General features: G+C 33.0%; 2 protein-coding genes across 6 annotated transcripts; both read left to right on the top strand.

Annotated features, from left to right (window-relative positions):
• Positions 1-3,360: 3,360 nt before the first annotated feature.
• On the top strand, positions 3,361-76,672 carry LOC124370037 (glycerol-3-phosphate dehydrogenase [NAD(+)], cytoplasmic). Of its 5 annotated transcripts, none has more exons than XM_046828345.1 (10): positions 3,361-3,623; positions 12,404-12,581; positions 33,587-33,727; positions 36,015-36,156; positions 37,581-37,693; positions 42,236-42,466; positions 43,571-43,677; positions 45,634-45,726; positions 74,973-75,230; positions 75,803-76,672. In XM_046828345.1, exons 1-10 carry the CDS (start codon positions 3,517-3,519, stop codon positions 75,804-75,806), a joined length of 1,374 nt encoding a protein of 457 aa, XP_046684301.1. In that variant the 5' UTR covers positions 3,361-3,516; the 3' UTR covers positions 75,807-76,672. The 5 variants fall into 5 exon arrangements, with proteins under 5 accessions (XP_046684301.1, XP_046684302.1, XP_046684305.1 ...); XM_046828346.1 differs by lacking the exons at positions 74,973-75,230; positions 75,803-76,672 and adding exons at positions 49,523-49,590; positions 57,380-57,579 and having other exon boundaries at positions 3,362-3,623; XM_046828349.1 differs by lacking the exon at positions 74,973-75,230 and having other exon boundaries at positions 3,362-3,623.
• A 1,334-nt stretch (positions 76,673-78,006) lies between these two features.
• On the top strand, positions 78,007-88,211 carry LOC124370036. The gene is made up of 4 exons (XM_046828344.1): positions 78,007-78,979; positions 83,344-83,574; positions 85,068-85,376; positions 87,508-88,211. The coding sequence occupies exons 1-4, from the start codon at positions 78,955-78,957 to the stop codon at positions 88,065-88,067; spliced, it is 1,125 nt and encodes a 374-aa protein (XP_046684300.1). The 5' UTR covers positions 78,007-78,954; the 3' UTR covers positions 88,068-88,211.
• Positions 88,212-124,080: the final 35,869 nt, after the last annotated feature.

The following is a 124,080-nucleotide window of genomic DNA, read 5'->3' as shown; positions in this document are numbered from 1 at the left end:
GTTCAAACCTGAAAGTCAGGTCCAAGACTTTGTAAGATAGTCCTGGTTGAAAGCGTAAGTTTGGAATTAAAAGTGTTGGAAACTTTAATAATGATGGGTTTAATGTGTTTATTTTATTTTATGTATTTAACGGGAAACCATTATATGCAAGTACATCATAATATGTATTCAATATTTTGAAAAATGTAAACATAAGCAATATATTATACGGATGGCAGCAGGTACAACATTTATCAAGCAATTATCCATCGTGCACGAGAGGCATCCAAAAACAGGTATTACAAGCAATACAATATATATATATATATATATATATATATATATATATATATATATATTATATATATATATATATATATATGTAGAAAAAGGCCAACATATTAATATTAATTAACTATATTTCGCTTTTCGCGTCTTCAGGTCAAAACAACATAACAAAACACATAAAATAATTAAAAACATACATGTAAACAGATAAATAAATGAATAAGCATAATATTCTTGAAATGATAAACATATGTTCAAACTGTGGGTGTAAAGATGTGATGAGTGTTCAGATGATTTAAATTTATCGAAGATTTAATCCATAGGGAAATTTAGATTTTGTGACAATTTGACATGCTTGTTCTAAATTTCTTAATTTTGATGTATTTGAATTATTTTTTATTGATCGTATTGGTTTTACTGTATATAAATTTTCAAAAGATTCTTTGTGTATTTTACTATGAATGACTAATGGTTTTGATTCATCATTATGCTTAAAATCATAACGGTGACCTGTCATTCTTATTCTTAAATTATTTGTTGTAGAGCCAATGTAGTCTTTAGGACATTTTTTTACACTGAATTTGGTATACTACATTTTTTGTATCACATGTCAAATTTCCAATAATTTTGTATACTTTTTTAGTTGAACTACTTTCGAATTTTGATGACTCTTGTATTTGATTGCACACCATGCATCTTGATTTATTACATGGATGTGCTCCTTTAAATTTATTTTCATTTTCCACATCAGAATCAGCTGGTAATTTTGGTTTCGATATAATGTCCTTTAAGATAGGAGGTCTTTTAAAAACAATACGTGGAATACATTTTAGAAATGAGTCTGTCAGTGGAGAATTTTGAAGAATTTTGTAAGCTACTTTAAAAATGTTATTAATTTTGTAAAGACCAGGATGATATTGTGTTATTAATTTAGGCTCATCATAATATTTCTTTTTGACATAATTGTTATTAAGGTTACTTTCATTGAGCTGTAGCTTCTCATTCAATAGCTTCTCAGGATATCCTCGTTTTAAAAAAGCATCATATATGTTACTAAAATAATTTTTAAGATCTTCACTCTCACTGCATAATTTAGTTGCTCGTGTAGCCAAGCTTTTGGGAATTGATCTTTTTACATATACAGGGTGACAACTGTTGTAGTGTAGATATTGAAAAGTGTTGGTAGGTTTTACATTAATTTTTATTAATATTAATAAGAATATCAAAATCAAATCAAAAGAACCATTAACGTTAACAAGAAGGGATTGTGCAACAATAATAATCAACAACATTAATCATACGTAATAATCGGCAACCGTGCACAATATGCATTCAAGTCCAAACGAAAATTCAACTGATTAACAACCAATATCAATACTATAAGTAATATCATAACGATAACAATAACAATAACCATAATAATTCAAGAAATGTAATCAAAATCACAACAAAAATTAACTTAATATAACGGTTAGTTTTAACAAGAAAACAAATCATGCAACATACAATAATAAACCATTACATAGCAATAATCGGACGCCTAGATAACGTAAACACATTGTTTGAATCCTTTGGAGGTCGCTTTTCATGGTTGACTGGTTGGGAACCAAACGACAGAGGCATATTCGATAATCGGCCTTGCCATCGAACAATACAACGTTCTTAGTGCAACAGGATCACCAAACGGCTTAGAGGATCGCATCAAAAACCGAGGGCTCGGGTGGCTTGTGGGCACTTCTCAGCAATATGAGCGTCGGCGTTCAAGGTCGGTGTCCATACCATACCCAGATCACAAACCGAGCGAGGCCGTAGTATAACATTACCACCTAGAATCTAATTGGAATTGATTTGACCATGTGAAATGTAATTGCTAAGCACATGTTGCTATTTAGCGCTCTACTGTTCTGCTCACACCATCCCTCTTTCGCAGTCAAGTCATTTTGAAGAGCCTCACAATTATCAGGCTGTTTAACCGCCTTAAGTGATGCCATTGGCATAAAGTAAAGTATTAGCTTCCAGATTGTAGACAATGTCGTTGATAAAATGTATTAAATAGCTTTGGACCCAGACAACCAAAGCTATTATTATTGATTGTGTTATTTTTTTTTTATTGTTATCACAATCCCTTAGGAACACTAGAAACTGCTACGAAGGGTTCCAAGACTGACGAACGAAACCTCACTGACAATTGGCGATCAGACAAATAGCTAGTGAACCATTTCAAAAGAGTACCAGTGATTCCACAAGCCTCGAGCTTACTAATAAGGATAGGATGACTGAGCTTATCGAACGCTTTAGAAAAGTGAACGTATAAAGCGTCCAATTGCTCACCTCCTTTGAACGCTTCACTATGTAATTTTGTAGAACGACTGGGTTGGTGACGGTTCATCTGCCACAAGAAACCCATGCTGCCGAGGAAAGATTCTTTTAGTCAGAATTTTGATAGACCCTCTTCAATACTAACTTCTAGAAGACCTTGGCCGAAGTTGGCTGTATGGTAATATGTATGTGTCGAATTAGGACATAATGTGAAGAAAGAGTTATTATCACGCATCACCTAACAAACTACTAACTCACTTCAGGCACTTGATGTAGATGGTGCTCCAGAATTTATAAAAACGACAATATGTATGTACATCTAAATACAACTTTAAAACAAATTTATGAAGCCTTAAAAATCAACAATTTTCCTGGAGAAATCTCTAAACCTCTGTTTATCTTGGCATAATTGTGTTCAACATACAACACTGAACCAACAGTAATAAAAATAATACGATACATAAAGATATTTTTATTTCTTGAACCATGATATATTTGAACTAAAATAGATATAAAAACATTTACAAAACAGCTGCATTTTCTGTTTTACATTATGGTAATTGTAGCAACTGTTAATACACAGCAAGTACTATTAGAGTAATCACATTAACCTTTGTCTATCCGTAAAATTAAATTACGTTTTATAATAGCTACTACATAACATTTTATATAGTATGAGAGAGAAGCGGGTATGAGGTAATTACGGTTTCCAAATTGTTTGTTTGTATTATTTAGTTGGCATTGGTAATAGGTTTTGGTTTTAAACGCCTGTTCGTCCCAAGTCTTTTCGTAGTTGATCTTTCGTTGGCGGAGAAGACGCTATCGCGAGTGAGAGTGAAATTCTACTGACAACTTAAAATAAGTGCCGATTAGTGTTTTATAAACATAATTTAATTTTCAGTTTGTGTTAAATCATTTATATCGTTCGTAATGGCTGCTCTCAGTACGACAACGACCTTATCGTCCGCATCAGTAAAGCCGGTTGTAAGATACGAAGGAAAAAGATACAAAGTCTGCATCATCGGCTCTGGCAATTGGTAAAGTATTTGAATAAATCATTTTCATACATTAATATCTTTTAGCTTTTGTTAGAATCAAATACGAATTTGACAACATATCTTAATAAAATAGCCCTTGACAGGCTACTCGTTTTAGATTAAAATTTGTACTAGATTTATAACAGAAAGAGTGCGTTTTTAATCTAGGCTCACTAGCTGTTGATAAAGTAACCCTGACCTAGGATACCAAGCCTTTTTGAAAGATCTTAGGTTTTGTAAATCCTTTGACTGTTGGTCTTTTTCCCAAAACACAAAGCTGTTTCTATGGTTACTGCAAACATTTATTAAAATAGTTTATGAAAAATATAAATATGAATACTTAAAATGTTCTTTAGAAAGAACTATATAGCCTATATTTAGAACAGTTTTAAACCGATAGCCTATTGATAGCCTATTTAAACCGTTAACAAAACTTCTATAGTATGTATTATTGAACATTTTGAGGAAAGTACAAATTAAATCAATGAATCTAGCGAATTCATTTTTTTTGCTGTAAGTTAGTCTACAAACATATAGCCTATATGACAAAAACTAAAATTAGAAAAAATTAGTAGCCTATAGTACAAATGATTATTTGCACACTTTACAATACAGTTCCCTATTTTTTGAACTGGAATTTAATTTGTAATGCTTAAAATTAAAGAAAAAAAGTTTTGGAAAGGGCGACAATTTATAAAAAACACATTGTAGTTGAACAAGCTGGAATAGTAATGCCTCCGATCAACAGCGTGGGGCAGCACTAAAGGCAATGAACGAAAACATCCCTCGAGATAGTATGATCAGTAAAATATAAAACTCCTAAAAAGGTGATCACTAATTCTTGATAGCTAAAATTATAACAAACTAATCAAACCATATTATTGTACGTAGCAGGATCATGGTCATTCCTACATATGTGCACTTAAGTATATTAAATTCCCATGAATAAAGAAACGACGTGCGTCTTTTCTGACACAATAATAGTAACCTATTGGCAATCCTGAGTTGTTGTCATCGATAATGTTGTGGTGTTTTCCTGTATTTTACATTAACCCTTTTACTGCCGGCCATTTTTTTTATCGTACCAGTCAAAATTGCCAAGGGGGAAAATCGCTGTTGTGCATTCATTTACAAAAAATGCTGTATCTTTTTTATTTTTCATTAGATTTGCATGAATTTTTACTTTATTTACTCGTATTTAAATGCTGTTTTTTAAATAATAAAAAGAAATTTTAATTTGAAACAAACTCATTATTTAATTTTAAAAATTATGTAAATAAAAAATAAATAAAAAAATAAAAATTGTGTTTGGCATCTGATAATTTATTTTTAAAATTATACTAAAATTTTGAGCATGATATCATTATAAACTAGAGCAATTGCTTAGAACATATACCAAATTTGAAGGTGCTACCTTGAAACATAGCTGCACTATGAGGATTTTCCCAAAACTGGTAGGCCTCCTCTAGGCCTACCAGTGGAAGTTGAAGGTAAACTTATCTGTGCCACATCCCCCTCACTATCTAATAACTCCTCATTATCTGATGGTAAGATAGTCAGGATCGTCATCAGTGTCATCCACATCACTTTGATTGTCATCAATAGCCCTAACACTAATATCGGCATATGAATCTGACAAATTCTGAAGGAAATCGTCACTCAGTTCGTCTTGCTCTTGTACACCACCATCGATTAGACTGTTAATTATTGTTCCCTCACTCACAGGAGAGTTAGATGTAACTCTTTTACTCATTTTATCCTTGATCAACAAAAGTAACACTTCAAAAAACTTTCGATAACATTGTAAACAACAACAATGAACGAAGATTTCAGTAATCTAACCCGATCATCTGGTTTTGACAGCTGTCTAGGTAGTTCGTCAATTCTAGTCAAAGACGACGAAAATAGAAATCCAAAGTTCTTCAAATGGCTTCTTTCATTATCCTTTCCTCCTAAACAACCAAAATACCGAATATTTCGGCATTTGAACATAACAGTAGCCAGTAGCAATAAAAAAAAACAGACGTCCGACATATCGGACGTTGGCGTTTTCGGCAAAAATGCCGACGTCCGATATGTCGGACGTCGGCAGTAAAAGGGTTAAATACTACATTATGTCAGCTATTTCAGTACATTGTTATTATCGGGAGGTTACTATTTTTGGCAGAGTTCTTTTTTCCGAGGACCTAAAAATACTACATTATTAGAAAGAACAAACTCTGGCGAGAAGGAGGCCACTATGTCCCCATCTACTATTTGTTATTAGGCTATATAAGTAGGTAAATACATATGTACTTATTATAAAAAGTTAACATGCACTCACATGATCTGTACTTGAATTTAGGTTCTATCTTGAGGTATGTTTTTCTTTCTTCACCAGAAGCGTGCCGTTGGGTAGAGGCACGTCCAAATGGTACTTTCCTGACCTTCACATCGTCCAAGAGTAGTAGTTAGGGACACAGTGTCTTCCTTCTCGCCAACATCACTTTCTTTTTGAGGCAGAAAACAAGAACAGATTGTCATAATGACATGTAATTTTGAGAATAAGTCAAATAGAGTTTGTGTTTTCAAGATTAGGTTTGCCAAGAAGTAAAAGTTGACTATAATTTGTTTAATTTTCGGGATTTCACGAAACTTTTGACTTTGAGAGTATTTAGTGCCTGAACCGTTGGAGTTACGATTAAAAGTGACTAGACCTTTATTGTTGGAAATTTAATTCTGTCTTTCAATTCTGCCCTCAGATTTAAGCTATACCTTTTGTTTAGCCTGTATAGACCTTGGGAGAAAAGACTACACTGGTCAGCTATTGTGAATTTTTTAGTGTAAATAAAATTAAAAGCGACCAGCTTTAAAATACTTTAGGGCTATTTCACCTTCTAAACTACTAATTGTACTAAATTTTTAATTTCTAGCAGAATAAAAGGAAGTGGATTAGACTCTGTGTACTGAGTAAGTCTGCACTGCAAGGGATCAGACAAGGTGTTTGTATTACCTGAAGAGTACTTAATCTAAGTTAGTAATGTTTATCAGATTATTAAGTTGATCAGGGAATTTAGTTTTTCCCAGGAGATCATCTGGCCATACCACGAAGTACCTGGGAAGGGTTATTTTTACAGGGGTAAAAAAGGGTTCTTTTCTAGGGGGTTTTATGATTCCAGAGAAGTAGTAAGTATACCGGGGACCTAATTCATCAATGGGCTGTTTATGGGGGGGGGATTTAACATCTAACGAGGATTATATTGAATAAGGAGTTTAAATATTTTTGTTGGATCTAAGCTAGTTAAGAAGGAACTTTTGCGGATAAATATGATCTATCTTTACATTTTTTCTCTCCATGTTTACTAATATTGACACCAAATATTGAGCAAGGAACATGTGTTCTAAAATAGATTTGACGATATACTAATATTTGGTGAAAATAATTTAAAAACCCCTCTGTCTCTATCTACTATTGACATCAATAAAGTAACATGCTAAAATTTCAATTTCATAGCTTAATTCGTTTTTGACATAGTCTACTAAATACATATAGACAGGCAAACATTTACCACCTGATGGGTTACATCGACATATCAGAACTTATACAAATCATTCTTTTATGGAGTAATACAAGCTTAATCCGGAACTGGATCGAATTGCACAAATTGTAGTTGCATAAAAATTTAAAACTCCTAAAATTACCAATTCACGTCAAAGATTTTTCCGTGGAGAGTGTTATTTGGTCTTAGAAGGATATACAACCAAAAATTTTTTAGACCTTTTTTGTAGATCCCATCATTGTCTACTTGTCTACATTGTCTACAACTGTTCAGTCACTATCGATCACAGAAAGAAAATTCTCACGTAACAATTATAAAATATTTGCATTTAACTGAATTTTGCGGCTAAACCATTGAATATAGAGCGAAACGTTACTGGAAATTTTTTCTAGATCGCATTATTTTGTATTAAAATGAAATTTTATTTTGTGCTACAATTTAATTTTCTGCTGCAATGGAGGTGAAAAAAAAAATTCTCACTTAAAACTGCTGAAAAGCAATAAACGCGTTTTGTAGCCAAACCATTGAGGATAGGGCAAAATGTTACTAGACCCTTTTTATTAATTTGAGCCCATTTTCCAATTCCACTGAAAATTTTTTTGAGCTATGACTAACGGTTTGGCCACTATCGGGACCGAAAGCTAAATTTTCACCTAAAAATTACAACAATTTTGCACTTAATGCGGCCAAACCGATGGAGATAGAAGAAAAAGTCTCTGGACAGTTCACTTGATTCCTGATCAAAAAGTTTTCATCAGATTCGAGCTACCTCTGATGGTTCACCTACTTATTAGGTTTCAAAGAAAATCCTGCAAGGGTGAAAAGTGCAAATGTAATTTTTTTATGGTTTTAAAAGTAAAAATTTCCGGTTTTCAGACTTTTCCTGGTGGTTTGAAGGTAAAAACTACGTGCGTGCAAAATTTCATTTCCAGCACTTCTAGAAGTGGGTTGGAATTGTGTATACCCTCTCAGTCAGTGAGTTACATTTGCGGCTATATATAGAGAGAGAGATAAATTAAGACTTACGTCCTATAGCCAAATCTTTCGGTAACACTTTTCTGATTCTGCACGGGAATTTCAGAATTTTTTTTTAATGTGAGGTTTAATTAAGTAAAGAAAGTGGCCAGATTTTTACAGATGGGTTTTATAACCTGCTTGTATTAACCATTTAATTGCTGAGCAATCAAGGCCAGCTCAGTTCCCTCAGTGTTACCTTCTTGTTTTTAAAACTTTTTCACATACAGTTGTTTTTTTATTATTTTTGCCATTCCAAAGGATATTTAACACTTTTACCCCATTGGGTACACGCGATCTTTCATAACTGTCGTCATGCACCAAAGTACTCACTGGGCTTTCATTAAAGTGCATTGTGCACCTGATGGGTACATGTTGTAATCATTTTCTTATGAATGTATCTATTGTTTGCCTTATAAAAATACCTCAGACTATCATGCATCCCATCAGGCCCACGATTACTTAAATTTTTAGGTACCCGTTAGGGTACACATATAAACGTTGAGAAAACTTATTTAAATAATATTTTAATGCAAAATTTCAAAGGCCACATACTTTCCTCGTTATACTTAGGCGTTTAACGTTAACTAAAGATTACAATTTTTTATTATTATTATTGAAAAATTCTACGGTGTATAAAAGTCTAGAAATTAGCCATTGTCATAAACGTGTTGTAATGCTTTATAATGGTAATGTAATATGAGAACTTTGTTCGTTCACAGCCCGTTGTCTGCATCTCTATCTTGGTTATAAACTGGAAACCAATGGACAAATCGCAAAAAAACCAGTGGTGATGATTATAAATATACTGTATACACAACAGGCCTATAAAGTTTTACAGTAAATAAGCTTACTCTAGTGACATAAATCAAACACAACTTGCTACGTGTATAGCTTACATATTTTTCATACTAGCCTAAACCTTTGATAAAAACACATTTTTACAGTGCTACACTTCCTATCCATATTTAATAACAATAGAGATAAAGGTGATTTTTAGCAAACACTGAGCCAACTTTAGTATTTCTTCACACATATAATCAGTATAATCAATCATTCAATAAAAAGTAAGAAATGTGAATACTAAATGTTGGAGAGCCAGCGTTGACCTTGGCTAGCGATAAGAACATTTATTGTCCCTGTGCCATGCTGCCTCTTATCTTATCCAACCTTATAGAGTCGCTCAAGTGATCTCAGCTTGATTTAAAAAATACCATCTCGAGAAATGTTTTTCTCTAAATTGATATATATATATATATATTCCTTCTGACTTCTTTTGGACGATCCCACTGACCTGACAAAAAAGTGGTAGTTATTTCAAAAGTAGATTTATAGGTGCAGTACAGATGTACCAAGTTTTGTTGCTTTACCTGTAATCGTTCAGGAATTATCAAGCCAGTGCGGGCCTTTTTTACACCCTGATATATGATATATAGATATAATTGTGAACCACAATAAATACCAATTTCAAATTTTAATAACTGAGTAGAGTATCAATTGCTTTTAGTATAGACTGAATATAAATACTACTCCAAAACATATTCTAAAATACCTGTAACAAGGAGGTTAATAATAATATAGTTGGTTAATTTTTTTATGTGGAGTGAAATAATTGATCCATTGCTGTGGACTGTCACAAAAATTATAAATAATAAGGATTTAATTCTTTTAATATTGAACAAAATTATTATTTTGTGAACTTGTGAAACTGGCTCTTTCCTTATGGATCATCCACTTTATGAAGTAGAGACTTTTACAAGATTACTAATGAATTAAACAACTGTTATTGTAATTGTGGCAAATTATTTTATCAGTACTCTCAATGGATTTTTTTTAATTACTTCTTTTAGAAAGCTGGGACGAACTCGAGGATTGCATTGCTCTTAACACTGAGTGTACATCAAAGTGTTTTCAATGTGAGAATGTATGACAAATTACTGTGCAATCTTTACCAGTAATAAATGACTTCATTATATATTAACATCAACTTTAATTTTGTTTAATACACGGCTACTTAATTAAATGGAAATAAATTAAATTAGTTTGCAAGCTTGTTTATTTTAATATTAATTTTCCCAAAATACAAATAAAATAAGATAGACTGCTACAAAATGAAACACCACCGTATTCATTTTCTAGCATGTATTGCACAAAGAGCAGAGATCGGTTTGTGCTGCAACCGAGACAACTTGTAGTTCAGATTTATTAGCAAAGTATAATCTGGTATGAATTGCCCAAACAATCACTTTGTGATCCGTGCTATCAAAGAGAAGTTGCCTGTCGCTAGGGTCAAGGTCTAGAGTCAGATGTTGCAAGTACAGCGAGGTTCTTGCATGGTCAACACAGTCAACCTGCCACACGTACCGTTACCTTTCCACTACTCCCTTACCTGTCCCAGCAGTTCTACAGTGTTGCCAAACTTCAGACCTAAATTTACCCATCCTATTTACTAATAAATATATAAATTATTTGTGTTGCTAAACTTAAAAGCTGTATATCATGTGACAGTGTTTACAAACAGTTTATATATATAAATAAAAAAAGCATATATATATATAAAATGCTTGTTAAACCAATTTCCAAACGTGGTATTGGACTATCAATGAAGCAATACCAACTCGACATACAACACTTAGAAGTGTTGCCACGTTTTACTGTTCACCAGTACAGTTTGACTTGAAAATCATTTCTTTATTTTACTTTGTCCCTTGTAATGCAGTCGGGTTGGTGAAACCTCATTGTGATTTTATGGAGTCTCCTCATTTAATTGTTATTGAAAAAATGTGATGTCTATTCAGTAAATTGAACTTATGAAAAATCTTCATTGACTTGCTACTATTTCTATTTTCTATTTTGAGTCACACAACCTCCATTTCAAAAAAAGGCCAGAATTATGAGTATTTCAAAATAAACATGAAGTTGTCTAGATATTGTTAATAATTTTGTTTATTTTATTTGATTTAAGCTATAGAGAATGAATACGTTTGACTTGCACAAAAATTTAGTGCTATTTGTGCATGGGTTTTTTGTGTAGTTTAAACAGTATTTGTCCATAATATATTTTTTTTTTAATTTTGATTTTTGTTTGCCCATTTAATGGAACACAAGACATTGGTTGTTATTTGACCCATGGCCTGCCCCATACTACCCTCTGGGTCAATTCATTCAGAATATAAAGGTCATCATTTTTATAATATTTTTAGTTTCACCCACGAGTTTATGGCTATGAATAATGTCAAAAAAACATTCTTACTAGTAGTTTTTTCATGGCAGCCATTTTTAACATGGCCAAAAGTTTTTCAAAGACAATTGGATTTGAGGATTTTATTTCTTTCATTTTCAAGATAATTAAAAAATATTCAAGATTATAGCTCAAGTTCTTATCTCAGTATCTTTCACCTTAAACTAAAAAAAAGTACACTTAAATATTTTGTTTTGAGGGAGATACAACCAAATTTCACTTGTAGGATCAGTATTTTTATAAATAACAAAATATACTGCATACTTTAGTCTATCCAGATTTCTGACTAGGTGACGTACAATCAAAGTTTCAATCCTGAGAACACATTCCATTCTTTTACGGCTTTTCCTAAACACCAGAACACTCTAAATAACACTTTTTGGAAGCCATTGTCTCAGAAGGGAATGAACAAAATATAATATTTAGGTTTAGAAGAATAATACTCCAGTAAAACCCAAAAACTGTAATCAATCATATATGATTGTTCTAAAGTTATATTCCTAACGCAGTATTGCAAAAGGTGGTTAAAAGAGAATTATTTATATAAAATTTGAAATTTTCCCTTGAATAATTAATTATTAATTACAAAACGTATATGTAAAATGTTGTTTTAACTTTGTATAACTATATCAAATTTATTTTGATGTCCTGTTACTACAAATAAGTCAAATACATTTTTTTTAATGCTATCTAAAGTTTTTAGCATTAACTTAACTACAAACACTTTACAGCCCAATATGGAAGTATATCAATTGATAGAAGAAAATGCAAATTCATGACACGGAAAAATATGATATTTACTGCAAGTAGTAGATATAAGTATATCTGTTAAAGAAAGTCCACCAGTGACATATCGGATGGTTGGTTTTTTTTTCAGATAGTTTACCACCAGCGATAAATCGGACGGTTATTCCTCATAGGGTTTGACCTTGAAAATATACTTGTGGCTGAACTTTCACAAAATTTACTCCTAAATTTTCTTGCAGGGGATCCGCCATTGCTAAAATTGTGGGACGAAATGCTGGAGTCATAGAAGCTTTCGACTCTGAGGTCATCATGTATGTGTATGAAGAGATGATCGAGGGCAAGAAGCTGACAGAGATCATCAATGAGACGCATGAAAATGTGAAGTACCTCCCCGGACATATCATACCCTCCAATGTGGTAAGTGAACTGCTTGTCTCTGTAGTCTAGTGTCTTGAGTTTGCGAGTGTGTGAAAGCTAAGACCTATTTTAGTAGAGATAGAAAATAACTAGATTAAACAGAAACATTTGTATTTTCACTAGAAGGTGTATCATTTATTTAACTATTCTTGCACTGATTCCAACATTGGGATTAATCATGACAAGCTTCTAAAAACTCTCTTCATAAAACTGTGCCAATGAAGATGTCTATTACTTAACTGTATATAAGACATTGTCATTCTCACAGTGTTGACTGCCCAAGGATTCATGTGAAGGATTAGGTAGGTATTATAAGTGGCTAGATCACGGTTGTAAGTTGGTTGTTTCATCGACACAGCAAAAATTTTGTGAACTGACTTTTGGTAGCTTTTAAAGTATTATTGATTGGCATTGTTGTGAAGCAAGAGATTCATGTCATTAACATTTGTTGTTTTCTTTTTTCTCATACTGTTGAACACCTAAGGGTTCATGTAAAGTATTATTGATTGGCATTGTTGTGAAGCAAGAGATTCATGTCATTAACATTTGTTGTTTTCTTTTTTCTCATACTGTTGAACACCTAAGGGTTCATGTAAAGTATTAGATTGAAGTCAGAAGGAGCCGGGTCATGATTTTGGCAACTCTGTTGTTATCAGCCACATTTTCTGAATCTATTGTTGAAATAGGCTATTGTTGACATCTATTATCATAAGACATTCATGTAAAAAATATTTGATTGGTCGTAATTTTGTAATTCATTAATTTTCCAACCATTACATCACCGTTATGTCTAGATATTATAAACTTGGCAATAGATTTCAGCTGACTTCATGCTCCTTGCAGTCATTATTCTGAAGAGTGACTGACTCTTGATCTGACGGGTCTGCTTGCATACTGGAACGTGATTTTAAGTTGTTTGTAAAACTGTTATATACTACGGTAAATTCAACCGGTGCATGATTTATTACATATTATATTTCTCAGAAAACTTCAAGATGTAATCATACACTGTTCTTTATTATTTTTTTTGTTGTTGTAATTTTCTAAAATAATCATGCTTTTAAATGTTTGGTAAGAAATTAAATCAAAAAGTCAATTTGTGCTACCCTGCCATATATTTGTGTATGAAGGATTTGCATAAATTTCAAAATATGAAAAAGAACCAGATTATTTTACAGCTTAAAATTATACATATTGCTTAATGTCTTAAATAATTTTTAACTTTGTAATTACTTGAAAAGGTTATTTTTTAAACATTTGTACCACTTTACTAGATAAGTTATGTATGTAAGGTTTATATACATTCTTAAAAAGAAGTTAAACTTAAGTTTTTTAGTGAAGTAAATTCGAATTACTTGTATAAACATCAAAATACAATGGCAGGATTTAAACAATGTGAAAAGAACACAGAACAACTGGTTAGCAGAACCTAGTTCTTTATGATCGTACAAAGAGGAAGATAGTTAAATAATCAAATGAAATCAACTTCAGTAGTTTAAACTTTTATTCTTCAGTAGAGCAATGCTAGTTTCGAAACCAAAACATCCAAAGTACGCAAATATAGTCAATGCTCCAAATATGTGTTCTGTTGTCATGATTTTACCGGTACAGAATTGCCCTTACCACAGTACATGTAGTAAATGCCATGTACTGGGTTAAATAATGAAAACTGAAATAATAAATATAACCGACTGCTGATATAATGACATCGTAAAACTAGAACCGTGACTATCACAGTGCTTTCTTTTCCAACAAAACTCTTGTAATTAATTTTGTAACAATTAAGAAACTATTATACTATTGTTAACTGGGGTTATGGCTTGATACAGTAAGCTGTAGCTTGAGGCATATTTATTAACTAGGATGTACGATGGCAGAAAAGAATACTCCTAGTTATCTGTTTTATTCAAATTCACTTTCTTCACTGAAGGTGTATGTAAAGATTTTATGATAATTATTCCAATCACATTTATATTCGTAACTTGCTTAGCTGGACTATTTTATTTTCAATAGTTTGAATGCCTTGTATAGCAAAATTAAAGCCTAAAATTAACGTTAATATGAGTTACATATTAGCATACACTAATAACAATAAATATACACATTTTTAAAATACGGTTTTAATGCATCGTGAAGGAAAATGCTGTTATTTTGTTTAGTGAGGTTTAATACAAAGCTTTCCAGTGTTGCTTTCTTAAAATGAGGTGTCATAATTTAGGGATTTACCATTAAAATTTTGAGCTATCTCCGACAACTTTCTATTTTGGAAAGTAAATTGCTCTGTCCACAAAAAAAGCATAATTTTACATTCTATAAAGTTCTGCTGAAGTAAACGTTCTTATTTGAGCCTATTGATATGAGGAGGGGACAAGACTTATGGAGACCCTGTATACACATACATACCAACATATATACATTTAAACCATTTATATGTTTATGATTTATCAACCTATAAATTAGGCTTTACTTTCATTAATAAGGTTGTTTTGATCAACACTTTCTGGAATTTAAAGGGAAAATAGAAAAAAGTCCTATTTAAATCGTTTAAAACAAGAATAATTTAAAGCCTTATTAAAAAGGGGTCAAATATGGGCGAGAAGTGTTTATGAATCCTTAATGCACAGTATATGAGGTTTAAGCTGACATTAAGATCACAACTAAAAGTATTTATTTTTCTTACTGTGGTACAAACTTTTGTGGAATGAAGGGTTAATTTTACAACAATGTTACTCTAGATTGAAGTCTATGAAATTGAATAATATACCTGGACATATTTAATACTTAACTGAGGTTTAAGACTCTATTTAAAAAGTTCTGATTTTATTACAACTACAGGTTTCAGAACGCAATAAAGATAGTTTGTGCTCGAGAATGACATGAACTGAGACACTGGCCCTATCTATAATGGTTAAAACCGATAAGGGATAGGGACACCCACCAAAATAATAATTTTTTTACATTAGCTATGGAATGTTGGGAACAAAAAGAGCATAATGAGGGAGTTTTTAATCAACTTTAATTTTTCCATTAGATACCAGAATTTTTTGTCACCTGCCCCATACTACAAAGCTAATTAATAGAACCTCAGTAATATGAATTCCTTCAGAGAAAATCTAAAAATTGTATGTGTTATCTTTAGTGTGGAATTGTATTTTAAATGGATAAGTTGAGTTTTGCAACAAATATTCTGGAAAAAATTATTAGGGTGGTGTCTTTTTAAAGTGTATCTTGAACATTTACATAAATTAAAAATATTATGTATTACTCCTTGCATAGCATACAGGAACTTGTATACAGGTTGATTCTCTTGGTATACAGATTAAACACTGTCTTTTCTATATCCTCAAGTGTAGTAGCTAATGAGTTATAACAGTATATAAAAAATAAACATCTTTCTTGTCTCCATAGCCTATTTTGTGGAGGTCATAGATTTTATGTAAGAAAACAACTTTGGTGATGACTCCATTATGACAACAAACACTTGTCTCAATAAAGTTGTTTGTTCAGATCTGGAATAAACTTTCCATCTGTTGTTTACATAGATCTGACATGGAACTTTCCACTAAACAAGTCAAGGTGGTCTGTATCTGCCCTAAAAGCATATTGCTCCTTGACACTAATAGGAAAATTATCAGTCCCAAAATATGGTATACACTTTCTCCTTTTACACACTTGGGTACTACCAAGTAAATAAATAATAAATATCTCTTATGAGAATTTCCATACCCATTGTTTCTAGACAATTATAAGCCAAGTACTTTTATAAGACAAAATTATGCTTTATGGACAAACTTCAATTAATTAAATTTAAAAAATTATAAAATCTCGGGAAATGTTTACAAATTAAACTTCTAGGCCTATACTGAATTTAATCAAAATCAGATACCTAATTTCTTTTGTCTCTAACATGATTTCAGTGATATCTTAAGGGGAGCACTTCGTAAAAAATCTCAAAAATTACAAATTTTTTTTTTTTTTTTTTTTATTAAAGTTTGGAATTCCCGATAACAATGGTGGTATTAAATTTTTTTTATGATGACTAGAAGTGTCCGAAATATTTTTTTTTAAATAGGCCTGCAGGCAGTTTCGGGCCTGTAGCAGTCACACTTTGAATGGTGCTGTTATAGTACTACTTCGTTGCAGTCATGTTCATGGATTTGGTTGGCAGTGACAGTTTGTTATGTCAACACTTACACTAACCAACAAAAACATCTGTTTTATAACCATTGCTTATAACCTAGGTAGCATACATGTTTTGGTTACTGACATTTCTGTTTTAGAGAGTGAAAATTACGTAAATGATTATGGTTTTTTTGTGAGTTTAGTGGAGAGTTCTGAGTATTTTTTGTTATAAGTGTAGTGAATTTTATAATGCCACGTTCAAAGCCTGCTTTCAAGAACGCGTTTTCAAAGGAAATCAACATAACCTCCAACTAGGCCTAGGACTAGTTTCTCAGGATCAAGTAAACAATCGAGGTACCAATACTCCAAATGTGGATAGGCCAAGACCTCAAAGTGCATCTTCTAAGAAGGTCAGTCCTTTTTTGAAAACAGTACCAATTGAATGAAAATGATGAGTCTGAAAAACTGTATAGTTAATATAGGATTGTTGAATGAGGCTCTTAGTAACGTTTCAGTGTGTAAAAATTGCCATGGCCAACTTGTTTACTTTGTAGGCCTAGCATCAAAAAATTATAGTCAGCTGTTCTGATTGTGAAAACACTATTACTGTGACAAACTCTGAATTAGTCAGGCCTAAACACTAATCAGAATGAAGCAAAGTCTGATAGGCCTAACACATTTTAATGACCTAAATCTTCGTTTGGTTTTATGCTATGCGTAACATAGGCAAAGGTAGAGTGCTGCGGAGAAAATTTGCGCTTTTATGAATCTTACACCTCCGCCTTTGAGATATCATGAACATGAGCATTACTTGGGTTCAATTGCTGAGTTAGTGTGTAAGAAGTCAATGCAAAGTGCTGTGCAAGAAGCTGTATCGGATAATGATGGTTGCAGAGACCTCGCTATAGCTGCTGATGGCTCATGGCAGAAGCGGGGTCACCTTTCACTAAATGGAGTGGTATCAGTGACATCTTTATCAACCGGTAAGGTCCTAGACATCGAGATTTTATCTAAATATTGCAGATGCACTAATAGGACTAAACAACACGCATGGTGATGGCTGTATCGCAAACTTTGAAGGTTCTAGTGGAGCCATGGAAGTTGCTGGAGCAGTCGCAATTTTTCAGCGCTCGCAGGCATTGTATGAGGCTCGTTACCCTTGAATACCTTGGTGATGGAGACTGCAAGGCGTACTCCAGTGTATGCGAAGCCAAGCCCTATGGTGATACTGCCCATAACAAAGATAGAATGCATAGGCCATGTCCAGAAACGGATGGGGATCGAGATTAAAAAATCTAAAAGCTAAGACTAAAACACTCCCTGACGGCTCACGACTTGGCGGCAAGAACAAGCTAACAGATTCTGCCATTATTCAGCTCCAAAAATACTACGGATTGGCAATTAGACGCAACACAAACTCTGTTGAAGACATGAAAAAATGCCATTTGGGCAGAGTTTTTTTTCCATGTGATGTCTTCTAATGAAAGGCTCAACATGGACTATGTCCAGATGATGAAGAAACCTGGTGTAAGTACCGCAAAGCCGTAAAATCCAATGAAAACTATGATCATGGCAGCCATTTTCACTTGCCTGAAAACCTAATGACATTTATTAAAACCTATTTTTCAAGATCTAGCCAATCCAACTCTACTGGGCAAATGTACTAAGGGAAAAACTCAAAATCCCAATGAGTCCCTCAACAATGTCATTTGGACCTACATACCTAAAAGAACATTTGTGGAGATTAAAACTTTGAAATTTGGCATATATGAAGCTGTTACAGCTTTTAATGATGGCTACATTGGCAAATGCAAAGTATTTCAAGAAATAGGAGTGTCACCAGGGCAGCATTTTATTACAGCAATGAAAAAGCTTGACCGGCGGCGGCGAATTTGGAAGGCAGAGAAAGCTCAAGAAGATATAGAGAAAAAAATTAGACAGAAGAAAAACTTACTAAAAAGAAGTCTGGAGGATGAATATGAGGAGCAGGAAGGAGATCAGCCACCTATGCACCTGGAATGCACTGAAAAAGGTAATAAAGCAGTATTTTTTCCGTTTTTTGTGTTTTTCCGAAAGTTGCGGTTTTCAATACAAAAAGTACATGTTTCTCAAAAACTACAAATGGTAGGAATATGAAATTTTTTTTGTATGTTTGTAGCACTGTTTTTACATATGTGGAACCACTAAAAACATCACATTTCACTGAGTTCAATATTTATATACATACATATACACATATTTATATAGGTTTTTGACAAGCGTTTAAAACAAAAATATATAACTTTTAGGGTATATGCCAAAAAAAATTTTTTTTTTTGGTTCCACGTGTTCCCCTAGAAGCCCTCTTTAAATGAAAAAAAGAATTATGAAGATACCTCAAGTAGTTCTTGAGATAAGTGTACCTATGTTAACATTACGAAGATAGGGCGAAGTGCTGCTCCCCTTAAATGGAAATTAAATCTTCTAGAACTTTTAAATGTGCAGTTTTTGTGAGACGGAGTTAATATATATATTCCTGCATATTAAATATGCATAGTAAATAGTGGAAATATTAATCATAATTGGGTCAATCATTAAAAAAATTGTTTTTGTCAAAAATTTAAAAGTTTTTTTTATTAAAATTTTTTTTCATGGAAAATTTTATAACAAGATATTTATAAATTATACCTCAGTGACAAATTTGTTCATCTTTAGTCTGTTAATTTCAATACAGCTGATTCTTATATGATTACTTTATGTGTACAGATATAATATTGACGGACATTTTCATATAATGTTTTGTTTACTGGGTTTATAATATGTTTACTACAAATATGAATTCCATTTTTTTTAAACAACATCAGTACTTTCTTCTATACCTGCAAAAGCCATTTTTTACCCAATAAAATTTGTTCAGCATGTGAAACAAGCCTCAAATAATAACAAACTGGTTTTGATTTTAATCCACCAACATAGTTTTTGGGTTAATTTTAATACATCATATGGTTTATATGTTAGAAATATAGCTTTTTAATCTCAGCTTAAACCAGATCCAAGAATTTTATCAGGAATTTAATCTAATCATAATTCTTTGTTGTCATATCAGACAAAAATGCAATGTTGTTTTCAGGAATTTAATCTAATCAAAATTCTTTGTTGTCATATCAGACAAACATACTATGATTTTTATGAATGTCAAAATAACTTCAATAGAATACAACTAGTTTGGTTCAATCATTTGTCTATTTAGCGTAAAAAGTAAATGGTATCTAAAAATATTTAATGTTTGACAAATAATATAACCCAAATGCAATCATTATTACATTTTAAGCTGTAAAACATTAAAAAAATACATCATATAAGCTTAGTTAGATAGTAAAAAATTTAAAAATAGCAGATTGGAGTGGGAACTGTAAACTGTATCTACATAGATCACTGCTGGCAATAGGTATAAATAAATAAAACACGCATACACACACAGTTACTGCTGATGGCTTCTTTAGAACCCTGGGAAAGAGGGAAAGTTCACAATACAGTAATTCCATCTTTGATCAATCTTTGTGGAAGTTATCATATATCATTTTATTTGTTCTTGTATAGCTGTAAAAATTGATACTTGAATATAAAAAAATTAAATGAGAACTAAATATTAAAAAACTTATTACGATATCAGAATTATCAAGCTTAGCTATTCATAAGTTTTTAAGTTAGTTGCCATGTCACTTTACCTTGTGTAGTTTTATGGTTGTAATTATCACGCATGCTGTCACAATACAATCTCTGACCTTGGTTTAATTCGTTACACTAGATTGCTTTTGATCATTATGAAAATGTAAGACCATCATAAATTTATTTTTATCAGTGTTCAACCGTAAGCTGAAATGTTCCAAAAGTTAAATATTTTCCATATATTCATGTTTATCCCAAAAAAAGTCTATATCCAGAGTGTGTTAAATTTGATGAAGCTCTTTATTAAAAAAAAAGCTTGAACATTTTCCTAATCCTCGTCTTTTCTAGTTATGTCAAAATAACATTTTAAGATATATTACAGTATATGGACAGTAGGTAGTATTGTTACTCTAAATTTCTGGTGCAGACACTCCACGTACTGGCAACTCACGCTGAGATTTTTCTTTTTCAAAATTCATAGATCACAGTTACAAGTATATTAAGTTTTTTGTGATTGACCTTTTGCTTTTGAGTACTTCTTACCAATTCTTTCCAAATTGTGAACATTTTCTTTCAAAAAGCATTTAAGTTTAAGTTGCTAATATATATTTCAACTCTGCATACATTTTTAAAAGTTTTCTGGAAATTTCACTTAAATAATTGAAACTGTTTTTGAGCTAGCTATGTAAAAGTGTACCCCAAGTCATAAACGTATGAATTTTTATATAAGTAGATTTTTAGCGTTTTTTTTATATGGGTAAAATTATAACAGGTCTATGTTTTATTTCATTCATCGAGTGTTGAGGTTATTAGTAACATATAAGCTTACTTGATTTACAAATAAAAACAATTAGTAAATAGACAACTTTTAATGTGAAAATTTCACTTATTACAGCTATAAAATGTAGGAAAGTATCCCATAGTTTGATTTAGCCTTTTGAAATGTAACAGGAAATGATATCGAGTTCCGAGAAAGTGAGATGAATCTGTCAATGGCAGGGAAAGAAATGAAGGCTATCTGGAGACATTACTGAACTTTTGTTGTTTGACCCTGAAAGTGATAAACGTGCTGCAACTAAAATTATTGATTCAAACTAGAATGAAAACTTGGGACGTTCATGTTTAATTCCGCTTGTTTGTGTCACCCAAGAACCACTGAAAACTCAAATAAGGCTTGTTGCTTTGCACAAGCAGCCATTGTAGTAGTTTGGTCAGTACTAACTTACATGAAGGTGCTTTGAAATTTAAACTATGTTGCCTCATCAATCATGTTATCACTGACAGAGCCTATAATTATATACGTTTTCTCTCTCAGCACATTACAACGTAATACGTACGATTGACAGGGGCAACTGTATATCCATATTTTAATCTCTACCAAATCACATGTTGATTAACACGTTATCTATAAACAATGTATGTTTATATTATTTTTTTACTATTTTATACAATTTAAGCACCTGAAAACGGATTTTACCAAAATATAGTGCCAATTTTATGAAAAAATTTTGTTTATACAGTTTTTTATTAAAAGTTATATATATCTAATATTTTTGTATTAATATATATATATATATTTCAGGAAATTAAATAACATAGAAGTGTTTATTTCATTTCGTTTAGCAATAAACAAAAGAATTAATTGATAATAATAATATTTTTAACCATGTGCACTTCTGATTATCAATTTGTTTGGGATTCAATTAAATACAGGGTCTTTTGTATTACACTGAAAATTGTAGTAACAATCAGAGAATGGAATAATAGTGTCAAGGCAAACCACAAGATGCAGGCAGGTTAACCTTATAATTGTAGGATCCAGCCTTGGCTGCGTGCCACCTAAGGATGAGGGAAAGCCACCTGAATCTGCTTTTTAAATGACATTCACGATGCAACAGTAATATTTATGAGATGGTTAAAAACAGAACTATTAAGAGTACTATAAATTTATAATCTTAGTAATTGTTTAAAATACTTCTAAACCATATGCAAGGTGTTAAATAAGGAACACCTCACTAAAGGGTATCATGAGAGCTAAAAAAGAAGGAAGATGACATCTTGTATCAAGATGGCGGTTTGCCAAAAACTTGTTTAATTTAGCTTGGCTTCTGATTTAGTTAACTTGATTCATGAATTACAGTTATAAAATATAGTTAAAAGTGCTATACATTTTACACTCTTCTATGGTACTTAATTTATAGATACCCCAATTATATTTACTTTTGGGCATTGATAACCATTACATACCATTTCCCTAAAGTACTTGATTTTTAAATGAATGACTAAACAAAATGACGATATGTAAAAATGTGCTGTGTCTAATATTTTCGAATTATAAATGTAATAAACATTTGAAATATAAAAATATATAATTTTTTTTATTTAAGGAAAACTAGGAATGAGTAACTTTAGTTTTAACTGCGGCTGTGATGAAAGTTTTGTCATCATTTGTCAAACATTTAAATAGACAGTAAAAAATCAATTGGTCCTGTATAATCATTACCAATAAAGTAAATACTTGATTCAAAGTAAAAAATCTATTGGCTTCTCCGTAAAACAACCAAAGCATCACTGTAGTTGCTCAGTATCTTTTCATTACTTGAGCAGATATTATCTAACCGAAATGTAAGAACTGTAGGCCGATGAAAAAGTTGTGTCCACTTGAACTTTGACTTTCTCAGGGTTCTATTGAGAATGAGGACTCTCAATCATTTGTAACTTGTTCCAAATATTCCACTGCTCGTCGTTATTGAGCTACTGCCTCTCCAGTCGATCTGTCTGCACATAAGGAATAAAGAACAGGATATTTGAAGCTAAGTTGTAATACTTTAATGTGTATCATCATCTTGGTTTTCTAGTCTCGCAGACATACATTGGCAACATTTAAAAATAATCCTATCACAGAATATCCTCACATATCTAGGTATATAAATCAAGCTCTATGTAGGGTGATCAACATAGCTATCTCTGTACTGTTAATTTTTAATGGTAATAAATAGAAAAAGGAAATATTGAGAAATATGAATGTAACATATTTTTTTTGCACAATAAAAATTTTGAGAAGTTATATCAGATTGTTATATATTTTTTGGGACTCTAATATTCTTAATGGGTATTTGTTCTCAGTTTTTATGCGTAAATTTCTTGCAATATTAATAATTTTTAAAGTTTACCTTTTAACTGTCAAATAGTATTTATGAATATTTTTAATGCATCTAGATTCAAATTTTATTTTATAGAATTAGAATTTGATCCATCTAAAAACAAATAATTATTATGAAATAATGTATAACAAAATGAGTTTTTGGTATTTGAACATTTTTAATTAGCGGGCACCTCATTCTGGTGGGCATACTCTTGCATACATATCTTGCAATATGTCAAAAAATAGGAGCTACTATGTTGAAATATTCTCCAAGCTTATTTTTTCACTGTGTAATCGGGTTTTAAAATATCATTATTAATAAAGCCTTCTGTAAGGAGTGGTTGTTCCCCTGTATTTTTTTCCGCAATTTAAAAAACACACATAGGTAAATAAAGTTTTATGCATTTTATATTTGTTGACGTGATGTACACAAATTAAAAGTGTAACTTTTTCTGAATGCCTAGTTAGTCTTTATTTATTTATATACATTGATTTTGGAGTAAAGTAGCCTTCCTCTCTTGTTTTTTCTTCCATATACCCTTTTAAAAGAATCTACTCCTTTTTTTATTGAGATAAAAACAATGTTTTGGTTTCCAAGTTATAGGTGAAAGCTTATAATTATTCTGTTTTAAATGTGAAAAACCGGTTTTAGACAATAATTGCTTTTCAAATATTACATGAAACTATATCATTAGTTTGTAACTAGAAGTAGGTTAATTACTTGCAGTTATGATGCCAGTTTAACAAGAAAATACCAACCAACTTGTAGTTTGTTTATGTACAGTGTCAAGGAAATGGCTGGATTGTACTAAGTACAGAGGTTAAGTTGATACATTTCATTGATATAATTTTTTGAACAGTCCAACATTGGGCTGATATGAAAAAGTTGAAAATATTCAGGGAAATGAGTTTTAAAATATTATATTTGAGGAAAAGTAATGAGTTAAAACAATTTCCTGTTCCACAGAATATTCCCTAACAGTTTTTATTCAAGTATGTATACTCACACACGAAGTAGACACCCCTGATGGTTGCTATACTTGCAAGTGGAGTCAGTAATTTTCTGTAGTATTGCAATTTTACAATAATAATTGTAATAAGTATATTTTAATGACATAAGAATCATTACCGTCACAGAAAAACAAAAAAGTTTCATTTTCTATTCTCCTTACTGCTAACTTTAGTGAGTAGTAATTGTACAGTGGTTTGTAACTTTTTTGAGAGGCAGAGGCATTCTCCTGTTCGTAAAAGGGAAGGTTCAGTAAAAATGGCTGAGTATAGGCAAGATATGGTGTGAGGTTTCACACGATTAGCGAATTCCACATGAGTCGGACAACATAGAGTAGTGCATATTCAGTTTCTGTTAATTCTGTATATTCAGCAAGCTAGAGCAGTCTATAAGATCAAACCTTGTAACTGTGATTTTTAGTATTTGTAATATCTGCTTTGCTGATAGATCGTACTAAGTGAATAATGCAAATACTGTTTTATTGTTACTTTTATAAATAATTTGGTTCCAGTAATTTAAGTTTTTGAAATTTCAACTGATGAGTCCAAAAAAGTTATTTAATTAATCTTTTTCAAATTGATATTTTATTTACAGCAACAGCGAGAGTAAGAAGTTTAATTCAATGGGTTGTTAATAATTTTAATATAAAATTTCTTTCTCAAGAGATAATTTTTAATTCAAAATTGAAGGGATAAGACCAAGTTTCATCCTCAATACCATTTTGATGCACTCTGAAATGGTTTGTTATTTTTATTATTATCAAACTTCAAAAATATAAACTTTTGGAGATATTGTCTGACAAAATATTATACATTTATATGGATATTTCATAAATCTATTACAATATTTTGGTATAAATCATGACAAGCATAAGACAAGAAAGAAAATATCAATTTGAATTAATTAATTTCAGAATTGTTAAGTTACAAATTCAGTATATAAAATTGTTTATCTTACATGAAAATTTAAAAACACAGCAAATATATTTTTTCTCAATATAGGGAGTAATGAAAGTGACTTGAGATGGAAGTGTAAGAACCTATTGATTAGTAAAATGTGAACAGGCCGGTGTAGGTCGGAAATGTTGGTGTATGACTCAAATAATGGGTGTTTATAAATAGATGCAACCACGAGACTGCGAGAGGGCAACGGGATCAGAGTTTACGGTAGGCACTGTTGCCAGCTGCCAACTCTGTGGTTGGCTACTCCCCAAGTAGACCTTCACCTTGGAGTTGTCCTATGCTTGACCGACTCACCTTCAGTGGACTCAGCAACCTTTTTTTTTGTAAAAGAAAAATCTTTTTAAATCAGTTTTGTTCTCAAGTTCACAAATCACAATGCAGCCGGTCATTTTATTTTAAGATGTCAAATGTGGAGGAATATAAATTATCTATGTGCAGACTTTGTATCTTAGCTGAATTGAATTTTACAGTGTTCTGTTGATATTTCAGTGCCTAGACTTTAGGCTACTGGACCGAATCTTTTGTCAGAACTATTGTTCTCAAGTTTAGAGATTTTTAGATTTTAGTGTTAACCCTTTGGCTGTTTCAAAACGATTTATCGTTGTTTATGTTTTTGCCGAAAACTGTTTCACAACAATATATCATTGTGCAATAAATGTTCAGTAACGTAAGTTTTTTTGACCAATTACCTTACCTATATACGAATTTGTAGAGAATTAAATTCTCCACACGACAAAACATACTTTGATTTTCTATTTGACTAAGTATATGTAACTGTATAGGTGATTGATGAAAAAATGCAAACAGCCAAAGGGCTAAATACATTTTATAACCATAAGAACGTATTTCAACTATTAACACTTCATTGCACGACCTTGGTTGATACCCTTCATATACCTTTAATAACAATAATGAAGTCTGTTTGAAGTAATTATTTCTGGGGTATAGGCTAAAACCTCAAATTTCGGAGTTGAAATATCCACTTAGTGAAACGTTTGCAGTTTAAATAAAATGGCTAACGTGCCTTCGTTTCAAGTTTTGATATTTAATATTTCAGGATTAACTCGAAAATTGAGGCTGCCAATAGAGTTCTGATAGATTATATTTGACAGATATACTCTCACAACACATAATTTTCTCTGCACTTTATCCATTGTTCGAAAAGTTCAAAATAGAGCCACTTTATTAATTATCCCATTGATGAGGGGAACAAGATAAAAGATCGTTAGCATTGAATTACTCTGGTATTTTGTATTGACATTTCAAATTCATGACTCAATTCTCACACTGGCTGTGACCCAGATGATATTCCCAAGTCAACACAGGCATTTTTTTTTATGGAAGTGCAACAGACCCTATTGATAAAGAAAGTTGCACGGATACAGAGGTCTAGCCAACATCAGAAAACATGGTCAAACCTCATTGTGTGATATCTTTCTTTGAAGCTCTCCTCTTGAGTGACAATGCTTGCTATCAGGAGTATGGAAATCCCATAATCAACATTGTTTTCTTAGAGGGTCTGAACATGTAAAAAGCATGGCTTTTTAGATGAGTTTTATAATATACTTAGCTTTTCATATATTACTTTGGCATGCTCCAAGTTGTAGCTGTTTCAAATATTTTCTCTGTTCCACAACAATATACTTCTGAAAAGTCATTGACTGGCATAAAACCACATTCTTTTATTTCCACAGGTTGTTGAAGCAGAATTTCCTTTATCTCATTTAGAGTTTTAATAACTAATGTTAGGACTGAATTGAGGAAATGATTGTCACCATCAACAATTCTGCTATTAAAGAGGTTAAATATTAATAGAACAGCGTCATTGTGACCCACTTGCTTTTCAATTGGTGCTAACCAAGCACTGTGTTTATAATATAATAGAGAAACTGAATCTAGTCAACTGGTATTTCTCCTCTCTCCTCAATATTTTTGCAATGCAGCAACAATGTTTAAATATTTTTTCTCAACTTTAAATGATATTGTTAATTTTTTCTTACAATTAAAACCTCATAAAATCTAGAGCAAGTAGCAGAAAAACAAATTGTAATTGGTACACACCTGAACTAGTTACAATGAAGGAAAAATTGTTGTCTCTTGACTATCTGTTTTAAAAACACAGGAAGCACATTAGTAAAAAGGTCAGCTGCTGGTTTTAAAAAAAAGAGTATAGACTTAAGATTTCTGCTGCTAAAGTTGCTCATAATAGTAAGTTCATAGAGTGTAGCAAAAATAAATGTAAGACAGCTTGGGCTTTAATTAAGAAAAATTTTAATCTTTCAAGTGAAAGCAAACCATTGATTGAACCAAATATGTTTAATAATTTTTGCATTGATGCTGTAGAGAAAATCAAAAGAGATATTGCACAGCCCGTTATAGGGGCTGAAAATCTTGTCAGAAATGTAAGCTTAAGACGTCCTAGTTATAGGCCTGATAATATGTGTTTGTTTGAGTGGAAAAACTGTTACATCATATGATGTATTAAAGGCTGTTAAACATCTCAGTAACTCTAACAGTAATGATTTTTACAACATGTCAAATAATTTCTTGAAGCAAATAATTCCAAGCATTTCAACTCCTTTAGCAATTTGTGTAAATAGTATGTTACAAGAAGGGATTTTCCCGGAGGAGCTTAAAATTTCTAGAGAGTTTTTTCCTGTTTTTAAGAAGGGACCCAAAGATAAACCAGAAAGCTATCGTCCTATTTCTCTTGTACCTGTACTAATCAAAAGTGATTGAAGTCATAATTTATAACCAGGTTATATTGTTTTTTAGAAAACAAATGATATTTTGTCCAGCTTTCAGTTTGGCTTTTAGGAGCGGTAAGAGTACTCTGGATGCTATTGAAGAATTAGTATCACAAATCTTGCAGGCCTTTGAGGCAAGGTCCTTTGCTCAGGTCACCTTTTGTGACCTGAGTAAGGCCTTTGACAGTGTTGACCATTCAGACCTTTTATCAAAGTTGAATTTCTATGGCTTCCAGGGTGTCTCTCTGAGACTCTTTGAGTCTTATCTTAGGAATAGAAGGCAGGTAGTGTGCATTGATTGGTGAACAGTCACAAGAAGTTTACTTGAGGTTTGGTGTTCCCCAGGGATCTGTCCTGGGACCTTTGTTATTTTTAATTAGTATTAATGATTTACCTCACAATGTTACTAGTAATACTCTTCTTTACGCTGATGATACATCATTTGTAAATGTTTCCAGTAGCCTCCTAGACTTAAAAAATTTGGTAAATAACTCAATGGAAGAATCGGGAAACTGGTTTAGAGCTAACGGTTATCTATTAAACAAAAATAAAACTGAAAATATAATTTTTTCTTTAAGGCCGTATGATGAAGGGACTAGTGGAAATGGAAACAGTTACTAGTACTAAGTTTTTTAGGTATAAGTGTTGATCATCGGCTTACATGGAGTACTCATATAGACTATATCAAAACTAGGCTATCTAGAGTTGTATATTTGTTGGGACGATTGAAAAATTGTGTAACATCTGAATATATTAGAATGGCTTACTTTGCTTTTTTCCAATCAATAATTAAGTATTGCTTACTTGTGTGGGGCAACTCTTCAAGAATTATAGAAATTTTTAAATTGCAAAAGAAAGTCAATTAGAATAATTGACGGTTCAAATCCATCTGATCATTGTAAGCCTATTTTTAAAAGATTAGAAATAAATACAGTAATTAACCTTTACATATTTGAACTGGCTGTCTATTTCCTTAAAAAAACTACCTGACATGGTCCTAAATGAAAATATACACTCATTCAATACCCGCAATAAAAATAAAAATTAGTTTTCAGCACTGTCGTTTAAGTAAGTTTTTTAAAAAGTCATGTTTGTAATGTGTAAGAAAGTGTACAATAAATTAGTTTCCAATATAAATAAATACCCGCAACAGGTATTCCTAAAAAAAATTAAATTATTGGCTTTTAAAAAATCCCTTTTATGGTTTTAATGAATTCCTAGAGCTTTCTGACACAACTTTTTAATGTAATTTTTGTCCTGTTATTGTTACCTTCGATTTTAACCATATGTTTATATTTTTTGTTATTATATATGTTATTGTAAATAGTTTGTTGATTATTTAATAGTTTATTTACGATATTGATCCAACTGGAGAGGCATAATTTGTAATTTGTAACTGGTTCAGTATATTTTAAGTTAACTCAAACTATAATTTGTCTCTAATTATTGTGACAAAGAGTAGTATTTCGGCTTTATTGACAATGTCTATGCATGTACAATGTCTACGACAATAAAAGAATTTGATTTGATTTGATTCAGTACAGACAGTGAAATATCTTCCTTCCTTTCTGTAAATCAGGCTTTATCACTATTACAGCAATAATTTATCTGCATATCTTTTTAATTACAAGTATAATTTTGTATTTAATTTTTTGTTCACTTTATAACAATAGTTATAAAGTACAAGTGTAACATTTCACGTAATATGTTACAAAAAGTTGCAAATTGCCGAAATCCTACTATCCTTTAAAATCATCCATAGAAAAACTTTAAACAAAGAATTTCACAAGTTTTATTTGTATTCTTGTATACTTAGATAACCCAGTCTCCTAGATAGAATTATGCCATATGTCTTCTCTACAAAAGCCAAAACATTAATTCAGTTCACTTGTGTAACGATGACCAAATTTAGATCTTGAGAAGGAACTTTATCTCAATGGCTAAAATTAATCCAATTCAGTTTACTTGTGTAACGATGACCAAATTTAGATCTTGAGAAGGAACTTTATCTGAATGGCTAAAATTAATCCAATTCAGTTTACTTGTGTAACGATGACCAAATTTAGATCTTGAGAAGGAACTTTATCTGAATGGCTAAAATTAATCCAGTTCAGTTTACTTGTGTAACGATGACCAAATTTAGATCTTGAGAAGGAACTTTATCTCAATGGCTAAAATTAATCCAATTCTGTTTACTTGTGTAACGATGACCAAATTTAGATCTTGAGAATGAACTTTATCTGAATGGCTAAAATTAATCCAATTCAGTTTACTTGTGTAACGATGACCAAATTTAGATCTTGAGAAGGAACTTTATCTCAATGGCTAAAATTAATCCAATTCAGTTTACTTGTGTAACGATGACCAAATTTAGATCTTGAGAAGGAACTTTATCTCAATGGCTAAAATTAATCCAATTCAGTTCACTTGTGTAACAATGACCAAATTTAGATCTTGAGAAGGAACTTTATCTGAATGGCTAAAATTAATCCAGTTCAGTTTAGCCTTTGCAGATAAGGTTGGCAGGGTCTAAGGGCTTGATTGGCAAGATCTGCTGAATGTGAGAACAGTTGAGACCTAGAATTAGAGAGAGATCTACTCAGCTGGCATTGAACAGAATCAGAAATAGCATCAAGGTGACAAATAGGTTGTGAAAGTGTCACATCTGCAGGGCTCCTGAATCTTCATTGTAAAATTTATGTCTTTCGGGATTTAAAAAAAAATTTATTAAAAAATCAGATTATTACAATTAAAAAAAAACCAATGTTGCAAATTCATCAATATTTTTTCAGTTTTTATAATAATTGTACATAATTTGTGTTTTAAACTATTTTATTGGTAATACTGTTTTTGCTATGTATAAATTAGAGCATACTGAGTTGAATTGCTCATTATGATTTCTGGTCTTCTTTCTATATAGCACATGACACAAAGGTGACAGAATAAGAATTTTACTAATGTATGGAAACTATGAAGAAAATTTGATATTTTGATTTGAAAGACTGAAAAACAAAGTAGGTAGTGTTGTAAAAAGTATCATATCGACAAAACTGTTAAAACAATGACTCCATTTAAGTTTTAAACTATCTGATAAAAGTAATGTTACACTATTATTCAAAATAAACTGTTATTACAGTTTCAGTCCATCTGATTAAAAGATTATTTCAATCCTTCTTTACTTAGAAATACCAAATTAGTTAAAAAGCGAATTGTAAAGATAGTCTGGCATATTAAAAAAATAAAAGTGTTGAGTAAGTATTATTATCAGTGACCTTTGAGAGTCAAGTTGGTGATAAGGCCCTGGGATCAGCAGGCCTGACTCATATCACACCACCTTATCATGCCTCTCACACATTTATGAGTGACCCAACAACACTCTAGATTACCCTGTTGTTTGACCACGTGTTTACAAGCTGTCTGATATGCTGTCATGTAACTCGGAGGTGGATTATATTATGAAATGAGGGCTAATTTTAAACCAGTAGGCTTATCTTGATCATGTGTGTGTGGTTGACGACTGGGTTCCAAGGTCCCAAGGTCCACGGTGGGGTGGTTTAATCGGTAGAAACTCAACAATGCAACCAATGAGTTTCACGTTTCTGTCACTGCATCGGTTTATTGTTTACACTACTTAACTACATGAAAAACCTGAAGTGCAAGTTTTTTTTTCCTTTGGCAAAATGTGAACTTTCAAATAACAGTTGTTACTGATACAAACTTAACAACTTGACAAATTTAAATATTGTTATTTAATCTACATATCATCTTATCTAAAGCCATTTTAATACTTCATGTATTAGAAATTAAAGAATATTTGTATTTGTAATACCTTTTTTCAAATACCACCTGTCTATATATGTGTATGTGACAAAACAGACGTACCATTTTTGACTCAATTTGGCATAGAGGTATACTTTGTGAGTAGATATTAAAAAAAGTTGGGTCAAAAACATGACAATTTCAATTGGATTTTCAACTTTAAGAGTCCATCATATGCTTTCTGAAATTACTGCACCAAAAAAAAAAGGCAAATGAAACCTTAATAGAGATCACACGAATTTTGATACTATGACATTTGGCGCATGTGTAGAACCTTTCTGTTATATAACTAATGCTTTTCTAAACCAAACAAATAGTCATTTTCTACCCAAATATAATTTTTAATCTATTGCTTTTAATTTATTGTTCCAAATTTTGTATTAGACCGTACTAAATTTTTATATAAAAACTTTAAATAAGGAATGTTTAACAAATAAAACTATTTTAGGTCATATTTTAATTAATCAATTCACTTTGAAAGTTTTACAGCCCAAATGCGTTTAGCTACTTGTTGATTGTATCACTTCACTTGCACTTTAATTAATTATATCCAGTTTTAATCACTCGTATTGGTATACTTTGTGAGTAGATATTAAAAAAAGTTGGGTCAAAAACATGACAATTTCAATTGGATTTTCAACTTTAAGAGTCCATCATATGCTTTCTGAAATTACTGCACCAAAAAAAAAGGCAAATGAAACCTTAATAGAGATCACACGAATTTTGATACTATGACATTTGGCGCATGTGTAGAACCTTTCTGTTATATAACTAATGCTTTTCTAAACCAAACAAATAGTCATTTTCTACCCAAATATAATTTTTAATCTATTGCTTTTAATTTATTGTTCCAAATTTTGTATTAGACCGTACTAAATTTTTATAAAAACTTTAAATAAGGAATGTTTAACAAATAAAACTATTTTAGGTCATATTTTAATTAATCAATTCACTTTGAAAGTTTTACAGCCCAAATGCGTTTAGCTACTTGTTGATTGTATCACTTCACTTGCACTTTAATTAATTATATCCAGTTTTAATCACTCGTATTGGTGTTCAAGTTTATAAACTTAACACATTTGAGCTTTGCAAACAGCCAGTTTATTTGACACCTGAAGAAAAAGGGTGGATTGCCATCCACAAATCGGGGTGTTTTTGTTTGTTTTTGTAACATGTAATGAGGGCAAATGTCCAAAATCCTGTTATCCTTTCAAATTATATATTGTCCCCTTTAAACAAAGATTAAAGGTTCGTGCCTGCTGAGTGTTAAATTTGTTCAAACTTATTTTCAGCCTAACTTTCACAACTATTGTTGATAGTTTTTAGTTATCATGACATACAAGTGTATTACTTTACAAAGTAGCAATGTTAGGGTAATATATTGTTTACCTTAACCATTTATTTAATGTGTCTTATATTGAATGACCATTAGTTTTGTGCTTTTTTGTCACTGTCTTTTTATTTTGCTTTGTCTTTCTCCAATCGTGATATTTTTGTACTTTTATCCTGTTCATGTTTATAAGCATTATGTTCAAGAACACAATTGTTTGCAGATTGCCGTGCCTGACCCAGCGGAGGCGGTGAAGGACGCAGACATCCTCATTTTTGTGGTGCCCCACCAGTTCATAGGCCACATCTGCACAGCCATCGAGGGCAAAATCAAGCCCACTGCTTTTGGTCTATCATTGATCAAGGTATGTTCTTTTAACATGTTCATGGCAACAGGTTATTTCCAGACTTTACTATTTGCTGTTGAATTTTTCAATAATAATGGCAAAATACTGTAATCATTTTATTAACGTACAATGTCTAAATATAACTAGAAATGTATGTAGGCTTCGCAATTTCACACAAAAAAATTATTTAAATATTTTTTTAATGTTTGTCCGTGTATCCGAAGGAATACCTAAAAAATTAATTTACCTTAAAAATTAAGCAATTGTGCGCCCTACGGGGTATCCAAGGTATTTATTTAAGCGCGGGATAACGTTTAACAAACTACCAAGACAGGCAAGCAATAAAAACGCAATAAGGAAATGCATAGCAACGTATACTCCATCGCACGCACAAACGATGGAGTACATCGTACCCGTTGGGGTAAACATAGTCTCAAACGTTTTAAATAGTGAAATGCATAGCAACGTATACTCCATCGCACGCACAAACGATGGAGTACATCGTACCCGTTGGGGTAAACATAGTCTCAAACGTTTTAAATAGTGAAATGCATAGCAACGTATACTCCATCGCACGCACAAACGATGGAGTACATCGTACCCGTTGGGGTAAACATAGTCTCAAACGTTTTAAATAGTGAAATGCATAGCAACGTATACTCCATCGCACGCACAAACGATGGAGTACATCGTACCCGTTGGGGTAAACATAGTCTCAAACGTTTTAAATAGTGAAATGCATAGCAACGTATACTCCATCGCACGCACAAACGATGGAGTACATCGTACCCGTTGGGGTAAACATAGTCTCAAACGTTTTAAATAGTGAAATGCATAGCAACGTATACTCCATCGCACGCACAAACGATGGAGTACATCGTACCCGTTGGGGTAAACATAGTCTCAAACGTTTTAAATAGTGAAATGCATAGCAACGTATACTCCATCGCACGCACAAACGATGGAGTACATCGTACCCGTTGGGGTAAACATAGTCTCAAACGTTTTAAATAGTGAAATGAAATTCCCTTAGTGATTTAAATCAGAACAGCAATATGCTGTAAATACTTAGAACAGTGAGTCGTTACTCTTGAAGTCTTAGAGCTTCCTGTGAAACTGAAATAGTTGTTAAAGCCTACACAATAACAGTACGATGATAGGCGGTATTACCGTATTGCTTTAAGCCACTTTATGTTTCTATTGGGATATGATTATGTTCACATACTGTCTGTAAAATTATGTGTTATTTATTAAACAGATGAATGAAACCGAACAAACGCCTCAAGTAACAGGAAAATTCGCGTATTAATACACAAAACTTTTAAATCTTTTTATAAAGTCTTATACTGATTTAAATATTTGTTACTAAGATTCATGAAGTATTAGCAAATAACTATTCAACAAATAAATGAAATAAGTGGTTTTAATAGTGTTGATATTATTGCAGTGAGCATTTTCTGGAGAACCGTCATTATTGTCCATAGTTTCATAGTTTGGATAGCAGGTGTTAGTTTCTATCACTTATATTCCAGTAGAAACTTTAGAGTTCCAGAAGCTCACTCAATTTCAGCATAACTTTTAAGTACTACTGCAAGGGATATTTTTGGATCCTTCATAAACAAATTTTGCAAAGACAAAGTCAATTTGATATACTAAGTATTAAAATAAAATACAAAATCTTGTTCCACAAATAAATGAACATACGAATTGTAATTTCATAATAATTTTTTTATGATTTAGGAAATAGGCATTCATTGTGATATTATTACTATTGTGGGTGAAATAAAGATATGAAATGTAATAGATTACTTGAGGAAAGAAATTACTTACCAAAAATAAAAATCACCTTGTATAACATTTGTATTAAGCTTTCAACATCTAATTGTTTACTTAAACATTATACCAGAGCACTGTTGAAAGTTTTAAACAATCGGAATTCCAATGAAAACAAAGCTAAATATAGTCTAGCTTTCCAATATAGTCTACAGTAGCTAAATTCTGAAAAGCTTTTTTATTTTTAATCGCCACTAAAAATAAACTAATATATGAACTTCAGAACATTCATAATTATTTTATAATACTGCACAACGATGTTAAAATAACACTAGTCTATACAAAGCCTAGAAAATTTCACAAATTGATTACAGATTCGAGTGATTAATAACATAAAACCCCATTTTATATAAAATTATAACAAGTTTTTGTTTTAATTATTCATTTATTATTAATTTGAATAACATTACCATACTGTTTAGTGTTTACACATATAATACTTATTAATTTTTTACAAACAATTTTTGTTCAGGGTTTTGACACAGCAAAAGGCGGTGGCCTCGAGCTGATCTCGCATAACATCGCAAAACGACTCCAGATCCAGATGGCCGTGCTGATGGGTGCCAACCTGGCCAATGAAGTGGCAGAAGAGAAGTTCTGTGAAACCACCATTGGTAATTATAATTTTCCTAGTGTTTTAATCATTTTATTTGACTGACTAATTATGATATGTTATTTATGGCAGTTAACTAAAACTAATTGGTCTTTTCGATTGATAACAGTACTCAGACCTAAATCTTCCTGAATTATCTTCCAGTATAACTTTTATTATTTACAAAATTTAACCGCATTTTAGAAAAGTGTTCATGGCAAAATGTTTAATTACATGAAAAAACAGTAAAGTCACTGTAATTAGTGTATTCCAGGAATATGGACCACTATAAAGTAGTTATATAGCTTAACTATACTATTATTTATTGGTGTTTCTTTGCCTTCTTGCAGCCATGACTTATGAAGCACTTAAATCACTTTATTACATCTTACGATACTTTGGTATTATTCGGAGGCCACTATTTATGGAAAAGTTTTTCTTAGCGGGACCTAAAAATAAAACTATCAAAAAGAACAGACTTTATTTGACTTAATGTGAAAATTATATTTCATGACGATCAGTTCTTGTTCTCTGCCTCACAAAAAAAGCGATGTTTGTGAGAAAGAGGCCATTCTGTCCCTATCTACTATTTGTTATAAGTAAATAAATACGTGTGTACTCGTATTACAAATATAAAAAGATATCGTGCTCTCATGTGATCTGATCTGGTATTTATCTGTTCAGTAAAACTCAATTAATGCGGCAAGCCTTTTGGAAAAACACAAAACATCAACCATTTAATACATAAAAAGGTTTTTTTTCTATTTGTGGTGGACACAGTGTTTAGATGAGCGTGGGAAAAGACTAGGCGTATGTAAATACTTAATCAGTATTAACAGATAGTCGTATTTCTTAAAATTCATTAGTATTAAGAAATTAAAATCTAAGTTTCCTGAATGACACTTGTATGGGTTTGAGACAAGTCCCTGTTTATAACACAGTTTCACAGTTTTAAACTTTATCCTGTGTTCAAGATGCATGGTTGGCATCTTACTCACGAGCATTCTTAATCCAACTGTTTAAAGTATTTGTGATATCAGCATAATTAGAGGATACACATCCCTAAGTAGGGAGAAACTAATTGGTTTCTCAAACGAAAGTTATGTCTCGGAACACCTAGACCTATATTCTCTCCTCATACTTCATAAATAATCAGTTCTCTGTTAATAAACAATAAGTCAGTCACAATATTTGCACTCTTTCTACTCAAACCCACCGTGGATATTTCCATAGCATCCACAAAAGGAATTTCATGCACAGCCTCAATTATTGCGTTGAGTAATCGTCAAAATTTCAAAGCAGTGTGATCAAAACTGATTGTAATGCTTGTTATCAAAAGTAAATCAATTATTAGGGTAGCAAGAACAGCACAGTCCCAGTTATATTGTTGCTACCAGAATAGGCCAGCTGTTGTAGATCATAGTTTATGGAATTCTTTGTTTTCAGGTGCTGCTGATCGAAGGGTGGGTGGTATTCTGAAGGTTCTGATCGAGACACCTTACTTCCGAGTGGTGGTCGTCGACGATGCGGACACTGTCGAAATATGTGGAGCTCTCAAGGTTTGTATCAAGATCCTGACTAATTCAGGAAGATAACTTGAACTACGAGTATATTGTCATATTTTAAAAGCTCCGTTTGATATATAAGTATTATAATTAACTATATATTTATAACTCTTTCTTTTTACAGTACTTGTTTTTGAATATGGTGGAAATCAGTAGAAAAATATCCAAATATTAATTTGAATCTTGCATTATTCATAGTCTGCTTGGTTGGTTTATTTTGTCTTAGTACGTTCTTTACAGCTAGTACTGTAGCTAGATTCAGAAGTATTCCCAGAGAAAATCGATACTAATATATAGTTAGGGAAAGTAAATATTTGTCGGCTCAAGGTTTATCTATAACAAGATAAAGATAGGGACATAGCTGCGTTCACTTTATTAACTCCTGTAGTTCCCACTTCAGACATACTTCAACCAAAATCCAAAGCTTTACAGTAGTATAAGCCAAGTAGTTTTATTTTAGTAAATCTTTAATTTAAATTTATCTATAATTATGTAGGCTATGTCATAATAATATAAGAGACATTTTAATTTAATTTTTTAGTGACAACTTTTAAATTTTAAATATGATTTGAAGGCCCCTCCAAATTCAAGTACCGCATAAGTCACTGTCTTAAGTCAAAGATTAATGTATAAAGAATATAAATTAACTCTTAAAGCCAGTTTTGCAGTCTCCTTTAGGTCAGATTTCCTTTCTTCATTTGTGATTAAAATACGTTAAACTTAGAATTAGCCTACGGTGATGTAATATGGTTTCAGCTGCACTGGGAAAACTTAATTCTGTGCATTTATGGTTTCCAAAAATAAAGCTAGTTCAAGTTTTTCTGAGAACAGAATGTGACTTTATGGATGTGGTTTACTGTTACTTTCATAAACTTGTTGTCCTCATGTAGCTTTGTGTCTCAGGAATCCTCCGTGATCCTAAAGAAAATTCTCTGAACGATATAACTTGATATACTGCTCCTAAACATTGTACCGTATCGAAAATGGCTCTCAAATAACGCGTGCTGTGCTGTAGGAATGACTTTCTCAGTGCCTGTGGTCCTAAATCTTAAAGTTCCAGGAAAGAAATTTGTTAAGAATCATTCTAATGTGGTTCATTTAGTTTATTTTTTAATTTGATAATATCCTGTGGTTTTATTTGTCTTTCATTCCTCTGCTCTCTGAGTTAATATTCATCAAACACGACATGTAGCAATCTAGTCTCTGTCAGAATACAGTAGGCAAAGATCATCGTTTTGAATCTTCACACCTCGTTTACATCATTGAGTAGCATGTTATTATTGTAGTAGTCTTTGAAATGTACAATTTTATTAGTAGAACTGTCTTGTAATTCTCTGTAGTAACTAATGCAGTGAAATTGGCTGTTTTATGTAGAACACTTAAGATTTCACTCATCCAAGTTATTCAATAAAATCTTGTTTGAAAAGACACACGGAATTTCATTTTAATGATTTGTTTTAAAATTTATTTTAATTTAAATGAATTAATTTTAAGTGTCAGTTAAACTGTGTCATATATAATTGCACTCGTTTTAATGAAAGCTTGTGGAGATTTACCATCAGAGCCCCCAGCTTTCATCTGACTTTGAAAACTAACATTTCCCCCAACTATATAAATTTGACTACTTCCTATATCATATTTTGAATAGAAATAAACAAATGTACCTATTTTTAAACTATTGAAACAGTGTAGATTAATATACGACAGTTCAATTGAGTAAAATATTGTCATCGCTCTGGTTGAGACATCAGTTTAGCTCAAGTTTATGAAATCGCATTTTATCCCTTTCAGGGCTGTTACCCACAAAACAGATGAATTTGGGTCATCCATTTCCTTTTGTGACACCATTTACTTTTCTTCCACAGTGGAAACAAACAAATCCATTGTACTTTTTAATATTTAATTTTAAAACAATTGTTTCAGTCTGTTTCATGCTTATGCTTGTTTGTAGCAGTTGATTACATTTTGTAATAGCTCCATGTAAGATGGCCTTTCCGAGTACAGTGCTGTTACAGATGGCTGTTGACTGTAGGTAATTTTGTTTTAACATCTGTTGACTGAAGATGGCTATCGACAACGAGGCCGAAATATTTGTAGAAGTTAATTGTGTAAGCAATGTTTTGACTCGGTGTGAACTGGAAGACTTTATTGTTAATTATGGCAACGATTGTGTAAGCTCTAAGAATTCTGCTATCCTAATAAGTTTTTAAAAGCATCTAACGATTTGGTCTTTAACCACTTGAGACATTTTCTAGATTTTGTTGAAGTTTCTAAGTTGTTTTTGGTATTTTAATTGAATATTTACACATTTAGTTTTTTTTATTTACTCTTGCATTTACTAAGTATGTTTGTTCTTGTTCAATTATGGTGTACATTTTATATTAACACTTTGGTGTGGTAAGTGGTATATATCACTGATCGTAATTGCCCCGCAATGTTTTAAGCGGGATTAAGTCACAGTATCTTGTAAGAACACTTTACATTCATTTTTAGTTCTCAGAAGTTCTGTCAGAATGCGCGATAGTGCTTGTTTCTTATGATGTTGATGGAGTGTGACACATCAGAACAGTTATCACCGGTCACAACATTAGTTTTTCTTGTCTTTGATCACCTGCGTCCACATTCAGCTTGCCGTCTCTACGCTCAATTGGTAAATTCGCTCATGAAAAATAACAGCTATTAGTATTACTTTATACAAAAATAGAATTTGAAAACTTGTATTATGTCTTTATGTAAATAATAATACATTTTTAATAATAATAATATTTGACTGGTATATTCAATAAAAAGTAAATTCAAAAAAAATAATTTTTAAACCATTAAAATGAAGCACAATATAAGGTTTTTAAACGTTTGTTTAGTGTGCTAAGGATTGAAATGGTCATCACATAACCCACAACAATTTAAAGTAGTTTATTATTGAAAAAGTTTACAAGAAGGTGTAAATTCAAATTTTATATATTTTTTACACATTTTTATCTGGTCAACTTCTTTAAAAGAAGATAAGAAGGGTCTTGAGATAAGATCTGAGGAACTGATAAGCAGTAATAAACCTTTGCTTTGTTTATTATCTTACTAAACTCTGAGTTTAGAGATAAGGTCTGAGGAACTGATAAGCAGTGAAATTAACTGATCTTTGCTTTGTTTATTATCTTACCTTATATATCATTGTAGTGATCTTCCTCTATGCATCTGTAATAATTTATTTCAGAAATACAACATGAGACTATCATACTACACTATGTAGGAATATGATTCTTCCATAGCAAAGCAGATGCTAATTGCCCAGGAAGTGGCTCTGTTATAAATGTGCATCTGTTGGTTTCCAATTAGATCACAGTAAAGAAACTACAAGATTAATGAAGATGTAACTCATGAACTAATCGATATGAATTCAATTCTTATATATTATTGTATATATTATAAATCTGAAAAACTAGTATACAACTAGTATTTATTATACAACCAGAAACTTACTTGTATAAATAGAAGGTACAAGTTTGCTCTTTGAATAAGGGGTGAAAACACTACAGGCTAAATTAAAAGTCGAAAACAATCATGAAGCATATACTGATTCTGAAACTTTAATAACTAATTTTTACGTTTAGTATCTGATATAATAAATAGTACATAAAACCAGTACAATCATATAGCTCTTGAATGTTTTGACAACTGAAAAGTAATGTTTTCAACTAGAAAAAATTTAACAAATTATATATTACGTCGTTCATTTAGGTGAAATACATCTAAAATTGAGGATTGCTATAGGTTTTGTAATTAAGTTATGAAAGACATCATACACATATTAAACCCAGTTACTTATTTATTTCATAAGAGAATAGAACAAGAAATGTTTTGCCAAGCATTACAAATGTCAAAAGTTGTGCAAATTTTTTCAAAAAGGAGATAAACTAACCATTTGAGTTATTAACAATCTTGTTATTTCCAATTTTTTGTAATTTTTTTAGTTTTCTATGAAAGAATAAATTGTCTTGGCCAATTTGGTTTTCTTTAAAGATATTAATAGGTCTCAAAACCGTGACATTCCTATTTTTTAAATTATAAAATGCCTACTTAATTAGGCATTTAATCTTACTCCATATGTTCTTTTATTTTAAAATTTACATTGTTATGACGTAAAACATACTAAACTAAGGACGTTTTCATCATATTTGTAAAATAGGAACCAGTCGATTTGGTCTTACATATGAGTTAGGTTTTGAAAATGTTTTACTAGAAGTACCACAAGGATCTGTACTCAGGCCATCCTGTTTCTGTTACATCGTAATTTTATGTTATATAATGTACAATAAAGTTATATTGTTTTAGGGTTTTGCTCCTAACCTTAATTTGGACAAATTTTGTTGTTACTTTGTATAGATATTTTTAATAATTTTGTTCCAAATGTAAATTATGAACTTATTCAACTTGTCTTATAGTTCTTAATTGTGACATAAGTAGTATGAAACAAATTAATATTGCATTCTCAAAATGCTTAGAGGCAATAACACTTATCGATTTCTTGTGTGCATGCAGAACATAGTGGCTTGCGGAGCTGGATTTGTGGACGGATTGGGGTTGGGAGACAACACTAAAGCCGCTGTGATCAGGCTGGGGCTTATGGAGATGGTCAAGTTTGTCGACGAATTCTATCCTGGATCCAAGTTAGGAACATTCTTCGAGAGCTGCGGCATAGCCGACCTGATCACCACCTGCTACGGCGGCCGCAACCGTCGCATCTCAGAGGCCTTCGTTCGAACCGGCAAGGTAAGGTTTCTGCGAGCAATTCCCTTTCAACCGTAATAGATTTTTGACTTTTCCACTTTTTCTATTTTATAGTATATGTATTTCAATGCTACAATACACAAGGAAAAGTAGAAACTGAATTTAATAGTAATAATTGTTTTTACATATAACCCAAACTGTGTTAAATTTGATGTTGCTAATGGCTTTCGATGATGAGTTTTGACGTATTCAACATAAAGATGTTCCGCACATGAGATGTACAGAGACATTTGTGAATTTGGGCCGTAGAGGTTTCAATTCTCATTATTGCCCAACTACTGTGCCTCACCTATATCCATCTCATGAGACTAAACTAGTTTTGAATACCTTTCAGAGCATAACCTACTGAGATCCAAACTAGCATTGCACTTGGTATAGTTGGTAATCCTGAAGAATAGTTTAATTATCAACTTTTTTTGGAAAACAGTAGATACACAAATAAATGATGAGGCAAGATTTTCAGTGGTTGCTTATGTAACGGTATTATTAACATACAATTAGGAAATCGTTCTTTTAAACTCAAAAATATTAACTCTCTATTTGATATTCGCATGCCAGGGGTGCAGTAAATGCTTTTATTCCCAATATTTATGAAAATTTGCCAAATTTTACCATGTATTTTTATTGAATGATGTGTGTTTTAGTGAATAATGTCGCTTATTAAAGGATTATAGTAGCTCTTAGAGTCCTTAGAGCTTACCAACAGCAATACTCATTTTGGCCTGGCTATTTTTCCACTAAATAGTAGTTTTTAGCATTATATTTATGTAACTATTATATTGACTTAACACCTTGCCCTTTGTAACTTTCATTTAAGTTCTGTAATTTTGAAAGTTTGGCAAGCTTCTGTCACTTTTTATGGATTCCTTAAATTGGAATGTCATATAACAAACATAGCTAATACAGTACATCGCTTTAGATACACTATTAAAGAATCTACGTCTTTTTAAACTCGCAATATTATATATCACGCAAATGCAAAATTGTTTTATGGAGATCCCAAAAATAGTAGAGCAAGTTGAATTAATTTTTTGTAGACAATAGAACAGTTAGAAAAGGAGATGTTGAATTATTGTTTTGTTGTAGACAATACAGCAGCTAGAAAAGGAGATGTTGAATGGCCAGAAGCTGCAGGGTCCGTTCACTGCTGCAGAAGTCAACGTTATGCTCAAAACTAAGGAGATGGAAAAAAGGTAAGTTCAAATATAAGCTCCATTTGCGCATTAAGAACTTGTTTCAAGTAGTATTTTGAATATTAACACTTTGAATTAGTTTTCAACTTCTACTAATGACAGTACCCAAGATTACTCAAGGAGACGAAATTGGAATAAGTTTTGAGGAAAATCATTTATATATATGATATATTTACCTAAAATTATAACTGCTTATGTTATATTCTAGCCTACCTAAACCTTTAATTCTATAATAAAATTTAAATTGATCGTAATAGATCAATTAACTAATTCTTATTTTAATTTAAAATTGTTATTATTTTATCAGTCTTCTTTGTTTTATAGTGGATAACTTTGAAGAATTTAAGCAGTCACCTTCGAAAGGAAAACAGGATTTTGAATATTTACCATTGTTATGTGTTTTAAGTATAAAACACTACTTACAATACTTGTACAGGGTGTAAAAAAATTCTCTACACAAACTTGATGCTATTGTTTCATGGATCAAGAGGAGTTAAAAATTAAATGCACTCAATGGTCTATATCATTTGCTGTCTGTCTATATGTATGTGTTTTTAGTTTTTATTTCAGAAACCAGTAAAGGTATAAAACTGAAATTTTATACTTTTATTTTTCTTGCAGTCTAAAATCGTGAGAAAAATTAATATTATCATATCACATTTCAAGATGGCAGATGATTAAAATTTGTGAAGTTTTACACTGTAAATACTAATATAACTATGACGTTTTTAAAGAATAATAAAAGTTGCAATGTCTAATTACAAACATTTTTACACCAAGATTATAAAAAACAGGTCAGTAATAATGTTGATATAAGCTTTTAACTGTGTAATACTCGGCAAACTTTTCACTGTTTACTCATTTACGGCATCGTTTATTGTGCATTACTTCTGTTTAAAGCTTACCTCTACATTAGTTATTGTCCGCTTTTTATGATGTAGGTGTCAAAATGTTTGTAATTAGTTTTGTTAGTTATTACAGTAAAACAAAAATGAAAATACAGTAAATGAAATGAAAATAATCTTTATCCATAAGTTGCATATTCATATACAAAGAATGGTGTCAATGTCAGATATTCTAAATCTAATAAAACAATCTAATAAAAGTTAGCATAGTAGTGCTTTTACAATTAAAATATACAAGTTATATACAACAAATTTCACCTGGTTTAGATTTAATATCAAAATATTATAAGGCGAAAAAAAATAGATTGATGATATATTATGATTATTAAAATTTAACGTTCTTTTACAATTCAAATCAGATAAGTTACTTACCTAAAATGTAAATAAAAACATTACATAACATAAATAAATGTCAAAACACTGAAAATTATAAAAATATACATTTGTTAAAAGTGTATAATAAAATACTATATTATATTTACAATCCAATAATTTTTCTGACAATTTCATACTTATAGCTGAGTCCACTATAATAATATAAATCTTAAAAATAATCTTTATTGCTATTCAAAAAAATTCATCTGTTTAACAACATATACTGTACTTTTTTTTAAATCGGTCTTAAATTTATTAGTACTGCTCCCATTTTTCAAATCACTAGGCAATTTATTAAAACATTTCATGTCTACATAAAATGTTTTTTTTTTTTTTTTTTAAGAATAGTAAAGTTGCCTCCGTTTTATTGATGATAATTCCCTGTCAGTGAGTTGGTGCTAGAATTTTGAACTTTGTATAAAATGCATTGAAAGATATAATTACTATAAATCGTTAATTTAATTCTTTAAATGTTGTCTTTGACAGTTTCTTTCTAATTGTAACATAATACGTATTACAGGTTTTTGTAAAATTAGTAACCTGTCCATGTTTATTTTTGACGAACCTCTTTAAGCTTTATAATGAGTAAACATGGTCTGCTGTTTTAACTTCTAGAATACAACAATTATTATTAGTTTAGACAAATCCATATTGGACACGTTATGGCCTGTTACAGATTCCCTCTGTTCACTGCCGTTCACAAGATCTGTATCGGGGAGATCAAGCCTAACAAATTCCTTGACTGCATCAAGAGTCACCCTGAGCACATGTAAGTGGCAAACTTTTGTGCATCACACCAGTCACTTGTCGAGAGTAATGTTACATGGCAACCCCTCATGAGAGTAGCAATGATGGGTCATGCAAAAATAATTTTTATCTTTTTTTTAACTGGCCAAAACTACCCTAGTCCAAGGAGTGGCCAAAAAAGATAGAAAGTAAGGAATTTTTAACCCTAGATCTGTCACATTGATACTTGTGGTGTCGTTGGTTATAATATCGGGATCTGTTGAATGGAAAGTCCTCTTTATTAACCGAAACAAGAAGTTCCATAGCGTAACATATTGAGATCTCACCTGCTTGGATGCAAAATAACGTTCGTGGTTAGTAAAATAAAATAGATTTTTTTTTCATTTTCAATTTACGCAGTAAATAGTTTGCAACACTTTGATTGGTTGTTCAGTCGAAATGTTATTGTTATGTAAAATTGTTTGCATGAAATAATTCATAAAGAAAATTCCTTTTCAGTGTTTATAAAACTATTTACATCCCTGTACTCTTTATTAAATTAACCAACCTTTGTATTGTTTGGATTTTCTTCAAAACATTTATAATATAGGAAAGAATGCTTAAGAGTAGAATATTTATGAAAAATACATATTTTATTTATCTTGCATGATCAATATTTTTAGACTTCTTATTTATATTTTATTTAACATCATAGAAATGTACATTTTTTTTAAATTCATATTTAACAGTATATAAATAAAGCAGATTTTGTTGGTGTGGTGATAAAAAAGAATACAGCTTACAAAGTGCTGTAAATTGAGTGATCATTGCACAGATCTAGGGTTAAGTATTAAGTATTTATCTGTGATTTACAATCAAAATTTTTTAACGTTATTGTAGTTTTTATTTATGTTCCTCGGTTTTTTCGAAAGGAGTATAGTAAAATAAATGGAAATAAAGTAAAGTGCACTGAAGTACGATACGTAGTATTAATCTTGATGTTGAAATTTTGTTTTTAGCCTATAGTTTACAAATTAATCTATTGTTGTTTTACAAATGCATGCACAACAGTATGAACAAATAAGTTAATTAACTTCAAGATTCAGGTAACTAGATTGCCTTCAAAACACATTTATTTGAATTAAAAATGAAATCATTGTAATATCAGTTGATATCATATAGATTTATGTAAAGTTTAAAACTTATACATAATATTATTTATTATATTTAAGCTTTTTGATAAAGAAAACTTTCTATCATTCATATGCTGATAAGCCATGTTATGGATCAAATGAGGCAATTTTAATAAATAGTAAACGTAATATAAATCCTGAGAATTCTACATAGAACACAAGAAGTGAAGTATCAATTAGATCTTTCATACACATTGAGACTATTTTATATATATGTTTAAATGCATATGTGACAGAACGGCCAAGTACAATATAATTGAATATAAAAAGTAAGGGCTCTGTGGTGTAATGGTTGTACAATCACCCACAAGTGAGAGATCCGGGTTCGAGTCCCGGCGGAGCAAGTACTTTATGTGATTCAATGTTTATTGAAATTAAATTCGGCTATTGCCATTTATACAAATTTAATCAATATAAATAAAAGTCGTTTTGACAGGTACTTGGTCTTCCGATCATATGTTAGCCTTTAAAGCCAGTCAGATAATAAAAGTTTAAAGGTACTTATCATTCTAAGTGTAGATTTGAGAAGTGACATCTACGCTACGATAATTTTCAGGTGGTTATACGATTAGTCATGTGATTTTTAGTTTGACTACCTCATCTTCGTCTTCTACAAACACATATTAGGACAAAAATAATCATTCCTTAACACATAGTAGGTCACTATATAAGTTGATAGTTTAAAAAAAATAATAAAACCCTCCAATATGTAGTATTTAAGTAAAGTGTCTAAGTTAAATCCAAATTAATATGGAAAGTGTAATTTAAAATAATGGTGCTGTTGAATAATAATGTTCATTTGAAGTTGACAGTACTTGTAGTTTTTAAATCGTAATACTAAAGTTTCCTAAGTATTATTTTATCATATTTCTGATGTTATTTTTAATGGTAACGGTAATCAAAGAGCAATCAAATAATATGTAACATTACTCTCCAAGTAGAACCGAATCAAATTAAGATCAAAACATGAATTTCTAAGCTACAATTGACCTGATTTGATGAAGGAAGGATATTTGAAGTAGGCTAAGGAATGGTTTGTGGTGATGATGAAATGTATTTTGTGTTGTTTTATGAGTATTGTAATTAGTAAAGTATACAGTATCTCAAAAGTCAGGACAAAATAGTGCTACTGTACACATATTTTTGTAATTACTCTTTACTTTAGTTTTTGTCTACTTATAAGCCTACTTGTTGTGTACTAGATCAAATTCAGTATTAGAGTATATTTAATTGTATTAAAAAGAAGAAGAAAAGTAAAATTGAGATAGTTATGGTGAAAACCAAATCACCATCAGGAAGGCGATTATTTAAGGGTTTTGCGTATTGCAACCCAATATTTTATTACTTGAGTAACCTCACTTGTAATTTGTTTTGTAAAGCTAGGAAATACATAATTCTACTAAAATTTTGTTTGTTTAGTTAAGATTGAGTAGTGTTTTGCCGTTTTAAGGGATATTTCCGAACTAATGACATTTATCTTTACCACATTTTAGTTGTTATTTTATATATTTTTAGACAACTTTATTTAACCTCGAAATATAATTGATCAGGTATCAAACAATTTGCTTAAATTCTTAGTTCATACGATCATGGCTTATTTTCAAAATACCATCTTTAAATTAAAGTTTACCAAAATCCCCATTTTATGTCCTGACTTTTGAAGTATTAATGTTGACTGTCTAAAATGTATGTATTTTGTTACCATTGTTAGTGTATATATTGTTATTCTCTTGTTAAGACATAATTATCATAAGGTTGGTGGTATGGAAATCTTCAATATTCTGTTTTTAAAAGTTATTAGAGAATTTTATTTTTATAAACTGCCACTCTGTTTAAAATTTAATTTATTAATAAAACTGTGCATTCACTGTAGTTTGGTTTTAATTCTTTACAAACTGTTTCCTTTAATGTTTTAACTCTGCATCAAAGAGTTTCTTTTCATGCTTTTATTTAGTCTTGCAATTATTCTCTAATTTTGCTTTCTAGTTGTGTTTTTTACAAAAAAAAACTTTTTACTAATTTTAGTTGCTTTGCTTATAAGCTTAAATCCTTTTCTTTGTTAAATTTAAAGTGACTTGAGTGTGTCCGTTAAACCTCATCCAATTTTTGCAGTAACACGTAAAGCTTAGGTGTTAGTGCTTAAACTTTTCTGTTCTAGAACCCACTAATCTTATGAATATGCCTTCACAACCATGTTTTAAGTTTTCTTTTGTGTTTGCTTGAGCTTTCTTTTCTTTACTTTCTTACCTGTTTATTTCTTAGAAGAAATGGTGGGGGTTGTAAATATTCTAGGGCTTAAAAATGGAGTCGGTTATCTTTCTATCTTTAAGTAATGTATCTTTCTACTCAAAAGCCCTCCTAGCTTAGAGCTTGGGCAGTAACCGTTTTGTTTGAGTTAAAAGAGTAAATTTTTTAATGAATAAATACGTCTGTTTGTTGTGTGTAATTTTTATTAATCGTTATAAAGAATTAAATATATTAAATTTAATATATTTCTATTACAAAATTTTTCAAGGAAGTTTAATTTCAATAATTTTAAGTGTGCTTGTGTTTTTAAAAGTTAAGTAGCTTCAAATGACTTTATCATTGAATCGAAATTTAAACAAATTGGCACCAACAAAACTGTACAGAACTTGATTTTTTTAGCCCTAAAGGCGCTCCACAATACGCCAACAACCCAATCCCTTGGAAACCTTCTATTAGCTTACTTCAAGGTTTGTATTTTGCTTGCTTACTTTGATCTCACCAGTTACTAACCTGTCCTGTGTTTGCAGACGCTTCCGCCCCATGCTACTGTGGTGAAAGACGTACCATCCATTTTTTTTCTTCCTTGTTTGAGTGATGTGATTTGTTTTCTGTGATTTGTTTTCTGTGATTTGTTTTTGTGACCCTGTTCACACACATTGTTAATTTAATTGTTTATTTGTCCACACTCAATGTTAATTTAATTGTTCTGTTTTCCACATGCATTGTTAATGTACTGTTTATACGTCCACATTTATTGTTACCTTAATTGTTTAGCTACCCACATTCATTTTTGGTTTAATTGTTCAGCTGTTCATTAATTGTCTGTTTAATTTTGTGCTGTTCACTTTAAATTTTGTGTTTAATCGCACACTTCCTTTGTTTGTTAAATTCACATTTCAAAATTTGATTTGTCAAATGTTCACTTTGATTTGTGTTTTGTTTGTCAAAATTTCATTCCGTTAGTTTTAAGTTATTATTGTATGTGTTGTCAACTTAATTTGTGGAAATTGTAAAATATAACATGATGTTCCTATGATTTACAGTGTATTAACACCATGTTGTTTTAATTATTCATAACAAGTGAAAACTTGGTCTACTTAATGAAGAAGTTAATTTTTAATTTTTTTAACCTTTTTTGTTATTTGTAACACATATCAACTCAATTGAATCATTTAAAACTGGGATTAATATAAACATTTGTTTGAAGTCACTCAACCAAATGATTTACAAGGGCAGTGAAAACGATTGTAACAATTAACAACAGAAGATATTATGACTCATTCTGATGCCTTGGTGTAGCCAGATCGGCTTTATTTTGAGCAACATTCCGACCCATCGCCATTCGAAATCATGGCCTTGATTGTATTTCCCAGAAGCAGTGTACCAAAGATAAACAGAAGAGACAGGCTATGAAAGCGTTCAGGATTTCTTTTTATTTCTTCTCTCTATAATCAATCACTGTAAAACTAAATAATAAATTGGCTCCTTGTTATAATGTAACAAATATGCCTTCAGTAATATGTTATATTTATCTTTATTGTAGGTTTATCCGGACTAATCCTTTTTCCAATTAATCCGGATAAACCAGGTTGGATCTGGAAGGAAAACTTCAAATTCGTATTAAAAGACTTATAGCCCAAGTATCAAAATTCTGTAAACAGGAGTGTATAGTACTAATTGGGGGGACAAAACATATTCAAAATGGGGGTGCCCATCCCCATGGCCCCCCGTACTTAAAGCAAAAATTTTGAAATAGCAACTTAAACCTTGTGACACCTCAAATTGAAGCTCACAAAAAATGCTGTGAAAAATTGAAATCGGCCAGGCCGTTTGGTATCAGCAGCCATTTTTAATGTAATTTCTTACACAACAATTATTAGTCTACAAACTACTGTACTACTGCTAAAAATAACAACAAAATTACTCACTGAATACTGTTGTAAATCCTTTGTAAACTTCAAATCAAATGTTCAAATTGGTAGCCATTGTTGTTCAAGCAAAAAAATAACGTATTTTAAAATTCTTGCCTAAACTTTCTAAAAGTTTCTCTGGTTAAGCGTCTGTGCACTCAGCAGTGATCCTGTTTTTCAAGTTTTGGACACCAGTGAGATGTGTTTATTTTCAAAAAGATAGAGCTCCTCCACATTATGCTCTTCCTGTGCGACAATGGCTAGATGCACACTACCCGGATCACTGGATCGGTAGAACAGGATCAATTGAGTGATCGGCAAAGTCTCCAGACTTAACACCCTTATTTTCTTTTGTGGGGTCATTTGAAATCAGAAGTTTTTTTAATATTAAAATAATAATAATATATTGAAAGTAACACATTGTGCAATAATTGTATATGTAATATGTACCTTGGACGCGGCTGTAATTTTAAGGAACCATATCAGATTGAAATTATGGGGATTTAGATTCTCCCCTTCCCATAAACCTCAACTCAATATACCAGCTGTGAAAAAAATCCATTTTGTACTTGCATAAAAACGCTCCTACTTTTTGGTCCAAACACCGCAAAACTTTCCTAAAAATATTTGTTTTAACTGTTTATTGTTTATGCTACTCATTGAGTAGTACGTCATACATTACACATTACTCTATACTATAAAAGCTTAAAATTCCACTTTTTTTGTTTAAAATAATATTTTAATTTGTTTTCATTCTGTAGCTATTTTATGTTGGTTGGCCACATGCTTGCATAAAACACTTCCTAATTTGTGCACATACAGTATTATATTTGTTTTTATTACTGTCCTGCTTTGTTCAGCGTATTTACTATTCTGGCTTAATAAGTATGATTAACAACGGTTTTATTAATTATATTAATAACAGTTAAAACCTTAGTCATAACACAATAAATCCTAAATTAAATCACAAATTATTTAAACACATCAGTTTGAAATTAAGTATAACTAACAGTGACTGGATCATTAAAACCATTTGGGATGTTATCCTCCATCATCTGGAATGCAAATGATTGAAGAATATTTAACATACAAAGATATTTTGCACAAAGACAAACGTGGTGTTGTGTTCAAACGATCAGCTGTATATTATTGTATGATAGCTGTCCAAATCAGAGTGAGGTTTTAGTGTAACATTAAACAAAATTTGTGATACAGTAATAAAACTAAGCCGTCTAAAATGTGAAAGGAACGGAATCTATAATACAAGTTTTGTTGGGGCTCTTTGATATTGCAGCAAAAATAATTCTGCTGCTAACACATGCATAATATGTTTTGAAAGTTTTACTTCCACACATTTTGATCTATTTTAACGATTTTTCATTCTTTTTTTTAAATCCCTTGTGTCATTGGGTCTCCACTGTACAAAGCGCCCTCCTACTCTAATTCTATTTCCAATCTTCTCTCCATTCCTTCTTACATCCCCTTCAACCATCTGATTCTAGGTTTTCTTTCCGGTCTCCATCTCCATTGTTTCTTTCATACATCATCTTTGGCAGCCTATATCCCTCATACGACTAGCTGATCTCAGCCAGTTTATCTCAATTCCTTCTAACACCGGTTCTCTCAAATTTTCCTTCTAGTGACTTTACTTTTAGTGGCAAATCTTTGCCTATCACAGTACTTTCACTCCCCATTAATTTATTCCCCACTTGCTCATTTACTTCATAATCAACCCTACTATCCGCCTCTACCATACTTCCTAAGTATTGCTACCTCCTCCAGCCTCATCTCTTCTTTCTCTGTTGTTTATGGTATCAACATATAGTCACTTCTATCTGTTTTACCTTTTTCAATTAAAATCACAATCAGAAAAATTGGCTAGGAAAACATTTACCACGTAATATTTTGTATGAAAAATGCCTTTATTAAATAGGCAGAGTTCTCAACGTAATATCATGTACAGTAAATTAACAATAACTGAATACAGACACTGTACAATTTTAACATAATAACACTTTATATGTAAAAAAAATTGCTTGGTTTACATAAAATAACTCATGAGCTGAATAATATAGTTCTTCTCAATAGAAGGTAAAGAAAAAAGCTAACAGTGTAGAAGAGAAAATAAAAAGAACAAAATCACATTCAAGTGCTCTAACACACTGTCTGACCTCACACAGACCGCAAGCACCTCATCCCCACAGCCCCCTCCCCCCCCCCCCCCCCCCCCCCCCCCCCAAGCATGCACGACCCTCAATACTTCTAACATCATCAGGGAGAGCGTTCCAAAGGCGACAAGCCTGAACAGTAAATGACCTATTGAACATTGTTGATCTATGAATCAGAATTGATAGTAAAGTGGCACCGTTTCACCAATGGAAAAAAATATGGAATTGGTATAACTCTTGGAGTTTTATGAGCAACAGCAGCTGAAAAAATTATAAAAAGTGCTCATAAGGTCTGAAGTATATAATATAATACGCCACCCTGTATCACATTCAGTACCTCAAAATTACAGGTATGCCTTTTTTGTAGCTGTTATCAGCTTTGTACAATTACACATTTCATTTTGAATCATGATTCCGTCAATGAGCTCCTACAGACAGTCACAATTATGCTTTGTTTATGCAACAAAATCTAATTTTTCAAAATTAGTTAGTTGATATGATACCTAATACTAATTTTTATTTAGTATTCTGGCTTAAATTGTAATAATTGCTCTGTACAAATGTACTGCTTCAGAGTTCAGTTTTTGGCTATTCAGCAACTTGATCATATTGCAACTGGATTCAGCATGTGTATGTGTATGGGAAAAAATTAAGCTATTCATTTAAAAATAACTGTACCTACAGGATATTTCACCGGTATAACATTCATAACTGGGCGTAACACTAGTAATATCCATAACACAAACACATTGTTTTAAAGAATGTGTCAATAAATATATAATAAGAGTTGATTTGTTTTACTTTTCTTACTATGACTAAATCTATGTTCTGATTTGCACATTGCTTAAGAAACATGCTTTTGCATTCATTGAAGATCACGTACCCGATTAAAAAAATTATATTTTTGATCAAGTATTGGTCAAGTTGTGCAAGACTCAACTTCCTAATGGCTGTTATGATTATTCACTATAAAATTCGAATTTAAGTTTTTGAGTTTTCAGTTTCCTAGATTCACTTCATAGTCAACAATAGATTATCCTATCAACTTGGTAAGCACTCATTGATTTTACCCTACTTTTGTAAATTATTGGTTTCTAGATGGAACAATATCAGAATATTTACACTATTAGATTTTACTGTGAAGATAATGTGCCTCTTGTCCTCTGCCATAGAATCTCAGATGGCCCTTGAGGGGTTGTTAATCATTACACTCGTCCAACAAGTATAGAGCACTTGGTTTTTACTCAAAGCAAAAGACTTAAAACTAAACTTAATTCAAAATAACACGAAACATACGAGGTATGTACAAAAAGTAACGGGTGTTTCCTTTTTTATATTTATTTATTTGTCTACATTAATGTTGTCACCTTCAAAATAGTCCCCTTAGATATTATTCACTTGTGTCAGCGCTTCTTCCAATCCTGGAAACACTTCTTAAACTTGATCTTGGGGTAGCCTTTAGCTCTTTCAGCGATGCACTTTTCGTAAAACTGAATAATGAATAAATGACTATGGCCCTTTAAGGTTCTCCTTATTTTTTGAAATCAAAAAAGTCACACCGAGCCAAGCCTAGAGAATATAGAAGCTGGGGTTCAGTACGGTACTGGTTTTGGCCAATAATTCACGAACAAGCGATGTAGGTAGTACCCAAGTAGTAGGTGCATTAAAATGGTGTAAAAGCCATGAATTGTTTTCCACAAATGCGAACTTTTTTAGGATTGCTTCACGCAAACGGTGTTGAACTTGCAGGTAGCAAACCTTATTGACCGTTTGACCTTGTGGCAAGAATTCATGATACACTGTGCCATTAAAATCAAAGAACAGTGTGCATAACTTTCACATTCCACTGCTCTTGTCAAACCTTTTTCAGTCTTGGTGATCCAGAACATATCCACTGGGATGATTGAGCATTAGTTTTGTCGTCACATCTGTAAACCATGATTGTAAACCTGTTATAACATGTTTCAGTAATTCTGCATTGTCATTGACTTCATTTAGTGACTACTGAATAACTTCCATTCGCTTCTGCTCTTATTCAAAATTCAACAGTTTTGGAACAAATTTCGCTGTCACACATTTCATACCCAAAACATTTTATGGCATGAGCCAGTTGATATGCCATCATCGGCAACTGCTCTGATCATAATACGATGATCTTTCATAACCAATTCTTCCACTTTTTTCATGCTTTCATCGGTTATTGATGTGCTGGAGCGTCCGGAGCATTCGTCATCTTCAATGTCTTCACCCCCATCATTGAAACGTTTATACCACCCGTGTTTTACTCATAGCAGACTAACCATAGGCCTTCTTTAACATTTCCTACACTTTTCACACAATATGATGCAATTTCTTTTATCCATTTTTTTAACTTCATAAAACACGTCAAACCTTAGCAGCTGTCGCTGAAAAAGTAAAATATGAATACAGCTGGAAATGGTATTATACTTCAGGGCCATGAGTACCAACATAATAAAAGAATCTTAACAAACGGACTCTCCATACCCGCGAAAGTTACAAATTCCCATTACTATTTGAACATACCTCGTACACTATTTCCTCATATAATCGTTCTTTTTACTAAGGCATTTGGCATAAGACTAGGGTGTTATTACTTAATTACACATTACTTTCATACGCAGCTAAATCATATTTACTAGAGTTTTGTTAATCTGAACTAATTGGAATCCAATTATTTTAAAATTACTTTACTTGGATTAACCTAAATAATTACGAATGTGCAGTCAAAAAAGTAAATTAATAATGTTAACAGCACATTATAATTATATCATACCTCTGCGGGCAATATAAAATTACTATTTGTTATTGTATGATACAAGATCGGTCATCAGTTCAGTTTAATGTTTTTACCTTTACAAGGTCAATTTGCGCATTTCTCCTGTGTACCATGAATGTTCTCAAAACACTTAATAATGAACGGACAGACACTTGATATACACATTCCAGCAAAGAATCTTGGCTCGTGATGAAGCAAAGAGTAGAGCTAATGGGCAAGTAAGTAGTCGTGCCAATTGGAGACCGGCACGTGCTATGGACGCATGTTCTTTGCAATTTAGACTCACACCATCAGAATTGTCTATTTTTCCTTCTCCGAGATCTAGCTGAATGTTTTCCCCCTGCCAGTTCCTATTAAGAATCAACACATTCAACTGATTTCGTAGCCAACTTTATATTTGAAAATAATTATTCCTCGTTAGCTATGAGAAAATATTTCGGCTTCTGGCTGTTTTTAGGCTTTTAAAATAAAAAGTATTTCTACACATTACACAGCTATGATGGGAAGGTTTGATTCAATGCGAATGTTGAGTTTAGCTCCAGTTCACCTTCTGCTCAGTGCAACGTCTAAACATTGACACTGTCACTTACTTGACTCCTGGAATCTGAAGTCCACATCCGCTTGGAGAGATCTAAAAGCAGTTGGTGACAAAGACGTTCAAAACAAACTCTACATCATCTGCATAATTGAATACACTGCAATGAGAACACCTCTTCATCTAGATTACACTGGACAACTGCTGAGTAAATCCAGACAGAGCTCTTTTGTGGTCTGTGTCCCTGGTAATGAAATTATGCAGAATTTGTTTTGAATGTCTTTGATGCTGATTTCTTTTGGATCTTCAGATGGAAGTGGACTCCAGATTCCAGGAGTCAAGTCTGTGACAGTGTTAGATTCCAGACGCAGCATAAAACGCAAGTTGAAATAAAGCTAAACTCAATGTTCAAAAAGATGTTTAATGTACTTATTTTGCAATATTTATGACATGGAAATGGAATTTTAAATGTTCAGCCTCTATTTTTTAATAAAATTATAATCATGGTGACTGTTGTTTATAAATAAACAATATAATAAACCGAAAAAAAAAAACAATTTACGAAAAGTAATGGCAAAACGATTTCCCCTATCAATCACTCAATCATCAGGCTTCTTTCTCTGTAAAAATCAGTAGTTCTTAAAACAATCTTCTAGTTGCAATTATATTAATGCTTAACACCGCTCTTGCATTCTGTTTAATCTCAATGCCATGATATTTTAAACTGGTATGTTGGTCTCTTGAGCATGTTGTAAAGCATTAAAGCATTCTATCAGCATGGTGGGGCTAAGCTAAATCAAATTGCTATGAACAAATCAATTTCACTCCGTCTGTAAACTCTTTCAGGAGCCTTGAAATGGATGCGGAAACTTCGATACTGAGAACGAAATTGTAGCTCTACAATATAATTGACCTAGTCAATGAAATATTTCTCTCTGTGCCATTCATAATCAGACAGTACAAAGGCTATTGTGCAACCTGTTTTATTTTGTATAAGTTTATAAAATTTATTGTTGTGTACAAATTAAATTGTTAACAGAAATTGACTTACCTTCTTGTAGTTTTGTTCTTGCACTGAGGTGCAATCCCCTTCCTTTTCCTTTATCATATTCAAATTTAGCCAAAATGATACAGTATTATTTTTTTCTCTATGAACTTTCAATCCATGTAAGCATTTTTTAATATTCTATATGTATTTTTTAGTATTGTTTATTATACAAAAATAAATTATTCTGAATACAGTTAGAGAACTAGTTGGACAATGAACTATGCCATCATATGTAATATAGTAAAATAGGTGTTATTAACAGTCCGTATTTGTCAACATCATTTTAGTTAAATAGTTAGTGTGTTTGCTATATGATGCTAGGTGTGGCTTTATTTGATATTATATCTGTTACTGTCAATATTAATTTAATTCATTACCTGTTAAATAACATAGTATCTGATAGTTGTGTGTATGCTCTCAGATCCTACAGTCAACATAGTATCTGATAGTTGTGTGTATGCTCTCAGATCCTACAGTCAACATAATATCTGATAGTTGTGTGTATGCTCCAGATCGTACAGTGAACATAGTATCTGATAGTTGTGTGTATGCTCTCAGATCCTACAGTCAACATAGTATCTGATAGTTGTGTGTATGCTCTGAGATCCTACAGTCAACATAATATCTGATAGTTGTGTGTATGCTCTCAGATCGTACAGTGAACATAGTATCTAATAGTTGTGTGTACGCTCTCAGATCGTACAGTGAACATAGTATCTGATAGTTGTGTGTATGCTCTCAGATCCTACAGTCAACATAATATCTGATAGTTGTGTGTATGCTCTCAGATCCTACAGTCAACATAATATCTGATAGTTGTGTGTATGCTCTCAGATCGTACAGTGAACATAGTATCTAGTAGTTGTGTGTATGCTCTCAGATCCTACAGTCAACATAGTATCTGATAGTTGTGTGTATGCTCTCAGATCCTACAGTCAACATAATATCTGATAGTTGTGTGTATGCTCTCAGATCCTACAGTCAACATAATATCTGATAGTTGTGTGTATGCTCTCAGATCGTACAGTGAACATGGTATCTAGTAGTTGTGTGTATGCTCTCAGATCCTACAGTCAACATAGTATCTGATAGTTGTGTGTATGCTCTCAGATCCTACAGTCAACATAATATCTGATAGTTTTTGTGTATGCTCTCAGATCCTACAGTCAACATAATATCTGATAGTTGTGTGTATGCTCTCAGATCGTACAGTGAACATAGTATCTAGTAGTTGTGTGTATGCTCTCAGATCCTACAGTCAACATAATATCTGATAGTTGTGTGTATGCTCTCAGATCGTACAGTGAACATAGTATCTAATAGTTGTGTGTACGCTCTCAGATCCTACAGTCAACATAGTATCTGATAGTTGTGTGTATGCTCTCAGATCCTACAGTCAACATAATATCTGATAGTTGTGTGTATGCTCTCAGATCGTACAGTGAACATAGTATCTAGTAGTTGTGTGTATGCTCTCAGATCGTACAGTGAACATAGTATCTAATAGTTGTGTGTACGCTCTCAGATCGTACAGTGAACATAGTATCTGATAGTTGTGTGTATGCTCCCAGATCGTACAGTGAACATAGTATCTGATAGTTGTGTGTATGCTCCCAGATTCTACAGTCAACATAGTATCTGATAGTTGTGTGTACGCTCTCAGATCGTACAATGAACATAGTATCTGATAGTTGTGTGTATGCTCTCAGATTCTACAGTCAACATAGTATCTGATAGTTGTGTGTACGCTCTCAGATTCTACAGTCAACATAGTATCTGATAGTTGTGTGTATGCTCTCAGATTCTACAGTCAACATAGTATCTGATAGTTGTGTGTATGCTCTCAGATCGTACAGTGAACATAGTATCTGATAGTTGTGTGTACGCTCTCAGATTCTACAGTCAACATAGTATCTGATAGTTGTGTGTATGCTCTCAGATTCTACAGTCAACATAATATCTGATAGTTGTGTGTATGCTCTCAGATCGTACAGTGAACATAGTATCTAGTAGTTGTGTGTATGCTCTCAGATCGTACAGTGAACATAGTATCTAATAGTTGTGTGTACGCTCTCAGATCGTATAGTGAACATAGTATCTGATAGTTGTGTGTACGCTCTCAGATCGTACAGTGAACATAGTATCTGATAGTTGTGTGTATGCTCTCAGATTCTACAGTCAACATAGTATCTGATAGTTGTGTGTACGCTCTCAGATCGTACAATGAACATAGTATCTGATAGTTGTGTGTATGCTCTCAGATTCTACAGTCAACATAGTATCTGATAGTTGAGTGTACGCTCTCAGATTCTACAGTCAACATAGTATCTGATAGTTGTGTGTATGCTCTCAGATTCTACAGTCAACATAGTATCTGATAGTTGTGTACATGCTCTCAGATCGTACAGTGAACATAGTATCTGATAGTTGTGTGTACGCTCTCAGATTCTACAGTCAACATAGTATCTGATAGTTGTGTGTATGCTCTCAGATTCTACAGTCAACATAATATCTGATAGTTGTGTGTATGCTCTCAGATCGTACAGTGAACATAGTATCTAGTAGTTGTGTGTATGCTCTCAGATCGTACAGTGAACATAGTATCTAATAGTTGTGTGTACGCTCTCAGATCGTACAGTGAACATAGTATCTGATAGTTGTGTGTATGCTCCCAGATCGTACAGTGAACATAGTATCTGATAGTTGTGTGTATGCTCTCAGATTCTACAGTCAACATAGTATCTGATAGTTGTGTGTATGCTCTCAGATTCTACAGTCAACATAGTATCTGATAGTTGTGTGTACGCTCTCAGATTCTACAGTCAACATAGTATCTGATAGTTGTGTGTACGCTCTCAGATCGTACAGTGAACATAGTATCTGATAGTTGTGTGTATGCTCTCAGATTCTACAGTCAACATAGTATCTGATAGTTGTGTGTATGCTCTCAGATTCTACAGTCAACATAGTATCTGATAGTTGTGTGTATGCTCTCAGATCGTACAGTGAACATAGTATCTAATAGTTGTGTGTACGCTCTGAGATCCTACAGTCAACATAATATCTGATAGTTGTGTGTATGCTCTCAGATCGTACAGTGAACATGGTATCTAATAGTTGTGTGTACGCTCTCAGATCGTACAGTGAACATAGTATCTGATAGTTGTGTGTATGCTCTCAGATCCTACAGTCAACATAATATCTGGTAGTTGTGTGTATGCTCTCAGATCCTACAGTCAACATAATATCTGATAGTTGTGTGTATGCTCTCAGATCGTACAGTGAACATAGTATCTAGTAGTTGTGTGTATGCTCTCAGATCCTACAGTCAACATAGTATCTGATAGTTGTGTGTATGCTCTCAGATCCTACAGTCAACATAATATCTGATAGTTGTGTGTATGCTCTCAGATCCTACAGTCAACATAATATCTGATAGTTGTGTGTATGCTCTCAGATCGTACAGTGAACATGGTATCTAGTAGTTGTGTGTATGCTCTCAGATCCTACAGTCAACATAGTATCTGATAGTTGTGTGTATGCTCTCAGATCCTACAGTCAACATAATATCTGATAGTTTTGTGTATGCTCTCAGATCCTACAGTCAACATAATATCTGATAGTTGTGTGTATGCTCTCAGATCGTACAGTGAACATAGTATCTAGTAGTTGTGTGTATGCTCTCAGATCCTACAGTCAACATAATATCTGATAGTTGTGTGTATGCTCTCAGATCGTACAGTGAACATAGTATCTAATAGTTGTGTGTACGCTCTCAGATCCTACAGTCAACATAGTATCTGATAGTTGTGTGTATGCTCTCAGATCCTACAGTCAACATAATATCTGATAGTTGTGTGTATGCTCTCAGATCGTACAGTGAACATAGTATCTAGTAGTTGTGTGTATGCTCTCAGATCGTACAGTGAACATAGTATCTAATAGTTGTGTGTACGCTCTCAGATCGTACAGTGAACATAGTATCTGATAGTTGTGTGTATGCTCCCAGATCGTACAGTGAACATAGTATCTGATAGTTGTGTGTATGCTCCCAGATTCTACAGTCAACATAGTATCTGATAGTTGTGTGTACGCTCTCAGATCGTACAATGAACATAGTATCTGATAGTTGTGTGTATGCTCTCAGATTCTACAGTCAACATAGTATCTGATAGTTGTGTGTACGCTCTCAGATTCTACAGTCAACATAGTATCTGATAGTTGTGTGTATGCTCTCAGATTCTACAGTCAACATAGTATCTGATAGTTGTGTGTATGCTCTCAGATCGTACAGTGAACATAGTATCTGATAGTTGTGTGTACGCTCTCAGATTCTACAGTCAACATAGTATCTGATAGTTGTGTGTATGCTCTCAGATTCTACAGTCAACATAATATCTGATAGTTGTGTGTATGCTCTCAGATCGTACAGTGAACATAGTATCTAGTAGTTGTGTGTATGCTCTCAGATCGTACAGTGAACATAGTATCTAATAGTTGTGTGTACGCTCTCAGATCGTACAGTGAACATAGTATCTGATAGTTGTGTGTATGCTCCCAGATCGTACAGTGAACATAGTATCTGATAGTTGTGTGTATGCTCTCAGATTCTACAGTCAACATAGTATCTGATAGTTGTGTGTACGCTCTCAGATCGTACAGTGAACATAGTATCTGATAGTTGTGTGTATGCTCTCAGATTCTACAGTCAACATAGTATCTGATAGTTGTGTGTACGCTCTCAGATTCTACAGTCAACATAGTATCTGATAGTTGTGTGTACGCTCTCAGATCTACAGTCAACATAGTATCTGATAGTTGTGTGTATGCTCTCAGATTCTACAGTCAACATAGTATCTGATAGTTGTGTGTATGCTCTCAGATCGTACAGTGAACATAGTATCTGATAGTTGTGTGTACGCTCTCAGATCGTATAGTGAACATAGTATCTGATAGTTGTGTGTACGCTCTCAGATCGTACAGTGAACATAGTATCTGATAGTTGTGTGTATGCTCTCAGATTCTACAGTCAACATAGTATCTGATAGTTGTGTGTACGCTCTCAGATCGTACAATGAACATAGTATCTGATAGTTGTGTGTATGCTCTCAGATTCTACAGTCAACATAGTATCTGATAGTTGTGTGTACGCTCTCAGATTCTACAGTCAACATAGTATCTGATAGTTGTGTGTATGCTCTCAGATTCTACAGTCAACATAGTATCTGATAGTTGTGTACATGCTCTCAGATCGTACAGTGAACATAGTATCTGATAGTTGTGTGTACGCTCTCAGATTCTACAGTCAACATAGTATCTGACAGTTGTGTGTATGCTCTCAGATTCTACAGTCAACATAATATCTGATAGTTGTGTGTATGCTCTCAGATCGTACAGTGAACATAGTATCTAGTAGTTGTGTGTATGCTCTCAGATCGTACAGTGAACATAGTATCTAATAGTTGTGTGTACGCTCTCAGATCGTACAGTGAACATAGTATCTGATAGTTGTGTGTATGCTCCCAGATCGTACAGTGAACATAGTATCTGATAGTTGTGTGTATGCTCTCAGATTCTACAGTCAACATAGTATCTGATAGTTGTGTGTATGCTCTCAGATTCTACAGTCAACATAGTATCTGATAGTTGTGTGTATGCTCTCAGATCGTACAGTGAACATAGTATCTGATAGTTTTGAACCATGGTGAAATTAATGTCAGGGGTACAGTTTATTCTGATCCCACAAATGCTGGAATTGTGTGAAATTAAACCTAGTATAAATATAATATAATTTATAATAAAACATTATAACAAAATTGTAATAAACGAATATATGAAAACACAATAATATGACGGAAAAGGTGATATATTTATTTTGTTAAAAGTCAAGACATAATATTTGCGTACTGATAATAGTTTGACAAAATTGTCTTCTTCGTCACTGTTTATCATCAGACTCGCGTTGTGTATCAGCCAAAGCCAGACTATTCTGCTAATTACATACGTCTTGTTGTCAAGAGTGTGCCAATGTGAGTGCTAAACCTTCTAACAATTGGTCATAAAAGTACATAAAGTGCTTGTATGTCTCCATAGTCATGTGGTTGATTTTACTATATATATGTATATATATATATATATATATATATATATATATATATATATATAAATACTATATATATGCACTATATATATAGTTTGAGTAAGAAAACTATATTGGAATGTCTTTTATGTACATTACTATGCCATAAATCATATCAACACATTTAATTATACTAATTCGAATTTAGTATCAAATTTTCTTTCTTCTACTAATAAATCAGATTGAAATAAGGAACAGATAAAGTACTCCTGTTGATGATTTCAGATTAGGGCTTGCTTGAGTTATAAAGTGTGATGTATTCTTTTATTGGAATTCTCCGTTTTCAATAGTCTGTATATACAGGATGTAGCAAAAAGGTTAGGCTGGCTATGAATTTTCAAATTCTGGGTGTGGTTCTAAGCTAAAAATAAAGAATACATTTTTTTCCAATTTCTACTTTGTTTATCTGCTAGCCACCATTTTGTATTTTGTATTAACAAATTATTATCTCTAAAACTAGTAAAGCTAAAGAAACCAAATTTTGCACATAGGTAAGAGAAAAGAAATAGTGTTATTTTATTTAATATTAACAAAATGGCGTCTGTTGAACATTTTTAATGTCAAAGAACAAAAAAATCCAGTATAGTTATAAAAAATGTACTAGATGCCAACTACTTTGAGAAATTTATTGCAATTCTAACAGTACTAACAGACTTTCAACAAAGTCTGTCAAGGCATAAGCGAGCACAACCACTTTAATGACAGGCTTGAAGCTGGGAGCGCTAAACATGTCACGGTTGAAGGTTATCAGTTGGTTGTTGCTACTGGCTTCTACAAGAGTATCTTTAAAGTGGCCGAGCTCGCTTATGCCAAAAATAGTTGTATGTCAAAAAATAAAACATACAAAGTTTGTCTGAAAAGTATTAAATATCCCTTAGCTGGCCTATTATTACACGACGGACTATCTCAGATCGGTTACCGGGATGATGGGGGACACTTCCGAGTCCCCCACCAGGCCCTGTGCCCATGCTGCACCCAGTCTATGAGTATGTGCTGGCATTGCATTACCTATGACTGAAGTCTTGAGTAAAGAGTCTGTAAAAACTTGGTAATCCTGCTTCAGAGATTATCTCTGTGAACACAAAGCGTTTGACATCAAATCTACAGGTGATATACCCGGATAAAAAAGTGGTTTCAGTAATTTAAGATGGCCACTTTTAGTGGTGAGTAATTCGCAATCTGGCATGCCTTCAACGGTTATAATCTATATAAATGTCAAAAGCTGCAGGTTTTAGGTGTCAATATCTTCTTCAAACTCGTGTACGGTCGGTCGATGAGCTGCACAAACACATTCAATGATTGCAAGACTTCTGAACACTACAGGTCGGCCAGGTCACAACCACTCTCCGCTCGGATGCAGCCCTCTTCGATTGACTTAAACCACTCTTGTTTACCCATAAACTCGTCACCAAAAGCTTTGTGTACTATAGAGTTTATCTCTAAACCAGAATGGCCAGAGTTCTAGCAAAATTGTATGCTCTTTGCTCAAGACATTCACTCATAGTGAAATGCAGCAAACACACGTGATAACATATGAAGCAGACCGCAGTGATTCTCAGAATGGTCTCTCCCGCCAACCCTATAACCGATCTTAGGTGGTCTAGCTCGTTATAATCGGTCAGCAAAGGGGAAGTCTGTTACTTTTCAGAAAAACCTGGTATACAAAATAAGGTACCAGGCAGGAAAAGCACAAACCATACCACTGCACAACACGTGCTGTATACACCACAGAAAGTGAGTGGAGCTAAATGTATGTCTGGTGTGTACAAAAAATCGTTCATAATGAATTGAACACAAGAATATGCTATGACTAAAAATAAACATACTTAAAGAATATTATAGACGGACCGTGGTATATGTAGTTTCCTTATGCCTAGGAATTAGGAAATTTTAGTTCCGTAGAAATTGTAAATTTAAAAATTTTACAAACCTTTGTGTTTAGCTTTATACAGGAGTATTTTTGAATTAATACAATGTTCTGAACATGTTTGCATTAAATTTGTTTATTAATTCCTATGAACATTATTTCAATTTTTATGAAGGTTATACGAGTCCTTATTTGCTAGCAAATTTCAAGATCGATTTTCAACCACTTTTATTTTATTTATATCTTTAATTCTTAACATAAAAATATGATGCTTCTTCCTGAGTTAATTTCTTAAAACAGTTAACCATTACATGAACAAAATAAATATATTTCAATTACTTGTGTATTCCCTATTAAAAGAACATGTGCCGGTACTATCAGAGAAAATTAGAAGAGTAGTTAGGAAATAGAATATTAGAACTACTTCTAAAACACAAAGCACTCTTAGACAATGTCTCGTAAAAATAAAAGTAAAAAAGGCACACAGAAACAAAGCGTAACATTTGAATTGATCAAATTTTACTTCACATTTTTAAATTTATTTCTGTATCTTATTAATATTTTTTTGTTCTTAAGTTTAATTTGATAATGTTTTATTAGCAATTTTAATTTTAAGTATGAACCAAGAGACATGCCATTTTGTATTTAATTAGCTTGCATAATATTATTACAATTTAAATTATTATTTTGTCGTCGTTAGTAATTTTCAACTATATGTTTTAGAAACACACTGAAGTAGAATGTGTTGTTTATATTTCAGTTCAGGAAGTATTTTTCTTTTGGTCCATCCTACCTTTTATTTTACATCAGAGCACTTTCACTTTTTTTAATTACATAAATTGTGTAAAACCTTGTCATAATCTGTTTTTATTCTTGTGACGTCACCATTGTGATGAGCATATCCCTTTCCACGCCACCACTGATAATGTCTGTCCTGTATTCCAACACCTGTATTGTATATAGAATAATGTATTGAGTATTGTAGCTGTTGCAAGTGGAAGATTTTCAGTTGCGTAGTCTGTGTTGACAAAGTGTGATGCTTGTATTGTCATTTGTTACTGCTGACGGTCAACTGTCATGGCACATACCTCTCAAGTAAGTATGCAAACATTTTCTTCTCTAGTCATCATATTTCTGTGTGTTCATTCTAACCTGATTATGCCACTCTGTTTAATCTCTTTGTTCATAGTAAAATCAATACTTTTAATTCAAACGTTTTCTACAAATCTATTAATTTTCATTTAATTCTTATAAGATGAAAAAATATTTTTTATTGAAACCATTTTTGTCTTGCATTGTGTTAAAAATGAATGGTTTAAAGTTTAAACAATTACACTATCCAAATGTAATAGGAAAATGTTCATTATGAATAAAAACGCTTTTTTGGTAAGATGTAACACCAAAACCCTGTGTTTCCGATAGGTTTAAAACCTTTTTTAAGGTCGATTGTGTACATACTACTGCCTTGGACCATTTAATGCGTTCTGCACATGTTTTACCTGTGCAAAAACTATTTCACAATTAATTGTGAGTGATAACACTGAAAAACCAAGTATTATAAAAGTGATATTCAATTTAGAGAACAGAAAACAAAATGGAAGTTGACTTGTACAATTGAGTATATGAGGAGATAGCCAGAATAATGCGTAGTTCTTCTGCTAGGTCACGTAAATTGTCCTTTGGACAGGTTTTGTCCAGTTGTAGTAAATCTCATAGAGCATCTTCCTTGCTCCTTGTTTTATGTCATAGCTAATTTAAATGAACAGAGCACTCCTTGGTTGTTATTTTTTTAAATAAAAATACTGCAAAAATTATTGTAATTTTGAACCGCTGAAAAGGTTAGTTATATAGTGTACAACTGATATGAAATGTCGAAAATAGTCTCATTGTTGCACTTGGATATTGGCAGTGAACAATTATTGAATAATTAAAGAGATTAGTAAATATTCTGCATCAGTACTACACTAGTTTGGTTTAGTGGGTTTTGTTAGAAGATTTTGGAACGAGAATTATTACTCCAAACCACAGTCCTTAAACAATGTGTGTGATTTTATAAATTTTTTTTGATCTGCCAAAGTTGGGTAGAAACAATCTTAGTAAATATGTATTTGCCCAATGTATTGAATAACTTCTTGGCCTCCATTTCAATCCATGAAAAATAAAACCATAAACTAATTTGATATGGAATTGATGTGCAGATTTTAAAGCATTAAGTTCAATTATGTAGTGTTATTTTCAGTAAAATGATATTAATTTGTACTGTTTTAACAACGTGTCCTTTTTAAATTTAAATTTTTGTGTCAAGACTTGTCCAAACTTGGTTTAGGTTAAAGGAAATTTTTTCTCAAATTCACTTCTTTTAGGTGTCTGTATTCTGGTTGTAAGTTTGTTCTGTGTTGTATAAACTGCTTATGTAGTGAGCTACCGTGTCAGGAATAAGCTTCTGTAAACTAGTTTCTGGGCAAGGTCATTACTGTGCAATACTCTAAAAGGAAACTTGGATTATACTAATTTAAACAAGAATTGTTCAATAAATACTGAGACTGATTGTGGAATCTTCCGCTGAGAATTTGAACGGTTGTAGTGGGTCCATAGAATTGGACTCCATTAAATAACTTATGTTGTTATAATAACTTGTGTTATCTGCATTTGTGCAACTTCCCAAGTTTGATTGAGTAAAATGTTGTGCTAGGCTCTGCTTATTAGCCTGATTTGTAAAATAATCACCAAAACACAATTTTTCTTATTAGATAAATTCCGTCTAACCCCTTATATCAATACAAGCAGCATGTGTCCTAGATGGCTCTGTTCAAACACAATAACACTCCTACCCTAAGCTTCCAAAGTAGAGTTGTGTTCTTGTAAATAATAAAGCGTAAAATGTGCTGGTGTGAAAAATCAAAAATATATATGATTACGTGTCAAATACTGTAAGAGTTTCTTATAGCAATCGAAATAACTACAATAAGTGGTTAGTTCGATTATTTTAATTTAACTGATTAATCGGTTATTTTTGCTGCGACCAGTAATTTTCTGCAGACTAATAATTTTAGCTGGTTATACAGAAAGTCTCCAATTGAATTGGTTATAAATACTCATCAGTTATTTATGATATATTAGTATTATAGTTAACTACCACAATTATATAAAATCAAGCATTGATTGTATAAAATAGTTAAATGTACTAATTTGACTGCATAATTAAGTTTTCAAATACAAATGCAACCCCTCAACACAGTTTATATTGTTCTAGACAATCTTGTCTCAACAGGAATGGACGTTGTTGCTATACCCTCACTCTGTCCAGCCGACGCACGGTGCCTTGTGATCATTTGGTATCCTGATGTGATCACCATATTTGTGACACCCTGAGCGATTATCGGTCATTGCGTAATTTACGTACTGTAATGGCACTTAATAATATTTAATCAAAACTATTAGTTGTTTTATATTTATAATTTACTTCCGTTTTTGTTTTCTTATTTATCAAATAGTTCAAAACTATTAAATTTAATTTAAACTCTAGGTGTCCAGTTATTTTAGTTCATTTTAAATCTATAAGAAAGATTTCTCTAATAAAATAAAAATAAACTTCAAAGAAAAATTCTGTAACTGATTTCCAAGCAAAAATAATCCATAAGAGATACCACAATGTGACATTTTTGTATGACATAAAAAGATTAGTGTATATAGCTCGGTACGTTTGGAATTAATTGTTTTCCATCCATAATATATAGATAAATTATTGTATATTTAAATGTAACTAAAAAATATAAAACCGTATTTATTTAAGTATAATGTATAAATAAACTCTGAATCATCAGTTAAAATTTATAATAGATATTGGGCGTAATTCTACTAATTCATTGCATTTGTTTTATTTGATTGAGGTTAAAACTAAATGACAGAGTAAGCCAGTAAATCTCGGTAGAATTAGTAGTATTGGAATGTTATTCATTCAACTAAAATAACCGATTAACGAAAGAAATAACTGATTGGTTAGTCAGTTATAAAAACCATTTGGTTATCCCATTGCTAGTTTCTTATTACATGTTGAAACCCATTGACATATATAGCATATGTTCCGTGTGCACCGGTGAATTATCAAAACTATGTTGCAAAACTATTGGACACCTGGATTTTGTGAAAATATAAAGTCTGTACATAATACATAGGAATAAATGTACTGGAGAGTAGTAAAACACAACTGAAGCAAAATTAACCAGGTAATAGTTATTGGAAGCTAAAAAAGTATAATGTAACCAATGAATAATTATAAAAATAACATAAATACAATTTTTGTATCAATTACCTAATTTATTTTCAAGAAGGATTGATGAACTAAACGTAATCGCCAGAACTCTGATCGAGATCTCCTTGCCAGCACTTGGACCCAGATCTCTTACTTGCCTTTACTTGCACCCTGATCTCTTACTTGCCTGCACTCGGACCCAGATCTCTTACTTGCCTGCACTCGGATCCAGATCTCTTACTGCCAGGCGTGAATGCTGACCGTTATACCCGAGAGCCCTTACTTTGGTCCACCGATTATTTTGCACTTGGATCTATTCTGTAACACATGTGTTGTGTTTAAAAAGCAAAGTTGTGATTAAATTAGCAAAAATAAATAAATATATACTTATTTATCTTGTATTTAAAGAGATTGTTTATCAATTGAATGGCTGGTGATGAAAGCTGGAAATGTTGAAAATTAAAGGTAAGTGGGATATTTTAAACTTTGTTAAAGAGTTAATTTAGAGTGGCTTAAAACCAAAGACACGCCATTGCTCACCAGGATGCAGTGCCGCATGTGAGAAATGTACACGCCTTGCAGCACTCTCAAAATCAGCTTCCAATCCAGTTGTAGAAAGACATAGGTAAAACATTTATTACTATTATATATATGTACTAGTGCATACGCGTAATGAGTCTGCAGCGATCAAATCTGCTTGAATTGAAAGAATTAAGGACACGTTCTGAGATATAAGGGACTATAATCTGTTCTCGTCAAGATCGGAATGTTTTAATTTTTTTTCGTTTCTACAGTTTATTATGGTTACAAATGGACATTATTTAGCTTTATGTTATGAACATTACACATTACATACACAGCTGTTATTTAAGGCTTAATTTAAACGTTTTTTTAAAATTTTATTCCCCAGAAAAACCAGTAACGTGTGCACTTTTTTTGTTGGGGTGAAAGAGACAGGGGTCCCCCGCAAGTAGTCCTAAAAGGACCTTTGCGCCTCTCTTAGGTTTTTAGGCACTCAAAATCTAAGACTTTTGCAAAAGCCCATTAGATTTGAGGGCTCTTGATCTCTAATATCCTTTGGCTGCCATGAATTTTCTCCTGGTTTTGTATATTGCAGGACAATTAAGCCATATGTGCTCTGCTGACTCTTCTGCTTCACCGCAGAGTCTACATTCGCGCGTTTGGCTATGGCCCATCTTCATTAGATGTTGATGAAGATGGCCGTGTCCTGTCAACATCCCTATTACTAATCGTATATCCTCTTTACTCAATTCAAGGAGAACTATCCATCTTTTTGCGTAAGGAGAGATAAACATTTTGATTGCCTTAATACTGGGGCACTTGTCCAAATTTCCAATCTAGTCCTCTAATGCCAATCTTTTACGAGAGCTTTGCTGTAGGAGACGGCCACTCCACAGCCTGGCTCTGGCTCTACTATAAGGCTTTCTGTACCTATCTTAGCAAGGGTGTCCGCTTACTCGTTTCCTTGAATGCCTTCATGGCCCGGCACCCAACCGAGGGTAACTTTGCAATTTTGTTTGTACTGATCCTTTAGGTTGAATAATGTAAACAATAGTGACAGTGATGTACAGCATACCATAAGTACTATTTCAAATATGACAGAACTCGCTGAGTCTATTTTCAGTTTAACTCTGTGGCTGTTTTGCAATGACATAACATGTGTCTTTTCCCACAAACTGTTTTGCAACAATATTTTGTTGTTGCGTAGTTGTTTTTCTGTAACATTATTTTTTTCAGTTAAACTAATATATCTATAGATGTATATATACCAATGGTTAAAAACTAAATTCTCTTCACAATAAAAAAAGCATTGTACTGATTTGGTTAGCTGTGGCATGCACCATATTATTTTATTTTTAGGTGCGCCATATTTTATCTAAATTACTTTAAATTTTCAGGATCTGCTCATAATTATATTTATTTTATAAATATTTACTTATCAATACAAAAAGCTAACAAATGAAGCATGTTTTTTTAACATTTTTTTCTCTGAAATACAATTCCAATACCTGAAGAAAACGACCAATTTCATGCAAATATGAGGATGTATAAAAAAGTTAGAAATGTTTTAAGTAAAACACTGCAAAAAGGTTAATTTGAGCTGAACAGTCTTGGGTATCACACATGTTAAAAAACTTGAACATTTTTGGGGAAAAATTTATGTGTGGTTGTGAACAGCCCAAAGGTTAAACAACACTGTAAAATTACGAAAAAGGAATTTATGTTACTGTCTGTAACTTCTTATATTTTAAAGAATGATGCTAAACCTGCCTTGGCTTCCGCTTTGCTCTATGATTTGCTTTAGGAGGGGATAACCCCCTGCCTGCATCGTTAACACAAATATAACTTAACAGTTAATATATAAGCTATCTTTCCAACCTCTAATCATCAAGTCTGAATATTTTAATCTTTACAACTTATTCTATAAAACTAGAAATCAGGATATATACAACCTCGAAAATGTTACAATTAAAAAGAATCAGGTAAAATTTAAGTATTGTTTTTAAAAGTTATTGAAAATAAAGGGATTCTCCATTCTGACTATCCAGGCTACTTGTATAGAAAATATATTTTGTCAATCCTTTTTACAGTAAAATATTGTAACTCTTTGTTAAAAGTGCAGTAAAAAAAGTTGCTTTCCAAAATATCTGTGTTGTACACTAAATTAAATAAAAGTTATTTCCAAAAAATATTAGCTTAGGGAAAATCCTACGAAATTCTTGAGTTTGGAAATTTTTCTTCATTGGGAATGACCAGCTTTATGACTGTCTTAAAATAAGGTACCCATCTCAAAAATAAGGTCCTCATCTCGAAATGTGCAAGTTACAATTTTTTACGTGATATATCAATGGTAAGGGTGTACAGAATTTAAATTTTACAAACTCATACAATGTTTCTGAGAGGGAATCAATATGTCAGACAGTTAGATATTCACAAGGATTTCAATTAAAATTTTGTTCAGTTGTACAGTAGTTACAATTACTACCCAACAAATTGAGATAAACAAAAATTTCTTATTTTTATCCTCTTTTAGTTGCTTCACAAAACAGTGTTTCCTATATTTCATATACTCCTATTTTTGGATACCTAGTTACGAAAAATCAGCTACTTCCTTTGGAATAATCATCCCTACAATCCAAACTCTTAAAATCTTAATTTGATTTTACTGAGTATTATTTTTTTGTTTTAGTTATTTTTATCATGTTGCATACAAACTAAAAATTAGAGGGACAAAACAAATTGTTGACATTCAAAGCAGGGAGCTTTAAATTTGTTGTCCTTGCTAATTTTAGTCACATGTAATCTCTATCTTTTCAATATCTCACAAAATCGTTACATTCAAATCCATTGTTTATTTACTAAATGATGCCACAAGTGTTAGTACCTAAAGTTAAAACTTCAATATAAAATTAAAACTTAATTTAAATCTGTATAAAAAACAATTAATACAAATGTCAAAGTCAAGTCTTTTATTGCCGTTGATAATATTACAATTATGTGGCAAAAGTCACACGGAATAAATCTATAATTTTTACATTCGTTCACAATACCACATTCAGACATACAATTGTTACATTCATCCATACCACTTACTCGCCAATTCTCTCCACCGCCAACGCCAGTGTCAGTCTTCTAGATTGGAGGTCTCCCAACTATAATTCAAAAACTCGTCGACGCTATAGAATGCTTTAGACGCTAAAAAGCGCTTCAGACGAGTTTTTAACGCCTTGGGCGTTTGTACATTTTTCATGGAATCCGGCAAACTGTTGATGAAACGGACACCTGCCTGCGAGGGCAGGTGTTCATAAACCACCGTTCTGTGTCGCCCAGTACGGTAGTTGTCTCTGCCTCTCGTTTCATATTCATGCACGTCACGGCCCCTAGTCAGGGCACATTTTGACTTACAGAATAAAACTGCCTCCAAGATATAGAGACATGTTCTAACTGCTTCATAAACATTGTATATTTGTTAAAGAATACTGATAGTTTTCTTTACAATTTAACCAAAGTCGTAAACCACCTTTCTGATCAAATGTCCACTACAGTCAATGTTTTAATTAAAACGTTTATCCAAGGTGTGCAGTTTATAAAAATACATATTTTCACCCAAACAAGGGAAAACAATTTATTTTTGTTATAGATTTTACTAAAAAGGCTTTTAGAAAATGGAAGCCTAAATTTAAATTTTATTTACTACTATACGAATCTTTCATATACTACACAATTTAATAAACTTGAGTAATTTATGTAAAAAGTGTTTGGTTGGAAATTACAAAGAAAGATCAAAAGGCCTTTAACATTAAAAAAATGTATATTTAAAACATAAATCAGTAAATTGTGTGTGTGTTCTGGAATGGTAAATTTAAAAAGTACACCTGAAAAAGTCATGACATTTCATTTTTGAATGTTGGTAGCCATTCATAAAAGCAGAATGTCACTCGCCTTTATAAGTAGTATATATGCAAGCAAAAGTATCTTAACATGTAGTACCAACATAGTGTGTATTCATAAAATGGTACATTTACATCACACATGTTATAATTTAAATATTATAGGTGATTTGATTGACATCATTGGTGTTAGAAATAATGTATTGATATAATATTAAAAAGGGGAATGCTAATTCCTTTTTAGATAAGAAGAAAAATACGAGCAAGATTGCTATTCAGTTAATAGGTTTACAATTTGATGAAGTAAGATGGTAACAACATTTTGTTAAAAAGATTGCAAATTTAATCTGCCTTGTTGGTATTTTTATAAGAATGCTCACCGGAAGATTTATAATATATTACACAACAAAGCATTAGTATATTAATGGTTTGACATATGCAACGTCCATCTTAAAGGCACTTGTTATTCCCATAGTGAAGAAATGTGCCCAAGGGGTTTTTTTACTCTAAACAGAAAGCAGTTGGTGGAGGCTGCTCTGAGGATGACAGTAAACGTCATATTTGGTGTTTTTTTCAGACAGGAGAAATACGATACAGAACTTAGTAGTGACGTAATCAAAGTATTGGCAGCCCAGAAACAATACAGCGTCAGTCTCAATGTTTATTGAACAATACTTGTATTTATATTATCACTGATATTTAAATCTGATGACATCCTTAGAATGAAAGAGGATAGCTCAAGTGTGGAGGTGAGGAGGTCTACAGCTCCTCAAGCCTGGCCGACGTTGCAGGCAAAGCTCACTCCGGACAGAAGGGCATTCCACACCATGAGATGTGAACACCGCAAATTCTTTAGTACCTCAGTCTATTTTGGCAAGCGGAATTATCCGAGAGCAGCCCTCACGAGGGTTTATCCCTCTCGTGGGTTCAGTACATCGTTACAAAGTCTCCTCCCTGTGGTCCTCAGAGTACTGAAATGGTTAGTTTGACGTCTTGTAAGTATTTCTACATACTTAGACCGTTTCGGCTAGAACTCATATTGTCGTTTAGCTTCAACATGTATTTTTGTTTCAGAAAGATTTCCACTTTCATCTGGACCCGTCTGATGAAACAGTTTCTTATTGACTCCCACTATTTTTTGTCTCAGACTTTTGTACGAAATCATACTTAAAGCAGTGAAAAGTATTCAAAGAGAAACTAAATAAAAACACTAGTATAATTTTATGTTTTTATTTAAAAACAACATTCAATTTGTGAAAAGTCCAAAGGCAAACTATAAATAGTAGTAAATATTAAACTTGATATACCTGGACACACAGTAAATCAGGTGTTTAATTTTGAAACCACAACAATACCTTTAAAGTTTTTTTTTATTTATAACCATTCATGAGTGCATTTGGTTTTCTCCCTAAAGTGTTTGTCTTTCCATAATATTGTCTGTGGTAGATTCCCTGTATTGTATAACTGAGTTGTTTGAGCATAATTTGGAATTATTCTTGTTTCCTACTAAACATTATTTTTACTACTAATTGTAGTGTTTTGGTTTTGCAGGTAACAAAGCAGGCTGATCGCATATTAGTCGTTCTGCCCCCGTTGGCCCTAACGAAAGCCAAAGGCCAATCCTAACGCTACATGACAATACAGTATTTTAGTGCAACGAACAGTTTATCCTTATTAAGTTTTAACCTCGTGATAGCCTCCTATACTGTAGATTTTATAGTCAATCGTAATTGCCCACATCAAAATGTAAATTTAAATTTTCCAATTCAAAACAGAATTGTTATAGTAGTAAACAGATAGTTATAAGGGTAAAGAAATCGGTGAAATGTGTAAATTACTCTAACCTGTTCCTTAGGTGACATGCCTTGAAAATTCAACAAGATTGAAAGGTTACATTTTAATGTTCTTTTTAAGTATATTTTTAATTAATGTTTTATTTGTTAAAACTGTTATAAAAATAATGACTGCACAATAAAGTAGCTGGTATTTCCTGACTTATCCAAATAAAATCTAAAATTGAAGTGGTAAAATCTTGTTATTTACTTTTACAAAATTTAAATACAAAAGGGTATAATAGAGGATATGTAATCTGTATTCAACACTTTTGCGAATGATAATACCGTCAATTACATTTTAAGCTAATTTGGAACCGTCTTAAATGAATTTTAAAAGCCAGTGTATATTTGAAATACATTCCTATTTTGTTTAAAAAGACATGAGGTACCAAGTACAATCTGTCATAATAGTGAACAAAATTTTGGTGCCTTTGAAAGACTAAAGTCTTTAAACAGGTTGTTAGATTTGAGATATATTTTATGTTGTTACTTTATATACAATTTTTATTATGAAATTTCTCATCTGTTAAATTGTATTAATAGATTTTAAATTGTGTATCATAAGTAAATAAATTGTTGTATTGGATATTTGTCAATTTTTTCTTACCCTTATGATTCGTAATATTTATGTAATATTTACATAAACAACTATTACACTTGAGTTTTAAGATTTGGATTTTTTTTTTTAATTGTAAGTAACTTGCAAAATGATTTTTAAAACACATTATATAAACCCATATATGTAATGATCTCTTAACTCGTTCTTTGTCCCTACAGGTTTTCTTCAACTGACCATTATTTGGCCATATTTAAATAATGTAACAGTTTTTAGGTTATTTTTATCTCCCTCCACTACAAAATGATGGAGATTGACACATAATCAGATCTCTTGTTTGTGTTTCAGTATCATTTTGGTAAACTAAAATGTTGCAAAAATAGAAAAATTATATTAATTGTTAATCTTTATGCATTAAAAGCGCAGACTTGACTCTGGGAGTTTAGAGTCATGTTTGTCTGAAGAGATCCAAAAAAGTAAGTAACGATAAAACTCAAAATGAAGTAACTTTTGACATTAGAGACACCTAGACTACAAAAATAGTGCAATCTAGGTGAAGAGGTATTCTCATTGTCTCATTAAGTGCACAATCAAATTCCAGACACTGCACTAAGAGGAAGGTGAACTGGAGCTAAACTCAAAATTCACAAGATAGTCCTGTTTTCGTGTGCAGAATTTCTCTTTCAGTGGCCCGATTTAAAATAACAAATGTACATACGTATACTTGATCCTTACATCAAGATAAGAAAATAAAAGTCCCTACATGTTCTTTATCACTTTGTTTACCGTCTGTTTGTGATTTTTACTTTGCAATCTGTTACTCGTAGATAATTTAAGTTACAGCATTGTAATTTAGTATTGTTTCTCTTACTAAAAAAGAGCATTTAAAATGACAATTACATGTTTGGTAGTTGTAAATTTGGAAAAATGTTTACATTCAATTTTTTAAATTGTTATAAATATACCAAATTCACATTAACAACTGCTTTAAAAGCCAAAACCTTAGTTATTTGTGACAAATTGAGGGGAAATAGCTTAAACAATAAGTGTATCCCCTTAAAATTGATTGTATTAGAATTGTATTTTTTTATGATCTTTTCAAGATATTTTACTGTCATTAAGCAATTTACAGGCAATAGACAAAGTCAGATCAGCAATATTTAACAGTTTACCTGAAACAATAGTATATTTAAAAGCATAATTAAATAATTAATTAAAATTCATAACTAAAACTGAATAAATAAACATGACACATACAAACTAAGCACAAATAGTAAATAACAAATTATAAATTAAAATATCAGGGTATTAATATTACATGTTAAAGATTCGTCACAGAGTAGAAAGCATTAATTTCCAATCGTTTACTTAATACCAACTTAAATCTATTAATTTCTGCTCTAAAGGCTCTCTCTGAGGTAGTTTATTAAATAATTTAATGTTCATGAAGATATGGCTACTTTTTCAATTTTTCTAATTAATTTTACTGAAACTTGATTATAAGTAAATAACTATGCCTTGTATTGAGGGTATGAATATCTTGCTTAAATTTAAAAAGGTACAAGTTTTCCTTAACATTAACTAAACAAGAATAAATATACATACTAGGAAATGTCATTATTTGAAGTTCTTTAAAAATGGGAAAACATGACTCTGGTATCGATTTAATTGCCCTTAAAGCTTTCTTCTGCCAAATAAACATTCTATCTGCATGACTGCTATTGCCCAAAGTGTAATTCCATGATCCTAATTTCTGTGATCTTATCAAATAAGATGGCAAAAAATGTGTATTATTCTGGGAAATGATTCATGTTGTATTTTTTACTCAAGGCAAATTTAATATAAACTTTTTTAAATTATTTTATTTAAATTAAAACTATTTTCAGAATTTAACAGACATTATAGTAATTTACAACAAATATGAACATGAAGTGATCTGAATTGTCAGTTGAAAATAAATATTCATTAAATGACAACATTTAAGTTAGTTAATCATTCAATGTTTCCCATATGTATCTGCATTGCCCCCAGCCCAGTTTGGACACAGAAATTTATCTTATAAAATACTGAAGTAATGTAACAATGGTTCTGGGTTAGAGATTCAGACAGACTGACTACAAAAAACCAAACAAACCAAAAGTATTATCTACTTACTGCTGACAGATAATTAGAAACTAAACCAGTCCAAACCGAGATCGGTGCAAGCCTGCTGATAGTGAGGAATGCATGACTCAGCAGTGTTTTGCTGAAGCAGCAGCTATATAACGGAGGCTCAGGGGCTATCATTTATTGCTGGCAGTGTGGAAGTGAACATGCTACTGGTGGTGCTTTCATTTGGTAAGTCTTTTTTGATATAGTTCACAAAACGTTTTAAATCCTAACATATTTTACCAAATAACCCACATAATTGGATTCACTAACTATCAATCACTTAAATAATTAATATTTAATAATTTATTACAAGGTCCACTAATTAATATAATAAGAAATACTTTAAATGTTGAAGTTTAAGAACAATCATTTTTAAAGCTATCACATTTAAAGACAGAATGATACTATATGGCAGGAAGTATATTGCAAATTTTGTTCAAAAATACTTGTAGGACTTCCTGATACAAAAAAACCTGTCTTTAAAATAAATATTTGTTATACAGTAATGCACATAATTACTTAAATATACTCATGAGTTTAGTTCTTAATGTTTATATCCTTATTCCAAAATTTCCTCTTTTTATTTGGCAAACATTAATATTTAAGTATTTTTATACAAAATTCTAAATTTACTTACTATAAGCATTTTTATTTAACCTTTCACAATTTATGTCTGACATAATTATACAAAATGAATCTCTGAAAATGTTCCTTTCAAAATTTTTAATAGTATAGTTGTAATGTTGGATAAAATTAAAATTGAAAACAAACTAAAAACTATACAGACACTTTGACTTTGGTGAAATTAACTAGGTACATTTAACTTTATGGATACCTCTGCAGTAATTTTTGGATCTAGGTGAATTTTTTAACTGTAATTTTAGGTAAAAGAAATAGTCACAGTTTTAATAAAATTTTAACATTGAGTTATTTAAAATATGGTTTTATATACATTAAGGAAGCTATAAGCGTATAAAATAAAACATCAAATATCTGCTGTATATCCAAATCGAGAAATATTTAATGTACCATTATTTTGGTTATTTAAAATTTACTCAGAAAATAAGAAGTCAATTTTGTTGTGATAAAAATTGTTTAATTGAAAACAATTTTAACTATTATTAAGACCAATTTCAATCCTCCATTTATATAAAGACCAAAATATGTATTCTATAATAAAGTCAAGCTTGTAAATTAATGAAATTTATAGTTCATTGACTGTAAATTTTCGAAGTGTTAATTTTAAAAGTTAGTTAATTAAAAATAACGAGTTCTGAGATCTTTCTTTTTTAATTTTTTGGGGAGGATCTAAGTAGACATCTCACAATAATCTGGCATGTGGCCTTTAAAATGTCATGAAATTTTTATATAGTAGAAACTCTCATATCCAACCATGACAATATGTATGTGTCAGGAATAAATGCTCTCAAATGAAAACCGTGGAAACTGGTGTTCCACAGGGTTCTATTCTTGGGCCTTTTTTCTTTATTGTTTATATTAATGATCTTCCTAAAAACCTCAATACTCATTCAGTGATTTACGCTGATGATACCACCTTACTTTCTAGTCATCATAATTTAGACTGTTTGGCACAAATTACCCAACAATCTGAGAAAAGGGCTTATGAATGGTTTGCAGCAAATAAGCTAGCATGCAATTTGGATAAAACACAGTGTATTACTTTAAGCCTCAAACAGGAAATCAATTTGGTATCGGTCAAGCTCCTAGGAATTAATGTAGACTCAAAATTAAACTGGTCAACTCATATAGATACTGTCTGTAACAAAATCTCTAGAGTAAATTACTTACTTTGGAAACTCAAAAGTTTTGTTAGTCCAGAGTATTTAAGATTGGCATATTTTGGGCTTTTTCAGTCGCACATATTGTATGGTCTACTTGTATGGGGTCATTCTTCACATGTCATTGACATTCTTGTGCTACAGAAAAAGGCTGTTCGTAATATTGGAGGAGCCAACCCACTTGAACACTGCAAACCTCTTTTTGTACAATTTCAAATTCCCACAATAGTAAATCTTTATATTTTTCAAGTTTTATTGTATACAAAATCTAATTTGAATCTTTTTCATACAAGACAGGAGATCCATCAATACAACACTAGGGGAAGGAATAAGATTGATATATTGCCTCACAGACTAGCTAAAACTAAAAGCTCGTTTAAATTAAATTTTATAAATTTTTTTAATAAGCTGCCTGATGATGCGAGGCTTGTTTCCTTTAAAATATTTAAAAAAAAGTTATATGATTGGCTAGTGAAAAATCCTTTTTACAGCATTGAGGAATTCATGAATTGCCATATTAATGTTAGGTTTTAGTTTATAACTAACTATAATTACTTTTATTTATTGCTACTTTACTTAAATTTCATGTGAACTTTTTACAACACTTTTGTGTTAATGTAATTTTTAGCTCTAACAATGTATGTAATTTTAAAATGACTTGTCCTATTTCTGTAAACAGATCAATGGAATAAATGATTCTTATTCTTATTCTTATTCTTATGACGGGACCGATCCATGGTCGGAACGTCCAAAAGGTCGGATATTGGGAAGAGCAAACAAAATTACTTTCACAGGTAGAAAAACTACATGTGTGCAGTGTACTACAATAAGCGAACAATTTTATTGTACTTGTAAATACCAGCATTCGTATGTTGCTGAATACATTTCAAACATTTACAGTTTTTAAATTAAATGAAAGGTGAATCAAATATAAGCGTAAGTACAGTACCTTATTTAAAGAATTCAGTAATAGATTTTTGTTTAAATTTTGTCAATCTCGCGGAAGTCGCTGCATTTTTTTGCCCACAATACATAATCGGGGTTGCCTTTGGATGTTGCTCGATGTATTTCAGCACAACGTCGAAGGTGTCTTTAGCAGCAGAATGACTAACTACATTGTCACTTGTCGTTTCCTCTTCATCCGAGTCAATTTCTTCTTCCTCGGCTTTGTTTTGCACAATAGCAATAATTTGGTCATCGCTGAGTTCATTGGCTGTAGCTTCTGAAACATTACATTCAACAAGTCACTCTTCTACATCTGTCATCTAGAGATCGTGCTGAAACACTTGCAGATTTTGTCTGTCTCAGCATCAGCTTCTGTCGAAGTTGGCTCATGATCAGTCTCAAGTTTTACTTGTCTTAATAAAGGCCAAATCTTTTTCCAAACCTTCTGAATGGTGGTTTGTTTAATTTGATTCCAAGATGCAGCAATGATACAGATGGCATCTTTTATATTCAAACTTTTCAATGCCTCAAAAAGGTTACATCCTTCTTCTGTTTTTCCATGAAAGGGCCGACATATTTTCTTCTGTATCTTCTCTTTAGCCACTCAATGATGCCCTGATCCATAGGCTGTATTAAAGGGGTAACATGGGGCAGTAAAAATCAAGTCTGAACAGGCTCGCCAACGGAGCACGGTCAGATCACACAGACAGTCAGACACTAGATAGACGTTCGGATGTCAGGAGGAGTCGGATGTGATAGGTTCTACTGTAATCAAAGTATTGAGTTTTATAAGATTTGTTCCTCAGATTAGTTTTGTACATAACTGATAGTTTATTTTAGTCAAGTATGGCCAGCCGAACACAGGTCAAAACATTTTTACTTCCTACGCTCTGCAGATTTTAACCATGTTGACAAACCTGTTGATGTAAACAATGAAAAATGCAAGGTGCCACACTTTGGTAATATTATTTACTCGAGTCGTTTCACAGCATTTCAAGCAAGTTTTGCAACAAAAGGCGTCGGCCATGTCTTGAGACAAAATACCTGGCAACAGTTCTGCACACACATGGCAACAAGCCGAACTGTTATCCTAAGCGTTTGGTCTGGTGTGTTGGTCTTTATGTAGTTTGTACTCCCTTTTCTAACTTATTCACCTATTAGCTCCAAAAAGTGGTCAAATTAAGTATCGTCTTCCTGCAGTAGTTAAAATCTTTATTCAATCCTTTCCAGAATACGAAACAGAAATATTTTTCTAGTACTTTATGGTGTGAACCCAACATCTTCTTTTTGGTGGTGGCTTTAACAATTGTATGATCTCCGACAACAGATTGGCAACATCTACATCCTCGTCAACTGTAAACAAACACACTCTTCAGTCCGATGGTCACGTGTAACTCGGAATGTACTACTGAACCATTTTATATTTTGAACCAAAATGTTTCAACCTATTTGTAGCTGGCTTGATCGATTTAAACAGTTTGTTTCAGTCTGTGTACGCCCGGCCTAAGCCAGGCAGCTGGCTTTCTCCAACACGGCCAACCACTAAACCGAGTTTAACTGCTTAAAACTTAAAACAGTTTTATCAAAATGCAATGAGTGTTTAATTTATAAAACTATGCCGTATGGAAATGTGTTGAATGTTTTGTATTTTACACTTCAACACACAAATGAAACAAGGACACTTAAGAAATAACTTATTAGACTACTTCGCAAATTTACACATAACAATCCCATTAATGTAATTCTAAAGACAATAAACAGTTTGTCTGGAGTTAGGTGATGTGAATGTAATGTGCTTTGTTCCAGTGGTGGGGAGTTTTAGCTTGCCGATTGATGACCTGGCCAGTCTCAGTGCACCAGATTACGATGATAGTCACATATATATAGAGACTGTCACGCTGAAACTTCCCCTCAAGGATAAAACAGATCCCCACAATGGTACTGTAACTTGGGATGAGTGCTCAGATGTATGCAAGACCTGCGATGTTGATCCTGAAAACGAAAATGGAGCTCTTTGTGTGTGCGCTGCCGAAAATAGTAAGCGTTATTTGTAACAATTATATGTACTATATTTTTATTTAGATCAATTGCATTTTAACTAAGTAAGAGGGTCTGCAAAATGATAGTAATTACAAACATTTGCTAACGTTACTAGGAACCTTTTTATTAAATATTATATGTTTATTAATAAAAAAAGCAACAAGACTGTACATTGCAAATGTAATCCTGCTATCATTTAAAATAATCGTTCATTATTGATGAACTTTATACCGTGTACTCATAACAGAATTTCTTGATTTTGCAAATTCTCAAAACGTATAATATTATATTGTGTTAAATATTACGATTTTCTTAAAGTTTTCTTTGGCTATTCAGAAAAAAAATATCTCAATTCTTTTACTGCGTTGTTTAAATATTCAAAAAGTGTATACTTAATAAGAAAAACCAAAAAGTTATCGGATACATATTAATATTATTTTTAAATGAGACATCTGATATAATGACACAGCCAAAAATAAAAACTTAAGCGCTTGAAGTTTTACATTGTTGTTATGGAGTAAAATACAAATTTGTTTCACCACAGCTGCTTCATGTACCGTAAATAGACTTAGCTTAATAATTCTAAGACAAAATTCATAAAGGTCAAAACTCTCAATAAAAAGGTATGATTTTCATTATAAATTATCTGTTAGTATAAACTGGTTTAAATATTACATTTTCAAACATTTTAGTGGAAAAAAGTGTAACTGTGAATTTATATAGAAATTATAACAAAAGAGCTTAGCACTGCTTTTTACCAAAGTAGTTTTTATGAAGAAAAAATTATTCATATAAAATTAAACTCATGCATTTTTTATTCTATTTTGGACTTTTGTATCGGGGTATGAAGGGGGGGTTTTACTAGACGCAATCTGTTATTAAAATTCAGACAAAATATATTAAGAACTGACTTTGATGTCAAAAAGACACATGCACACATATTTTTGAGAATAAAAAAATTTTAATCATTTTGCAACTGGTTTAATAAAATTCAATATGAATTTACATCTCAGTTTAAACAGAATTTCCTGTATCTTAAACTTTGCTTAAATTTGTTATAAATTAAATCGTAATATATAGATATAGAATTGTACAATGTGCTTACATCCAAAATCAAACAAATTAATGATGTGTTTATTATCAAGACTAACATTTTTGGTTTACAAAACAATCTTTAGAAATCAATATTCCAATTATGCTCTGATTTAAGCCTCTATTAAAATGACTACACACTCAGTTGAGATTGCTATCATAGGTTGATAGTGAATGTCGTGTTTTTATAGCTCTGCTAGTGTTGAAATACGTGAATGTAACAAAGAAATATTTTATATTAAACCTTACTCTAAATTGCCATGCAGTACCCTTTTCCACTTATTGCCCCAAACACAGCATGTATAAGAGTAGCACTTGTATAATACTACTTTACATACTTAAATACTTTTATGCTCCTGGATAAATGCATTGTACTCAAAATGTCAATTTCTCCACAGATAAACAATCAGAGTGTCTTTCGGAAAGTATCAAGAACATTAGAAAAAAGGGCCTCAAGTATGAAGTTATAAAAACATATGTGACAGACGAAGAGCCTTTCGATAGCTTTTTGAAAGATTTCTACGACGATAACCATCCGATCTGGGAAGAGTTGACGAAGAGGCTGGCGCAAGACAATGCGCGGGATGAGCGATGTCTCAGCCTGGCTACACTCGGGAGTCCTCGTGCCTCGCTGCAGAGTATTCTTGGGGATGGATTACGTACCGATCTCACTCTGGCCGAGAGAGCAGCTGAATTCCGTAAAAGAGGTACATATTTGTAATTGTTATAGTTTAGTTTTGTTTGCTGCATCTCTGTTAGTTCTGCTGCTTGGCAGAAACAACTTTGACAAACTACAATCCTAGTATACCGTAGATAATGTACTGTGAAGGAAACAGAATTTTTCCGGACATTTTCCATCGTTCAGTGATACACAAAATCAGTAACGCTATGTTTCGAAAATTGATTTCTGTAGTACAGAATGCAAAAGCGATCGCATACTAAGTGACAGAGAAGACATCTATGACTACAATCTTGTTAGGTTAATTACTCACAAGAAGAGATCGGATAGCTGAGGTTAATTACTCACAAGAAGAGATTGGATAGCTGAGGTTAATTACTCACAAGAAGAGATTGGATAGCTGATCTCGAAACATAGTTTTACTGATATCTTGTATCATTGAACAAAAGCAAATGTCAGGAAAAATTCTGTTTCCCTCACAATCCTTCCAACGTCAAAAAGAAACGTACCATAAAGGATATTGGTATTTTTAGCCATAACTGCTATATTGATGTTTTTATTAAAATTATTAATATTTATTGTTGACTTTGGTCTTAAAGTGCATTATTCCTGTAATTTGTAACTCTTTCTTAATATTATAAAAGTACGATTAAAAGATTTAAGTGTTATAATTAGTTTCAAAGTGACCGTTAAAAATGTGTGTGTTGCTACCATTTCTTTTTGACAGGTAATGATATTTAAATGAAGATGAAACTTGTAATACAAGTTTTGAATTCCCATTTGTGTGTTAGTGCTTCAATGACATGTAAAATAATGTAGTTAACAATCTCACCACACCATCCTGGGTACAATAGTATTCCACCCTCAAATATTTCATTAATGATGCAAAAAAAATAATGCACTTAAGCCTCAAGGGCCTTTTGTGCACTCTGGAAGCACACCATGAGGCCTACCAGTCTATGATTTCAGCAGTTCCACAAACCACAGAAAACAACCAATCAGGTCCTCCTGGGGTAATTCGCCACCCTTGTCCAAACTACAAGAAATGGCATACCGTTCCCTTGCTATTGAACGACAGTCAAAGAGCAGGTGTTCAGCAGTTTCCTCCTGCTTGTCACACATTCTACAGATCGGATCCTCCCGAAGGATACCGTCTCTGTGAAGAAGCTTCCTTAGGTGACCATGTCCTGTAATCAGACACAACCCGAGAAGACCCTGATTTCTTCATTTTACTATGAAACTATTATTATTTGCAATTAAATACTACAGATATTAAATACTTTTATTGCAGGTGATGATAGTTTGGTAACTACCATACAATATTGTACACACATGTTCATTTCTCATGAACGAACAAGTGAAGTTGATTCTGAACTGAACCTCAGATTGCAGTTAATTCTGTCACGGAAGGAAGTCCTTCACTGTTCTTCAGAAGTCAGTGAAGCCACCCTCATACACATCTTCACTCAACGATGAGTTGTAGAGTTTCGCAGTGTCCAGGAATGTTGAGATGATTGCCTCTGAGATGGCAATTAAACTGTGGACAGTCGTTGTCAAAAGTAATTGTGTTTTACAGAATAATTTAATACAAAAATTAATCTTTAATTGATGAAGAGTCCTTTCAAAATTGGTTTTCTTTGAAGAGTGTTTTAGATGAGGAAAAATGAGCCTTCAGATGGTAGTTCTTTTTTCAATTAAAGATTAAAATTTCTATCCTTTTTTGTCCCTAAACAGCTATACCATAAATGAGTAGATTGTTGTGTATTAATCATAAATGTATTTAACCAAGGATCTGGTGGACAGTACAAGGTTGTTTAATATTTCTTGTACTCATATGTTTACCTATAATAATAAATAGATTTATAACAAAAATTTTTCTTATAAGGTTTAAAAAGAGAAAAATGGGTTATCATTGCTATTTAAAAAATATAACATATACAGCAAATATACTAATGCATCAAACTAGTAATGTCTTCTCAAATAAAAACAATCAATGTTGTTAAATTAATGTTAATATTTTAAACATTTTGTTTTGTGACTATTATTAATAATATAAATGCATAGGAGCTAAATAATTAAAAAATTTTACATTTTTTGCAGTTTTTATGAGAAATGTGTCTGACATATTTCTTAAAGCGATCTGTGTGTTATTTTTTCAGTTGAAGCTCTTCGCTCACTATCAATTTTAGGCCTGAGGAGAGCCCAAGCTGATGGTAAAGATCCAGCAGATTCTGGGGTTAAACCCCAAGAAGCACCACAAACTCTCCTTCCGGTCTCACCCTTCCTGGACACGCCTCTTGGACAAAATACCCCAGAGGAAATCAAAGATCTGGTGAAGGCAACAGATGGTGTGGTTGAAAAAGTAGTTGGAACTCCAAATTTGGAAGACCTACCCAAAAAAATTGATGACACTATTGGAAGCCTGATTCCAGAGCAAGATTCAACCCTGACTAAGTTACCCCATGGTGGTGTTCAGCTTCCGGCAGATCTACCTGGAGTCGCCTCATTACAAAAATCATCAGACACACTGGCCACAGATTTGAAAGATAATTTAGGGAGTATAGCAGATTTAAAACATAGGAGTCACAGATCTCCAAATCCTTCCATTCTTGACACACATTTTCCTGGTCCACGTATTCCAAACCCCACTGTTCAAAGTCCAACTGTCTCAAGCACTAAAATTTTTGGCAGAAAGGTATCCCACAATTCATCAGATTAGTTTAGTTAATTTTGATCATGCCCAAATTGTAAGATAAAAATCCCTTATTTTTAATTATTTCTATTTGATTTTTACATAGTTTTAGTACTTTTTTCATTTTTATATTGTTTTGTATTTTATTTAAATAAAACAAATGTTTAATAAAGTAAATTGCAATTCTTTTAAGTACCTTGATATTGATTATACCATGGTTTTTAGTTATGTACTTGATATATACACCTTAAAAAGTTACATATAGTTTGAATTTTAATAACATTTAAAAATGTTGCGTACACCGCGGCTTTGGTAATGATAGTCAAACACAAATAACTGTACCCCTCCAAGATGCAATTGGAAGCCTAGATTTGAAGAAGTAGGGTACTGTTAGTTTATAAGTAGGGGATATGTTCCAAAAAATTCTCACCTAAAAAGTTCCAAAAACAATTAAGGTAGAAAGTGCTAATTAAGGAAGGTAAGTTAATTCTTCCCAATAACTTACGTAACCTTATTTTTAGAGTCAATACAATCAATTTTTTGTTTACATTTCATTGTTGATGAACAGAGCAATGAAAAGATATATAATTTATTACATAATTTCAAACATTTGCCATACACTGTTGATGCACATATGAAGAAGGTCCACACATGTTGTTTACACAATAAAAGGTGGGTGGAGATAGTTTTTGCTTTATGCCTGTATTGTATGATGGTAAGTATCCAAATTTGTGTTATAAAAAGAAGTTTATGACTTACGGCCTTGATACTTATCATCTCTCAAAGTAGTACCGTTCTGAAGCTAGAGACTTCATCTAGTGCTGTGGGGAACCTCTAGAAATTCCTGCATTACATTTTGAAATCTGCATCATTTTTACATTTCATTTGGGGTTGGCACTGGATGAAATCGCAGCCAAGATGCAAGGTTTTCTTTGCTGAGATGGAATTTCGAGATAAATTTTGCAGAAACTTTCAAATCCTTATCATCAATCAAAATTTCTTTTCTTAGCCAACACCAATTCCTACACATTTTCATTTTTTTCTTCACTTAGACGTGTCATGGACCTTCCACACCTCTTTTCACATTTGACACTTTCATAATCTTCTTTAAAACATTTAACTTTTGTACGACTCATACAGTAAAAACTAAAAGCCTGTAATAACTTTTTATAAGTCACTGTACAAGCAGTGGTGTAGTGGGGCCGGAGCGGTCCGGAGCGCCGCTCCGGCACAGCTTTAAGAAGCGGAGCGTCGCTTCGGCATAGCATCTAGAGCCGTAGCTGTGAACTGGAGCGCCATCGCCACCCGCCTGTAAAAAGTGGTAGGCGGGTGACGAGTCGCTGGATAATAAAAAGGCCAGAACAAACCCGCATCACTTATATGTCCGTTGAGTGGTATCAAGGTAATTGTAGGCGCTGTGCAATAGACAACTCTTGTAACTCGCAACTAGCGCCTTCATAAAAATTAGGATGTTCTCTCACTCTCCCTCCCCCCTCCCATGACAGGTGTGCCACACCACCCCGCCCGTCCATCTCCTACTAACTGCAGGAAGTGTATACTTACACAGGCAGGTCGAGACTTGTTATTCGCGTTCCCGGTCTCTATGTTGTGAGTGCTTGTATTAAGCTGTTATCGTCGAAAGTCTCAGTCGTAGTGGTTGAGTTCAAACAGCTTACCATATATACTGTTAGTTTTGTTTGAGTTGAGTCCTCTATAATACATTTTTGAAAGCCTATTACTAATCTTTTAATTATTAGTTTGTGAATTTTGTGAAGTGATGGAACCAAAAGAACGATGGAAGAAAAATATATAACGTCATTTTTAGTGCCCGTAATATGACTGACTCAAATCCTGTGCCTGGAACATCAAATCCAAAAGCTAAAATTAAAATAAGTAACCTCGCTGAGCCTGAGCCTAATGAAAAGGAAGTTCGAGCTGATGACACCCCCCCCCCCCCCCAGAACACAGTGGCCTGAAATATGGACAGAAGATATGTGGGAGAGAAAGAAGGCGGCTTTTCCTTGGATAGACTCAAAGGAAGGTAAATTAGTCTGTAAAATTTGTTTTGAAGTCGGTAATTTGGGAGCCTACAAAAAAGGACATTTTTCGCTTTCTTATCAGTGGCGTTCGTACAAATTTTGTTTTTATGGCTCAAATAGAACAAATCAACTCAAATCTTTGAGGAAAAAGATTATTGAACATAAACAGTCGGAAGCTCACCAAATCGCTCAAACAATTATTGACAAATCAAACAAACATTCGATGCCACAAGTAATTGATCAAATGAATCAAGCTCAGCTCGATTCAACTAAGGCTGTGTTTAGATCGGCATATTTTATTGCTCAAAACGACCGTCCGTACAGCGACCATTTCGGATTACTTGAGCTACAAAAACTAAATGGGGTAGATGTCGGCGTAGGCCTTCATTCAAGGTATAGCGCGGTCGAAATAATAGATCATATTTCAAAGGAAATGAAAATGCGCATTTTGAATCAAGTAAAGGAAATTTCTGGAAAAGTGTCAATAATCATTGATGAATACACAAGCATTAGTTCTAAATCCGTCCTCGTTGTATATTTAAGATGTGAATTTAGCAAGAATAAACCACCAAGTACTTTATTTTTGGACTTAGTCGAGCTTTCTGATAAAAAAAACTGAGACAGTGTTTAACAGTGTTCACCAGTGCCTTGAAGGATATGGTTTTAATGGCGAGTACTTAAAACAAAACTTGGTTTCCTTTACAAGCGACGCGACTGGGCGAACGCCATGTTGGGAAAGCACTCAGGTGTAGCAAGGAGATTTGTTTATCTGTTTACCCTAATATTATCATATGGCACTGTATGAATCACAGACTGGAACTGGCTATTGGGGATGCCATGAGTGTAGTACCCGAGGGTAACCAGTCATTCATGGATAAACTTTATTCATTGTACAGCACATCTCCAAAGAATAAGCGAGAGTTAAAAGAATGTGCACAGGAGCTCGATATTCAAATGAATAAAATCGGTAGAATTTTAAGCACGAGGTGGGTAGCAAGCAGTTTTCGTACTATTTCAGCCGTGTGGTTTGGTTATCAAGCCTTAGTTAGCCACTTCTCTAAAACAATGGATGATCCTGAGAGAACATCCACTTATAGATGCAAATATAATGGTTTATTGAAGAAGCTGACTTCCCATAAGTTTTTGTTAAACTTAGCATTTATGTATGACATTCTTGCTGAATTGGCTTTGTTGTCTGAAAGTCTGGAAAACAGAAGCACGTCCCTTGTATTTGCAGACAAACTGATTCTTATATCAATCAGATATCTGGAATCTTTGAAAGAAAAACCTGGGACAAGAGTTCTGGAGACACAAGTCGCCATGAGGGAAGGCTGTTTTGCATCTGTAAAGTTAAATGAAAACCCTAAAGTCGTATCATTTAATTGTGAGCAGTTGATTTCTAGTGTAATCAGCAACTTAAAGAAGAGAATGCGAAGAAATCGTCAAGAACGAGGAGTTTGTAGAGCAACTAAAAGTTTTGGAACCCGAATACTGGCCTACTGATATTCAACCTGGGTTTGGCCAAACTCAAGTGGAGCAGCCATGCAAACGCTTCAAGTTGAACATGAACAGAGCTGAGACTGCTTACAGGGATTACTTGGACAACGTCAGGCGGGTACCTGATGGACTGCAAGAGCTTATAAACTGCACTAAAATAATACCCTGTAGTTCCGCTGACTGTGAAAGAGGGTGCAGCAGTATGAATAACATCCTCACGCCATTAAGGAACTCATTGACAGTAAGTCATGTCTCAGTCCTAATGTTTTTAAAACTCCAAGGTCCCCCGTTCCGCAGATGGAAGCCTGACCCCTATATCATGAAATGGCTAGGAAGACATCGTTCAGCAGCCGACACCCAAACAAGAATAGCAGAACCTCCAAGGAAAAGAAATGGGAATGAAAAAGGAGAGGAATTTTGGGACATGCTTTAGAGGTTATCGCACAGTATTCATGTTCGCGTTACCGTTGAAAATATGTAAAAATATTACTTTTACAATATTATTAATAGTTTTTATAATGCATTTTTACGGTATTCTTTTTCAGGCTACAATAATGTATTAGCACGACAGCACAGTAATTTTTCAAAGTATGTCTAAAACCATAGCTTATCTGTTTGTCATTACAAATTGTGTTAGCCTAGTTTACGAAATAAAATGTCCTTTATTAATAATCAAAAAGATTTTTATTGCTATACCCAGCAACTCGCCGCTCCCATGGTGTAAGTATAATATATTTATATTAGTAACGCTGCCGTCGGAACGCCAAGCCGACGACACATGCCAGACCTGTGCGAGGGGGGCGGGGGGAATCTGCGCGGTAGCGCACCTATTATACTTACACCATGATCGCTCCGGCACAGCTAAATTCGGCACTACACCACTGTGTACAAGTATTTACAAAACGAGATACAAATACTCTGATTCATTTTATTCCGACACGTCAAAATATGATGAAGACAGATTATGCTTGGAATCTAAAATATACTGTCACAGGGATAATGACGCAGATTCACCAAATCTTGTTAGTAGGTCAGGTAGAGTACAAAATTCAACTCTGCCAAGTTTCATTGTCTTTCGACACTTATCAGCGGAGATATGAAAAGGAATCCAGATACTTTTTGAATAGACCTTTTTCTAATACTTGATTTTTGACATACAACTTATCAAGTTCAACTTGTCAACTTGTTAGTTGTTCTCAAGTTTGGCTTCGGTGAGTTCATCATATGTGGATTTGTTTATATGTTTTGCCCATGCTTATTTTTTAACCTAAAGAAGTCATAGATCAGATCTCAAGAAGCCAGTTCTTGAAATATTGTATAATATTTTGTAATATATCAAAGGCAATATCCAAAATCCTGTTAATACAATCAATTACCATGGCAATGGCACTTCCATTGGTTCCATTGGTCTTATTTCTCTTATCATTCTCAACACTCAAGCTCATCATCATAATGTTCTTCCAAACTAAGAAGAAGAAGTATACAGTAACAAAGTTTTTAGTTTAATTTTCACTATATAGTTTTAAAATGTTACCCTGTGTTACATAAACTGTACAAATTTAATTACATACCGGTATTTAATATGTACTTCAATTAGATGGCATTACCGTGAAAATAAACAGCAATCCTAATTTTGTAGCTCACCCTCTACAGGAACTAATTACTTCATCTGAGGCAAGCCGGATGGGTATAAATAGAACAGTTATAACTCAACTGGCCTACTGTAAATAAAAGAAATGTATGCAATGTAATAATAACCAAACGCCACTCAACAAGAAATATGTTTTGTGTATTGTTTATTTCAATCAGTTCAGACATTCAAACTTATCACAGATGTACTCTTTGTTTGAAGGTTTTTTTGACGATGGAAGGATTGTGAAGGAAAAATATTGATTTAATGCTCCTATTTTGGCACATATAATAATAATATTAATAAAACAACTGGATAGCTAATTGCATGATATGAAAATAGCCCGAAGTGCCAGAGCCAACCGGAAGTGCTGAACACTATCTGGACCTATTACAGTCCGAAGTGACAGAGCCGACCGTAAGTGCTGAACATTATCTGGACCTGTCACAGTCCAAAGTGCCAGAGCCGACCGTAAGTACTGAACACTATCTGGACCTGTCACAGTCCGAAGTGCCAGAGCCGACCGTAAGTGCTGAACAGTATCTGGACCTGTCACAGTCCAAAGTGCCAGAGCCGACCGTAAGTACTGAACACTATCTGGACCTGTCACAGTCCAAAGTGCCAGAGCCGACCGTAAGTGCTGAACACTATCTGGACCTATTACAGTCCGAAGTGCCAGAGCCGACCGTAACTACTGAACAGTATCTGGACCTGTCACAGTCCAAAGTGCCAGAGCCGACCGTAAGTGCTGAACAGTATCTGGACTTGTCACAGTCCAAAGTGCCAGAGCCGATCGTAAGTGCTGAACAGTATCTGGACCTGTCACAGTCCGAAGTGCCAGAGCCGACCGTAAGTGCTGAACACTATCTTTACCTGTTACAGTCCGAAGTGCCAGAGCCGACCGTAAGTGCTGAACACTATCTGTACCTGTCACAGTCCGAAGTGCCAGAGCCGACCGTAACTACTGAACACTATCTGGACCTGTCACAGTCCGAAGTGCCAGAGCCAACCGTAAGTGCTGAACAGTATCTGGACCTGTCACAGTCCAAAGTGCCAGAGCCGACCGTAAGTGCTGAACACTATCTTTACCTGTTACAGTCCGAAGTGCCAGAGCCGACCGTAAGTGCTGAACACTATCTGAACCTGTCACAGTCCGAAGTGCCAGAGCCGACCGTAAGTGCTGAACAGTATCTGGACCTGTCACAGTCCGAAGTGCCAGAGCCGACCGTAAGTGCTGAACACTATCTTTACCTGTTACAGTCCGAAGTGCCAGAGCCGACCGTAAGTGCTGAACAGTATCTGGACCTGTCACAGTCCAAAGTGCCAGAGCCGACCGTAAGTGCTGAACACTATCTTTACCTGTCACAGTCCAAAGTGCCAGAGCCGACTGTAAGTGCCGAACACTATCCGAACCTGTCACAGTCACTATGAGAACATAGCAACTGCCAGGTGGAGGGTGTAACGCCCCACCTCTCAAATTTATAGGTCCCGACTTGTTCAGTGGAGAAGGGTGTGGGTAAAGTTCACTGAGATCTACTCCAACTGTAATGTCACTAGCTAAGCTCTGATGGAATGTAAGAATATTTAATAATATTTTTAAGGGCGCCACCCCATTTGTAGATATGTAGATGAATCTGTAGGACGACAATGTGGAATCAATTCTACGGCCCAGGTGGAAAGTGACTCAACAGTAAAGCAGATCAAGCCCAAGAAAAGTACACTATTGACTATTCATGCTTATCCGATTATTAATAGACAATAATTCGCATTCTAATAGACTATGCTAATTCAGTTTTACTGGTTCAGTGAAATTAATTTAAAAAAAGGTAAATCAAAAAACCAAACAATGTAATTAAGTGAAGGCAATGTTATTATATCGCAAGGTATGCTAGCACCTACAAAATGATGACAAATTCTAAAAACCTATTATTCAATTGATTGAGACACAAAATATTTCAAAATTTGTCAAAGTGATACTAATATTTGGCAATTACTATCGTAATACATAACTAGAATTCACCAAGAAAATTGGCTTAAGATTACACTACAAGGGAATGATAGATTAATACCCAAATACATCAATAGAATAATTGTAGGTGGCCACCATGCTGAAATATTAACATATTATATTTAACATGAACACACAACACATTGAAAATACGGTACAACTTAAGTTAATCATTGGTATAATTATCCCAGATGTCCAATTGGATATCTCCTAATGGAAGCGCGGCGCGAATTGTCCGTAGGCCTATGCCTACACGTTCCACGGGTAGTACACTGAAAAGTCTATGATTTTATTGGCTAGCTAATGTTTAATTAAACGGTATAGAATTGTCCCAAACAAAATTATTCATAGAGTCAGTGTCAGACTTATCGGTCGAGGAATGCGTGGTCGATCCCGCAACAATGCAGTGGCAGTCCACGGTAGGGAGGCTCGTGTTAGCCCTGTGTCCGGTCAGGTGGCCGTGGCAGGGCGCGGGGCGTCCAGGGGCGGTGAAATGAAAATGAAATGAAAATTCTCTTTATTTTTCAGGCGAAGTTAGGACTACATAGTCATTTCTTACACTTAATCTGATTATTAGCATATGTAAGTACAAGCCATTTGTAATCTTCAAAATAAAAATAAAATCATCAGCGTTTCAAAAATCAAATGAATATTTGCTATGTATTCTAAAACTAACAACAAATCACTTAACAAAAACAAAATTGCACTCTTAAATTTATTCTATGTATAAAATTAATATTTGATTATAAAATAAAATTGATGATACATTTTAAACAAAAACTTAGTCAAAATATACATTACAATTAAAACATTCTATTTTTATTAAAATTATTTATTTACACTAAACACATTATTACATTACACATTATTATCTACATTATTCATTCTGTCTGCAACAAACCATGACTAGCGACCCTCGGGCACCACGGCCGCGGACATCCGCTGCAAAAAATACAACTTAACAGCCGAAGCAAACCGATCCCGGCTCTCCAAAGATTTTAAAGGATCTGGAAGAAATTCCACAAACGGCAAGCAGACACTACAAATGATTTATTAAAGACAGTCGTTCTGTGGTGGGGGATTCGCAACGTCGACGAGCCAGTGCGGGTGTTCCTTACGCCTTCTTCAATAGCAATGAACTCAAAATCGTTTGTAAAGTGTTTTGGAAACCCGGTTTTAAGGATAGAAAAAAATAAAATTAGGATTCGGAAAGCTCTTAGATCTTGCAATTTTAACGTTGACATTAGTACATAATAAGGTGAGATATGCTCATCTCGCTTTAAATTAAACAAAAATCGTAAACAATAATTTTGGATTTTCTGCAATCTATTATTCAAAACCACAGCCATGTCATTAACCACGGCATAACAGTAGACGAAGTGGGGAAATACGAGTGATTTAATCAGTAAAAGCTTTATGTGGTGTGGTAGATATCGTTGCATTCTTTTCAGCGTATGAACTGCTGCAAATACCTTTTTACAGGTACCTACAACGTAGTCAGTCCAGTCCAGCCTCTCCGTTTACCAATATTCCACGTACATAGTTAAAGTCAACTGTATTCAAAAGTCTAAAATGCCCAATTATTATGGGTTTAGTTTTGTCCGAGTTGAGTTTCAGTCCGTGCTTTTCAGTCCAAAGTACAATCTGTTGAATGTCCAAGTTAATGTTTTAAATAGTTTGGTTAATGTTACTAACATTGCAGTGAGCATATATCTGTAAGTCATCAGCATAACATTGAAACCTCGTATGTGTCAGTACCTTGCATATATCGTTAACATATAGTGAAAAAAGTAAAGGGCCAAGAATGGATCATTGTGGAACACCACACGTAACAGGCTTCCAGTCAGATCTAATGTCATCAACCATAACACACTGCTGTCTTCCACCTAGATAAGATCCCATCCATGTAAGAACCTCGGTGGAAAATCCTATATGTCTCAATTTTTCTACTAATAAAGTGTGATTAACAGTATCGAAAGCTTTAGAATAGTCAAACTGTACTAATACAGTGCACTGCCTTTGATCCATGGCAAACCAGATGTCATCTGTAATTCTCAATAACGCAGTTTCAGTACTGTGATACTGTCGAAATTCAGCCTGATAAATGTTAAGAATATTTTGCGATTGTAGAAATTGAGTAATTTGACAATGCACTATTCGTTCAGGACCTTTAGATAAAGTAGGCAAGATGCTGATAGGCCTGTAGTCTTGTGGAAAAGCAGGTGATGGGATCTTGTTTAATGGACGGATTTGGGCAATCTTCCATATATCAGGAAAAATACCAGTTCGCAAAGATTCATTAAAAATTAAAGTAAGAGATGGAAGTATAGCCAACAAGACACGTTTCACCAGTCGAATTGATATGTCATCAGCACCAGTTGCATTAGTACTGATTCTGTTGATTACATGCAGGACATCCAACTGCATCACTGGCTTAAATTGGAATAGAGGATATGCATGCTCCGTGGAGGGCATACTTTGTACTTGGTTGATGTAATTTTGCAGAGCAACATTATTATTTGGTCGAGAAATTAAGAGAAAGTAATCATTTAAATCATTCAAGGGAACTTGGACTGGGACTGAAGAGGGCTGCTTGTCAAAGCCCTACTTGTTCACATTACGCCACATGATCGTTGAAGTCTGTTTCTTATTAGCAAATAACGTGTTGATGTATCTCAATCTAGAATTTCGAAGGCTCTACTTAACCCTGTTTCGGAGTCGGCGATACTGATCCATGGCCACCGCATCACCAGTCCTCCTGGCTTTCCGGTAAACTGCGTCTCGTTGAGCCATTAAATTTAAATTGTCTTGAGTGAGCCAAGGCACTGGGCGCCTTTTATTCACTCATTTTTGAACAATTGGAGCATGCTTGTTGAAGAGTGACAGAATCAATGAGTTTAATGTGGCTGAGTTTAATGTGGACTGAGTTTCTACAGAGTGCCATGGTGCTTGAAGTACTTACATCTTCTAGGAAGACATCCTCATTCAAACGCCTAAAATCCCTATATTTCAAGAATCTTTCAAAAGGCTTAGGCGTTTTATAGGAAAGCACACAGAAAATAAGATCGTGTTTTGAAACTGCAGGGATTGGAAGTTGCCCTTTGTGAACAACATCATTAAGATCGCTAACTGCTATAATGTCTAAGAGGGTGTGGGATTCAGCAGTGTGGTGTGTAGCGACCAGTGGTACAATAGTCATGTTGCAACAGTTAAACATAGTAGTCAGTTGTTTGTAATCATTGTTCTGTGTTTTCATGAGTAAATCAGTGTTCATGTCACCCATGATTAGGACACGACTGTAGCACGGCATCAGGCGCAATAGAACATCCTCAAAGTCAGTCAGATGTCCAATCTTAGGAGGGCGGTAACAAATTCCCAGAAGTAGTGCATCCGAACCAGACAATCCAATTTCTAAGAACAAAATTCAGGTCTAGCCGAGTACTCCTGAGGTGAAGCATCCAGTAATTTAACCCTTAAAGTTTGTCTGGTGTATACCGCAACACCTCCACCCCCTTTATTGATTCTGTCGTTTCTGTGGAGGACGTATCCACTTATTGATACCTCACTACTGGGAATACTCGGCTTTAGCCATGACTCTGATATTAAAATAATGTCAAAAGTTTGTTGCCGAAATATAGCACTGATATCGTCCACGTGCCCCCTCAATGACTGAGCAATAATATGGGCAGCTTTTAGTTGTTTGGGATAAGGGGACAGTTCATGTAGCAGGACTTGAGCGGTATCAGGCGGAGGAGTGGATGGGGGAGGTGGAGGAGAAGCCGGGTCGGAGTCACTGTCAGCCGCCGACATCCCCACAGCTGAGCCGCGACCGCCGCGAGGCGCCCCGCCACCAGACCACGCTGCTACTTACACATACACACACATTTATACAATCCTTTCATTTCAACACAATACATCAATATGAAAAAAAAATTCCATGTTAGATACGAAGAGAACGAAATACACACAGCCTTGCACTCCATAGATAATACTAATAAATATATACAGTGGTACTAAAATAAAGTAGGAGAGAAAAAATCATCTAAATAATTGATAACTGATAAAATTGAAATAGTATTAAGTGTGAAAATGGTATGTAAATAAAACAAATTTAAATAATAACCTTTTCAAAAAGTTTTAAACAAAATACCATAATACTATACTATATACTATAATATATAATACTATAATAGGTCTACTAATAATAGATAAAACTCAAAATTCCTACAAATAATATTATATTGTTGTCCTAAAACCTTAATTATACACACATATACACACACTCACTACTAAATTACTAAATTTAATACTGCATACAACCTCGCAAGAACATGGTACATGTATGCCCGCAATATATATCCAATGCCTGCTCAAATCAAATTAAATCAAATCAAATCAGCTTTACTGCTAAATACAATCTTGAACCCACACATACAAATACACACACACACAGCTCTACACCCACACATACAATTAAAGAAAAATATTTACTTATTTTTAAGACATTAGACATAAGACATTAATCTACTATCCTAAATCATTACATTTAGAATTAATGTCGTTATGCAGATAAGAAGAGGGATAAAACACTAATTGTCCAATGACCATGTAGCCGAGCCCTTTTTCTTCTCAGAGGTTACCCAGTTTACGCGGCCGTCTATGGTCCAGACATTTCGCGCCCCATGCTTAATCTATGTCGGCCAGGCTAACACTGACTCCCAACCTCTCGGTAAATAATTTTACCATCATCTCATCTGTGTCCTCTCCCTGTTCCTCCTTCACGCCAAACACCCTTAAGTTGTCGCGCCGCTGATATTGTTCGAGCTCATCAGCCCTCTGAGCCCAACCCCGATTTACAAGTGACAGCTGCTGCCTAAGTCCCGCCACCTCTGCCTTTAATAATTCTAACATTATTATTATTATTATTAGGTGCGCTTCCGTGCAGGCTCTGACAGAGCGGCAGTGATGGTGACCGTTCCAGGGCCGGTCGTAGACGTAGCTGAAACCCCACAAAATTCCTATCTTAATAGCATCACATAGCTATGGGCTTAATATACATATTTACATGTACATACATAATTACAGAAATAACTATTGTGTTGTGACTTGACATACAATACATACAGTATATATCCCTAACAAAATTTTCACTTATCGACATAAACTTATTTATCGCCATATTAATCTTTACAAAATAACTACTGGTTGAGATAGTCTAGTTTCAACTATTTTGGACAATAGGCATAAATGTTAAGCCAGCAAACATAAAATTTACAAACTTTAAGTTGTCCACAGGTAGGTAGCTAGTTACAGTTTCCCTGTTTAGAACATAATACAAAGGAAATAGTGACTGTACGTTTTAAAGATAAAATTTTATACAATTTACTAACCAAAACTACACAAATTATTTACATACCATTTGTTATCTTCAACTTTTATTCCACGAACTATTTTAATCCTGCACTTAATTTTTTTCCCCAAATTTGAAATAACAGATAAATCAGAATATTGCTTTGACATAATAATACGTAATTAGGATACTATTAATGTCAGTATAAAAAAAATGACTGGAGTGCTATAGGCCCAATTTATTAAATTTACTTAAGAATACACTTTTGCAAATGGCCTATGAATGTCGATGCATGAATAGTCAACCAATTTCAAATATCATTAATTGCCAATAAGTTAATATCACCATGCATTTTCACTGTACATAGTTACAAAATAATGATTTTAAATAAAAAAAATCTACCTTACCTCTTAATAAAATCCACAGGGTTTTTAAATAGCCAGAGAAGAGGGTTCCTGACGAACTTTACATCAACCGAGTCTAACGCCGACAGCCTGTACAACAATGTCGTACATCCTGACTGTAACTCTCGTGTACAAACTTGTGGGGTCCATAGTTCAATTGGGGAAATTACGGGTGGCAACGTTTTTAGCGGTTGGAATTTAATTGCTCCTTCAGTACAGGATAGGCAAATGCAAGTCTTGAATGTCACGGAAATGCAGGGTTGTTGAAGGCGTTCCTCTAACATAACTAAATTACGATCGGTTGATCAGACCGATGACCCCAAAAGTATTTTTCACGTAACGATGACGTTACAAGGGGTACCATCAGAATTCACGGTCTGCAGGCTCCTTCCACTGTAGTATCCCTGGCCACTATGCTTTGAACTAGTTCAGCAATGTCACGGCCATGGCTATCACCGTTGATCCAGACGGTATGGAAAGGCAGTGATGCTTTTTGTGTAAAAACGGGTTTCTGAGCCTTCTTCCTCGGAGCTGTATTCGTTCGCTGCTCGAGTTTCGGTCGTTTATAATTTTTATTTTTGTTTCCGCTTTCCTGGATATCAGTCTTCAGAGCAGCAAACCTGTTGTTTATTTGGAGTGGTCTTCCTTTACCACGCTGCACCGTCCACTCGGATCCACCATCCTCCCCTCCACACTTGCCACACCTTGTCCCCCTCAGAGTCCGCAGCTCGGCCTCAAGCACTTCCACCGTGGTCCTCAGTGTGAACACGCACTACAGCGGCCGCGGCCACGGCCACGACCGCGACCAGCGACCAGTGTCAGCGACCAACACGGCGGCTGGCCGCGCGGCCAGTAGTTCTCCTTGTCTGCTCTGGCCGCTGTGTCCCAGTTGCGTTAATGGACGTCGAAGAGATAGCCGTAACAGTGCATGTGTACAGGCACTACATTAAACGTAGAAGAAGGAGGTATTGGATACACCCTATGCTGCAATCAAGGCCTACAAGAGGACAGTTTTTTACATTCTTTTATGAGTTACGGCTATATGAAGAGAAATTTTTCAACTATACAAGAATGTCTGTTGCTAGTTTTGATCAGCTACTCAACAAGATTGCAGATAGTATAAGGGGAACAGACACATCAATGCGGCCATGCATAGGAGTTGAAGAAAAACTACTGGTTACATTAAGGTATGTTTATTTATATTAATTAATACAAATTAATGATTATGTAATAAAACAAATGACAAAACCAAGAGATAATCATTATACAAAAACTATGTAGTAAATCCAAACTGAAGTGTGATTGTTTATTCAGTTGCATCGAAACATGTGAATATTGGAGACTCAGCACTGTTTATGTCACCTCCACTGTATTCACTAGATGCTCCAGATGATAATGGGGTTGAAGTGTGTTGGCGGGAAGGATATCCATATGGGGTTGTGGAGTAGCCTGGAGCGAATTGAGCGTTACTGCCCGAGTGAGACGGGTACTGGTAATTTTGATTTTGTGCGTACCCTGTATATGAAGTTCTTCCTGCTGGAGTTACCTGATTTTGTTCCAGAACTGCCATAAGCTGACGTTTAACAGATAGTTTTAAGTGTTCAGGAACTCTTTTTAAATCTGAAACTAGAGACATGAGGAACAACCTGTCCTCATCAGATGTCAGTTCAATTTCACGGTTACGCCGTTCCTCAGCCGAATCTTTGAGTATTTTTACCAATTGTTGTCCCACTTCGTCTTTAGGTTTACGTTTTTTTGCTAAAACCCGCGTTTCATACGGCCCGGTTGGATCTGGGTTCGCGGCAGGGGCTTCAATGTCTAAATGTAAAAGATCTGTATTATCCGGATCCTGACGATCAACATTTGAATGTGTGTTTGTGGGGGGATTGTTGGTGTTTAAAAATGTAAGTGTATTATAAAACACGTAAAGTGTTTTCCTCTCAGCAGCCGAACCACTTTTTACTCCACTCAGCCTCCGCTTCTCTCTGGCGTATGAATCTTTGATGTTCTTCCACTTCTTCTGAAGGGTCATACCTGTAATAAAACAATTTGGTTGTTTCTTTTCAATCTTATAAGAAGGGTAATAATTAAATAACACAAGTGCAGTAGATCCTCGATTAACCGGGGATTACAGGCTTGTAGTAATCTCGGATAATGAGAATCTCGGTTAATAGAAACATTATAGTTGAAACTAATAGACGGAGTAGTAAATGTAATAAACATTTAAATTTCTGGAATTAAGAATTTACTGGGTACTAGAATTGATAAAGTGGTTTGATGTTTTAAATTCACATACAATAAAATAAATCACATTAGTTGAAAGAATTTTCAAAATTGAAACAATAAAACTTTTAAACTATACGGTTCAAAATTGAAAGTAGCAGCCCAACGTTAAGGGAGCTCCCCTCCCCTCTATACTCTGTCGCTACTCAAGGCCAACTGTTGGCGGCTCTCGGTGCAACAGAAGTCTCGGTCGAAAGAAGCTCGATTAATCGAAGTTCACTGAATAATGAAAAAAATGTGTTTAATACCTCTTTAAAAAACGCGTTTTACAAAATCAGCAAAAAATATTTTTCTTAGAAAATTGCTTAAAAATAAATTTTTAAATTATAAAAAAACACTTCGATTTTTCCAATTTTGTAAATTAACCATTTAGAAGTGGGGGCCAAAGCAGCTGGTGCTTTCAATTTAATCCATTGCGAAATTTGAAATTAAAAATTACCAAGCAGAGATCAACACGTAGGTGTTCAATATTTTTTATTGCCACATTTTGTAGCATTGATTTTTACATAAAATAACTGTATATGTATTTTTTTCAAGGTATCTCGCCACTGGAAATTCATTTGTGGACTTGCACCATTCCTATCGACTTGGAGCTACTACCATAAAAGAGATTGTTGCAAGAGTTTGCTCAGCGTTATGGAATGTTCTCAAAAATGAATGCCTATCCGAACCTTCCAAAGATGACTGGTTGAGAATTGCTTCAGAATTTGAAAACCGAGCAAACTTTTCCAAATTGTTTAGGCGCGGTTGATGGAAAGCATATAAGGATTGTGAAACCCCCAAATAGTGCATCATTGTATTTCAACTACAAACATTACTTTTCCATCGTCCTTATGGCAGTGACAGATGCTGACTATAAATTTGTTTTTATAGATGTTGGCTCTTATGGAAAGTGTGGAGACTCTACAATATTCCAACAATCTGCATTACACCAAAGAATACTTGCTGATACCATTGATCTCCCAGAGGACAGAGCGATTTCAAGTTCGTCGTCTACACCCATCCCTTTTGTGTTTCTTGCCGACGACGCCTTCTCATTGTCACACAGAGTGTTGTGCCCTTTCATTGGAAAACAGCTCAATGACACTAAAAGGACATTTAATTATCGCCACTGTCGAGCCAGACGATATGTTGAGTGTACGTTTGGCATACTAGCCAATAAATGGCGCATATTTCACAGGCCTTTGAATGTGGATGTTGATTTGGCTATAGACATTGTTAAAGCGTGTTGTATTTTGCACAATTATGTACGAAGTAGGGATGGTTTACAGTTTGTGGACACATTGTACAAATTCCCAACTGACAACGATGACTCTGAAAGTACACATCGCAATCGTCAGTACAACTCAAACACAAGAAACATCCTAGCTGAATATTTTGTCAATGAAGGAGCAGTGCCGTGGCAAAAGAACTATCTGTGAGAAGGACAGTCTCATCGCAAAACTACTTCTATGTCACTCAAGAGCAGTGGAAATTAACTAACATTATTACATTTGAATAGGCACAATGTTAAGTTGTTTTAGTGATGTGTAATAAATTAAAAATTTACTTACATAGTTTATTTTTTTCAGTTGTGTTGGAGCACCCACTGCCCCCAAACAAAAGAGTAACTTCCTCCCACATCTTCTTCTTTATGTTTTTGTCACTATACTCGTCTAATAACATATTCCACAAAGATGGCCTTTCTTTAATAGCTAAAATGAACCTTTCGGTATCAAATTCAACCTCAGCCATTTCAAATCTAAAACTTAACCTCAAACAAGACTCACCTCGACTGTATCTGGCCGCGCACTGGTCGCTTGACAGTGCGCGTTGTCTCATCTAACTGCGTGTTTTCATTGGCCGCGTAAAAACATGTGGCCGCGGCGGCCAAGACAGCGGCCAAGACAGATATTTCTGGTCGCGGCGGCCAGGTGGCCGCGTCGTGGCCGCAACCGCTTGGTGCGTGTTGTTACATTGTTCTTAATGTTAAACTGGCCGCGAGCGGCTGGCCGCTGTCGTGGCCGTGGCCGCGGCCGCTGTAGTGCGTGTTAGCCCTCAGGTTGTTGATATCACCTCGGCCATTTACACATTGCTCATCCATACATATAGCTGGCAAATCACATTGCGTCCCGAAGTCAGCCACCGACGCACGAGGTGTCATGACAGACTGTGGCGAGTTTACAATAAATATCTGGCCTGTGTACTGCAACAGTCGCTTATCGTTTTCTATTGTGTGGTCTATGACATGACGTAGTTGTTCTTTTAGTTCAGCAATCTGTTCCTGAAGAATGGTGTTTTCCTTTACCAGATTCTCTATAGTGGGTAGCTCAGGCTGTAGGGTGGACGTAGAAGAGGTGTCCAGAATGGAATAATGTGGGGAGAGTGACACCACAGGCGTTGACATATCGGGTGCCACGGCAGACGTCGGGGCGGCGGGCGTCGAGGTAGATGTCGGTACCACGTGTGTGACAGTAGGCGTCGTGGAACATGTCTGCGACGGTAAGGATGGCGAGACGGTGGGCGCAGCGACAAGCGGCAAGCTGCAGGGCGCTCCAGCAGACGGTGAACGCTGCGGCATCGACAGTCGTCTCATAGCGACGGGGTGAGGTAGGCCCCGAGTGCTGGCGTTGCCTACCGTCATTGTCTTATAGCTGGAGTCCGTTTTTAACGAAGCACTGCATTTTTTCCCTAGACAAATCCATGATATATCTCCGTGTTGTCTGAATTTGTATTCATTGTACAATATACAAGGTTTCCCTCTTTTGGTTTCTTCAATTTTGAAAGACGTTGAGCTGAATGTATGTAAAAATACTATCAAATAAATAAATTAGTAAACAATAATTAATTTTAACAGATTTAACAATACAAATTTAACAATAACAAATTTTATAACAACGAATTTAACAATAATAAATTTAACAATAATATTTTTATTAATAATAATGTAATAGATTTAAGTTTGTGATTTGTGTAATAATACTGTACAGTTATTCATGGATAATTAATATACCAACGGACTGATACAGGTCTCGTCCCCATTCACAGATCATGCAATCTTTGTGGGGACTTTTCACCGTACATGGATAATTTTCATAGTACAGATAATTTAAGCGAAGCTTCTGGAAGCCATAATTGAAAGGAAATTGCCCAGCTCTTTTTCTGCACTCCCTGCTTTTGTAAGGTAGGTAGCGGTGTCCTTGGATCTACTTGGCAAATGTAAGAGCATGTATCCCAATAAAATCAGAAATTCTACTGAAAGTTAAATTCTCGGCTAAGTAAAGCGGCACAAGGGCGACTCCGGCGGGCGGCTCCCTTTGCCCCCGGACAATTTCGACCTCACACTTGGAGTTTGGCTTGCTGAAAAAACCTAAAATAGTCTAGGACCATCTCCCTTCTCTATCCCATTGCAAATCTCTAATATGTCAAATAAATATAAAAACGAAACCAGAGGATGGTCTGACACCATTCTTGGATTTGATGTGATCTGAGAACGTTGATATTTTCGTTACTGCAAAATTCAAGGTACAGAGCGCTACTGGATATGAGGTAACTAATTTAAAATTTCTAAATTTATTACTGTTATGCATGCATTTAATATTTACAAGTTCACTGTTTATTGGGGAGGAGCATCCTGACGGGGTGTAAAACGTATTTTTTTCATAATTCCTAAATTATTTTTCGGTCTGAAGCAATTTTTTGCAATATGACCAACTCGATTACAATTATAGCATTTCTTAACTTCCTTTAGGCTTAGGCCTTTAACTACTAGGACACCAGATTCCAGGAATCAATATGTACACAACAACAGATTAAAATAGATTTACTGCATAAATTTTAATAGGGATGCAGAGTTAATTAAAGTTCCGTATATTCATGCTCACTCACACTAATTTGAAAGAAATTCAGGAGGGATATATTGGAAATTAAATAAAAAGTAAACAAAAATTAAGTTAATGATTATATTAATATAATTATATTAATTGTGTAGTGCTACAGTTTTTTTACATTTATTATTTATTTAAAAATTATCCTTAATCTTAAATGTTGAAATATTAATCTTTGCGCGGTCTCTGGCTCACTGTAAACATCATAAATCTCATATTTGTCAATACTTCACATTTAAGTACAAAGAAGTAAAATTACACACGACCATTTTATAAAGCTATAACCCGTGTTTTACGCCTAAAGATATTATTGAGTAAAAATTAATGGTTAATTATTTATACCTAGAAAATACCACTATACTTACTCTGGAATTAAATGGAACACATTAAAACTGTTCATCTTTATATTCCCGCAATATTAAGTGACATCTCGTAGAGTTAGTCGTTCAATATTACTACGGGCAGTTGCTCCTTACGTAGTAATTTCAACCTCCTATTTGAAGATTAATTAAGGTATAGCGAGCTGCCATCTGCATCCAACTAGGGATGACAGGAAAGCAGCTTCCAAATAATATAAAATGAATGTACGTAGTTGTCATTCTTACCTGAATAACACTACACGATGTCAGCAAGAAGATATAGTTTGACACACGACGTTTTTAGAATGAGAACAATTTTTCAAACGCTTAAATTCAAGACTTTTCTTACATAAAATATTTAAAATTGATACAGAAATACATTTTAGTATATTTTATTGTGTCATATTGATTTATGCTGTGATGAAATTCATAATTTTCATGTATTTAAAATACGATTAATTGTGTTTCAAAGAACCCATAATGCGTACACTCGTTAATGCGTACCTGTAAAACTCAGCCGTTGGCTACTATGGGCGCTGATGTCGGGCCCGGTCACAATGTCATATGCATGTTTCCCTGGGTACAAACCTTAACTTTTACATTCGTTATTGAAGAAGTTTCAACCTAAGGCAACTTTCAAAATATCAGTTTTTTGCATTTTCTGTAATGACCGATGGTTGTTTGTTTGAAATGTCAGAACAATCTGAAAATCAATCAGCTATTATGAAAAAATATTTTTAGTAGTTTACTTTTCAGTCTGTCAATTATAACATAAAATGTTTTCACTATAAAATTGTCTCTCCCTGTAAGGTGTCACGTTCCTAAATGTAGTTTCTAGTCTGTACGTGCCATTAACAATACCAGAAGATCCATTTCGTGCCAAATATTTTTAACACGGGTAATTCTGATGAAAACACAGGACTTACATTTCAGTTTCCCAGTGTTCACACATGCTTCTGCAAACATCTGCACGATATTCCACCTTTAATCAGATACAATCTTTACAGTTTTACTTGTATTTTAGACGGTTAAAAGTGTAACATCGTGCTGCAGTGAAGCACATTCACCCGGGTTCGAGTATTGGCGTAGTAAGTACTTTTTCACTCAGTCTTTATTGAAATTAAATCAGGCTATTGCTATTTAAACAAATGTAATGAATATATGACTAACATATGAACAACTATAGTACAGATGTTCGACATCAAAATTTACTTAGAGCCGTATCTACACACTCTAATGAGAGAAACAACTAACTATGTTTTTCTACACAATGAATATGTTACGCTACGTAAGTATAATAATCGGATTTAGTATTATGAATTGCTACAGGATTTCAACGAAATTTTGCAACCAATTAAAATAAAAACTTTTACCTTTGCATTCCCCTTTTTTCATAAATTACATTCTATTTGGTATATAAAATACATGTTTCTGTTATTTTTGAACCATACTTTCAACACTTTAAATGTATTGCTCTTCTAACGTTAAAAAAAAAACAAATATCCGGAGGCTCAAACTACAAACCTTCAGTTCAATTAATTCTCAAGTTAATTTTTTCTTTGTCAAAAGAATTTGTGAACTGGTCAATACTCATAAACAATATCGCTCTATTCCAGTGTCACAGTTACACACCTAAAGACTTTTACAATTTTCATGACTTTTGATATGTAAAAGCAAAACAAAATTTAATCCATTTCTAGTTTCCATGCTTTATGCTTTACTCTCATAGTCAACGACCTTGAAAATATATTTAAAACAATGTTTTATTATTCCACGATAAATTGAAGGAATTAATGTTGTAATTTGAGACATTTTCAAAACAAACCCGCTGAAAAACAGCTGAATCTATATTGTTTACAATAATTGATATAATGATGATGATGATTTGTCTGCAGTAAGTATATGAAATATGACTAAAAGTATATTCTGCATATATAGTCATAATTAGTGTACGAACTATAAATAATTCATGCCCTTGCCTGCAGTTCCAGTTGCTTCGGTTAAATTTCCCAATGGGTCTACTCTGAATGTGCAGTACCTCATTAAGTGAGCATCATTTTTCTGTTTTCAGGAAAAAAGTATTAAGGAGCTGTGACTACAAAATTTGAAAATACCAACCAAAAGAAAAAATAGTAGCACCTAAAAGCAAGAGAAGGGAAAAATGTGTTCATTGAAAAGTACTTTTCCTCCTTTCTCTTTAAGATGGTTCAGTTTGCCTACTCGTTCCTGTATTTAAAGAGCAACACACAAAACTAAACTCTTAATTTAAAAATATATTATTTTCCCCCTTTAGAGATTGTAGGGTTTGTTAGGGCCAACATAAATCTCCTAATTTGTCAACAAAATAATTGAGTTCAGTACCAAGTATCCTATTAATAAAAATGATTTCCAGGTTTTATTTTAAGAACTAAAAAAACTGATTCGGACAATGATCTCTCAACATAATTATACATTTATTCTTGGAATATACTACTGATTATCGATACAAACTTACTGATCCTGATTGATCAGGCCCTTGCTCAGCCCAGTAGGAATAGCCAGCTCCGGTGTATATATTGTCAGTACACAACACGTACAAATGTTCGCGTCTTGGAGATAAATGTCTGCAGTAATATAATTTATACTCCGTAATATTTTCGAGGTGTAGTAGGTATTTTCTTTTTCAGAAAGATCTGAGGTTTTCGATAGTATACATAGTTGCATTATGATACTACTTAGAGCTAAATTAAAATTTGCGATCTTGTTTTGTCGGCAACATTTTAGTCGAGAGATGCTCACATATCAGCTGCCAACAAGATTCCTTTATTTAAATATTAAAAAGTATATTATTCATCTTTCACCCAAACATCATTTATTTCAAAAGTACAGTAGTATGTACGTTATGTTACCCAGGTGGGTGAACTGAGATTCAGGAATTGGTAGTTTCTACCCGAGGTTACTAACTCTCTGCTATTAATACGACTGGTTCTTACAATAAAACTCATATATTAATTTGTAATTAATTGTAATTTAAAAATAACAGCTTTATACTTGACACTTTACCAATATACAGTTATGGTAAATTATGTATTTATTTAATGAAATTATATTTTAATAAAATGTACTTTCTATAGCTTAAATACAACTATTCTAATCTGTAATCGAACTCATTACAAGAATTGTATACCCTTAAAAAAATAAAACTGTTGCTCACTTGACAGGAACCTTTATCCCTATGTCTGTCCTATGAACTATTCCACGCCATGTATTTATATTTCCACGTAGTATTTTATGTTGGAGTAGCAAAATTAACTGTGTATTGTACCGTATTTAGTTATTTTAAACGTATATTAATTTGGTATAGTAATATTGTGTCCTGATATGAATTTTATACAGCAGAATGTTACATTAAACTTTATATAGTACTTTCTGAAATGTGTAGTTGACTTACTGGTCAAAGAATGTAACACGTAACTAGCAAGACAGTCCTGTTTTTTTTTTCTCAGAAGAGGTGAATTGTAAAATAATTCACAAATTTGCGAATTGACATGTACTAAATTAATTTAGACGGAGCCGAATCATCAACTGGGTAAGATATAGAAATAATTATAGAAATTTGGATTTGATTATTCAGGGTTGTCGACCTAAGGATGAGTGATGGATCTCAGGGTTGATATATTCATTCACATTCAACAAGTTAAGGACTTAAGGATGAGATTTGAGGTTGAACAATTGGAATAATTATGTATCAATGGGATGTACTCAACACATTTTCAAAGAGAAAGTTCAGTTCAGTAAGTATGTATTACTCATTGCATTATTATTATCTTACTGAGTTGTTTTGTCATCTCTGCTTATAGAACTGTGTTATTTTTAATTAATAAACATATCGTGCCCACTAACATTAAAAATTCTAGGTTATTAAGATTTAGTAAATAGTTAAGACGGTAAGTAATAAATAATAGTAGTAATACTGTAAGACTTGTGATAATCAGGAAAGAACCAGGTGAGCGTTCTTTGGTACAATTTTGCACTCTACCAGATTAATTTTTAAAATGACATTCTACTGAGGACAATATCTTCTAGCATTATGAGAAGGAAGCAAGAAAGTACAATATGAGAAGAAGAGATTAGAAAGTCTCTTTGGCAACAAAACTTTACTTGATCGTTTAATCTCTCAGGTTTTGGTGTAAATAATACTCTCTGTCTCAGAATATATGATTTTCCAGACTGGACATAATTTGGTTTATAAAGTATAATTTATAATATTGTATTAGCCCCACGTAAACTTGTGTATTAAGCATACTTCATGTTGCAGTACATTGTAAACTAATAAAAATTAAGCAATTACTTTTGCAACACTTTTGTTTAAATGATAATCATGGCATTACTAGAGCAATACTTTTTGATAGGTCATCTTTAAATCATACAAGATCATTTCGCGAGTCTTTCTTAATACATTAGCGCTTCAAATCTCAGGTGCCTATGGAAATTACAACTGGATTATTTCGCGAATATTTCACGTTAGCACTTCATATCTCAGTAGCCTAGGAGAATTACAACTAGATCATTTCGGGAGTCATTCTTAATAAGTTAGCAATTCAAATCTCAGGTGCCTATGGAAATTACAACTGGATCATTTCGCGAATATTTCACGTTAGCACTTCATATCTCAGTAGCCTAGGAGAATTACAACTAGATCATTTCGGGAGTCATTCTTAATAAGTTAGCAATTCAAATCTCAGGTGCCTATGGAAATTACAACTGGATTATTTCGCGAATATTTCACGTTAGCACTTCATATCTCAGTAGCCTAGGAGAATTACAACTAGATCATTTCGGGAGTCATTCTTAATAAGTTAGCAATTCAAATCTCAGGTGCCTATGGAAATTACAACTGGATCATTTCGCGAATATTTCACGTTAGCACTTCATATCTCAGTAGCCTAGGAGAATTACGACTAGATCATTTCGGGAGTCATTCTTAATAAGTTAGCAATTCAAATCTCAGGTGCCTATGGAAATTACAACTGGATCATTTCGCGAATATTTCACGTTAGCACTTCATATCTCAGTAGCCTAGGAGAATTACGACTAGATCATTTCGGGAGTCATTCTTAATATGTTAGCACTTCATACCTAAAGAGCCTAGGGAAATTGCGATCAGAATTTACCAAAGCAACAATGTGATCGGAGGCAGATTGAACAAGAGGGCCAGCAGAGCTGCAGAGGCTGCGTGGAGTTGAGTAATTCGCTCACACATCCCATGGTGAGATTGGAATTGGGTTAGTAATGTGTGTATAATTCATTCATTTCCTCAAATATTCGCATTGCCCTTTCTTGGACTCCTTTTCTTGCATGTTGAAAGAAATATAACCAAAATATAAAAAATTGAACGGTATTTATTAATTACAATGGCATAAGACGTCGTCATTTTTTACTTTACTACTTCACTAACCTGGTAACCAACCAGTGCAACTATGTAATCCTCTTTTAGGATCCTATTATAATTTAGATAGAAAGATAAAACATGTACAACGTGGAACAGAACTCACTAAAATAAACTGGTACCAATGTTACGAAGTTATGTTGAGGAGTGGACTAATGGAACTGACTGTTCCCACCCTTATTTCTGTCACTGCCACGCTATTTGCAGATATTTGTAATTTTGTACTGGCCATTACCCATTTTTGTGTATTTTTTGAGTTTTTATTTCTCCGCATTTTAAGAGGGGGTAGCGCATAGTCCTTCATAGCGCAGGGGTGGCAGTTTCTATATAAGAGCAGAAAGTGCGTAAAATAATAACAATCTAAGATCTAAAATATTCTACTCCAGGGTTAAATACTACGGTTATAGTAAACGAGTCAAAGGTTTCATATAAAAATATCGAGCATCGTAGAATAAAAGTGCATATCGTTGTATATTAAAGTAGTGCTGAAGCAGTTTCGTTCCCTCGAGCATTTTGATTCAACCATGGTTTTAGTTTCATGGTCGATATTAGTTGTGGGTTCAGTTTTGTTATGCACTGCATACTTCACTATGTCAAATGTATCGTAGCTATCTCCCATAAAATACTGTCAACATGACTAAGTTGATGTAGAAGATTGTTGATTGAACGTAAATTATTTTGACTGTCTGTTGTCTGTGATAACAACATTTTGTGCTCTTTGTTTAAGATTTATTAACGACGATGAATGATTTGATAAGTTGACGTGATTAAGGGCATTTGTCAACGTTAAATGTGCCAGCACAGAAACAACAATGCCAACCCATAGGAAGTCTGTCGTTTTGTTCACATTCAGCTCTAAAGCGAGTTGCCACATCCACTTGAAAGACGAGCTCCAACCACAATTGAGTGTTTGGAAATTGAATGACTCCTAATTTAATTTTAGGATGTGCACTACTCTTCTCTTTGTTTAGTACTTCGGACGGAATGAACCATTAAACAAAAATACCACTCTTTTGTTGGTGCATTCAACAAAAGAACTTAAGGACTTGGAACACTATTTATTTGACGTAATTTGTACATTAGAAGAAATATAGATTTCATCCTTAAAAATGACAACCAATTGTTGTAAAAGTAGGCTAGCCCGACTTTCTAATCACTCAAATAACTTAGCAGGCCACTGTTAATAATTATTTAGTATCGCGTAATGTTAAATTAAGACTTAAGCTATCATACTCAGGTTGACAATTCCATGAATTTTAAACACTTATGTGCTGGTATGTATCACGCTCGGATACAGTTTGTGCATAACCTAACAACCTCCTTCATTCTCTGTCATTAATCGATTTTAATGAGCTACTGACCATCACTCAGGTGAAATTAGGGGGTCAGTAGCTTTCAAATAATAAACAATTTGTTTACATTTACAGCATAGTGAGGGTATGGGGGAGGTACAGTAGTGTAGAAAACAATATCTTATGAAAACGAGAGGGTCTATGTTTACGGTTATATTATATAATTTGAATATCATTGTGCACAACTATTTTAAACACTAATGATTTCCATTGTTTTTTACAGTTTATTTATCTTGGTTTGATCAATTATTATTTATTCAATATACTAAAATATATAATTTATTTATGTGGACAGCGGAACGACACGCTACAACCACGACACCTCTCGGCTCACTGCACAACTAAAACAGAAGTCAGCGCACCTAGTAGCCGCAGTTATAACTAACTCGTATGTCCACCTGGCGGGGACAGGAGTAACTGTTGTGATTTTAGATATTTGTAACAAATATTTTTGTACTTAACACATCAAGTAATTGTTATTGCTGTCTTCATAATGTTCTGAATTTATTGATGTGCCAATAAATGCACACTTGTCTTTTTTATATTAATTTTAAGAGGTTAACATAGAAAGGTAACATTCGTAAACAAAACCTTCAAGTTTGGCAAAACTATGTAAGATACAACATAGTATACCACATAGAACTGACCAGAGGCCAATAGTAAATGGCGATCGTCACGCCAGAAACAATAAGGCAGCTAATACTGGAGGAAACGGAAGTGGGCCTTTTTCATTATTAGTTCATTCTAGATGAACTTAAGTTCGCACTGCAGATCTAGAAGCGTAGTGTTACTGGTTTTATGTATTATTTTATGTATGGTAAATGTCGGAAAAATCTTCTTTTCTTCGTTCAAAAGTTCTTGTAAATCAAATTGTGGGCGTTAGCGTGTTAAAAGTTCAAGTAATCTTCATTTAACTGAAGAGATCAAATTGAGGATTATTGTTTACTAGAGGTTTACAGACAAGTTTAGAAACTAAAAATCCACTGTCTCTTTGTAAACGGCTGAAAGAAAGTGGTCTACAGGAACTTTATCCATATGTAGAAATATTACTGAGGATGTTTCTCTTTACTTAGCGACGAACCCATCAGCTGGGAGGTATGTATCAAAATACAAACAGCCTAATTTAATACTTAAATTAAGTTTAGTTCACTATGTAACACAGTTATATGTTACATGAAAGTGAAACTATTACATAACATATTATTTACTGTGATTAGTAACATATTTTTAGAAATAGCATATAAAACTAATATCATATGTGTTTTACTGTGAATGATATCGTTATTATAACCTTCGTTATTCGCGTATTTGTAACGCTTTCATTGCCAATAGTAGTAAACCCTCTGCTCCCTGTACTGTCACAGAGCTAAATATTGGTACTGTGAGGGTTAATAATAACCTAATCGCTTAGAATTGTTACTAATTATTGGTTTCTCTCAATGCAAACAAACATCATCAGCAATACGCGTTTTACAGTAAATAAAATGTATGTTAATACAAATTCTGTTATAATCAGTTAAAACTTTCCATTCTACCCGTTATTAAAATGAATTTTTTGAATATCATTATAATTGACAATTCAATTCAAAGATTCTTGATGGAAACATTCTTAGAAGTAATAAAAATATCTCTCTTTAAAATTCGAATATGAAAAAAATGTTAGTGAAAAGCGAAACACGAACTTATTCAATGTATTTTACAATTGAATCTGACATGAAGTTTTGAATGCACTATCATATTTTGTTTTACCTGGAGATAATACAGTTAAAAAGGCTGTATGATTTTCAGAAATATTTTAAAAAAAAAAAATCCGATTATTTTAGTAAAATTAATTCTATAACTTCCACTACAACGAAGATACAGAAGCATATTCCTTAAGGTTTTACATTATATCACGTTAGCTTACAAATCCTATTTCTAACCTTAAAACAGCCAATTTGGATTTTTTCATTTTTAACGTTATGTTGTTAATGAAACATGCAGCATTGTTGCAGCTTTCCCCCTCCCCCAGGCTGCCCCCTACCACTACTGCAACATGGCTACCTGCTACAACCTGGACGTTGGGTATAGTAATAAAAGTCCTGTTTATATTTGACTGACCCTCGTATTTTCATTTTTACTAATAACGTTAATGTTGTTAATAATACTTAAATTGTTTATAAATTTAAAATTACATTCATCGTTGTTCAAATCTATAACTAATCCAACATCTCTCATAAAGTTTGCCCCTAATATCATATTCCAAGCAACATTTTTTCCCTATTATAAATTTAACATACCAAGTAACATTTCTAATTTTAATTTTAACAATGCAACTACCAACAAGCAATAATTTGTAGCAGTAAAACATTCCCTGTCAGAAGGATACAAATGTTTTACAATTTTTTCCTAAACTATCATACTCAACATTGCCTCGTTAATTAAACTAACACTACTCCCTGTGTCAATAAGGACATTTTTACTACATTTTTAATAAATTCAACTTCTAGACTAGGTAAAGTACAGCTTGTATTTTGAGATTTAAACCTGATTTTACTACTTTCATTATTTATCTTACCTTTATTTTATAAATTTGTTTTTTTTATAAAATTGTTTCCTTTCATCTCCGGCTTTATCAATAAATAAAAGTACATAACTTCGCTTTTTTACATACTGTTTTGTAAAGTACTACACTTATTACTGTTATGCATCCATTTACTATTTACAAGTTCACTGTTTATTGGGGAGAGGTCCTGAGAGGGTGTTAAACGTCTCCCTCGAATCAAGTTTTTTGTTCATATTTTTAGAAATTATATTTAGTTCTGAAACAATTATTTGCAACATGACCTACTCTATTACAATTACAGCATTTCTTAACTTCCTGAATATTACTGACAAATCTTGACTTAACATTAACATTTTGAACATAAACATTTCTTCTTTAGTAGTTTGAATATACCACATTTTGAGCTTGTATACATAACGTATCAAAGTCCTCAAAAGTTTTTGGGTTGTTCATGAATACTAACCTAGCCCTATCGTCCAGATTTATCCCAAGCTTAATAATTTCCACTAGTTCTTCACTGTAGGTACAGTTTAAAATATTTGAGGTTTCTCTAACCTCTGTTATATACATAGAAAAGAGTTCCTCTTGTTTTTGTTGTTTAGTTACCGGTTCCCTTTTTAAATTTTCCTTTAAACCTAGTGGTACAAAATAATGTAACAATTCACTATGTAACTCTTGAATGTACTTTTGTCCGATTTACTCTCCATTATTTTGGAAAGTAAAGGTCCGGTCGCATAACCTAAGCACGATTCTATAGATTCTGTATCCAATAAATGTATATCGTTATTTAATTTTAATAAGATTTTATACTCTTACTTCGGGGCAATTACTTCTTACTAGTCTAATATCAAACTCCAATTAGAAGGTATATCGAGGTATTGCGGAGCTGCCTTCTTCTGCATTCAGGTAAGAATGACAGGGAGGCAGCTTCCAAATAATAAACGTCGTCAATAAGAATAACCTGTGATTTAATATATATAGAGTGAAACAAGAAAATATAGTTTGCCACACGATGTTTTCAGAATGAGAAAGATTATTAATCGCTTAATGTTACAGCCATTTCTTACATAATATATTAAAAATTGATTCAGAAATACATGTTAATATATTTTATTGTGTAATAATTAATGTTAATGTTAATATATTGTGGTGTGTAATATTGATGCATGCTGTGCTAATATTCATAATTTTATTGTATTTAAAATGCATTTTTGTTTTGATTTAATGAGTTTATTGTACAAGTAACTCAGCCGCTGGCCGCTAGGGGCGCTGCTGTGGCTCTCTGTCACGTGAATGTTCCCCTGTTCACATTTTACTTCCAGGGGTCATGTAATGTCGCTGTCTACCTACCTTATTGCATTGTATATTTATATAGTTTTAATGCGATTATAAACAAGTAAAAAATAGTTATTGTGTAAAATTCAAACATACGTTATTACCATCCAAAATCATCATTCCATAGAACTAAAAATTGACTTTGGAATTAAAGGATACGTAGCAGCATTCATAGTAACCTTATAACTGAAAATAAAATAAATATTAAATAAAAGAGTATTTAATTTATTTTTATAGTCAATTAGTATATAGATACGGGAGGGTAGCCTATAAAAGTACGCTAGATTGTATTCTTTTGTTTGTATTTATATTGTGTTATACCGAATTTATATTTGTAGCTATAAACTTTTAAATATCATTACGTTTGATTTACTTCAAGAACATTTTGTAATTTTATTTAAAATACCATTAAGTATTAACTAGAGAAGAAAAACCAACTACAACGGCGCTCGTAAAAGACTAAGTTTAAACTAATTCAGCCAGTAATCTGGTAGACACTGGCGTAATTTATTTGTAACATGGTTAGATTACTAAAATATATTTATTAGTTATGTACTGTATCCTCTGGTGGAGATACTCCATGACAAATAACTATAACCAGATTATTCTTCATTATTAAATAATTATATTTAAATGGAATTGGTGTTCTGGAAAATGAAACTAGTCTTGTCAAGTTAACAGTTATTAACAATGGAATACTATTTTTGTAAATGTACAGAATTCAACTTGTAAAATTCAAGCTTCAGGGCTTACTTTTTTAACATTATATCAATCTTTTAAATTTTATATTTATTAAACTAAACTCATTACATATAATAGTTTTTTTTATATTTTCCATTTTGTAACAATGTATAATTGTAACTATTGACATATACTGTACAGCCATCAAGAAACCAAAGTACATTAGTATATATGCCCACATCATTACGTGATACTGCATTATAGTAGTTAAGGTGATAACAGATATCGGATAAGATCTTAAAAATACGACTATGCATCTGACTCGAGATAAATCCGTCTACAGTTTTGAATAGTTAAAGATAGCAACAAACACTTAACCTTGAAAAGAAAGAAATGACTTGTATCTTAACAAATTTTTGATTTTGACGTTATTATCAAAATCATGTACATCGATAAATGTCACTTTTAAGGCACTATTGGAGCTAACATACTATCAAGTGAACTATCTAAAATACCACAAACAGATCTACTAAAACAAACATAACATTTCTTTTTAATCAAGGGAAAAGTTAAACAAAACAATATACCGTTTCAAGGGGTTGAAAAGAGAACTAAATTGCAAAATGTTCCAGAATTATAATTACAGTATACATAACTCACTGTTTTAAACTGTGTTTTCAATCTAATTTCAAACACTAACATATAGGCCTACATTGTAATAACCTAGCCCTAATAGTATTACTATATTGACACCATAATAATAAATTCACATTTGTTTCTCCTTCTTTTATTTAAGTATCTCATTTCCTTATTTATGAATACTCGTGTTTCATCTAAAATTGTTGCTGTATTGTCATGTGTGACAATTATATTTACCAAACTATAAAAGTATGGTATAATGGAAGTATATATTTTTTACTATGGGATTGCTGAATTCTAATAACACTGAATTAAACAGTTTAAATATTGATTTATATTGTTGTGACTATAAATAACCTGTACCTACTCAAAATATTATACAGTCGTTGAAGAAGATAACTAATTATTATTCTAGATTAGGAGATGAGCCGCATATCAACATTCAGGTAAGAATGACTGATTGCAGCTTTCAAAATGTAGATGTGAATTTATTTGTAGATTCAATTACGAGCAATCCAGCGACGATGATTATTGATGTAGCATGATTGTATTTAAAAATAATAAACTTAAATCTGCAGACGAGAGGATATTAAAGTACGCTACATTGTATTGTTTTATTTGTATGTATATTGTATTATACCGAATTTATATTTATAGGGATAAACTTTGAAATATAATCACATTTGATTTATTTCAGGAAAATTTTGTAATTTTATTTTAAATACCAATAAGTATTAACTAGAGAAGAAAAACCAACTACAACGACGCCCCTAACAGACTAAGTGTAAACTAACTCAGCCCGTCACCTGGTGGACAGGAGCTGAACTAGCAAGGGCGCTCCAGTAACCTGGTAGACACTGACGTAATTTATTTGTAACATGGTTAGATTTCTAAAATATATTTATTAGTTATATACTGTATCCTCTGGTGGAGATACTCCATGACAAATAACTATAACCAGATTATTTTTCATTAATAAATAATAATATTTAAATGAAGTCGGTGTTCTGGGAAATGAAACTAGTCTTGTCGTGTTAACAGTTAAAAACAATATTATTAATCTCGTAATCTTTAATTTACAATTTTATTTCTGTACAAACTGAGCTCAGTTAGTAATTTATATTATTTTTTATTTAATTTTGGTTAAAGCACATTTCAGAATAAATTTTGAACACTTAAATCATTTTATAGTTCCTGAATTTAGCTTGAATTGGTATATAAATAAATTCTTATTATTATAATAAACTAAAACAACTAACACCTTTTTATTTGGTTTTTTGTCCGATTCACTGATAACCCCGTAACCTGGAGTCTTCTTTCAATCCGGATCTAACTCTGTGCCTACAAGGCTAAACTATACTAGAACGTAAGTAGAGCTCTCCAGTAGTTTTGTTGTAGCTTTACATCACAAGTAACCAACTAGGTTTCCGATTGGTCAACAAGTTTCAGACCTCTGAACCAATCAAAACATTAGTTATTTACAATGGAATACTATTGTTTTAAATGTACCTAGCTGAACATGTCCAATTCAAGTTACTTCAGGGATTACTTGTTTTAAGATGATATGGATCCTAAATTAATTTTTTATTAAAATAAGCTTACTACATACAATAAGTTTTGGTTAATTTTTTCATTTTTTTTTAATGAAACATTGTGTTAATGTAACTATTGGCCTGGCATATACGGGACATATGTAAAACTTCCAAAGTGATATTCTGATCCGGTACTTGTCTAATCCTTATAAAATATTTAAGTAGACCGCTCTGGGACACCCATATTTTAATAAAAAAGAATACAAATTGGTTTCGTAGTTCTGAAAAAACCAGTAGGTAAACATAAAAAAACAAAACAATTGAATTGTTTGTTTGGGTTTGTGTTGTATAAGTTCGTCCTATTTGAGGTCGGTTAAGACGGGAGACAATGTTAGATAATAAACAGTATTATTGTAATAATAGACTTAACTGGCTGAATCTAACATCTAACATTCTACAAGTCTTTTCAGTTCTTGATATAAAAAAACAACCATTAGGCTACATAATTATTATCATAGCTAATTATTATAATTTGAATTGTCTGAAGAAGTATTCTCATTTAAACTCGTTTTTCGTATATGTAATATCAGTTATCATGTCAAAATATTATAAATGTTGTGTAGTGATTTGGAATATTTTACTATATAATATTTTTGTGTGGTTATATACAGAATAAGTCATGTTATAAATGACTTTCATCTACTTGTAATCATTATTATCCACGATATTTATTTCCTTTTAGGCTTTTAAACGAAGTTTAATTATTGGTTTTGCCAACTTTATTTTAAACATCCACTTTTTTAGTTCTTAATATCATTCATTAACAACTATATTTAAGTGTCTTACAGAACATGCGGAAACGCCATAATTATATAATCATCATAGTTGTTTATTTAACATTAATTTTAACAGGTTTCCTCGGTTTTGAATTAATTAAAATATTACAATTTAAGTCAATTTAAATTAATTATGTAATAATGAACATAGGCGCAAAATACGAGTACATTAGTAAAATATGTAGCAATCGGCAATAAAGAGTAGCCACCTGCTGTTTCTCTGTTGCGTGGTGAAGTAGGTAACCTAGTGGAAAAAGTATCAACTGTTTCTATTTACAAAGAACAGTATGGAAGAGTATTGAGCTTGTTTATAATCGCATTAAAACTATATAAATATATAATGCAATTAGGTAGGTAGACAGCGAAAGTATTATGACCTCTGGAAGTAAAATGTGAACAGAGGAACATGCACATGACACGAGCTCCTCATGCAGCACAAAATGCTGTGATCGCAACCGGCGCGCTGGTTGCGATCACTCCATTTTGCCGCTGCATGAAGAGCTCGTTGCATGAGACGTGGAGCGACAGCAGCGGCCAGTGGCTGAGTTACTTGTACAATAAACTCATTAAATCAAAACAAAAATGCATTTTAAATACAATAAAATTATGAATATAGCGCAGCATGCATCAATATGACACAATAAAATATATTAACATATATTTCTGTATCAATTTTTTATATATTATGTAAGAAATGGCTGTAACTTTAAGGGATTAATAATTGTTCTCATTCTGAAAACATCGTGTGGCAAACTATATAATCTTGTTTCACTCAATTTGTGTTATATCCATTGCAGTATTGTTGTTGTTGTTATTATTTGGAAGCTGCCTCCCAGGAGAAGGCAGCTCCGCAATACCTCGATATACCTTCTAATTGGAGGTTGATATTACTAGTATGAAGTAATTGCCCCGAAGTAAGAGTAAATGACTAATGTCATTTAATATCGCAGGACTATAAAGGGCAACAGTTATAGTAGTCTCCATTTAGTTTCAGACACACATTAGTACAACTAGTATATCCTAGTTATAACAAAACGTATAGCTATAAATAACGAAACATTCATTTTTGTTTCATATTATTTTTAAGCTCGAATTCTGTAGTTGATTCTTAAGGAGATATGGACTGATCACTTGTGGATTTATTAGCATGTATAAGAAGACTAAGCTAGGCATTCTTATTTTGTTATCAAGTGACAGCAGATATAAATGTTACTAAAAAAAGCATTGCTATTATATTATAGATTGCTATAACTTTTATAACATTTACCTGTTGATTTATAGTTATGAAGCTGTTTATACTGTTATTGTTGCTTAGTAGGCGCACAGAATGTAATTTCTTTGCTGTCGCAAGTTGAAATTAACAAAGTTTTGTTTTTTTATTGGTTTATTTTAAGATGTTTTTCGACAAAGAATTGAATGCATGAATAAATTTCCATGTAAGTTTCGATTTCCAAGTAATACCTGTATTTGACTTTGATCTTAGGCAGAGCGTCGTGTAATAATATATATAGTATATATATATATATATATATATATATATATATATATATATATATATATAGCTCGTGTCATGTGCATGTTCCTCTGTTCACATTTTACTTCCAGAGGTCATATACTTTCGCTGTCTACCTACCTAATTGCATTATATATTTATATAGTTTTAATGCGATTATAAACAAGTAAAAAATAGTTATTGTGTAAAATTCAAACATACGTTATTACCATCCAAAATCATCATTCCATAGAACTATATATTGACTTTGGAATTAAAGGATACGTAGCAGCATTCACAGTAACCTTATAACTGAAAATAAAATAAATATTAAATAAAATAGTATTTAATTTATTTTTATAATCAAGTAGTATATAGAGCCATACGGAGAGCCGTATGTAGTGTCATACGGGAGGGTAGCCTATAAAAGTACGCTAGATTGTATTCTTTTGTTTGTATTTATATTGTATTATACCGAATTTATATTTGTAGGGATAAACTTTTAAATATAATTACGTTTGATTTACTTCAAGAACATTTTGTAATTTTATTTAAAATACCATTAAGTATCAACTAGAGAAGAAAAACCAACTACAACGGCGCTCGTAACAGACTAAGAGTTTAAACTAACTCAGCCAGTAATCTCTTAGACACTGGCGTAATTTATTTGTAACATGGTTAGATTTCTAAAATATATTTATTAGTTATATACTGTATCCTCTGGTGGAGATACTCCATGACAAATAACTATAACCAGATTATTT

This window comes from Homalodisca vitripennis, chromosome X, assembly GCF_021130785.1.
Source record: "Homalodisca vitripennis isolate AUS2020 chromosome X, UT_GWSS_2.1, whole genome shotgun sequence".
NCBI lineage: Eukaryota > Metazoa > Arthropoda > Insecta > Hemiptera > Cicadellidae > Homalodisca > Homalodisca vitripennis.
This window is presented reverse-complemented; position numbering and strand designations above follow the sequence as displayed.

Coding starts and splice junctions, on each gene's coding strand:
- LOC124370037 (XM_046828345.1), top strand. CDS start 3,517: ATGGCTGCTCTCAGTACGACAACGACCTTATCGTCCGCATCAGTAAAG. Junction 36,157..37,580: donor GTTCTGTGAAACCACCATTG/GTAATTATAATT, acceptor CTTTGTTTTCAG/GTGCTGCTGATCGAAGGGTG. Junction 37,694..42,235: donor AAATATGTGGAGCTCTCAAG/GTTTGTATCAAG, acceptor GTGTGCATGCAG/AACATAGTGGCTTGCGGAGC.
- LOC124370036 (XM_046828344.1), top strand. CDS start 78,955: ATGCTACTGGTGGTGCTTTCATTTG. Junction 83,575..85,067: donor TGTGTGCGCTGCCGAAAATA/GTAAGCGTTATT, acceptor ATTTCTCCACAG/ATAAACAATCAGAGTGTCTT. Junction 85,377..87,507: donor AGCTGAATTCCGTAAAAGAG/GTACATATTTGT, acceptor TTATTTTTTCAG/TTGAAGCTCTTCGCTCACTA.